The sequence below is a fragment of the Cheilinus undulatus genome, linkage group 23 (genome assembly GCF_018320785.1).
Source record: "Cheilinus undulatus linkage group 23, ASM1832078v1, whole genome shotgun sequence".
In the NCBI taxonomy this organism is placed as follows: Eukaryota; Metazoa; Chordata; class Actinopteri; order Labriformes; family Labridae; genus Cheilinus; species Cheilinus undulatus.
The window spans coordinates 8,468,806-8,612,984 of NC_054887.1; the positions used below are offsets into that span (position 1 = coordinate 8,468,806).

General features: G+C 39.5%; 5 protein-coding genes across 11 annotated transcripts; 4 read left to right on the top strand and 1 right to left on the bottom strand.

The window, feature by feature from the left end:
- The first annotated feature begins 2,216 nt into the window (after positions 1-2,216).
- Positions 2,217-19,525, top strand: LOC121505774 (alpha-2,8-sialyltransferase 8E-like). Its single transcript, XM_041781327.1, has 8 exons — positions 2,217-2,305; positions 2,415-2,519; positions 13,488-13,565; positions 13,782-13,856; positions 14,043-14,184; positions 16,377-16,489; positions 16,583-16,675; positions 19,063-19,525. The coding sequence occupies exons 1-8, from the start codon at positions 2,217-2,219 to the stop codon at positions 19,523-19,525; spliced, it is 1,158 nt and encodes a 385-aa protein (XP_041637261.1).
- A 7,024-nt stretch (positions 19,526-26,549) lies between these two features.
- fbxo18 (F-box DNA helicase 1) lies at positions 26,550-54,284 on the top strand. Its single transcript, XM_041781187.1, has 21 exons — positions 26,550-26,965; positions 29,062-29,229; positions 31,103-31,689; positions 31,830-31,966; positions 32,577-32,724; positions 32,824-33,005; positions 33,093-33,167; positions 33,281-33,372; positions 34,921-35,089; positions 38,379-38,598; positions 39,957-40,044; positions 40,138-40,233; positions 40,335-40,471; positions 43,564-43,660; positions 43,753-43,919; positions 45,582-45,678; positions 45,761-45,955; positions 46,036-46,161; positions 46,582-46,688; positions 49,029-49,163; positions 53,779-54,284. The coding sequence occupies exons 1-21, from the start codon at positions 26,947-26,949 to the stop codon at positions 53,941-53,943; spliced, it is 3,207 nt and encodes a 1,068-aa protein (XP_041637121.1). The 5' UTR covers positions 26,550-26,946; the 3' UTR covers positions 53,944-54,284.
- Positions 54,285-56,931: 2,647 nt separating this feature from the next.
- On the bottom strand, positions 56,932-85,858 carry il15ra (interleukin 15 receptor subunit alpha). Of its 5 annotated transcripts, none has more exons than XM_041780609.1 (8): positions 85,678-85,858; positions 79,140-79,346; positions 70,355-70,408; positions 70,115-70,156; positions 67,931-68,038; positions 64,592-64,684; positions 61,318-61,408; positions 56,932-61,189 (listed from the first exon to the last, which is right to left on the bottom strand). In XM_041780609.1, the coding sequence occupies exons 1-8, from the start codon at positions 85,757-85,759 to the stop codon at positions 61,108-61,110; spliced, it is 759 nt and encodes a 252-aa protein (XP_041636543.1). In that variant the 5' UTR covers positions 85,760-85,858; the 3' UTR covers positions 56,932-61,107. The 5 variants fall into 5 exon arrangements, with proteins under 5 accessions (XP_041636543.1, XP_041636541.1, XP_041636544.1 ...); XM_041780607.1 differs by having other exon boundaries at positions 67,931-68,041; XM_041780610.1 differs by lacking the exon at positions 70,115-70,156 and having other exon boundaries at positions 67,931-68,041.
- Positions 85,859-88,268: 2,410 nt separating this feature from the next.
- rbm17 (RNA binding motif protein 17) lies at positions 88,269-104,696 on the top strand. 2 transcript variants are annotated; one of them, XM_041781388.1, is made up of 13 exons: positions 88,269-88,394; positions 88,984-89,132; positions 89,230-89,346; positions 89,496-89,662; positions 91,581-91,693; positions 92,138-92,188; positions 92,613-92,751; positions 95,764-95,915; positions 96,237-96,287; positions 99,419-99,495; positions 99,626-99,724; positions 99,813-99,885; positions 104,411-104,696. In XM_041781388.1, exons 2-13 carry the CDS (start codon positions 89,010-89,012, stop codon positions 104,512-104,514), a joined length of 1,266 nt encoding a protein of 421 aa, XP_041637322.1. In that variant the 5' UTR covers positions 88,269-88,394; positions 88,984-89,009; the 3' UTR covers positions 104,515-104,696. The 2 variants fall into 2 exon arrangements, with proteins under 2 accessions (XP_041637322.1, XP_041637323.1); XM_041781389.1 differs by lacking the exon at positions 96,237-96,287.
- Positions 104,697-116,151: 11,455 nt separating this feature from the next.
- Positions 116,152-128,020, top strand: pfkfb3 (6-phosphofructo-2-kinase/fructose-2,6-biphosphatase 3). Of its 2 annotated transcripts, XM_041780769.1 has the most exons (16): positions 116,152-116,435; positions 118,844-118,972; positions 119,100-119,196; positions 119,281-119,347; positions 119,427-119,501; positions 119,591-119,647; positions 119,773-119,897; positions 121,232-121,439; positions 121,525-121,671; positions 121,758-121,862; positions 121,959-122,088; positions 122,200-122,327; positions 122,457-122,645; positions 124,422-124,444; positions 124,844-124,894; positions 126,418-128,020. In XM_041780769.1, exons 1-16 carry the CDS (start codon positions 116,357-116,359, stop codon positions 126,422-126,424), a joined length of 1,617 nt encoding a protein of 538 aa, XP_041636703.1. In that variant the 5' UTR covers positions 116,152-116,356; the 3' UTR covers positions 126,425-128,020. The 2 variants fall into 2 exon arrangements, with proteins under 2 accessions (XP_041636703.1, XP_041636704.1); XM_041780770.1 differs by lacking the exons at positions 124,422-124,444; positions 124,844-124,894.
- The last annotated feature ends 16,159 nt before the right edge of the window (positions 128,021-144,179 follow it).

A 144,179-nucleotide genomic window follows, 5' to 3' on the forward strand; every position in this document is an offset into this window, starting at 1 on the left:
CTAGACTTTCACTAACATGTATATTGAGTATAATAATGTTTTGAACTGAACATTAAATTTAGGCCGGACCAGCTGCTCCTTATACTGGTCAAGGGGATTTCTGGCATGTTTGATATTTTGGTTGTACGAATGCACTCTCTTCCAAAGTGAGTGAAGCCACGAGTAGAGTCCTCAACTTTCATTTTTCATTCACCATGAATGTCACAGATAGAACGTCCATCCAATCACCTTCTAAAAATTCTCTGAAAAGTCCTTCCCAAATGTTCCTATGGGAGCTTTAGGGATAGTTGATCTGGCGTGTCAGGTTAGCTGTTTCCTGCCAACAGGGCTTTATTTATTTTTTCTAATTTTAAGGTCCTTCAACTCTCAACCCACAGACATGAGGGACAGCCCAATTGCACAACCCAAAAACTAATCACTACGCCAGAACACACAATTCAGTCAGGCATTTCAACAGGCATCCCAGTTGCGGTCAACCGTGTAACCTTAACACTGTAAGGTAATGTCAGGTCACTTCAAGTGTTTTATCAGCAGGCAGTTATCGGGTCTGAAATTAGATAACAGATGTAGTATTCTAGACTCTTGGTATATTTCCTGGAAGTGGAGCCTTGGTTTAAAGTTCACAGTTGCAGCCTTAGTTATGAAAGATGCACCTTTGTGGATTACACTTTAGATAACAAAATTAAGTCTGTTTGTGCAAGAGTGAATTATTCTAGGTATTTTGGCTAATTGTTGGTGGAGAATTCCAACAGCACAATTTCTATTTTAATTTCTATTTTTTGAAAACGCACATAGAGGTAAGAAGAAACATATGGGGCAACAGCGCTTGAAGTCACTTTGTTCGCTGATGATCTGTCTGCTGTGTTTGGGAGGCCTTCTGATCACTGTGGTCTTGTACATATCCAACAAGAAGTAGATGTTTTTCTACCTTTCCTTTTGGTACTTTTTAATGCTTGTAGAGTGTACATCAAAATAAGGCAACAGGCTGTCTGGGCTCTAAAACGACAGAGATAAAAGCAGAAAAAAGCACCAGGCCGGTGCAAGAGTTGCCGTGTACTGAGGCAAGAGGCTCTCAAGAATTGACGTTTTTATCTTGTTTCTAAGTTGCATTTGAATGGTTCTTTTTAACCTGCATGTTGTTGAATGTGGGCTTCTGTAGGCAAAAGGACCTTTAATTATTCATTAATCAGTAATAAATCCATTCCCTCCTAATCAATCATTCACCTTTGTCCTTTCTGCGTGTTGGTTAATCTGGAAGAAGAGTCTGGAGCAGGATCAGGTCTAAGTTGATGAAAATTTATTACAAGAGTCAAGAAGGTGCAGTACAGAGTCTCTGGGTTCAATTACGTGTCCCTCACAAGCAAACAGATGCTGGGTCAGTTCACGAAGTCTGAACCCTGTCTACCTTTCCCTGAACCCTTTTATCTGCTAACATTGGTTCTCTAAGTATGAAAAATGTGCATCTTCGGGTGTTGTCTGCTCTTGTTGGTTGTTCACTTCCTTGTACGTCAACATTCTTTTGTCTCTGGGCAAATCAGTCACTCCGTCCTGAGTGACTTCACCATCTGTAAGACACAGAACATCCTGCCCCTACATATTTCAACATGCTATCTGACTCCATCGAAACTTCTTCTCCTGTTTCACAAACTTCTTACGGTTAGCACTATCTCTACCCTGTCTTCCTGTTTCACAAACATCATTATGTATTAAAAAAGCTTATGTGTGCTGCAAAGCATAAACCTTCATGTGTGAGTCATTTTTATTCCTTTGTACTGAGTGATCTAGCGCCTCTCAGGAGTTTTAAACCTTCACAATGTGCTCAACACAACATAACCTGCAAAATAAGCGCATTAGTATAAAATCTTATCAAGACACTTTGTGTTAGCTTAAGTTATAGTTATACACAAATTTAACACGAAGGTCAATTGGCCTGAGAAACGCCGTCCGGCATCTGGCAGCTGTCTCTACAACACTGCTTTTACGGTTTAATCCTAATCGCTTGGTGTTTTTAATCGCTTGGTGTGTTTTTTATGGACTTTACACCTCAGTAAGGACTTTTAATTTACTTTTGCCATTTCCATGGGCTACTAAAAGACCAGGACATATTTATTTTTGCAAGCCTACTTTCTGGGGCAAAGTGGCAAAGAATTCATCTGAGTGTGTGTCCTGTGCTCTTAACATCTCAAAGCTGAAGAAGAGCATTGAGAACCGAGGTTATGGAAAAAAACAACCTTATCGTGGAATTTTCCACTGTGGCCACGACTCAGGCTAAGCACCTAGCAGTTCTGAGTGCCTCCAGTCACGGGTACTGTAACACAGCCTGCCTCTCTCGCTGCTCCGCTCCAGTAGCTCCAGAAGTGGTTGGCGACTTCACTGTTCCGTAGTTCGGTTCCACTATTGCTGGTGTTCCGGAGGCTGGGGCTGCCTCAGCCCTGCCAGAGGATCCATGGCTTCACCTGGGAGCAAAGCCCAAATCCTCAGTGCAACCGAGCCGCTATCACGTACCTGCGGATGCACAGGTGTGCAGCAGCGGAGCTATAGTGGAGGCTCCAGTGAGCTCCACTCCACGACAGCCGGAGCTGTGGTCCGTAGCGTGCAGGGAAAAGCACAGAGCTAAGCCTCCTTCGCCCCTACCTACACACCCTGGACCTAGTTATATCTAAAGGTCGTACTATTTCCAAACCCTGTGTTAGAGATGTTGCCTTTTCTGATCATTGTTGTATTTTCTTTGATGTAAAATAATCAAAAAATGGTTTATTGATGACAACACAATTGTAAAATTTGAGAAAATTGTAAATGAGTCACCTGTGTTCCTGGTATCATCATCTGATGATCCTGTGATGGATTTTAACTACAATTTACAAAACATTATTGACAGCATTGCACCTTTTAAAACCAAAATCCTTCAAAACCAAAAAAACGCTTGGAGGAATACAGTAGTTGTTAGACAGCTTAAGAGACAGTGTCGGCAAGCACAACGTAAGTGGAGAAAAACCAAACTTCAGATTCACTACAACATTTACAGGGATACACTTTATACATACAACAAAGAAATCAAATTAGCTAGACAGTCTTATTTCTCTAAAATCATTAATGAAAACATCAACAATAATAAAGTACTCTTTTCCACTGTTGACAGACTTATCAACTCACACAGCCAAATCCCAGCACAGATGATTTCCACTGACACCTATGAACAGTTTGCTCCTTTCTTTAACAATAAAATCATCACCATTAGAAAAAATATCAGTACCTCAATGACTTTAAATACACTTGGACCCCAGTTACCCCGAAACATCATTAATGCCACCATGTCCCACTTTGATCCACTGAATCTCCAAATGTTAGAAAATATTGTTCAGCAGCTCAGACCCTCCACCTGCTGCTTAGATCCCATCCCTACCAAACTTTTAAAAAATGTTTTTAGCTTTTCAGCCCCACAGGTGTTAGAAATTATCAACTGCTCTCTTCAGTCTGGCATTTCCCCCTCATCTTTAAAAACAGCTGTATTTAAACCACTTCTAAAGAAAAGTAATCTTCTAAATGTCTATGACTCAAGTAAACGCAAAGGCAAAAGTCCATAATCCACCAGTCTCCTCAGAAAAAACCCCACAATAAATCCACACAGCAAAACCCCCCAAAAACAAAAAATATGCGATCAACCGCTAATTACTGGTATACCAGGTTAAAAATACAAAAACAAGACGATCTCACCCAAATTCAGGAAGCATAATCCAACAGGGAAATTTTTTTTTTCTCCCCAACTCCCCGAGGGCTTCTTTGCTGTAGCTCATGTGAGTGTGTATTGGCTTCATCCATCAACTCCTCTAATTCTGTAAGGTCAAATTTCATTTTGTGCGTTCGGCTCTCATGCTGCAAACCATGAAACATGCAAAACCCTCATTTAAATGGACGTGTCTCCAACACGTTTGCACCACTTATCATTTGCGCATTCACTCTTAGTAAATCACCCGCAAACCGCAGTCCAACCCCAAACGCAAAATTCTAGATTGCACACACAAATCAATACATGCAAATTAGGATCTTAGTAGATCTGGCCCTATGGGTAGACAGAGCAGCATGGCGAGTTAGCGGCGAGTTAGCAGCGTTCAGAGACGGACAATGAGAAACAGCGCTGGATCAGTCATCCAACAGTCGTTCAGCTTTTAAAAGGAAGAGGTCGAACTCATGCGGTAATTGTTAAAATATGCCGTAAGATGATGCCGAGATAACGGCGGCAGTAACACAACCCGTTACTAAAGACATGAGCCCAGTGTTGTTGAAAAGCCAGGATTTAAAAATCTCGTAAAGACACTCCACCCAGAATCTGGGATTTACCTGGGTGCAAACATTTTGCTGAAAACTCCCTGCCAGAGTCGTACATGTCAGAGAGAAGACGGCCCAACAGCGGAAAAATGTGATCCACTTCTCAACTACGGAAAATGATCTCATCCTAAAAGTTCAAAACACCAACAATGCGGAGTTTAATTGTTCCTCATGTTAAATGATCTCCCATGATCACACAGGAGAGCTTCTTGAATAAGCTCTAAAGACGCTCTCATTTTATGAACTTGTCAGAAACGGGTCCAGCGTTCATCAGCACAGGTAACAGGACCAAGGCCACCCGCGCTGTGCCTAGGCCCACCTTGTCCTTCTGTGCTGGGGCTGTGAAGCATGCCGCTCTGAAGTACGGAACGATTGCACTCACACAGGCCAACCGTACCAGACTTTAGGCTGAAACGGGCCCAGGCACAGTACAGATGGCCTAGTGTGAGTGCGCCCTAACGTAATCACAGCTGTGAGCCTGAATGGTGGACTAGACTGCAGGGTTTTGGCCATCGGCTGCATGCAGGATTGGTGAGTTTTGTGAATGCTTGCTTCACCCTCAATGAGGAAAATAATTATTTCATAATCAGCAATAGTAAACATAACACAGAAAAAATTTCAGGACTCTCCATACACTGTAAAAGAAAGTATTTCATGATTTAAGTATTTTAGAGTTATTAGTAGAGGTTTGAATGAAGTTCTTCTCAAAATAAAACAGTGTGCTTAATTTGACTTAATATTGATTTTTACCCTTTCTGCATACAATTTGATTAAAAATCCAAAAGAACAGTCTATTTTAATCACCAAACTAGGGTCATTTGGTGCTGAATTAAACATTATACAGCTCCTTAGAGGACATTTCAAAGTACTGCAATATATAATGGTGTATTGGGATAAAGCAAAAATGTGTCGGGATATATATTTTAGGCCATATCTCCCAGCCCTACCCCTGATCTAGACAGTCCGTATGTTTCCTGTTGTTAGTCATGTTTGTTCTGTTTTTCAGTCCATCCCATAGCCTTTCATTGTCCATAGAGCTGGAGCTCTGCTCAGTTGAAGCTATATGCTTCTCGCTTGCCCTCCTCAGGACACAGTTGTTATCTGTGGCTTGTTATTTGGAAAGTGGGTGATATGTTTTTTTTGGGACAATAAGGTCTACACAAAAGTTTATATAGTCTGAAATTGTCTCAGTAGCATCATCAAGCTCAAGACCAGCGATTACATTTGGACAAGGGCCAGCTTTTTCCTTACAGGCACTTTAGGGGCAATCTCTTAAAAAATGGAAGAATTTTCAAAAACTGTCTCTTTAACATATTTTTGTTTAAATATTTTAATTTTCTTAAATATACAGTACTGTGCAGAAGTTTTGGGCATGTAGAGTGCTAACGGTTCCTCACAGGTCCTGATGTTCCACAACCCTGGGCTGAAGAGAGGAGGGAGGGCGGCCAGAATAAGTGTCGACACATTTGACGTGTACATGTGTCGCTCAGCAGCAAAGGCCAAGCTTAACAGCATTTCTTTTGTGCGGGCCTTTGCACCCCTGGTAATACAACCAGCAACCACCAACAGTTTTCAGGTGCTTAGAACATACACACGACAACCAGGGGCAAACTAACAGTATAATAGGTTAAAGCGCCACATCTACCCATAACTCCACCCTAGAGCTGTGGTTTATGTTTTGTTTTCATCAGATTATTTTCTCATGCCCTTGGTAATGTACAAAGACATCCAGAGCATGACCTGGGTTGTGTCAGTCCTCCTTCTCGCCCAATGGGGTGGGCGTTCTCACCATTACACACCTTATTTTTGGCTCAAATTTTGGCCAAATAATGCCTAAAACCTCTGCACAGTACTGTATAATATATGTAATTTTTAGGCTCTGACAGATTGGTACTATTTATCACAACCAGCCACAAGGGGGCGATTGAGATATTTTACCTTAATATTCCTGAAGCCAAAAGTTAACATAGTAACGGCTGGAAAATGGATGAAACATAAAGTCATCTTGATGAAACTGTTTCAATCTTAATTGTTTTTGGAGTTGTTTTAATAGCTGTTGGGAGCTTGCTGATGATCACTGCTCTCGACTGCGGAAGATGCTCCAATCAGTGGTGGGAAAACAGCTCCACCGTGTCTTCAGACCACTGCGGCACTGTTTTATGCTGGGGCTTGCTTGCCTTCAGCACTGTTATATATATATATGTGGCCTGAGAGAAGGCTGCCAATAAGGGGGGATGAGGGGGAGAAATAAAGGGGCCCAACCAAACTGGGGGCCTATGGAGGTCAGCAAAATCATGGTCTACTGTAAAGTAATGCTGTGATAACTATATACAGTGCTTAAAAAATTAATTAGACAACCTGTCATAAAAATGAGAAAACATCAATATTTTAGAAATCTTTCAAAAACTTGTTTAAAACTAAAAATGTTATTATTTATTTGGCAAATAACAAACTGAAACAACTAAATAATCCTTTTTCACACATAATAACCAAAAAACTTCATATTTTGTATGGCCTCATTTGGCCTTGATAACAGCTTGCATTCTCACTGGCATTGTTTTTATGTACTTTTCTACAGTCTCTTTTGTTATTCAGTTCCAAATAGTTTCTAGCTGTTCCCACAGACTTGCTTTAGATGAAACTTTTGTGCGATCAATCTTTGAATCTACTGAATCCCAAATTTGCTCAATAGGATTCAAATCCGAACTTTGACTTGGCCGGTCCATCAGCTCCAGTACTCCAGATTCCTTTTTCTTGGTCAAATAGTCTCTGCACAGCTTTGAAGTATGCTTGGGGTCATTGTCTTGTTGGTATATGAACCCACAACCAATCAGATTCAGTCCAGAAGGGATTCCATGATGCACTAAGATGTTGTGGTAGACGTTCTTGTTCATGATACCGTCCATTTTCACTAGTTTGCCCACGCCATATCCACAAATGGAACCCCATACCATAATGGAATCTCCACTGTTTAACTGTGGGTGCAGTGCATCTGGCATCAAAATGTTCTCCAGCTTTTCTGCGGACATAAACATGACCATGCTGACTGAAGAGTTCAAACTTGGACTTGTACGTCAGCATGAGAGTACACTGAAAAAAAATGTTTTGTTGATCCTACTTAATTTTATTAAGTTTAGCAGTCGCACACAATATGTTTATTCAGATCTAGATATAATTTTTTTGTTGACTGAACTTAATGTTTTTAAGTAATCTCAGATGAATAATGCAGGTAAGTTTAACTTAATAATTTTGTGTAGCAGGTGCTAAAATTTTTTAAGTAAAGTCAACTAAACTTGGATTAAACAGACTTGAATGAATGGAGTTGAATTAACTCAATTTTATTAATTTTAGCAGTTGCACAAAATAAATTTGCCCAGATTCCACGTTTTTAATTTGACTCAACTTATTTTTTAAGTAATTACAAATTAGAGGTATATTTGCTCAAATTAAGTACACTGTAAAACAAGATGAGCAATTGTAGGTAGCTGTTTACCTTCAAACATCAAATAGTACTCACTGATAAGTTTTTTCATCGTTTCACCTAAGGTGGACTAACTTGTGCCATCAATTGCAGCAATGACTGTTAGTAATCCACTGAACCAGAAGGTGAAGTTTCACCAATGTTAATGTACCATCCTTCATCCATTAACATTGGCCTCTATAAGCGGAACCTCTTTACGTGAGACACCAACTTGACTCATGGTGCTCTTTGTTTAATTATTTTATTTAACCTTTATTTAACCAGGAGAAAACCTCATCGAGATTAAAAATCTCTTTTTCAAGGGTGTCCTGGCCAAGACAACAGCAGCAAACTGAGTGCATAAACATTTAGTGCCCAAAGGCATTCTGGGAAAACTGCAGATTCTCATACACATGCTCAGACAGGGCAGTATGTTGTCCTCATTTGAACACAGTTTTTTTAATGTTCCTTGTTCACAATTAAAATCAACTAGCCTGAACCCATTTTTAAAATTAAAATCACTTTAGTTTAACACAATTTTTTAATGTTATTTTAACACATTTTAAACCAACTTATTTGAACACAGTTTTATTATGTTACTTTTGCACAATTAAAATCAAGTCATTTGAAATGGAGAATGCACATTTCGAAATTAGTCCGAAAATATAAGAAGGATTGAATTACACATTTAAATCAGTGAAACAAACTTAATAATTATATGTACGTAACAAATACTAAGGGTCAAAATCTGTTCAGAGTACCTTCTTCCAGTCAACAACAGTCCAGTGTTTGTGCTCCCTGGCAAATCTGAGGCGTTTCTGGATGTTTGCAGGCCTCAATAATGGCTTCTTAGCAGCTGTTCTTCCCTTTAAGCCTTGTTTCGTCAGTCGTCTTCTTATGGTCATTCTGGAAACTTTCTCAGACTCTGATCTAGAAGCATTCATCTCTGCCTGAAGATCAGCAGTGGTCTTCCTTCTGTCCCTAGTACTTAAAATCTTGAGCTGTCTGACATCTGCTTCAGTTAACTTTCGTTTCCTGCCTCTGTCTTGGCGCATTTTCTAAGTACCAGTCTCGGCAGTTGACTCCAAAGCACACTCGACCACACTGTGAGAACACTTTACGTCTTACCCTGTTTGTCCCATCCCATCCAGCATCATGAAGTGCTTTAATGCTGACTCTTTCATTTTCAGTGAGCTCTCCACGTTTTACCATTTTGAACAGGAATGAGGGATTTCAAACTGAATTCACCTTTTTATACCCAAATTTGAGCCGGCTCACTGGGCTTCTCTGAGAAGTCAGAAATTAATCAAGCATAACATTCAACCACTAAAACTAATTCTATAATCTGTTCAGGAATGCAAGTAAATAACTATAATTTGACACATTAATCAAGTGATAATAATGTGCTTTACTATTTTTTCAGTTTTTTTTCCCTAAATCAGTACATTTGGAAGTTCATGGATAACAATAATAATTATATTTTAGCATTAAAAATATCATTTGGGTTAACGAGCTTCTACATATTGGTGTATTAACCATTGCAGAAACACAAAAAAATGATTGTGGTAATTACCAATGCTGTTAATTTAGGGCAGCTGTGGCATAAACCTTACATTGGGTGGTGGTCTAATACATTTGTTAAGCACTGTATATGAAGCCTAGCATCTTGGCACTACCTGCACATTGTGATGTAAAGCATTGTCAGGCCACTTAAAGTGTTTTATCCACAGTCAGTTATCTGGCCTCTTAAAATCAGAAATAGAGGAAGCCAGCAATCTTCATTTGTTTTATTAATCCCAACAGACCAGTGGTTAACGGAGCTGCTATTCTAGACTCATAGTATAATACCTGGAAGTGAAGCCTCAGTTTACAGTTCACAGTTACGCCTGGCATCCTTATTTACTGAAGAGTTACATAAAAAAGCCACACCTTTATGGATGTCACCTGAAATAAGAAGGAGTTTTAGAGCTGTGATTATCTTGTTTGAGGGACAATCAAGTCTTTTTGTACCAGAGTTTATTCTTCTGGGTATTTTGGCTAGCAGGCAGTGAAGAAATTTAACAGCACTATTTCTATTTTAATGTTGTTTTTATTATCATAGAGGAGAAAGAGAGATATGGGGCGACGGTGCTTGAAGTCACTTTTTCCACTGATGATCTGTCTCTTGTGTTTGGGAGGCCTTCTGATCACTGTGGTCTGGTACATATCTGACAAAAAGTAGTGTTTTCACTTTCCTTTTTCTACCTTTGTATGCTTGTACACCAAATAAGGCAGCGGGTGTGTTTGGGCTTTAAAACAATCAAAAAATGCACAGGTAATACATAAGAAATGAGTAACCTCCTATGAGTTAACCTTCATAAAAATGTCAAAGTTACTTGGTAACAAATTTCAAAATTTTCCTCCTATTTTTATGCAAAAAATGATGTTGATTGGGTCCTGTATGAACAGTTATGTTCTCTATTTTTTGCTCTCATGCTTGGATGATCTTATTTGAATTAGTGGCAACGATTGTTGCTGGTGGGCACATACCTTATCTCTAGGTATTAAAGGATACTCTCAACCAATGATACTATTCAAATCCAGCTTTATTTATTTATTTATTTATTTTTATTTTACCTCTGAGCCTTCTGCAGTTTTCTTAACCATTTTGTCTTGCCAGGACTTTCTGTCTTAAAAACTTGTAAAACATTAACCCTGGTTTTAACGATATGTGTGGTGCAGTAATGACACTTATATTAAAAAATGTAATGTGACCATAAGGAAAAAATAAAAATAAAATAAATCTAACTGAAATTGAAATTTTTAATATTTTCTTGTATTGCACAGTGAAAAAAAAAAATTAAAAAAAATTCTGTGACAAAAATTCTTCAAAATATTCACATTTAGCAACAACAACAAAAAAGTTCTTTGGCTTTTTGGAATTTGCTTCTTTGGACAGTGACACAGAGGGCCACGTCACAGCCTCTCTGTGTCTATTTCTCACCATTCTGAGCCACTCAGGCTCTCTCCTACAGCTTACACCTGTGCTAGGGCTGGGCGATTATAGCAAAAATCAAAATCAAGATTAATTGACCTTTTTCCCTCAATTGTGATTAATGAATGATTAATCTACCCCCGACTCAGTTTATGCTGTAAATATTTGTCTAACTTAAAAAAAAAATAACTGAAGTTTTGTATATTTTAAGGTTTAATGCATCAACCTCGTCTACTTCCACAAAAAAAAATTGTGGCTTAATCTATAAAACGTTGTTTTCCCTTTAAACAGTTTTGTGCCCTTGTAATAATCAAACCAGAGGGCTACTGACTGCAGTTTCACTGGCCAGTTTCAAATGAATTTTCCTGGTCTGTCCAGATTTAGTGAATTTTCTTCAACAGTACCTTTCTCTTTGTCACTCTCTTGGTGGTCTCTCTCACTTTTCTCTTTGCACAGTCATCTTTAAACATGCCATATTCCTTCCATGTCTTGATGATGGATTGAACTGAAATCCAGGGGATGTTCAGTGCCTTTGAAATGTTTTTGTATCCATCCCCTGACTTATACTTTTCAATAACCTTTTCTGTGAGTTGCTTGGAGTGTTCTTTTGTCTTTATGGTGTAATGATAGCCAGGAATACTGATTAACCAGTCACTGGACCTTCCAGACACAGGTGTCTTTAAACTACAATCACCTGAGTTACATTCACTCAGGTAATCCTCATATCACTCATTGTGAGTCTATTAACACAAAAAAGACCTGTGCTGAATTAGGTCAGTAACTTTAAAGGGGTGAATATTTATGCAGTAGCTTATTTTCCATTTCATATTTTTGTTCAACTGGCACTACTTTGTTAAAAGCTGTTTTCACTTTGACTTTGCAGAGGGATCATGTGTGAGCAGGATGTTTCACATAAATGCCAGGAAACACCTGAGCAAACATTTGTTAACATGCAGGATGATAAAAAATGGAGGCATTCGTAATAACAGGTTGTTAGTGATTATCATATGATATGTTAACTCACAACTGTCTAGGTTTTAGTGTTTTAAATCTAAGATTCAATGTATAAAGTTCTAAGAATTAGCCAATTTTTTCTTTTTTCTTTGTTTTTTTTATTATTTTAACCCTTTAACTCCAGAGCCTCTGGACATGTTCTTATTTTAACTATAAATGGCACAGAAGATGTCTTTTTAATTTGACTCAACTTATTTTTTAAGTAATTACAAATTAGAGGTATATTTGCTCAAATTAAGTACACTGTAAAACAAGATGAGCAATTGTAGGTAGCTGTTTACCTTCAAACATCAAATAGTACTCACTGATAAGTTTTTTCATCGTTTCACCTAAGGTGGACTAACTTGTGCCATCAATTGCAGCAATGACTGTTAGTAATCCACTGAACCAGAAGGTGAAGTTTCACCAATGTTAATGTACCATCCTTCATCCATTAACATTGGCCTCTATAGGCGGAACCTCTTTACGTGAGACACCAACTTGACTCATGGTGCTCTTTGTTTAATTATTTTATTTAACCTTTATTTAACCAGGAGAAAACCTCATTGAGATTAAAAATCTCTTTTTCAAGGGTGTCCTGGCCAAGACAACAGCAGCAAACTGAGTGCATAAACGTTTATCACCTAAAGGCATTCTGGGAAAACTGCAGATTTGTCATGCACATGCTCAGACAGGGCAGTATGTGGTCCTCATTTGAACACAGTTTTTTTTAATTATTTTAACCCTTCAACTCCAGAGCCTCTGGACATGTTCTTATTTTAACTATAAATGGCACAGAAGATGTCTTGTAAGTGCTTTTGCCCATTATTCTAGAGTACTTAAATATCTGGAAGTTGTGTACAATGTACTGCATGTTTAAAATTGAAAACTTAGTTTCTAGGCTCTTTTCTTATTTTAATCATAAAATCAGGAAAATGTCCTGTGAGTACGTGCTTTTGCCCATTTTTTCCACAGTACTTTGAACTTTTAATGTATGGCAGTTATTTACAGATTACTGCATGTTAAGCTTTTTAACAGTTTAAAATGAAGAAACACAAAAAACGGGGGAACTTTATGCTAGAATCTTAGTGGGAAAAGGGGAAATTACAGAAATAACTGCATGCTGACTGTAAAGCACAGTTTCTTAGCTTTCAGAAACTGTTTGAATTTTTCTGACAGCACAAACGGTCATGAAATTATGGTTATGTAAAGTGTGCTTCAACAGCGCGTCGTCGACGATACGCTAGGATGTTAACAGGATGTTACCAGAGCTGAGAACTAACCACCTGGGAACAGGTGCACTCTGCTTTCTCATCCTAATGCAGCCCAGCCCTGTCCATATTTCTTACCAGTTTATTGTCTGTTTGCTTAGCTCTGAGGCATGCAGGACACGGTAGTCATACGCCCAGCTGTGATCAGTTGATGGCCATCTGTTCCTAATAATCACATCACAGCTCCCACAGCCAATCACAGCTCTTTTTCTAATTTTATTGTATCCAGTTTGCATTGACATAATTGTTTGTAACCATATGGGGGATTCTAGCCATGCATTCCTCTGAAAGTCAAAACATCCTGCTTGACTAACACAGGAAGCATCTTTTGAGCAGAGCCTTGTCCGCCAAGTAAAACTGTATATCTATTTTGCAGTGCAATGGTTAAATGTATGACAAAAATGTTCCTGTTTCTACTCACTGACCTCTTCATTCATACATCTGTCCTGTTTCTCTTGTTCAGCTACTATGTGAGTCATCCCTTACCAACCACTCAGAAGAAAAGAGCCCCTAAGACCTTTAACCTCTGCGATGACTGCAAGTGAGTAAAACACCACCGCTGCTTCTCCTGAAGTGACCCTAATGTTGATAACTCCATCAGGCTTCAGTGAATTCCTAATTAATTCCACATCTAACCGCAGGCCAAGTAGAGCCTCAGGCCATCGTGGAACTTTTTGTTGCTCCCAATGTACAGTTCAAGCCTGTTACTTACCTGGTTGCCTATTTGTTTCTGTTTGTGTGTATTCTTTTGTCACAGAAAAGACGTTGAAAAGATAATGTCAAATTACTCCCAAAACTGGCACAAGCAGGAAGATAATTACCAAAAATTCAGGTAAAAACAGATATCTGGAACTTTGCAAAACAAGAAGAAAATCACACATAATCATCAGTAAATGTACTGAGATGCTTTCCAACATGGTTGGAACTCTTTCTTTCTTAGATTCTCTTAAAACTAAACTGAAGAAAGATTGAGTGACTTTCTTGTGCCTGCTTTAACAACGTTCTTGTGGTTTCCCAGATCTCAGCTGAAGAGCAAGTGTAATGGTTTTAACAAAGCCATCTTGAGCCAGACAAATACTCCAGTGGGATTCAAGATTGTTTATGACTGGGAAAAGGCGACCCTCAAGGTGGATCGAAAGCTTTTTAACACCTTTATAAAGGTATTTTTGATTGCTTGTATGAGTATTCATGCACTATGGGGACAGTAAACATGCTGTTTAAGGTTTTCAGTAGTTTTAACTGATCCAGCATTACATGTCTCACTGCAATTTCCATTTTTCTCCAACCAACCAATTAACCAACCTTCCCATCAACCAAACAAATGAACCTACCCACCTACAACTAACCAAAAAAACTGACAAACCAACCAACCAACCAACCAACCAACCATCCTTCCTACCTACCTACACAATCTTGCCACAAGTATTCGCTCATCTGCCTTGACTCGCATATGAATTTAAACGACATCCCATTCTTAATCCAATCCAATAATCGGTCCACCCTTTGCAACTATAACAGCTTCAGCTCTTCTGGGAAGCTTTCCACAAGGTTTAGGAGTGTGTTTATGGGAATTTTTGACCATTCTTCCAGAAGCGCATTTGTGAGGTCACACACTGATGTTGAACGAAATGGCCTGGCTCTCAGCCTCAGTTGAGGTCAGGACTCTGTGCAGGCCAGTCAAGTTAATCCACACCAAACTCTCTCATCCATGTCTTTATGGACCTTGCTTTGTGCACTGGCGCACAGTCATGTTAGAACAGGAAGGGGCCATCCCCAAACAGTTCCCACAAAGTTGGGAGCATGGAATTGTCCAAAGTTTCTTGGTATGCTGAAGCATTCAGAGTTCTGTTCACTAGAAGTAAGGGGCCAAGCCCAGTTCCTGAAAACAACCCCACACCATAAAATCCCCTCCACCAAATTTTACACTAAACACAATGCAGTCATACAAGTACTGTTCTACTGGTAACCACCAAACCCAGACTCGTCCATCAGATTGCCAGATGGAGAAGTGCGATTCGTCACTCCAGAGAACACGTCTCCACTGCTCTAGAGTCCAGTGGCGGCGTGCTTTACACCACTGCATCCAACGCTTTGCATTGCACTTGGTGATGTATGGCTTGGATGCAGCTGCTCGGCCATGGAAACCCATTCCATGAAGCTCTCTACGCACTGTTCTTGAGCTAATCTGAAGGCCACATGAAGTTTGGAGGTCTGTAGCAATTGACTCTGCAGAAAGTTGGCGACCTCTGCGCACTATGTGCCTCAGCATCCACTGATCCCGCTCCATCATTTTATGTGGCCTACCACTTCATGGCTGAGTTGCTGTCATTCCCAATCTCTTCCACTCTTTTATAATGCCACTGACAGTTGACTGTGGAATAATAAGGAGCAAGAAAATTTCATGACAGGACTTGTTGCACAGGTGGCATCCTATCACAGTACCATGCTGGAATTCTCTGAGCTCCTGAGAGCGACCCATTCTTTCACAAATGTGTTTAGAAACAGTCTGCATGCCTAGGTGCTTGATTTTATACACCTGTGGCCATGGAAATGATTGGAACACCTGATTTCAATTATTTGGATGGGTGAGTGAATACTTTTGGCAATATAGTGTACCTACCTACCTACCTACCTACCAAGTCCCATCCCTACGCCAAACCCTGGTTCATTTTGATGGTCACTTTTAATATTAACAGAGCAGCTGCTGATGGTTTTGCAGGCAGTCTCTGCTTAATTTTCCAGCCTTTCTTGCCTTTACAGTTGCTCCACATGACACTACTCAACCAATGAAATTCAGACAAGGCATTGTGAAGAAGAAGTGTGATAAGTACAGGGCTCTGTGTCTGAAAATTGAGGCCAATTTGGAAGTGTAAAAACAACAAAACTGAATTTCGTTAAGTTATCACTTGAGGCTTCCGCAAAGTCAAAAAACACACCTCATGTTAAAATGTAATTATCTAACAGCAGAAATAATTACACTATTCACATATTTATTAAAAACCTTCACTTTGGTTTTAAGAAAGATATGACTTGTGCATTGTTAGGGTTATGGCTGAAATGACTGCAAGCCAGCATCAAACGAGCCGCTCCAACTCTTTGTCTGTCTCTTACCTGACCAAAACTGATTGAGACAGCATTTTCAGTGTGGCAGCCAACATGGATTGGGTCCAATTGACCGCATCAGTTGCCGGGTGTCAGTCAGACTTCGTCTAATACTTTCTGCAGTCTATAGCAGAGGTCAAAGAGGGAACCATGATTAGAAAACATATGACACAGTGAATAGCATCATCTGTATAAATGTGATTTTTTTTTTTTTTTTTGGTGAGGCATTTTCCTTTGGTTGTTATTCCAGGAGCATCCTTTCTCAAACAGAACATGGGACACTTGTGCTGTTGTTGGGAATGGAGGCATCCTGGCCGACAGCGGCTGTGGACGGATGATTGATTCAGCTCAGTTTGTATTCAGGTGAGACAGGGGTCCATGGTTGAGGACTTAAAGAATAATGACAAAGTTAACCAACAGAGCCAAAGCCAAAAGCTTCTTTCTTTGTTTTTTCAGGTGCAACCTTGCTCCTTTGGAAAATGGTTATGAGAAACATCTGGGCACTAAGACTGACCTTGTGACGGCAAACCCAAGCATCCTTAAACAGAGGTGAGCAAATTAATGAATTGTGCGTTACTATAAAAGTCAGTGGGAGAGAAATACACAAGTTTATAAGTAGGTTAGAGTCGCACTGAGAGGCTGCTAGTGAATTTGAGATACAGGATTTAAACCTGTTTTTTTTCCCCACAGGAAATAGTGTGCACTAACTTGAGGCCTAACCTAGCTACCTTCCAACCTACCTTCCCAATCAAAAAAGATATTTTGCACTCAAGGTTCCCAAGAGCACAGTGGCATTCATAATTCTTAAATGTAGGAAGTCCGGCACAACCAGGACTCTTCCAAGAGCTGGACGCCCAGCCAAACTGAGCAATCACTTGAGGGAAGAGGGCCTTAATGAGAGAGCTGATGAAGAACCTGATGGTCACTTATAATCAGGGCTGAAAGTATTGGCACCCCTGGAATTTTTCCAGAAAATACACCATGTCTCACAGAAATTGTAGCACTTACAAATGGTTTATATACACGTTTATTTCCATCATGTGCATTGGAACTACACAAAAAACAGAGGAAAGAGGCCAAAATTGACATAATTTTACACAAAACAAAAAAATGGACTGAACATAATTATTGGCACCCTTTTAAAACTGTGGGTGAATCATTTTATTTCCAGCATGTGATGCTCATTTAAGCTCACCTGTGGCAGTAACAGATGCTGGCAATCTAGAAATCACACCTGAAGCCAGTTAGAATGTCTAAAAGTTGACTCAACCTTTGTGTTGTGTGCCTGTGTGTGTCACACCAAGCAAGGAGAAGAGAAAGAGGAGCCAAGAACTGTCTGAGGACTTGAGAAGCAAAATTGTGGAAAAATATGAACAATCTCAAGGTTAAAGACCATCTCCAGAGATCTAGAAATTCCTTTGTCCACTGTGCGTAATATAATCAAGAAGTTTATAACCCATGGCACTGTGGCTAATCTCCCTGGACGTGGAGGAAAGAGAAAAATTGACAAAAGAATGCAACACAGGATAGTTAGAATGGTGGATAAACATCCTCAGTCAACTTCCACACAAATTCAGGTTGTCCTGCAGACTCAGGGTGCAAAAGTGTCAGCTCGGACCAACGTCGTAATCTGAATGAGATGAAGCACTATGGCGGGAGACCGAGGAGAACCCCACTGCTGACAAAGAGACATAAAAAGCCAGACTGGAGTTTGCAAAAATGTACCTGAGTAAGCCTCAGTCCTTCTGGGAGAACATTTTGTAGACAGATGAGACTAAGGTAGAGCTTTTTGGAAAAGCACGTCATTCCACTGTTTACAGAAAACAGAATGAGGCCTACAAAGAAAAGAACACAGTACCTACAGTCAAACATGGTGGAGGTTCAAGGATGTTTTGGGGTTGTTTTGCTGCCTGTGGCACTGGGTGCCTTTACTGTCTGCAAAGAATCATGAAATCTGAAGACTATCAAAAAATTTTGGGCCACAATGCAGGACCTAGTGTCAGAAAGCTAGGTCTGTGTCAGAGGTCATGGGTGTTCCAGCAGGACAATGACCCCAAACATACCTCAAAAAGCACTAAGAAATGGTTGGAGACAAAGCTGGAGAGTTCTGAAGTGGCCAACAATGAGTCCAGATCTAAATCCCATTGAACACCTATGGAGAGATCTAAAAACTGCTGTTGCAAGAAGGAACCCTTCAAATCTGAGACACCTGGAGCAGTTTGCAAAAGAAGAGTGGTCCAGAATTCCAGTTGAGAGGTGTAAGAAGCTTGTTGATGGTTATAGGAAGTGATTGGTTTCAGTTATTATTTCCCAAGGGTGTGCAACCAAATATTAAGTTGAGGGTGCCAACAATTTTGTCTGGCCCATTCTTGAGTTTTGTGTAAAATTAAGTCAATTTTGTCTTTTTCCTTCTGACTTTTTGTGTTGTTCCAATGCGCATAAAGGCAATAAACACATGTATACCAAAACATTTGTTGATTGCAACAATTTCTGGGAGAAATTATATATTTTCTGGAAAAATTCCAGGGGTGCCAACATTTTCATCCATGAATGTGTGTCAAGATGATACCAATGTGAAATGACTGAACTGTTTATATCTAATTTTATATATATTGTCTCCCTTTCCAGAGAAACTCTGATTACAGTGTTCTCTCTCACTTTAGAGGCTGATCATGAGTTAGGCATCATACGTGTCGATCTGTACTCTGGTGATTCAAATAAAACTATTTTGCATACAAGCCAGTTTTGTCTCAACTGTTAATGTCTCAAAGATGATTAACATTCCTATGTTTTAGTTAAAAAGGCCAAATAATTGGGCATTATTGGGTTTAGGGATTTCTCCCCTCAGCAATTATCCCGTCATTGTTTAAAAAGTTTCTTGTGTTTATTTCAGAAAAGAATTGTTCTTTGATATTTGCTGTCTTTTTTTTTTTAAGGTATGCATCTCTGATGGATCATCGTCATCCATTTGTGGAGAGTCTGCGTATTTATGGCAACTCCTTGCTCCTCCTTCCTGCTTTCTCCTTTTTAGGCAGCACTCCTATATGTATGCGGGCCATTTACGCTGTTGAGGACCATGGAAGCCCCATGAGACCTGTCTATCTTAATCCTGAGTACTTCATCAGTGTGAAATCTTTCTGGCGCACACAGGGCCTAAAGTCATATCGGCCGAGCTCGGGTATGGTGATGGTCAGCCTGGCATTTGAAGTCTGTGAAAATGTTCATGTTTATGGGTTCTGGCCCTTCAGTAATCACCCCTATGGACTCTATGACTTGAAACACCACTACTATGATGACAGGAAACCTGACCAGGGAATACACGCCATGCCGGCTGAGTTTGGACTCTTGATGAAGCTGCACAATCAAGGTGTTCTGAAACTTCACCTGGGAGACTGCTGATCCTGAAAAAAGTAAAGTGCTGACTGCTGACAGAACAGAAGCAAAGTTTCCTCTTTGCACCATCAGTCTGTTGCCTTCTCAACATAATGTTCCATAGACTTTTATTTTGAAGAGACTTGTTTCTAAGCTTGTTGGCCATGCTTAGAGATATCTTTTATTTCCTGTTAGCCATTTTTGAGGAAGCCACCTAAACGTGACCACATGCTCTAGACATCACAGCAGCCGTGTTGTGAGTAAATATATCTAAATATTTAATTTTCTGCTCATAAGTAAGAGCAGAGAGACAAAAGAGACAAAAGTTGAACTTTTTGGAAGGTGTGCGGCCCGTTACATCTGGAGTAAAAATAATACAGCATTTGATAAAAAGAACATCATGCAAACAGTCCAACATGGTGGTGGCAGTGTGATGGTCTGAGGCTGCTTAGCTGCTTCAGGACCTGGACCACTTGCTGTGATTGATGGAACAATGAATTCTGCGGTCTACCAGAAGGCCAATGCCCGGTCATCAGTTTGTGCCCTCAAGCTCAAGCACTCTTGGGTTATGCAGCAGGACAATGACCCCAAATATACCAGCAAGTCCACCTCTGAATGGCTCAAGAAAGACAAAATTAAGGTTTCAGAGTGGCCAAGTCAAAGTCCGGACTTAAATCCAACTGAGACGCTGTGGTGTGACCTTAAACGGGCAGTTCATGCTGGAAAACCCTCCAATATGGCTGAGTGAAAACAACTCTGTGAAGAAGAGTGGGCCAAAATTCCTCCACAGCAATGTAAAAGACTCATCACCAGTTATCACAAACGCTTGATTTCAGTTATTGCTGCCAAGGGTGGAACAACCAGTTATTAGGTTCAGGGGGCGATTACTTTTTCACATAGGTCCAAATAGGTTTGGATTTATTTCCCCTCTTAAAAATTAAATAATCATTCAAACACTGCGTTTTCTATTGAATTTGTTTGTCTTTGTGAAATATAAAACTGGTTTGATGATCTGAAACATTTAAGTGTGATAAATATGCAAAAAACTCAGGAATCAGAAAAGGAGCAAATACTTTTTTATGGCAATGTATAAATAATCCCTCCTAGTTCTTCGTCTGGTCTCAGGGAGGTGTTCAGGAGGCATGTTCCTCAAAGTAAAATTCTGAAGACTTTGAATATCCCACCATCTACAGTACATAATGTCAAAAGGTTCAGAGAATTGAGAGAAATCTTGGTTTGCAAAGGACAAGTCTGAAGGTCAATATTGAACGATTGTATCATTAGGGCTCTTGGGTGGCACTGCATTAAAAACAGGCATGATTCTGTACTGGAAATCACTGTACTTCCCCCTGACTGTGCCTTGAAATCCTGTCAATGAAAATCACAAGCTGGATCTCCGACCTCCAATAGACACTGGGCTGGGTTTGCAGCTGAGTGTGAAGCAGCTGGTATGGGAATAGGCATCTCCAAGTCTGAGGCCATGGTTCTCTGCTGGGTAATGATGGATTGCTCCTTCCAAGTGGGAAGTGATTTTTTTCAAGTAAAGGACTTGGGGTATCTTGGGGTCTTGTTCATGAGTGAGGGTAAAATGGGCCGTGCATAGCAAATTCAGGTCACTCGAATAAACTCTGTGTGAGTTAAAATCAACTTTATCTGAGGGTACATGTGAAACCATTGAATAAACTCTAGAGCCCAGTTAAAGTAACTCTTTTCTGGGAGTTGATTATTAACTCTTATCAGGAGTTAAAATACTACTCTCACTAGGAGTAAAATTAACTCTTTGAGTTACATGAACTCTTTCTCTGTATTTGTAGTTAACACTTCACTGTGTTATATATTTTCATGCACAGAGATTATATAACAGACCACTTTAAACACCACCACATGAAGCTCTACCATGCCACTCAAACCTAAACCTCCCAATTCACATTGGCCATTGTGGTTGAGCTGGTGCACTCCAGTCAGGATAGGGCAAAGAGGTAGAGAGCTTCTCTTCCTCTATCTTAAACCACTCTCTTCCACGTGTGGGAAGTGTATAACTCAATGGACAGTGTCACTCATGGTGCAGATGTGTCTAACATCAAATCAACAATAATCCACCAGAAACATGAGCAAGAGAATTCCAGCAGTGATAACTGTACAACAGGCAACATCTAAACACATCTAAACACATATAAATACATCTAAAATACATCTAAATGCACAATGCATGAAGGGAAAACTCCACTCCCCAGATCTGAAGTGGCAGTGGAGGCGTGGCAACAAAGCTGTTAGGAATGAACTCAGGAACAGTGCTGATTCACTGCTATCAACACTGTGTGAATGAACTACTTTTTTTTCAGCATCACTGAACACTCGCTGGAGTTTAAGTGCATGAATGAACTCTGAAAATCTAACTCTTTCACTCTTTTTTGTTTAACTCCCAGTTTTTTCACTCTGGGAATTTGCTGCATGAGATTGACAGACAGATTGGGGCTGATCCGGAAGCTTTTGGTTTACAGATTGATTTTCGTTCCAACACCATTCGTCATTAACTCTGTGTGATGACAGGAAGAATGAGATCATGAATACAAGAGGTCAAAATGAGAATCCCAAAGGGGGTGTCTGGGCTCAGCCTTAGCAATAGGATGAGGAGCTTGGACATTCAGAGGGATCTCGAAGTAGAGCTGCTGCTCCTTCCCATTCAAAGGAGCCAGTTGAGGTGGTTCAAGCATCTGATCAGGATGATTATACACTATGTTGCCAAAAGTATTCGTTCACCTGCCTTGACTCACGTATGAACTTTAGTGACATCCCATTCTTATTCCATAGGGTTTAATATGACATCGGTCCACCCTTTGCAGCTATAAAAGCTTCAACTCTTCTGGGAAGGCTTTCCACAAGGTTTAGGAGTGTGTTTATGGGAATTTTTGACCATTCTTCCAGAAGCACATTTGCGAGGTCATACACTGATGTTGGATAAGAAGGCCTGGCTCTCAGTCTCCGCTCTAATTCATCTCAAAGGTGTTCTATCAGGTTGAGGTCAGGACTCTGTGCAGGCCAGTCAAGTTCATCCACACCAAACTCTCTCATCCATGTCTTTATGGACCTTGCTTTGTGCACTGGTGCACAGTCATGTTGGAACAGGAAGGGGCCATCCCCAAACTGTCCCCACAAAGTTGGGAGCATGGAATTGTCCAAAGTTTCTTGGTATTCTGAAGCATTCAGAGTTCCTTTCACTAGAAGTAAGGGGCCAAGCCCAGCTCCTGAAAACAACCCCACACCATAATCCCCCCTCCACCAAACTTTACACTTAGCACAATGGAGTCAGACAAGTACTGTTCTCCTGGCAACTGCCAAACCCAGACTCGTCCATCAGGTTGCCAGATGGAGAAGTGCGATTCATCACTCTGGAGAACGCGTCTCCACTGCTCTAGAGTCCAGTGGCGGCGTGCTTTACACCACTGCATCCGATGCTTTGCATTGCACTTGGTGATGTATGGCTTGGATACAGCTGCTCGGCCATGGAAACCCATTCCATGAATCTCTCTACGCACTGTTCTTGAGCTAATCAGTCTGCACGCCTAGGTGCTTGATTTTACAGTCGCTAGAAAAAGTATGCGAATCCTTTGAGATTTCTTGGATTTCTGCATAAATTGGTCATCAAATGTGTCCCGATATTCATCTAAGTCACAACAATAGACAAACACAGTCTGCTTAAACTAATGCCGCGCAAAAAATGATATGTTTTCATGTTTTTATTGAACAAACCATGTAAACACTCACAATGCAGGGTGGAAAAAATATATGAACCCCTAGGCTAATGACTTCTCCAAGAGCTAATTGGAGCCAGGAGTCAGCCAACCTGGAGTCCAATCAATGTGATGAGATTGGATGTGTTGGTTAAAGCTGCCCTGCCCTATAAAAAACACACACCAGTGTTGAATTTGCTGTTCTCAAGAAGCATTGCCTGATGTTAACCATGCCTGGCACAAAAGAGCTCTCAGAAGACCTACGATCAAGAATTGTTGACTTGCATGAAGCTGGAAAGGGTTACAAAAGTAAGTCTCTAAAAGTCTTGATGTTCATGTGTCCACGGTAAGACAGACTGTCTACAAATGGAGAAGGTTCAGCACTGTTGCTACTTTCCCTAGGCGTGGTTCAGATGACTGCAAGAGCACAGCACGGAATGCTCAATGAGGTGAAGAATACTCCTAGAGTGTCAGCTGAAGACTTACAGAAATCTCTGGCACATGCCAACATTTGTGTCGACAAATCTACAATAAGTAAAACATTAAACAAGAATGGAGTTCATGGGAGGACACCACGGAGGAAGCCACTGCTGTCCAAAAAACACATTTCTGCACGTTTGAAGTTTACAAAAGAGCATCTGGATGTTCCACAGCACTACTGGCAAAATATTCTGTCCATAGATGAAACCAAAATTGAGTTGTTTGGAAGGAACACACAACGCTATGTGTGGAGATGAAAAGGCACAGCACACCAACATCAAAACCTCATCCTAACTGTGAAATGTGGTGGAGGGGCCATCATGGCTTGGGGCTGCTTTGCTGCCTCAGGGCCTGGACAGATTGCTGTCATTGATGGAAAAATGAATTCCCAAGTTTACCAAGACATTTTGCAGGAAAACTTAAGACCATCTGTCCAACAACTGAAGCTCAACAGAGGAAGGGTGATGCAACAGGACAACGACCCAAAGCATAGAAGTAAATCAACAACAGAATGGCTTGAACAGAAGAAAATATGCCTTCTGGAGTGGCCCAGTCAGAGTCCTGACCTCAACTCGATTGAGATGCTGTGGCATGACCTCAAGAGAGCGATGCACACCAGACAACCCAAGAATATTGCTGAACTGAAACAGTTTTGTAAAGAGTAATGGTCCAAAATTCCTCCTGACCATTGTGCAGGTCTGATCTGCAACTACAGGAAACGTTTGGTTGAGGTTATTGCTGCCAAAGGAGGGTCAACCAGTTATTAGCCTAGGGGTTCACATACTTTTTCCACCCTGCACTGTGAATGTTTACATGTTTTGTTCAATAAAAACATAAAAACATATCATTTTTTGTGCAGTATTAGTTTAAGCAGACTGTGTTTGTCTATTGTTTTGAATTAGATGATGATCGGAACACATTTGATGACCAGTTTATGTAGAAATCCAAGAAATCACAAAGGGTTTACACACTTTTTTAGCGACTGTATACACCTGTGGCCATGGAAATGATTGGAACACCTGATTTCAATTATTTGGATGGGTGAGTGAATACTTTTGGCAATATAGTGTATATCCCACCTGGCCTGGGAGGACCTTGGAATCCCTCAGAAGGAAGTGGAAAACATTGCTGAGGAGAGGGATGTCTGGGTTGAAAAGATATTCCAACCATATGGATAACAATATCAGGAGTACCTACCATCCTAGTAGTCATAGAGACAGATTAACATGTATGGCTCAGCTAGCTTAAATAATAGGGCACAACTTCTCTCACCCTATGATGGGAGCTTGTGGCTAAAAGCTGTGTGGCAGGTGATGGGGCAAAATCATCTCCAAGGCATCCACTGTATGACCATTAAGTCCTTTGAACATAACTCTGAGCACCTTGTCCCACTGAAGTGAGTACCAGTCACTGTTTGTTAACATTACTGATAAATCAAATTCTTTGAGGTTTCCAGTCCTGATGACCACCAGTGTGCCGGGAGCCCCATTCAACAGATGATTCATTGCCCTGAGGATGCTCTGAAGCAGTCTGATATAGAGCTGCATTGGGAAAATGCTTAAGTGGGACCAAATGCCAGTGACGACAAATGTGCTTCAACCACCAAGCCCATCAAGCTCACTGGCTATGAAATGGACAGCGGGACCATTGCTGTTGTACCTCACCAAAATGTTTTTCATGTTGTTCCACATCACGAAAGGTCCTGTTTGCCTCTGACCATTCGGATTTACTCCCTGCATCTGAAGGTATGAGAAAAGTGACAGATTAAACCTGTGATGTGAAAAAAAAACAATACTGCTGCCTGATGGAGGAGTCTCCATACAGATGGACTTCCTTGCCTCTCAGACAATGATCGATGCCAAAGGAGTTGCTGTATTTAAAGATTTTGGTGCCGCTTTGTGATCGCCACACACTGTAGTAATACCCAAAGAGTCCAGACTACCCACTGCCTTTAAGGGCCCTGGGTTGTCCTAAGAAGAATCAATGGAGAGGGATAGTGAGGACAAACATCTCTATAAATTAGATGCAGAAACATATACATTTTTAGCTTCAACTCTTCTCTTAGTGCAGGTAGTGGACCATTTACAGCACCAGATTAATTCTCATTTAGAACTAAAATATTTGGCAGTTGTGTTCCAGTTAGCACTAACCTTGATTTCAACATTGTTGTTTGGGGGAAAAATATTTAAACATTTAATTTCAATGAAAAACTATCAATATAGGCTGTACAATGCTACCAAAATATTTTTGTATGGGAACTATACAAAATAGAAAAAAAGGAGAAGAAATGATGACTACTGCCTAAGAGGCTCTGTATATACTGAGTTTTAATATTATATCATAGAAATTCTATACACATTTACATACATTTATATCTCAGGTTGAGAGTGAACCATACATTTAAATCAAGTTAATGTGACTATTTGTGCTTTTTATTCAGAGAATGAACATATTTCTCATCTACTTGGATTGCCTTACAGAAAAAGGCCTGCCCCTGGCAATATGGCGGCAATGTTGACGTACCCAGTCGATGAGGCGTCTATTATGTTTATACGTTGTACTGGCAAATTGAGGCACCTCTTTTCTGAGCTGTATGGTGTCTCAGATGAATGGTCTGCAGCCAGACCCCTCTTAGTATAAAACAGACAAGCACATCCTTCATGTTTCAGTGTGAACCATATTTCATTTAGAAGTCGTCGTAACGGGCCAATCAAAAATGGACAGGGTGTAATTATGCATTTCGTACCTGCAGTCCACTTGGTGGCGCTGATGCGCTTTTCAGCTGCTTTGCCGACTGCTAATGAAATTCACAAAGAAGAAGCGCTGACCAATAGCCTGCCCCTTCCCTCCCCAACACAAACTTCTGGACCTTTATTTGAACAATTAGTTTCTTGTCAATAACATTGCATGTTTTACACTAAAGAGCACACAAATAGTAATTAAGTGATGTTGACACGGAGCGGAGTGGTATATTGGCGTTATTGTAAAGACGGTTAGCGACAAATACGAGAGAAATAGTGCTACTTCGGCCTAAAAGCTAAACTAACGTTAGCAACAGCAGTTGTTTACAATTTTTGTAGCCCTTTCTCTGACCGTTCGTTGTCGTATTTTTATTTTAGCAAATAATACAAAAGGACCTCTGTTTGATGTAAGCCTTTTTTTAAATAGTTACAGTTTTAGCATTTTTAACGCAAGTTTCGTACCTTTTAGTAAAACACGGATGCGCTGGATACAAACATGGAAGTGGCAACCAAAGGTGAGTTCAGTTCTGTTTCTCTTTCAGTAAAACGTCGTTTGTGTCATTGCTGTAAAAATATATCAAACTAACTTCTATCTATACATAATGTAGTTGGAAAGCTAAGTACTACATTTTAACTTCGGTATGACAAACGTTAAAATCAAACGCTGCATTCATACCAGTGTGGCTACCACAACAACAATGGACGTCCTAAGCACCTACTAATGGGTTATTTCTACTTCTTAAATTTCCCCAAACTACAGGCGAAATCCAGCATACTGAGTGCAAGAGTTTGTTCGCAGTTTTCGTTGGCTTTATATTCTCTATGCACCTTTCTTCTGATATAAATGACTTTAAATGTGCTGCTGTTTTTATTAAAATAAAGATTATTCTGCTTTTAAGAATGTGGTATTGAAACAGAATCAACGAACCAAACATTACGGCAACCTTTGTTTAGGTGACCATTAAAGTTCACCAGAAAAATGATAAAATGCATTCATCCTTAAAGACCACAAGATAAAAAAAGAACATTTCAAAGCTTTCCTAACGTTTTTAGTCAACTGTTTGTAGAAGTCAACCTTTTTCTGACAACATTTGGACCATTAATCCATGACCATTGTAGTATTAACTCAACCCTCAGATGTAAATAAAGGTATCACAAAAAGTGGTAGAATATTTCCTTGTTGTAACAATCTTATACCGTTGGAAAGCCTGTTTATTTCCCCTTCAAATGGTGCCATATTTATAAGGAACATGCATGAATCCAGCTTGGATATATTAGCCATTTCCCAAAATATTGACTTTGATGCATTTTTAGTTTTTGTGTAGCATCCGATTTAAGATTTACTGCCCTTTCCAGTCATTAAGGACAAAAACGTCCACTTCCAAAAATGGCAATAAAAAAGTATACATTGATATTTTTTCTGCCTTTTTTGGTCAAATCTTTTGATAAACTTTTGTTCTAATTAAAACAATTGATTATTTAATAATTTTCAGGATTTCAACGCTTTAAATTGCCAGTTTGATTACAGGATCGGATTACATTTTTCTAAAAAACACACAAAACAGTAATTATTTTCCAGAAAACTAATGTTGAGGGGTGTTTTTTTTTTTAAATCAGTCCTCGGTATGTCAAACAATAGCCAAAATATTGACTTTGATGCATTATTAGTTTTTGTGTAGCATCCAACTTAAAATGTAGTGTCCTTTCGAGTCACTTGTGGACAAAAACATCCCATTGACTCCCATTCAAGCCACATTTTTTGATCTTTCATAATCAAACTGGCATTGAAAGGGTTAAAATCTTCAAAATGATTGAATGTTTGGTAGTTTTGAGCACAGCTGAAGTTGTTTAAGAGATTTATGCGACAAAAAGGCAGGAAAAAAATATGAATCTGTTAAGTTTTTATAGCAGATTTTTGGAAGTGGACATTTTTGTCCTTGATGGCTTTAAAAGGTAGTAAATTAAAGTGATGCCTGAGGATTAAGTAAAGGTACTGTACTATATAGCTACTCCAGTAAAATTAAAAAATAGATCATTCAAAGTTTACTCAAAGTACTGAGTAGCTACTTTTAATATCCAAAGGGATTGTGCTGTGAAATATATTCTTTCCTTAATGTGAAATAACAACAAAAGAATAAGAATCTCTGACCATGTTGGTTATTGTAAGGTGTAGCTGAACCTAAAGTAAAATGTAAAAGCTGTTTTGGAGTGAAATGTGGAATCATTCTCCTGTCATGAGCTTCTGGTTGCCATGTGTGGTCAAAACCAAACAACAGGACTGTTTGATTTTGGCAGAAAACTTGGACCTCCTCGTCTTGGCTTTTAGTGCTTAATTTGTTACTCAATATGTGATGCTTTTAAAATTTAGTAAAATCCAGTACTTACCCCAAAATATGCGCAAGTAAAAGTAAAATCACTGATTTAAAAGGTACTCAAAATGTACAGGTACATAAAAAAAGCTAGTCTATGAAAGTAATTTAAGTAAATGCAATTAGTTACTTTCCACCTCTAGACAAAAGACTCAATGTTGGATAATATCGCACAAGCAGAATGTTAGTACTGCAGGTTTTGTGGAATTGCTGACATGTATAAATGTCTTTTCATATCCAAGGAAAGGCCAAACGCAGGCACCTGAATGTGGCGGAGTGTAATGAACTTGGGAGAAGTGCAGAGGGAACTGGTGCCCTCACCCGGCCCAACACAGTTAACCAGACCCAGGGAAACTGCAACCCCAATCGAGGACTTTACCCCAGGACGCCCACCAAGCGATGGAAGTGTGGTAATCTGGAGTTATCCTTCTCTTGCATACATTATACAGATCTAAATCCAGGTGTACACCGTGTGAAAAAAATGGCAATAAAAATGTTTTTGCCTTCTCTCTCTCACAAACACAATCAAAGCATCATGCATGGTTCATGCATTGAAAGTTTATATACGGGTTTTGCAATATATCTTTGGGGGCTTTTACTTCTGGAGACAGAGTTGTCAAGTGTCTGTCAAGTGGAAGGTCTCTGTTGAGCTTTATTCTGAGGTGTATTCAACATCAATGAACAGAATGATAGAGATAGGTAGAGGGATCCTTAATTAACCCAGGGGGAAATTCAAGAACAGGGAATAAAAGGAAAAATTCCATCAATCATGTTAAAAGAGCAGACTCTTAGAGCGACATTTCTTTTCTGTCAGCTGGAAGTCTGCAGGCAGGCCCTTTTCCCTGCTTCATTATTTCTGTAGTTGGGTCAGGCACATCAAACATGCATTTCTGCTGTTTTTATGATTTAAGATACTGTCTGACAGCTTTCAAAGGAAAAATGGCACAAAGTTTGGGATTCTGTTCATAGTTCTGCTCATTTTTTTATTTCAAAGAGATGAGAGATGGAGAGATTTATGTATTTTGTTTTATTGTATTTCAACAAGTTACAAAGATTTTATCAGAGCTGAAGAATTTAACTTCGCACAGCTCCGCTACGACCTCGTTCCAATGGATCCCACTCCAGTCCACATTTCTGACCAGTTTCTTGCAAAGTCAGGTTTAAACGACTGTGAGAGGTCCTTCTCACAGGATAACAAACACCTTTCATCCTCTGTGCGTAAAGGAGAGTCTGCCAAATACGCGGAGAAGTGTGTGCCAGGGTTCATCTCACCGCTGATTTAACCTCTCTCATTGTGAAATTGTAATGCCATACTATCGTGCACTGATTTGATTTACCTTTAGTTCTATTTAATGTTATGAAGAAGTGAAATTGTGACCTTGAACGCTGACGTTTGAACAGAACATCATTTATTAATCCTGTGTCGTTTTTACTTCCAGCTCTTGTCAGACGGTTAAGATTGCTCTCGTCATGGTTAAAAAACTTTTAACTCATCATTGAATCCTGCTCTGGACACAGACTGTCCTATGACATGAGAGCTTGTTTGGTGCACCACTGAAAGGCATCCTAAATTATGCAGGGAGATGGCACAGTTCATGGCGCATAAAGGAGTGCCAGAGGGATTCAGATAGTATAAGGACACGCTGAAGAATGACTGTAGGGGCTCATACGAGTTAAAAAGTCCGGGTTTCATTCAGCAGAAGTGCTTGGAACTCTGATCAGGCTCCAGTTTATATGCTGTGAGCGATAACTGTCCGCTATGAACCTCTCTCTCCCTCTCTCTCTCCTCACTGGGCTCTGTATAGTTAATGTAGCTACTGATCCCAGGTCAGGTGAAATAACTCCGGTGTCAGATCAGGTATCGTATAAATCTCTTGTTATTTTACAGCCAAAAAAATAACACTTATGTAAACTGAGTCATCAACACGTATAAGTTCATCAATGGTGGAGGCTTTGTGTGATGGCGTTGGTGCGTGATGTATCCGTGCCTAGGCCTGGATGCATTGAGCAGTGTGAGTGCAGGCCAAAGGGGGGATGGGGGGGTCAAATGGGCTTCAGCACGGTTGGAATAAGGCATGACACGGATGGCCTAGTGTGAGTATGCCCTTATTATGAGTAAGAAAAATGTATACTAGTCAGGAGCAACCAGGTGAATCATGTGATCCAAAATTTGTGTCTGAATTGCCAGAAATTGCACAGTGTAAACCTAGTTTAAGCATATTTTTCCTAAGTTATTTTTGCTGAGTTTAACTACAATGAGTGTTTTCTTTCTCATCTCCTCAGCGTCTAACTCAGGAAGTCCATCTGGTCAACAGAAAAGCATCAACAGCTTCTTCTCTGTGACAGGAGTCATAAGTTCGAGCCCGCACAAATCCCCTCAGCCCTGCTCATCCACATGCACAAATGGAGTCAATGCAGAACTCTTTCCCAAAATAGAGGACGATGATGATGATGATGAGGATGAAGATGTTAGCCTTTTAGCTGCTCCTATGGCAGCAGAACCTGAATTAGAGGAGTTCGAGGTGGACGATGAAAGCCTGTTAGCTGCAGACATGGGGCTGCAGCCTGACACAAGGCAGAATGTGACTGTGGATTATTTGGAGGGAATGACAGCAGAGATGTTTGGGGATGATGAGGATTTTGATGCTAACATTCACTTTAATGAGGATGAGGAGGAGGTGGAGGCCCTCCCTGACAAACACTTTGGACTTCTGGGAAACAACAAAGTCCTGCAGGAACCCCAGGGCTGCATGGAAGACCTACCAGAGGAGGTGCTGAGGCAGGTACTGAGTCTTGTCTCTGCACAGGACCTGTACCGCAATGCCATCCATGTCTGCCATCGCTGGAAGAACATTATTGAAGATTCCAAGGTTAAACAGGATTTTACTTACTTTTATATCAGAGTTTAGGGATGACTGTTGTTTGTCTGCCTACATTCAATTGGTCTGTGATTTAGAATAAGATAAGGCTTAACAAATTCACGCAGTCCTCAACTTGGATTTCTCTGCAGTTTGTCCCCTTCAAGAAGCAATACTTCCGCTACATGATGATGGAAAAAGAGACTGTGATGGAGATTGTGTCTGTCCTGAAGAAAAGCAACATAACAAAACCAGCACCACCAGAACACAGTATACGAAACCTTGTTGTGTAAGTCTTCTTTCTGAAACAATACTGGTATGAAGTGCTGACATTTTTCCAAGTTTATGAAAATAAAAATCTGACGTATCCGATTGACACAAGTATTCAGACACTGCAAAAAAAACACTCTAAATTTAGCTCACGTTCCTCCCTTTTCTCTGGATTGTTTCTGAAATGTTTCTAAACCTTGATTGGATTAATTGTGATAAATTAAGTTGGTTGGACATAATTTGAAAGGACTCACCTCTCTATAGAAGGCCTCAGAGCTGACAGCTTTAGCTGGAATCAGCTTGATAGAGCTATACAAGAGTCCACTAGGTGGCGGTATGCCCCAATTCAGGTGTAGCTGGTTGATCTCATTCCTCAGCATTCATCTGTTGTTGTGAATGCTTAATGAATCTCAGAACAGATATGAATACGTCATTTAATTACTAAGAGAAAAAAAGAATTTAAACAACTGTAGCATCAGGCTGCAGCATGCTTATACTACTTATTACTCTAAAAAAAATGAAACAAAAGTCCTGTAAATAAAACGTTATATTTAATTGCAGTTGAACTTGATTCCCCCCTTGTTTCTTAGACTGTGCTTATGATGTCTTTTTTTGTGTTTTTTGATCAGTTTAATGGCCCAACACAAGGTTGGAGAGCGGGTCAGGCCGGAGGATGTTCTGGAGTATGTGAAGAAACATCGTCTTTTTCCTCAGGCTGAGGCCTCCATCAGACTACACATTCCTGATATCAAGAAGAGCTTTAACCTTGGCATTGAGGTATGAGTCACATCTAAAAACCCCCTAGTCATAGTATGGAGAAAAATGTAAAATTGAAGTTAAAGTGTGATCCTGAAATCATTTATGTTTGATCTCCAGGGTCCCAATCCGTACGCAGCAATGGCCATCATTCTGCTCCTGAGTGAGAGCGTTGGTGACGTGCAGACCTTGGTGTCTCTTCTCACCGGCTGCATGACATACACCGCCATCACGGAGTACCTCAACCACATGGCCACGATGTTGCTGGCTTTGAGAAGAAGTGGTATCCAGGTTAGTAACAGGTAAGAGCTTTAAGTGACAACACCTTTATTTCCTACAGTAAATTCTTGCCATCCTTCAAACAAGACTTGTATTTCCTGTCCCTCCAGGCTACATTATAACATCTACTACGTACTTCATCTGATGGAGAATGGCCCCTTTTCTGTCAGTTCTGGTCAGAGCGGGTGAGGACTAAAAAGCCAGTTTTCATTAACGATACATCAGAAGAAGAACCAATGACAGAATACACGAGGAGGAAAATCTCTTTAACAGTCATTATTTTATGTTTGGATTCCAGACGGCCTCAGATGCAGCTCACAGGTGAACAGCAGCACATCCTCAGCCACAACATCCAGGCGGATCATGTGGTCAAGATTGTTGCTTTTGCTGGTAAAGTGGCAGCTTTTAATTTATAAAAGAAAGAGTTAGTTGTTTAGGACTGAAAAGTGCCATGATATTTCTTTTAGAAATCTTAATTCGTCCCCAGGGGACAATTAGAAGGTGCATACAGGAGACAGGAAGGCTAGGTTTCCACCAGATGGTCCAGTTTGAATGAGTACGGTAAACCCCAAAATATTTTGTTCCTATGGACACCTGTACCCTCACTTGGTGGATGGACTGTAGAGGGCATCATGTCTCTGCTGTTCCAACCGCTGAGTGGCAGAAATCAGTAAGGAGTAAGCAGTAAACAGGTTTATTTCAGCCGAAATGTGCTGTCATTTTAATAACTAATGTTCACTGTGGTCAGTAAGGATACTCAGCTGATGGAATATGTTTATAGAAATGCTTGGAGCCTTAACAGCACTTTAATAAAGCCACAAGATATTTCTGGGCTACTACAGTAGCTACAAAAACAGTGATGAATCTTATCTAAACCACTACATTCTCTTTCCTCTTACCTTAAAGGAAAATTAAGACCTTAAATTTCAGCAAATCAATGATAGGGTAAAATAATATCTAAGGTGATAGATGTCACAAATTCAATATGTGGCCACATATCAATGTCAACAGTCCAGGAAACAGTGTGGATCTCTGTCAAGTCCAAATATCTCTACTTGAACTGGATATTAGTCTGTTTTTCTCCTGTTTTCATTCACTACTCAGAGCAGACAGCAGTGCCTAACTTTGTTACTTAGCCTGGCTGAGCAGTTCTGTCACACTGAAAGTGATGTCAGTGCTAACTCTTTATTGTGTGTGTAGCTCCACCCTCTTGAGACTTACAGGTAAGATTGGCAGCCCAGTGGAAAGCTGCTGAAAAAGTAGGATGGTACGGGTAAGTTATGTGGGACCCTTTCCAACTTTTGATAATGGAATGCAAATGCCATACCAAACTGAACTGAACCACCTGGTGGACTCAACCTATTTGTTTTATTTTCTAATTCCGCAAATTTGTTTTGTTTTGTTTCATCGATACAAAATTCTGTTACAGGTGTAATGTTTTAAAGATTCATAAAATGCAATTTCATAAGAAGTTTAAGTGTATAAAACATTTGTGTCGTGAGCAGTTTTCAAACTGATGTCTGAAAGTTGAAAACGGTGATAATTTTCTACAGTCTCTTTGTGAGGTGTGGCAGATGGCCTTGTGGTGAAGGTGCACCTCATGAACAATTGCTGCCTGCGTTTGAGTCCAGCCTGTGGCTTTCTTTTTTTTGTAGTTTTTGAGATTTTTTCCTTTATTAGGAGAAGACAGCCAAAGAGAAACAGGAGATATGGGGAGAAAGAGTGTCGGGGAAGACATGCACCAAACAGCGCTGAGATGAGGGACTGATCCCATGACCAGTGCATTGAGGACTCTACCTAGTCAGCTAAACTGGCCCTTGGTCCCCATTCCCCACTCCCTCATCTCTTTTACTGGCTCTATCCACCATCCTATCTGCTTAATAAAGGCAAAAAGACCCAAAATAAATGTTTAAAAAAGATCTTTGCTCTCTGCCACAGGTACAGGAAAGACAACCACGCTGGTAAAGTATGCCGAGCAGCGGCCACACCTCCGCTTCCTGTATGTGGCATTCAACAAATCAGTGGCCACTGAGGCACAGCGGCGCTTTCCACGGAACGTGGACTGCAAGACCGTCCACTCACTCGCCTTCAAAGATGTCGGGAGGATGTGAGTAGGGAGTTAAATCTAAAGCTACTGTGCATTTCCTGTTTTTGCAATAGGGACAGTACTAGTCATTAACTGTTTTTCCCTGTATCTTTATCGTTGTGACAACTCATAACATCCGGTTGTTTGATTCCTGCTCATCACTGATTCATGTCAATTTCACTGCACATATAAACACAAAAACGCTTTGCTTATGTCTTGTTTTAACAAAGGTATCCACTGAGAATTATCAATTTTACACACAGATTTAACTTCTACAGTCTTGAATTTCTCATGGATTGTATCATAGAGGGCCATGTGCAGCTGATATAAACAAAACTTTTTCAAACCATACTTCTGTTTCCCTTTTTCACATTAATCTGTCACTTGGAAATGATTACATCAGTCTTTTTTTAAGTTTTCACACTGAAACTTCATTCCATTAACGCCCCTGTCTCCTTCATCAGCTGTGCATTTAAGCCTGATGTGCAGCCGATCTATCTTAAAAAAGGTAGCTGCAATAATTTGTGAAATTCAATTGCTGTCTGCAATTTGACAAGCTGAATTGCAGGCGACTGCATCAGCAAGCTTGAATCAGTGATGCTCCAGAACTGTTGCATCACATCCAATTTTTTGGGTTCAAAATGTGGGGTTTTTCCATTTCAAATGTCTAAACTAATTTAAAGAAAGACCAGATCTTTGTCCTTGACTCCTTTTAGTAGAGTACACACAGTACTTCAACCATTCCTAACAGTTGTCAATTGCCCAATTTATATAGTTGTAACAGGATGTGTGTTGTTTTGGCTCTTGCCATGACAAGAAAGCTCGTCTAATGTGAGGTTTACGATGTCTGAACTTATCTGAACCCTATAAAGTGATGACATGTAGATTGAATGTCTACAAACTGTTGCCACAGCTTTCTTGAGATAACACAGCTGCCTCTGTTCTTCTTCCAAGCTGTGTTTAGTAAGTCCCTCAGACTGTGTGTTTGTTCAGTACTGTGTAATACAAACATTTGATTAGATGAATGATACTTGATTGGATCTGAAGGAAGTTTAAGTTGCAGCTGTTCCATTACACATACAGCTTAGCAGTTAGGAAAGTTCATAAGGTAAGGAGAGAATTTAGATCAAAAAGTACAGAAAGTATGAACTATCAACGATATATAAAAGTATATAGATATGTACATACACTCACTGGCCACTTTATCAGGTGCACCTTGCTAGTACGGGGTCGGACCCCCTTTAGCCTTCAGGACTGCCTCAGTTCTTCGTGGCATAGTTTCAACAATGTGTTGGAAACATTCCTCAGAGATTTTAGTTCACATTGACATGATAGCATCACACAGTCGCTGCAGATTTGTCGTCTCCCGTTCCAACACATCCTAAAGGTGCTCTATTGGATTGAGATCTAATGACTGTGGAGGCCAGTGAACTTATTGGGATCTTCAACAAACCAGTTTGAGATGATTTGAGCTTTGTGACATGGTGCATTATTCTGCTGGAAGTAGCCATCAGAAGATGATACTCTGTGGTCATAAAGGGATGGACATGGTCTGCGGCAATACTCAGATAGGCTGTTGCGTTTAAACAATGCTCATTTGGTACTAAGGGGCCCAAAGTGTGCCAAGAAAATATCCCCCACACCATTACACCACCACCAGCCTGAACCGCTGATACATGGCTGAATGTTACAGCTGAAATCGAGACTCATCAGACCAGTAAATGTTTGTCTAATCTTCTCTTGTCCATCTTTGGTGAGTTAGTGTGAATTATAGTCTCAGTTTTCTGTTCTAAGCTGACAGGAGTAGCACTCAGTGTGATCTTATGCTACTGCAGCCCATCTGCTTCAAAGTTCAGAGATGGTATTCTGCATACCTTGGTTGTAACAAGTTGTTATTTGAGTTACTGTTGCCTTTCTATCATCTTGAACTAGTCTGCACATTCTCCTCTGACATCAACAAGGCATTTTCATTCACACTGCTGCCACTCACTGGATATTTTCCCTATTTTGGACCATTCTCTGTAAACCCAAGGGATGGTTTTTGTGAAAATCCTAGTGGATCAGCAGTTCCTGAAATTCCCAGACTCTGGCACCAACAACCATGCCACGTTCAAAGTCACTTAAATCCCCCTTCTTCCTCGTTCTGTTGCTCAGTTTGAACTTCAGGAAGTTGTTTTGACCACGTCTACACGCCTAAATGCATCGAGTTGCTGCCATGTGATTCGCTGATAGCCATTTGTGTTAGCAATTGAACAGGTGTACCTAATTAAGTGGCCGATGAGTGTATGAAAGCAATGTGTAACTAATGAAGGACATATGAAAATCAACAGAAAAGACAAGGCAACATGGTGAAAAAGTCAAACAGTTTGTTATGGCAGCAACTACCTTAAATAAATACAGTCATATAAATAATCACAGTGGAGCAAAAAAAGGATATATAATACCACACTGAGGGAATTATCACTACTGAGAACAACAGAGACTAATCTAAATAAATACAGAGGATATTACTGAGGCACAGTGGGAAAATGTGGTAATAAATAGTGGGGATGAAAGAGATGCGTGTGCAGAACTGTTTCAAATTCATCAGATTCACTAACAAGGTTGAAAAGGTTAGCCTTGACAAAGACCTGTTTGGTCAAAACATGTTGGCTTTTTAATGATTTGGCCATTACAATAAAGGATTTTTAGTATTTCCTTACTCATTTGTACTTTTTGTGTGTGGAGTGCCTGGTTTTCTCTTTTTTTTTTTGGACAGTTTTCCCCCTGTTTACCACCAATTTACCAATTTTGGTTTATTATTGAAGCACCTACGTCACACTGGTCAGTCAGCCAACTGCCCCTCTTGTTGTTTACAAATTGGGAAATATACTTGGGTGGATGTAAACAAACACAGATAGCCCACCCAAATCGTCAGTGTGGGAAACACTGAGCTGAATGAAAAGAGGGTCAGTTTTCTATTGAGTCTCTACAGAGCTGGACTGGCTGCTACAGGTCTGCTTGTAGCTCTCAAAAAGGAACATAAGGCTTACTTTGACTCTTCCTGTTAAAAACATTTAACATGTGGTGTACATGTAATCCTGTTTATTAGTTTTTTATTACTTATGATAGAATCAAACAATGTTAAATATTATATGTCTGTTTCTAAAACAAACAGACTATCATGATAATATTCAATATCATGCATCCTCAGTGGTGTTGAAATATATGGATGCGTTGGCTGAGCCATTTAAACTCCAAAATTCTGCTGAGAAATAGGTTTTAAACACTAGATTTAACTAATTGCGTTTCTGTGATCTTGTTTTTACAGCTACCACTCTTGTCAGAAGCTGACCTTTAACCTGAAGCCCTTCGCTCTTAACTCTGCTCTACCTGAAGGCCGCGGTGGCTACAAAAAAGCCAAAGTGGTGGCACTGACTCTCAACGCCTTTATGGCTTCAGCCGACGAGACAATAGATTCCAGTCATGTTCCCCACACTTTCGTGAGCAGGAAGGGCTCCACCAATGAAATAAACCCTTTGGAGATACCGGTGTGTAAATACAACGGGAAGACAATGGTTGTGAACCCTTTGACATGATCTAGTTTTCTGGTCATCGAAGGTGATCTGATCTGCATCTAAGTCATAAGTACAGACAAACACAATGTGCTCTGTGAAGTCTACAGATTTCCTCCTATTGTATCATATTTGATACACAGTTTTGTGAGACCCCTGTCCAATCAACATGATCAGTTATTTCCTTTATTGTGTGTTATGTTATTAAAACCTTTTGTTTACAACCTGATAAACTCACTAAACCACCCCTTACACTCATCCTACCCCTCACATAGTTTGTCCATGTCTATGTGTTCCTGTAAAGCGTCCTTGGGTTTCTTGAAAGGCGCTATATAAATTCAAGATATTATTATTATTATTATTATTATTATTATTATTATTATTATTAAATGATGAAAATGCCCTTTAGTAGATTTTCAATTGCCAGAAATGCCTGATGCATTAAATGTGAAACGAAAAGTATTTATGTGAAATTTTATGGCAATATTTCTTTTTGAGGGATTTTAGTAGAAGGTTTCATAAACACCCCAGTTCCAAAAATAAGAATTATCTGGCTGTGATTTCAGGTTTCAAGCTTTAAAGGGTTAAAATATCCTTTTTGAGAAATTTGTGTTTTCATTTTATACTTTCAATTTTGCTTCTCAAACTATAAATTTTGACTTTTTAATACATACTTTGACCTTAAAAATTCACATTTTAAAAACCTTAAGTCATATTTTATCAATTTGAACTCCCGTCTTTGGCTTTTTAACCCCAAATTTTAACCTTTTTGACCCACAATTTAAAGTTTTATCTCATCCTTTGACCATTTTAAACTCAGAATTTTGACTTTTTTTCTCATATTTGGCTTTTAAAAACATTTTTCAGTTTTAATTTTGTATTTTGACCTTTTGAATTAAGAAATTTTTGATTGCAGGTCTTCTGAGATTTCTTGTTTTTTTTTTTTGAGGCATAGAGGAGCTTGTTGTGGAAACAAACTCAACAAGTTTGAGTGTTTTTATAAGCCGCTGTACCTCTACACCTGGCTCATATCTCACGTAATTGATTGGACTTCAGGTGTGCTAACTCCTGACTCCAATGTGCTCTTTTTAGAGTCCCTGGCCTCAGGGTTCACTTACTATTCCAGCAACACTGTGAGTGTTCAACGGTTGTTTTCAATAAAGACATGAAATGTTGTTATCGTTTGTGTGGTATCTGGTTAAGCACATTGTGTTTGTCTTAACTTGTGACTTTGATGCAGATCAGATCAAATTAGTGTCTTTACTGAAAAGAAACCTGGAGCATGAGCATCATCAAATCATACTTTATTTTTCTGTTCTTTATTGTGAAAATAGTGTTTTGTGGAAGATGCGAAGATGATCTGGAACAAAATGAAGGATCAGAAGGAAAAAAGAAATGAGGCCTTCTACATGACCCATGATGGTATGGCAGCTGTTAATGAGTTACATTTATTTGTGTAAGAGATATGAATATTCAAAGTAATCCTTCACATTTTATATTGGATCTTTTTCTCAGGTTACCTGAAGTTATGGCAGCTCAAAAACCCAAAGCCACGGCTGTCTGACCAATACGACGTCATCTTCATCGATGAGGCCCAGGATTGCACTCCTGGTAAAAATGGCTATAATAACTGTAACACAGTCCTGCTGGATTTTAACAGGAAAATGTATCATTCCTGACATCGTGATGGTGATGTCTTCTGTCTTCTCCAGCCATCATGGACGTGCTTTTGTCTCAGCGCTGTGGGAAAATCCTGGTTGGAGATCCTCATCAGCAGATCTACACCTTTAAAGGAGCCGTCAATGCCCTGCAAATCATTGAGCATACACACATCTACTACCTGACACAGGTAACAGGGGTTAACAGTCTGTATGTTTACACGCACAAGAATGGTCTCACTCTACATGGTGTTAAGCTAGATTCTAGGCTAGATTTGCACCTCTGATGGGCCTGTCCCAAGTCAAGGTTGGTTGCAAGTGATTATTAGTCCAGATAATCCTCTGGTGGGATGTCCAAATGATTATTCTACCTCTCCCTACAGCATCAGTGCTTCACCAGCTTCATAATTTTATAGCTCACAAACACAACTGTACCTTCATGTCAGCTGGCCTAGAGAGATGGGGCTAGGGTCTGGTGCAGGCTTGGAGAACAGCCATCAGGAGGCCAGAGCAGAACCAAGGTTGATGCCAAAAACCAAACCGATCTGTGCTTATGGCAGAGTGGCTAGAGAGAAGCCTTTCCGTAGTGCAAAACACAAGAAAGCCCTTGAAGACTCTCAGACTGAGAAACAAGATTCTCTTGTCTCATTAAACCAAGATTGAACCTTATGGCCTCAATGCTAAAAATGAAGGAAACCAGGCACCGCTCATCACCTGCCCAGTACCATCCCAACAGTGAAGCATGGTGGCGGCAGCATCATGCTGTGGCATTGTTTTTCAGCAGCAGGGACTGGGACACTGGTCAGTAGTGGCTTAGAGACAGCTCTGTGAATGTTCTGGAGTGGCCCAGCTAGAGCCCTGATATAGACTCAATTGAACATCTCTGGAGTGATCTGAAAGTGGCTGTTATGCGAGACAGTCGGACAACCTATTTCACTTAAGCCTGGTTTTCACCTCTGAATGGAATCTACGCTGTAGCCTATGTAGTAGGTTCCCATAGCCCTGAGCTTACACAGAAGCACATAGCCTGGCAGACGCCACCTCAGTGATTTAACTACACTGAAGGACAAGGACCACAAGCCCTGTGACTGGTATGCAGGGTACCACTGGGCAACTGTTAGTCTCTGTGTAACGCCCCAATCATGCACTTACAGTAAGGTAAATGGCTGCCGTCTGCAACCCAGTTTGTCAAACCTACTTAATGACATCTAAAAATATTTTAAGTGTGTTTTTTCATCCGTGTCTCAAAAGATTTTCCCATCCTCTGCCTCAGTTTCTCTGCCGACTTAGCAGCTTTTTTTCTTTGCAGTAGTTGCAGTGTAAACAACAGCTGCTCATTTTTTATCGAAGCCATCTCTTAGTACATTCAGTTCCAGTTGTCGTGGTTTCCTGTTAACAAATAAGCAGAGAATGCGGCAGGACTGGAACAGAAATTGCATTGTCACTAGATGAGTACTGGGAAGCTCAGTGAAACTGTCTCAGGAGAGGAGGAGGACCTGGGTGCAGCTCAAATTTGTTAGTCACTGGGCTACTTTTCCTCTTTCTGACAGGGAGTTTTCAGCAAAAAATTTGCCCCCAGGCTAATCCTACTTTGAGTTGCGTGTCTTGTGGGATTTTTTTTTTTTTAAATCGTAGCTTTTCAACAACACCTTCTGGAGCCATGTCTGGCGATTTTTTTTTGTGTATGGCTTGCATAATCTTTGTGTAACTTTGCATCATATTTTACTGATTACTGCATTTTGTTCTTCCTTTGCAAAGCCAAACCCCTGCCAGATTAGAGACCCAGTACTGTTTTTTTACGGATTCATATTTTCTGTCTCCATTTCAACCTTCCGTTTCTTAATACCACCCACTTGCCTTGGCTGGGTTTTTCGTTTTTTCCGTTCCTTCCTTCCCACTCTTTCTGATACAAAAAAGGAGAAGAGTTTTCTGAATGGGCGGGGGTGTGCTCTGTGCTGCCAGAGAGGCATTTAGGAGACTTTGGGAGAAATGAAAACCTAAGTGAGAACTGTTGAAAGCCGACAAAAGTTGCAATATATTCAGTGTACTCCATGTCAGTGTATCTATGGATAAGGCCCAGTGTTAGTTCATGTAGGATATGGCAGTCATACACCAAGTCATGATTAGCTGATGGCCAGCTGATTTCCCAGCTTCTCCACCCCAGCCTCCTCTTTTGTAGCATAAAGCTTGTTGCACCCTCATATCCAGATTGATGCTACTATGAATTAATTGCTTTTTAACAAATTTGATTGTATTCAGTATGCATTTTCAAAAATGTAGTTATCCATATTGGGGTTTCTAGCCATGCGCTCCCTGGAAAGTAAAAGCATGATGCTTATCTAATCCAGGGAGCATTTTTGGAGCGGAGCCATCCCCGCCAAGTGAAACTGTATATCCACAAAATGATGGCGAGTTCCATTGGGCTGAAGAGGAAAGGACTGTACAGTGTCATCCACTGAAGTTGAAAAGCCTGTTCTGTGATGTGTGGGCTGTAATAGTGCTCATAGCATGGGTAACTTGCACAGCTGTAAAGGCACCATTGACACTGAGTGCTACATACAGGGTTTGGAGCAACATTTTTTCATCCAGACGATGTCTTTTTTAAGACGATGCCAAGCCACATTCTACAGAAGTTACAACAGCATGGCTTCACAGTGAAAGAGTGAGGGTACTATATTGGCCTGCCTGCAGTCCTGACCTCTCTCCCATTGAAGATATGTGGCACATTGTAAAGCACAAAATACAGCAACTAGAACTCCTCACTGTTAAGCGCCTTGAGAGCTACATGAAGCAATTATGGGAACAAATTTTACTTCCCATCCTCCAACATTTCAGTCCCCACAGGGTTGTTTCTGGCAAACATGCTGCTGTCCCAAGTTTGTTGAAGCATATTGCAGGTATCAAATACAGAATGGGTGCACATTTCTAAAAACAGTATTCTATAAGTTTGAACATTAAATATTGTGTCTTTATGTTGTGTTCAGCTAAATGTAGGTTAAAAATGACTTGCAAATCATTGTATTCTTATACATTTACAGAACATCCCAGCTTTTTTGGAATTGGGGTTTGAAGTTTCAGTGTGGACTTTACACCCCAGCTTAATCTAGAGCTTATACATAACTGCTGCATTAGGCCATAGCTGAGCATTGCTGTCTTCATGCTGTGATTCTCAGCTAGACGTTGAAGTTATGCTATTTTTGTTCTTACAGCTGTCATTAATCAGGTTCTACTGGTAAACAATGTGTGATTAAATCTCTCCTTATGTGATTAAATCTCTCCTTAGAGCTTTCGGTTTGGTGCTGAGATTGCCTACGTGGGTGCCACCATCCTCAAAGTTTGCAAATCTGTGCACAAGATTCTAGTGGGAGGAAAGCAAAAAGGTAAAATTAGCAATCCATTTACTTGCACGTGATTTTTTGGTTTTATATTTTTGAAGTTCTCAGTACTGTGGAAACATTTCTGTGAATTGCAGGTGGTGTGTGTGATGAGACTGCTGAAAAAGCTGCAGCAGCTGTAAGACAAGGCATCAGTCATTGTCCAGGGCAGACGGCCATCTTGTCAAGATGCAACCTCACCGTGTTCAACGAAGCCGTCCGACTCACAGACGCAAACTCTCAATGCAGGCTTCACTTCGTAGGAGTGAGTGTGTTTTTGTACCTCAAACAAACAGTCCCGAAGATCTAGCTATTTTAGAAATGAGGAACAGTCTAATGTTTTGAGCTTATATTTTACATTTGCCTTGGTGATTTTTTATAAAACGTTAGGTCAAAGTTATGAGAAGATAAGTCATAATTATGAGATAAATAGTTACAATTTAAGTAGTTATTATGGGATAAAAAATCAAAATAATGAAAAGTAACAATGAGATACATCAAAATCATGACCTATCACATTATTTACTTATCTCATAGTTTCTGTTTTGCATTATTTGAATAACTGTATTGTAAATGTGACTTTTTATCTCATATTTGTGACTTTTAATCTCTAAAATAGGACTTTTTTATTCCCTAATTTCAATTCAAATTGAAATTTCTACTTTTTATTTCATGACTGCAACTATTTAATTACTATTTTTTACTTTTTAACTCAAAACTTTGACTTTTTAATCTCATAACTATGACTTTATCTAATAATATAGGGGGGTTTAATCTATAATTAAGACTTTTCATATAGTAGTTTTGATTTTTATCTCATAATTATGACTTAAAATGTAATTTCAACTTTTTAACTCATAATTTTGACTTTTTATGTAACAACTTTGACTTTCACCCTCTTAATTCTAAGTGAATATTGAATTATTTAGATTTTCATCTTTTTAAATATGACTTAATGTCTTAGAATTTTGACTTTTTATCTTAGAATTTTGAGTGTTTGTCTCATAATTATGAAATATCTCATAATTTATCTTTTTTTTCTCATAATTTTGCCTTTTTTCTAGAAATTTGGACTTTTCTCATAATTTTGACTTTTGTTGCATAGTTTTTACTTTTGGTCTCAGAATTACAAATCAGTCGCTCAGTATTTTGAGTTTTTTTTTCTTAATTTTTACTTTTTGTCTAAGAATTTGGATTTTTTTTGGTCTCAGAATAATTAATTATTCGCTAATTATTTGGACTTTTTACCTCCAAATTTGGATATATCTCATGATTTTGACTTTTAATCTCTTAATCATGACTAAATATCTCATAATTCTGACTTTTTATCTTGTACCTATTATGTTTTATCAAATATTTTTTACTTTTTTTCTCTGACCCATGACTTTGTCATTAGTTTCACTTTTTATCTTGTAATTATGACTACCTTTCTCCCAAATTTGACTTTTAACTCATATATTTGATTTTTTTCAACTTTCTATCTTATAATTTGGACTTTTCAATTCATAATCTTTGTTTTTGATTTCATATTAATGAATTACTTTCTTATAATTTTAACTTTTAATTTCTGTATTATGACTTTATATCACAGTTTTGACTTAAGATTTGTATTTATTTTTTAATGAAATTATCCAACTTATTTATTTGTCTGTGGTGGTAATGGGCTTAAGTAGGAAACGGCTACTCTGACTAACAAAATATAACTGAGTTGGGTCAGCAGATTTGTTACTGTTGGACAGAGCCAGACACACTTTACCCTCCATTTCCAGTCTTTCTACTTAGCAGAATTTACAGTTAGAAATGAACATCAAGAGAAAATGACGGCATTAACAGAGTGTTCTCTGTTAGATGTTGTCAGACTGTCGCATGAAAGCGTCCCAAACCCCTTAAATCTTCATGCTCTTAGAAATCTACCCCTCTCTTTCAGGGAATCCAAAGTATCGGCCTGAGCAGGATCCTGGACATCTGGCACCTGAGTGAAGGAGCCAGAGATGACAGCCAGAGGCCGGGACAACAACCAAAATGTAAGATTCAAACAAATACACCAAGATGTTAGTGTTATATTTATATTTTTGTTTTAAGAGGCTAAAAGTTCTGTGTCCTCAGTCATCAGAGACCCTCTCATTCGTGCCTTTGCTAAGAAAAATAAAAACGGCTTCTTGGCCCTGAAGTGGTACGCCATGCAGACAGAAGACAAGGAGCTGGATGCCAAACTCTCTATTGTAGAAAGACATAGAAACCGTATCCCTGAGCTGGTGAAGCGGCTAGAAGAGTGCCATGAAGATGATTTTAACATTGCAGGTAGGAATAATGTGACTACCTCAAAAATAACACTTCTTATCTGCTTAAACTGCAGTCTAATGTTTATTTATGTGTCCCAGACTTCATACTGGGAACGGTCCACAAGGCTAAAGGTCTGGAGTTTGACACTGTGATGATCACTGACGACTTCACCAAGGTTCCCTCTTCAAGACACAACCTTCACCACTACAACAACTTCTCATTTGGTGCGTTTCTTTTTTGAAGGAACCAGAGCTAAATTCCAAGTGTGGTTGCAAAGTGTCTCGATAATTATGTCTATGTGATATTTCAGAATACTCTCTGAATGCACTTTAGGTTACTGATCTCATTGACTGCAATTAATCTGTATCTGCAGGGAAAAACCCAGTCAACCCTTACTCTCCTGGTAGACTCTTTTCCGTGCTATACGGAACAAACTCAATGTGTTTCCTTCCCTTATCGTAGTTACTCCTCTACACAATGATGGAAAGTTAAATCTCAAAGGATGAGTGGAGGAAAAGACCTTCTTTGTTTCAGATTTCTTGAAACAGCTCTTAGTCAAACAGAAAAAGCTTAAGGGGACTGTTTTGATTGTATGATCAGTAACTAACAATACAAAGTAAAATGTTTAAATATTTCCTGTTCAGATGATGTTGAGAATGATGAGTGGAACCTGCTGTATGTTGCGGTGACTCGAGCCAGAACCTCACTGATCATCACGAAGAACATCCGCCGCATTCTCACACTGGCAGGGGTAAGGCATAATCTCCCAGACTGCATTGCTCTTTATCTCTAAAGAATGCAGTTGAACCTTTTTAGAACATCACGGATTGTTGGTGTTAAAAATGTTGTCTCCCAACTACAAGTAGCCTCGCCCACAGAATTGTCTGGGCCCCTGACAAACCCAGAGAGAGGGCCCTCCCCAGTTGTGATTTATTGTTGATAACAGTGCATGTGTGCTGCATCAGTAGCATTGGTGCTCGCATCCTGGCTAACAGTTATACTTCATATTTGAGCTGAAAAGTGTGACAAGTTGTTATTGGCTCTGATGTTGAAATGACTTATTCGTGCTACTCTTCAACCCCTTTATTAACACTTTTCACCAAGTTTCCACCTATTTTTCCCCCTTTTTGTCCTATTTGACAAAAAATTTCTGCCCCTTTGAAGCAGTTTCTTAGTTTTAATCACTTTACATAATTTTGCCCCTTTTGCCTTCTTTGACCATTTTTTTCCTCTTTCATCCAATTTTAGCAACTTTGTACCCACTTCTCCCCATTTTCCTACTCATTTTTTTTCCCTGTTTGACCAATTTTTTTCACCTTTAAACAATTTATGCCAATTCTAATCACTTTCCGCCATTTCTAACTAATTTTTACCCTGTTCTTTTTCTGCCTTTTTTTAAAACCCTTTTTGCCACTTTTCACCACTTTCCCGCCAATTTTGCGCCCCCTTTTGCCTTTCTTGACTATTTTTTCCACTTTTCAACAGCTTTCCACCATTTTCCTACCCATTTTTGTCACTTTTTTTGACGCATTTGTGCATCTTTGAACCCATCTGTGCCACTTTTCGCCATTTTCAATCCATTTTTACTTTCCTTATCCTTGGTGCTTCTTTAAACCCATTTAAGCCACTTTTTAAGCACTTTTTTTTACCATTTCCCCACTTAATTTTCCCCTTTTTGCCTTTCTTGACCATTTTTTAATCACTTTTATCCAATTTTAACTATTTTTTAAATCTTTTCCTACTCATATTTGGTCATTTTTTTCCTTTTTTGACTCTTTTTGATTTTACATTCAGTTTATACCTTTACTGACCCTCGTTGACTCTTTTATTTCATTTAGGCCCTTTCTTTTTAACCAATTTTTTGCCACACTTTAATGCTTATTACCATTTTCCCTCCCTTTTTGCCCCTTTTTGTCTTTCTTGGCCCATTTTTGTGTCTTTTAACACATTTTAGCCATTTTTCACCATTTTTTTAATATCTTTCTTGACCCATTTTTGCCCCCCCTCCCAACTATTTCAGTATTTTTTCCCTCAAAGTTATTTGATTCCCTGGCATCCTGACGTGCACACCATGGCTCGGATATGAAGTCTGATATTACTTTGCAAATATTTTGGTCAGTTTGCCCATGGACATAGTAATTAGGCTATAATGTTTTACAGCAGCAATAAACTTTGATAACAGTGGTTATCATTCAGGTTAGAAAGAAAATATGGTTATCACAGCTTTACTTAACAATGGACCATGATTTTCCTGACTCCCTTCCTTCCCAGAAACTTATCCCCTTTATCCCCTGCTATAGATAATGGTCAACATATGAGTAGTAATATGATGAAAGGATGGAGTGAAAGCAATTCTAACCTTCAGGGTGAGATAATGCCAATCTTAAACCTTATACCTAGCACCTAGAAGGTGTAAAATACAGCTGTCATGGTGAATATCCTTATCTGACTTCTTTTACAGTTTCTAAACTTTCATAGCCATGCAGCTTCATTCAGCCTGGTTGAGACAAAGTGCATTAAAATACCATTGACCTGGTTGCCAACAAGTTCCATATGTCGTCCTCTCATCTCAAAGCCTCAGTGGTCTCTAAAGTTAATCAGACAAAGCTGGAGTCGTGAAAAGAAGAAGCAGATGTGTTGAATTTTGGAACCACAAGAAAGGCAGCAGCTAGGAGGCAGCAACAACTGCACTGAAACTGAATTTGTGTACACTTCTCAGTTTCCTGTTCTCTTTTTTTGTCTTTTGGGTGGTACAAGTCATAAAAAAGTTGCTTTGTGAAGGAAAAAAACACAGTGCTTCTATAAATGCATTTAAGTGGGACTTAAGTGATAAACTAATATCCTTTTCATGCACAATTAGAATAACAAACTCCTCTCTTTGCCCACATCATTACCCTACTGAACAGAAGCATTGCTGGGTGTGTTGTGACTTAATTATTTAAGGGCGTCTTTAGCATTCAGAAACTCAACTTTGAAGCTGAGTGCTTTTCTTGATAAAACATTTATAAGGCCACATTCTGCTTCTGTTTTTCTCACATCAGAGTTCATCTTTTACTTTATCACCTAATTATTAACTCCTTGTCTCCTCCAGGAATACTTCCTGAAGTCGGACATGCCAGATTCACTGATAAAGGAAGGCCAGGCTCTCCCATGCTGTGTCCAGAACTGTCCCAACTGCACCACACCCGGTGCAGCATTCATCATGAGCAAACAAGAGATGAAATGTGTAAGAAATTGTCACACAAAGCAGTGTCACACCTACAAAACAGTAATGTTTCAAATGTCTGTGGTCCAGCAGAGTACTAACCTTATTTCTAAAGCACCTTTAGGAACAAGAGTCTAATATGTGGTTTAAAAATAAGCAATTCTTCATTAAACAAAAAAATGAACTGAAACTTCACAGTCAGCCACAACAAGACAAGAAGGAGACAGACAGTCAATGAGGGAAAACCCAGAAGTCAAAAATTTAATGACTAATAATGGTGACAGTTCCTGTCTAAAACCACTCGATAACCTCATGAAATTCTTAGTAAGTGAATATACTTAAAAAACACTTTTACAGCTTTACAGCTTTACACTAATAGCCTCCACACAAAATGGCCCTGTCTACCACTGGTTCAGCTCTTTGTCAGAATGAGAATGAAACTGCATGCAGTAGATGATGGCTCATCTCTGCGCAGTCAAAAAAAGATGTACCGGAAAAAAGCTGTCAAACTTTATATATATATATATATATATATGATATTTTACTCTGATTTTTCTCTGATATTCTTAACTAGTCGATGCAAATGACAGTGAGTATAGTTTTTAATTCATCAACTGTTGGAGCATAATTCAAATTTTACTGAACTAACCTCCCAATGAATACCATTTTTTTTCTTTCAAAAATAAAAAACTGAAAATGCACAGTTCCAAATTATTATGCACAACAGAGTTTCAAAACATTTTATAGGTTGTAAAGAACTGTTAAATTTGTAGCATTATGAGGTCATATTTACTGAAATCAAAGCTATTTCAATCATAAACATCTTAACAGGCAAACTTACATGTTAACAGAGGACCCCTTCTTTATTATCACCCTAACAATTCTTGCATCCATTGAACTTGTGAGTTTTTGGAGAATTTCTGCTTGAATGTCTTTGCAAGATGCCAGAATATTCTCCCAGAGCTGCTGTTTTGATGTGAACTGCGTCCCACCCTCATAGATCTTTAGCTTGAGGATGCTCCAAAGGTTCTCAACAGGGTTGAGGTCAGGGGATGATTGGGGCCACACCATGAGTTTCTCTCCTTTTATACCCATAGCAGCCAATGACACAGATTCTTTGCATGTATTTAGATAACAGCTACATCCCAAAATGCTTAAAACTACACTGCGTGCACAATTATTAGGCAAGTGAGTATTTTGATATTATCTTCATTTTTATGCACATTTTCCAACTCAAAGCTCTATAAACTGGAATGCTTATTGGAATGAAGCATTATCAGGTGGTGTTTATCTGTCTAATGAGGGAGGGAGTGGCCTAAAGTGTTCACCACCCTATATCGCGGTGTGCAGAATTATTAGGCAGCCTCTCAACCTCAGACAAAATGGGCCAAAAAAGAGATTTAACAGACACTGAAACATCAAAAATTGTAAAATCCCTTTCAGAGGGATGCAGCACACTTGAAATAGCAAAGCTATTGAAACGTGATCACCGAACAATCAGAAGTTTTGTTGGAAATATCCATCAAGGTCGCAAGAAACGTGTGGAGAATAAAAGATGGAAATTAACTGCTAAAGACCTAAGAAGAATTAAATGTGAGGTTATCAGAAACCCTTTATCATCCAGCGCTGCCATATTCCAGAACTGCAGCCTGCCTAGAGTGTCCAGAAGTACGAGGTGTTCAGTGCTCAGAGATGTGGCCAAGGTAAGGAAACCTGAAATTAGACCACCACTGAACAATACCCACAAGTTGGGCCAAGACTGGGCCAAGAAATACTTGAAGACAGATTTTTCAAAGGTTTTGTGGACAGATGAAATGAGAGTGAGTCTTGATGGACCAGATGGATGGGCCCATGGCTGGATCACTAATGGGCACAGAGCTCCACTTCGAGTCAGACGACAGCAAGGTGGAGGTGGGGTACTGGTGTGGGCAGCTGTTATCAAAGATGAATTAGTTGGACCTTTTCATGTTGAGGATGGACTTAAAATCAACTCTCAAAACTACTGCCAGTTCTTGGAAGATAGTTTCTTCAAGCAGTGGTACAAGAAAAAGTCTGCATCATTCAAGAAGGCCATGATTTTTATGCAGGACAATGCTCCATCACATGCATCAAAGTACTCCACCGCATGGCTGGCCAGCAAAGGCCTTAAAGGTGGCATATTAATGACATGGCCCCCTTCCTCGCCTGACTTAAACCCAATTGAGAACTTGTGGGCCATCTTGAAACGTGAAATGTACAGTGGAGGAAGACAATAAAGCACGTTGAACAGCATTTGGGAGGCTGTGGTTGCTGCTGCACATAAAGTTGATTGTCAGCAGATCAAAAAACTAACAGATTCCATGGATGGAAGGCTCATGAAGGTTATTGAAAAGAAGTGTGGCTATACTGATTACTGAATATTTGTTTTTAAAGTCTAAAGTGTTTATATGTTAATTTTCAGATGTTTTTCTGTTATTCTTGCTATAATAAATGAAAATTAACAAGTGAGATGGGGAAATTATTATTTTTTTATTTAATTGCCTATATATGCCTAATAATTCTGCACACCGCGATATAGGGTGGTGATCACTTTAGGCCACTCCCTCCCTCTTTAGACAGATAAACATCACCTGATAATGCTTCATTCCAATAAGAATTCCAGTTTATAGAGCTTTGAGTTGGAAAATGTGCATAAAAATGAAGATAGTGACAAAATACTCATTTGCCTAATAATTCTGCACGCGGTGTAGGTCAAAGAAATTACAGTATAAATAAGGATATGTGTGTCTAAGGATACAAGGATGTGTGAATTGTTGGCAGTATGAAATATTCACATCAAGTATCATTACAGAAAATAATGCCTTAAAAATAGCAATACTTCCCTTCCTACACTATCTTACTTGCTTATTTTTCCCCCCCATTGTTTGCTTTCATATCGACGCTTTTCACTACTGTCTAGTGATGATGACCACTTAACATGGTGAGGTTTAATTAAAAATAAACAAGAAGGTAGCCTTAAAGGCACAACATTCATAATAAACCTGTTATCTAAATTTATTTGTCCTCTAACAATAGGTTTACAGTTCATGCAATATGGTGCTGCATTGTTCAGCTCTATACTGTCACAACTTCTACTCTCTCCCCAGCACTAGCAAGATCAATCAAGAGAAATTTATTTTTTTATTTTTATTTTTTTTTAAATAAATAAGCCTTTAATTAAAGGATAGTGCCAGCTGAACGCTCTGTCATTACACTGACTATTTGCTGTGACGGGCCATGCGTGAAAAACTAGTGAAGCAGAGATGAATGAAACAGGCCTTGATAAAAACACTCAGGGTTTGTTTGAGGCAGCACGCCTCTTAAACACTGTAAACCTTTGCCCCGTTTTTCCTCTACAGTAGGTCACATCCCCGTCATCCTGTCAGAAATTCTGCTCACGCTCCTCACATAGAGGGTTATTCATGATGTAAGGGAATGACTTTCAGCTCCAATTTATACTGTGCCACAAATAAGAAGAGTGGCCACAAGTCTCAAATCTCCAAGTCCATGTGGAGTCTGAAGCCTGAGAGGCGAGTTAAAGTTCAGTTTAAAGTTGCATATTCATGCCTGGCACATGCTCTTGCACACGCATACCTCTCCCTCTCCCAGTCTCTCATCACACCAATGTAAGGACATGAAAAAACTGTGTAGCACAGACCTATCCTTGTAGCATGTGGGACACTGTACAGCCCTGCCTTTGAAATAGTTTATCCAAAACGTTTCACATTTCATCCAGACTTGCTGATCTGACTGCCACACAGAGAAGTGTGATTTGTCACTCCACAGAACACATTTCCACTGCTCCAGAGTCCAGTATCAGTGTTGGATCACAAATGTTTGAAAATGAAGGCTGCATGGCTTGGTGCTTGATTTTACACACATGCGGAAACCTCACCGACAGAGAGCTGCATTGTATGCATACTTTTCATACATGTGCAAAGCAGCTGAAGCCGTACACTCCATTGCTGTCTGTGATTTGAAATCCATTTGCTGTTGTGTGATGTGGATCCTGCACCTCTAATAGCTCCAAGTATCTGCAGTGAAGAAGCTCTTAGCTTTTATGTCCATTAACTCTGATGATTAAAGTTGTTGTTCTTGTAGAGACGAGGAAGAGCACCTTAAGAAATTATTAACAAGGTTGCATGCCGGTATGTTGTTCAAAATGTTTTGTTGCTTCCAATCCATCACTTGTAACGCTCCCACATCTTTTGCAGTGCAGCTAACAAAACTTAGTTTGGTTTCATTTACCTTCTCTGTGAACATGAGCTTTGCAGATATTGCTTGTAATTGTAGTAGATGTTGCAGCAGCATGTCTGAATTACATCAGCTTTTGTGGTTAGTTTTCTTTATTAGCTCTGCCAAGAAAAATGCACAGGCCTACAGGAAAACTGTTTTAGTACACGCACATGCTTGCCATTGACAAAAAGTGGCATAGAAGTGAACTGTACACCTCAAGCTGTGATGAATCAGATCGAATGTTGGGACAGTTGTACCAAAAATAAAATCATGCATGTTTTGAGTTTTCATGAGTTTTTGTCTGCACACATTATAAAAGCAGATGTCATACCCAAAGACATGCTCTTACAGTGTTTAATATTCCCGTTTCTTCATTTTCCAGACCGACGGTGTGTCTGCAGGTGGCCCGTTGTGCGAGAGGTGCGTGTGGACCCGCATTGGACCCATCGCCTACCTCATGACAGACGACGTGCACTCGATGGCTGAAATCCCCCAAATGTTTGTGCGTCCACGGGACCACTTACTGATGCTCCTGGCACTTTTCTAATATTTGTCTTTGCGGCCCTAAAAAGACCCCACTTGTCTTTCAGTGAAGGACAAGGACCTTGACCCCTCATCTGAAAGGGCTAAGCAGGACATGAAAAGTCAGAAGTAATAATAGATGTTCAGTCATCTTTAGACAATGAGAAAAGATGTTGGTAGTTTTATAATCCTGTATATATTTTTAATTATTTTTTCCTTTTGACATTGAAGGCATTTAATCCTGCATTACCCACTTGGGGCTCTTAAAATAGGACAGTTGTCTGCTCTGTGACTGTGAGTCGAGGGTTGAGGTTTGTGAGTGTAACTGTGTGATGCTTCTTTGTATTAAAAAAAAGAGTACTAATTCCAGACATTTTAATTTTACTGAATAACACTTTTGTATTCTCCTTTCACACAGATCTCATCTTGTAGCAGTAAAGGTTGTGACCTTTTTGGGGTCAACTGTTTAAAAGTAGTGTATAATCTTTCTAAAGTGCTGCTAATAGCAGAAAATAACTTTATTTTCCCAGCATTTACAAAACTGACAGCACTGAGACTAACTGAGTTCCAAGCAGCTGCTACCAATCAACAGTAGCTTCCTTGGAACGTTGTTGAACAGTGTTTATAATCACAGCATTAAAATACCAAGGCTTTTCAGTTCAATGACAAAAGAAATAATTATCAAATGGATTCTGACAACCTTTAGGCTGCAGAACAGTCTCAGGGGAATGAAACTGAAGTTGTTGCTTGGCTGGAAAAGTGTCTTCACTATCAGGTTTACTGTTGGAGAAAGGCAAGTCAAACAAAAGAATTGATGGTTCAGGGTTAGTCAAATGCAGCTGAAACTCTCAAGATATTTAAAATAAAGCATTCAGTGAAGAAACCTCAAAACACCATTCGTACTTCAGTGTTTCAGAAAGCTGAGTTAAATTTCACTAGCCATACCCAAGCCTGAGTAATGCCAGACCTGTTGAATCCAGAAATCCCTTTAGAACCGGTCTGACAAATGTTCAGAATTAAAGCCAAACAGTTCAATCTTGGTTTCATCAGACCAGAGAATCTTGTTTCTCACAGTTTGAGAGTTCTTCGGGGGCTTTTGTTGCAAACTCCAAGTAGGCTTTCATGTGTTATACATTGAGGAGAGGCTTCTGCCGAGACACTCTGCCATAAAGCCCACAACAGTGGAGGGCTGCATTGATGGTTGTCCATCTTTAACTTTTTCCCACCACCACACAGGATCTCTAGAACTCAGTCAGAGTGACCATCAGGTTCTTGGTCAGGCCCTTTTCCCCCTGATCCCTCAGTTGGGTGGCTGGGTGACCGGCTCTTGGAAGAGTCCAAGTTGTGCCAAACTTCTTCCATTTGAGAATTATGGAGGCCACTGTGCCCTTGGTAACCTCTGGTGCGGTAGAAATGTTTCTGTTGCTTTCCCCAGATCTGTGCCTTGCAATAATGCTGTCTCTGAGCTCTGCAGGCAGTTCCTTTGAGCATGTGGCGTGATATTTGCTGTGATATGCAATGAAAGCTGTGAGGCCTTGTAGGAACCTAAACTTTAATTCAAGCGTTGCTGCAAATGGTCTGAATACCTATGCATTCACTGTATGTTGTGGGTTTTTTGGGGGTTTTCAGACTGAGGGCATCATTTGGTAATCTAAAACACATTTGTCTTGAATGGCTGTTTACATTATAGCAGATATCACGGAGTCAAACAGCAGTTATAATACCAGAGATGCCTTTTGTGTTACAGGAGAGGAAGCTAGCTCAGCTGTTTGGACTGACCACTGGATTAGTGTGGGTGGTTTGATATTTCCAGCTGCAAATTCTCTAATGATTCCCAAAAGTTGGAGCCTTTTTTAATTGACATAGTGGAAGTGAAATGTAGGTGGAAAGACCTTAGAACAAGGCTTGAACACACATGGGTGACGAGATGGCACATAAATTAGCCAGTGCTAGCAGGGTGAACAAATGTTTGCTGTGGCCTCAGCAAACATTTCTCAAGATACAGATGCTTAACAAAAACAGCTGGACAGAGTCTGGTCCAGACATGTTAACAATGTAATGGCTTTCACCAAGGGATTTATTCATAGTTTCCTGCTACTTTAACAATAAATTCTGTACTGTTCAAATGCAAAGGGTGACGAAACACAACACTCTATATTACTTAAGTTGCCAACAAAGATTAAAAGCTAGCCAACGGTGTAGCTGGTCTGATTATTTCCCAGTTTGCCCTGTCTGCTTGCAAAACTAGCTTAAAAAGCTAGGTTGCTAAATAGCCTAGCTAAGCACAGCAGGTCAGTGGCACCATTTTGCATCCAAGCTAAATAGCTAATCCTTAGCCCTTGGTACTTTTGATGGAAACTTTATTAGCTAGCATGATAACCTATGAATACATTTATTCAATTGGGAATGTAAAGGGTAACAATATATGTTTTGAATCGTTTTTCTTAAGCTAGTTATGGAGCTAGTCTTCTAGCAAAATACACTTTTAAACCACAGTTAGTCATTTACAAATATAAAATTTAAATAACGGCTATAACTTAGGCCTTTATTCATAGTTCTCTGCTACTTTAACAACTAGAAAAGCACTCAGAGAGCACAGACCTCCACCATTAGCCCTATCTCCCAATGGTAAAGAATCCTTTAAAAAAATTCCTGGATCCAGACGGTGATCAGGATCACTCCCAAAATCTAATCAGTTCTTCCTTATGCCATTTGTGACATTTCCTGAAAATGTCATCAAAATCCGTCCATAAGTTTTAGAGTTATGTTGCTAATAAAACTAATCACAAACCCTGCTGGTCACATAACCTCCTTGGCAGAGGTAATTGATTCTGTACTGTTCAAAAGAAGGGGCGACAAATGCTACACTCTCAAGAGACACCTTCCAAGTGTCTATTTTTGCCTTTTTTTTTTCTTTTTATTAATTTATTTTGGCTGTGCTAATGCTAACAACATAGATTTTGGAGGGCAAGTTGTTTTAAAAATCCACCAAGAAGACAAAGATGACACCCACTCAGGTTAACATTTGTTTATGCTCTGTGTGGACAGGATTTAGGATTCACTTTACAGCTTTACTCGCAGACAAATTTCCGGTTGCATTCACATCTCCCACATGCTGTGCTTGAGACCAGGAGTCATGCCAAAGCACAGTACACTTGGGTTCACACTGACCAGATGGAGCCAGACTTTGGGGTACTCTGATCTGGGCATGGATCCCTGATGTGAAAGCTGCCATAGAAACACTCTTAAGAACAGAATTAAGAAATAATCATCCACATCACAGCTCATTATTGTTTTTAATGGACTGAGACACAACGAATAAACATGCATGCAGTTCATGCTATGCAGAAGATGCCTGTTGGAATGATATATTCATGGTTGTGGTGTTTCATGTGTCTGACATTTAAAATGTAAGAATTATAACACAAAACATACTTGAAGAGGTACAATTAAACATATTTATAGTGTCAAGTAACCTGCTGTACCAGATGAAAACACATAAAAAGTGTTGTTAATGCTCACATTTAATAATACATTAATGAAAATTGGTATTTCAAAGGTTTTAAAATGGTCCACACACTGTCAACTTTTAAAAATCAGTCTTAAAGATTGTTCATAATAGAGTGCTGCAGTAAAGTCATAAAACTCACAAGTTAGCATTGGCTCCATCTTCTCAAAGCCTTTAGATTTCTGAATGAGCTTTTGGTTAGATGCTTACACACAAGGTCAAAGTATTTTAGAGTCTTCTATAGCAGTGGTTCTCAAATGGTTGGGCAGTAGGACCCACCACCATTTCTTTATGAGAAATCACGACCCAAATTTAAAAAGATGTTCAACCACTCAAATTTATGCAATGCAGTGTTGAAGATGGGACCCTAAATGGAACAAAACATGACTGAACAAAGAGCACGTCATTACTCAAGGACATTCATGCATGCATTTAAATTTAATCCATTCTCCCGATATAGCATTGAAATTTGGTAATTTTTCAAGGAATTTCCTTGTTATCTTAAGAAAACTAGCTTTGTTCCCCAAGTAAAAGAGCATAAATAAGCCAAAACCTTGAGAAAAAGACTAAAATTTACTCATCACGGGAAAAAATAAAAAATACATGGGTGTACTGTCTGCCCACTTAGGGGTTTGTATAGTACAGACTTGGTGGGTAATTGCTTTCACAGGTCAACATTTGCAACCCACCAGTTGAGAATCACTCTTCTATAACAGAACATTATCATCATGATAAAAACACATAAAAGTTACAAACTAAATCTTTCACAGAAGAGCTCATTTTGCATCTATAACCCATTGAAAAAACTTAGAGGCTTCGGGATGATGGAACCTGCCAATGCTAACATCTGGGTTGGCCTACAGTATAGTGGTTTGCAACCTTCTGTTTGCCCAAGGCATGCATAAAATCAAGCCAAACTCTTAGGCACACCATATTTATATCCATGCAAAATACCCTCTTAAATAAGTGTGGCAGTATCTTTAGTTCAGTCAGGACCACTTTGTCAACAAACAGCGGTTATAAATTTGCACTCAATGCTGTTGTTTATAATTGGCGGTGTGGCTGTTTTGGGATTCCATGAGCCTACATGAAAAGTATTAAGCAGAAACATTCCTGTCATGTCCTCTGCCTCCTAGTGCTGTGTGTGTTTCTGCTTGATTGCAGGAGTGGGCTCTGGTGTGCAGGAGTTTGGCTGCAGCTTCTATCCATCTCCATCATCTCCTCTACAAACCCTGGGCTTCAATTCCGCTACTCTGCCAGATCTTAGACTCTGTTTACACAGACTTGTTCCAGCTATCTATGAATTTGCTACCTGTTTTTGGCAGAATTTCTTACACTTGTTTTCTTCTTTTCCCACAGCATTCCTGGCTCAACTCCTGCCTTTGCTCCCACCCCTGCCTCAGACCTTGTCCACACAGAGACGAAAACCACATATTTCCGTTTTGTTTTGAAAACGTTTTCTGTAAATACAAGGACATTTCAGGAAATGTCCATGTAAGCACAGAACCACTGAAAACGACTGAAAATGCTGTAATATCTATGCGAAGCCTGTAAGTGGTACTGAAACACTGCCACAGAAATGCACCAAAGAGAGAAGATCACAGAAAACTGCCACAAACGTTCTCCTAGTTGCCCTTCTGGTTGTTCTCCGCATTGGATTTAAGAACATATGGTGTATGTTGTTCACCATGGTGTTAAAGGAGCATCAGATTTTGCTGTAAGAGCCATAATGGGCACAGTAGCGTCTACAGCACAAACACAACCCTGTAATCCACCATTTTTGTTTCGGTTCGACATGCACATGTGGCCTAAGTGTGCTACGCTATGTGTGACTTAATTGTTTCAAGAAAGATGTGGTTGGCTGTCCACACAGATGAAACAGTAAGCTATTACAGATTTGTTAACTCTGAGACTTGGTTTCCAAAAGTAGCATTTACGGCCTCTCAAAGCGCAGTTTCCGTGTGGACGACAAAAAACTTTTGCATATACTCCTGAATTCATCTCCGTGTGGATGGGGCCTCAGTCTGTGTCTAGCATTTGGGTTCAGCATCAGTCCTGAATAAAGCCTGATTTATGCTTTTGTGACCGTCGACGCAACGCCGTCGTTGACCATTCGAAGTTCTGCTTCGAGGGAACGCATCGCTCTGCAATTCACCGCCATGCCACTAGGGGGGTGTGGCTGTGTGTGTGTGTGGTTTCAGAGGTGTCACATCCGAATGCTTGTTTATCTTCCGGTCATGGCGACCGAGGTGGAGCAGGTGTGTTTGGAGTATTGATATTGATGAACAAATTCTTTTGTTTCAAACGTTGAAGTGCCGGCGACAGGGAAGAGGTGGTAAATACGACCACTAAACAAGTCGAGGCTGAAAACGGGTGAATTTACCACACTGGTTCGCCCACTGAGGGACCTGGATGGAGAAATGACATTTTGAACAGACCAATCACTGCCCTTGTGGTCCACGTCGCCACGACACTTAGTTAGGATGTTTTGGAGGTGCGTGTCAGGCTACGATGTAGGGGTCGGTGTCGACGCAGAGGGCTATGCGTAGCTACGCTGACGACGCGACACAGAAGCATAAATCAGGCTTAACAGAAAGACTGAGGCAGGGAGAGAAGCCCCCCCCCCCCATCAGTGACAACAGAATGACACTGATTAAGTCAGAAGCAGAATAAAGGAGGAGCTGGGGTGGAGGAGGGTTGTAAAGGTTGTCTTGCAAAGGGAGCAGGAAAGCAGAGCAAGGCTCAGTGGCCTGCCTTAACTAATGCTATATGCTAGATTTTTTGGTATAGTTGTAGTTATTAGTGTATGGTTGTACAAATTCTTACTGCACACCTCGACTTGCCTCAAGGCACACCATTTGGGAACCACTGGCCTTGAATGACACACCATCCCTGCAGCACTATATTACTAAAATACTGATGACTTTCTGTAATCTATTTGTCACATTATCATAACCTGCTTGGCAAACCTGGGTTTTTTGTTTTCACCCCAGCAAGACTGGACAGAGGCACAGTCACTGGATGCTTCTGTAAATCAAAAATACTTTTTAATTTTAAGTAAATCAGCATTTTTGTGGATGCACCAAGCAAGTCCTTATGAAATCACTCGGTCCAGAAGATGTAAAGTTCACTAATAGAAAATGACAATGGATTTCTCACTGCATCAGAAACAGGATTGAAAGTGTGTGTGTTCTGTTGGTAAAGTTATCCAGAAGATTTTGGTCAAGGTGTTGCATCCTGCACCTAATGAGAGACAGTTTATCTTTTAATGCAACCATGCCTACACCACATGTCCACTTTTTTGGCATCTTTCCTAAATATGCAATAATTGGACTTTGGCTATGTCCAGCTGAAGCACCAGATCATCATTATAGCTTGTTATATGCAGTGCTAAAGTCTGTGTACCATTAAGTCCAAAGTCTTGATTCCAACACCCGTCCACTGCTGGATGTTTTTCCTTTATATCGCTCAGGTTTTCCTCTCTGATAAAGCCACAATGCCTAAAAAAGTCAAGGGTCTTGACAACTATGTCACAACAAGCCAGTTCACAGGATACCTAATGGGTCTTCAGCCAGGGTCAATCACTCTCTCAGCAGTCCTGTCATGAAATCGTCCATTCTTCATGGCATAGAGATTAAGGCAACAGCATTATGGTGCTCTGTTGCACACAGAGACCAAACGCTACATCTCCGGCTCGGCAGGAACGTGATTCATGGGCATCCCCTCCTCTGATGCATTTGGTGGGATATTGTTTTTAGACCTCCTAAATAGCAAGGCAAAGACAAAATAGTCATGACTTCTACTGCTATTACTTTCTCTTAGAAAATGTTGAAAAAAGAATAAGAGCTGAAGAGGATATAAGTGAATGAGGCCCTTTGTTTTCTTGCTCACCTCTTGTAGCACCAGAAGCTGATTCCAATCAAAGCACAGCCAATCGCCAGCAAAGCAGAGGTGAGGCCAGCTGTAGTCCCACTGCTCAGTTCTGTCAGCAAGGGAGAAATATTTCATGTTTATGTTCCCAAAGACTCTCCTGAAAACTTCGTTTGGTTTAAGGGGTTGACTATTTGACTTCATCAGCATCCTAAACCCTCAAACTTAAACCAGATGGTCCAGACAGATCTTCTTTTTAAAGCTTGCTTCAGATTTTATGGCTGCGCCACTAGGTTTTATTTTTAATCTAAAATCAACGAGGACTGGAAATCTGCCTTTGTCATTTCCCTGTTTAAGAGAGGAGATCAAAATGTCCTAAACAGTGCTTAAACCTTGATCATTGATCAAGTAAAAGAACACAGTGCCTGGTACTTAGTAGATAAACCTTTTGCTTTAATCACAGCACTGAGTCTGTGTAGATAGGTCTTAATCAGGCTAGCACATCTGGACTCTGCAATTTAACTCCGTTCCTCTGTGGAAAATTGCTCAATCTCTGTTAGATCAGGTGTGAATGGCTCTTTTCAAGTCCAGCCACAAATTCTCCATTGGATTGAGGGCTGGGCTTTGACTCAGCCTCTCCAGAACATTCACCTTGTTGTCTTTAAACCATTTCTGTGTAGCTTCCTCTGTATGCTTTGGGTCAGTGTCTCAATGGAAAATAAATCTTCTCCCAAGATGTAGCTTTCTTGCTGACTGAAAAAGATTGCCCTCAAGGATTTTTCTCTATTTTGCTGCATTCATGTTACCCTCTACCTTTACAAGCCTTCCAGGGCCGGCTGCTGAAAAGCATCCCCACATCATGATGCTGCCAACACTTTGTTTCACAGTCCCAGTAAGTATTTTTTAATTAGGCTCTCAAATGCAGGACTTTTGCAAGGAAAACAGCTTCTTCTAGCAGGATGTTCTTCAATTCATTCAACTATTTTTGACTTTCTCATCTACAAATTCAGATTTCTTCGTTGCTAGATTTTTCAATATCTCCAATTTTGATGCTCATTTATGCCACTTGTAACCCCTTTTCACCACTTTTTCTGTTTTTTTTTTTATTGTTGCCTCTGTTGATGCTGTTTTTGCCTCTATTAACCCCTTTTCCCCACTTTTGATGTCCAATCTTGCAAAAAAAACATCAATTTTCACCACCTTTTCTGCCTATTTTGCCACTTTAAATCAATTAGTGCCATATTTTGCCACTGTTAACCAGTTTTTGACACCTTTTTACCCTATCATACCACCTTTTCTGCCAATTTCTGCCAATGTCTTACCACTTTAAACTCATTTAGGCAGTTTCAGCCCATTTTTGCCTCTTTTAACCCATTTCTGCCACTTGAAACCAATTTTTGCCACTCTGAACACATCTGAACCCCTCTTACATCCCAATTCACCAACTTTCTGCACATTTTTGCCGCTTTCAATCCTTATTTTCACCTGTAACGCCTTTTCACCCACTTTCAACCCACTTTTGTCAAATTTTGATTATATTTCACCACCTTTTCCACCAACTGTTAACCCGTTTATGCCACTATTAAACAATTTTTCTGCCCAGTTCTTCCACTTGTAACCAATTTGTGCCACTCTCTGCCCATTTTTTCCTCTTTAGACCCATTTCTGCCAATTTTTAATACATTTTCACCACCCTTTCTCCTTAGTTTTGCCACTTTTAACCAATTTTTTCACTTTTTGCATCCTATTTCACCACGTTTTTCACCTATTGTTGCCTCTGTTAACCCCTTTTTGGCACAACTAACCCCTTTTCACCACTTTTTCTGTCTTTCTTGCCATTTTCAACCAATTTGTGCCACCTCCTGCCTATTTTTTCCTCTTTTGACCCATTTCTGCAACTTTTCAAGACTATTACACCACATTTTCCACCTATTGTTGCCTCTGTTCACTTTTTGCCACTAACCCCTTTCAGCACTTTTTATGTATCATTTTGCCACTATTAACCCCTTTTCACCACTTCTTTTGCCTGTTTTGCCACTTGTGCCATCTCCTGCCTAATTTTTTCCTCTTTGACCCATTTTTGCTACTTTTTAAATACTATTTCCCCACCCTTTCTGTCCAATTTTGCCATTTTAAACCTATTTTGGCAGTTTTAGCCAATTTCTCACCTCTGTTAACCCATTTCTGCCACTTTCAACCTCCTTTGCCACGTTAAACATATTTTGTTACTTTCAGCCCCATTTTGACACTTTTAACCCATTTGATTATGTTTTAAAAGGGGTTTTCATTTTGAAGGTGGCTATATACTATGGTACAAACAAATAAAAGATGATTTGTTGCTCTGATAAGAGCGGTAATTATTCAGGTAAAAAAAATAAACATGGTTATCACAACTTAACTTTACAACAGACCATAATTTTGCTGACCTCCATGGGCCCAGAAAACTCTCTCCTTTGTCCTCCCTTATTGGCGGCCTTGCAAGGAGCAGCCAAGACACTGCACTGCATCTTTCTAAGGGTTTTTTATTTGATGAAATTTTGTCTTTTAAGGAACACATTCACTATGTTGTTAAAAAGTTATAGGTTTTCCTGTCCCAGTTTCCCCTTAATGGTAAAAAAGAAGCTAGTTGAGTCCACTTTTTTTTTTTACTTGTTCTCGACTAAGGGGATAGTGATCCGCCTCTGCTCAGAGTCTACGTATGTTGGACTGTGTATCGCGGTACACTGAGATTTAACAAAACTGTGGATCTCTTACTCATCATTGTTTACATTCTAAAGTCAGCTGAGCTGCTTTAAGGACACAAATAACAAACTCATCTTGAAGGATAGATTGCATTACTTGAGTTCATTTGACTTCCTACAATTTGCTGTTCCCAAAGCCTGAACTGAGTTGAGAAAGGAGGCTTATAGTTTTTCTGCATCTTAATGTTTTAAATCTCTAGTGAAAACTCTTAACAGCAGACTTTCTATATGCCACTGTTTTAGCTGATGTTTCATTATTACTGTAATTATTGTTTATTCCGAACTGTTCAAGTTTGAGTGTGAAGGATTTTTGCTGCTGCCATTCTTGGGCAGGTTTCTCTTGGAAAAAAGATCTCTGATCTCAATCAGACTAACCTGGTTAAATAAAGGTTAAATAAATAAATACATGAAAACAAAACTGCCAGATACATTTCATGGTGTGGGAAATGGACATAAAAAGCCTAGTGTAGCTTCCATTATTGACCCAATTACAACCCCTGATGGTGTTTTTGTTGGACATGCAGCAAAACGGATTAAAAATGGACAAAACTTACCTGACAACACAAAAGGAACGGCTGTGTTGTTCAGAGGCTTAGTGGTAGTTGGGGTTGGTTGTATCCTGTCCTTTGCCGTGGTTCCATGAAAATCTAATATCCAAATGGAGAAAAAGATGAGGACTTTATAATAATCTGAATTCCAGCCAGGTTTCTGGTGAGCTGGCCACTAAGCCCACCTGAGGGCACCACTGGAGGATTGACACAACCCACATCATGCTCTGGATGTCTTTGGATATAACCAGGGGCATGGGAAAGTAACCTGTTAAAAACATAACAAAGTCCACACATTTGGAGAGAAGTAAGGAGCCAGTCTAGGGTACTGACTGAGAGGGTAGTAGAGTTGCCCCGTGCCCCTGGCTGTACTGTTGATCTCCCAAGGGCCCTGAACATCTGACTAGCAAAGTAGAAGGATTTACTGAAGTTCTTGGAGTCATTTCCGCTCTCTCTGACCAAGATATTGACCAAAGAGTGTTCACAAACTTAGAGCAGTGGTAGTCAACCTTATTCTACCAAAGAGCCACATTGTCTAGAAAAAATTTTAGCGAGAGCCACAATCCAAACCCGAAATGTAAGGTTGATAATATATCAGTTAATCTGTAGTTGAAATGAAATAAAACTGGATTTGTGGATAATTATAAGGTTAAATGGGATGCATATGTCTGTGTCGAGTCAGAAAAACCAATATGTCACTGATAATGAGCATATAATTGTTTTATATATCACTGACAACAGGCTAAAACCTTGTTTCTCAATTTTTCATGATTTTAATTTGTTTTTAGAAATTATATTTATATCATTTAATAAATTAGAAACTTTTCATTCCCTGAAAAGTGGTCATTTTGGAGATAACAGTCTTTGGCCCAACACCAGCCTTATGAAAGTTCCACCTGATCTAAAGATTTTTGAATACATTGGAATGTGCTGAGTTTGAGCTCTGAGATGCTTTTCAAAGAAAATGATGAATGATGGTTGGCTTTTTGGGTATTTATATCTCACACTGGGGCATTTACTGGAGTTCTGTGGCTTTATTAACATGACTGAGATCCTTTCTAATTTTTGTCTGCTCATTATTAATTCTTTTGCTAAAGCGGGAGGGGCCTCATTTTGGTCTTTGCCCTGGGCCTCCAAATGACTAAAACCAGCCCTGCCTCACACCTGCAGCTCTCCAGACACATTGTTTCACCCTGCTTTATTTTGGAGCTTTGGTTTTATATTTCTGCTCTTTTGACAATATTTATGATCATTAGTGCATTAAAGATCAAATAAAACACCCACGTTTGGACAAATTTCCCTAGATATTAGATTTGACATTATCTCCACGTGTGGTCCGTGTGTGTTATGCTCATTGACGCACATCGGCGTAATTGTCATAAGATCTGGATGTCAGAGAGCATCTGCAGGATATGGCTGTAGAAAAAGTTAAAATGAGGAAATGGGAAGCTTCAATTTGAACATAAGACAGCAGACCTCAATGCAGAGGTTGCGCTGGACTTTTTTGTTGTCCGTCACTCCTTTAAAATCCTGCTGGATCCATCCTGACACAGAGCTTCATACATACCGAGGAGCTTACATTAATCTATGATGTTGAGGTCAGTGAGAGAGCCCACTGGCTACAGGATTTTTAATAGATTAAAAAAACTCCTTGATAGTCCATGTGTGCAAAATGGAAAACGTGCATCTGTCTGAGTGTGTGCGCTCTTCTCTTACACACACTCCTCCGTGGAGTGCATCCAAGAGCAATGATATATGGATTTAAAATAATAATCATTTAAATTTGGAAGTTAAAGCCTGTCTTCTTCATGCGGGAAGCAGATTTATTGATGTGACTTAACATGAATCTTTATTGATGAAAGTGTTTACCTTCATAAATATTTTTAGTTAAAGGGTTTTTTTTCAAGTAAGCCTTAAACGAGCCGTAACTGGTCACTAAAGAGCCACATGCGGCTCGCGAGCCGCAAGTTGAGTATCACTGATCTAGAGCATCATCATGCCAATAAGATTGTCCTCTTCAAAACTCCAAACCTCTCAGCAATTTCACTTGCTGCTAGCCCAAACTGGACATGATGCTCTAGAATGGCAGTGGGTATGTCAAAAGCCAGCCGCCCTGGTCCGTGTGTGTGTTGCGGCCCGGTACGGGAGAAACGCTGAAGAACTTCTTCTAAGTTTGGAATTGGTTCCCGTTTTGCGGCTTTAACAGCCTCCACTCTTCTTGGAAGGCTTCCCACAAGATTTTGGAGTGTTCTTGTGGAGATTTGTGCCCATTCAATCTTTGGAGCCTGTTGATGGTGGACGAGAAGGCTTGGCTCGCGATCTCCGTTCCTGTTCATCCCAAAGGTGCTTGATGGGGTTGAGGTCAGGGCTCTGGGGGCCAGTCTCACACTGAACTCATCAAATCATGTCTTTATAGTCCTTGCTTTGTGCACTGGGGCACAGTCATGTTAGAATAGAATGGGGTGTTCCCCAAACTACTACCACAAAGATGGGAGCATAGCATTAGTATGCTGAAGCATTAAGACTGGCCTTCACTGGGTATAAGAGGCCAAACCTTAAAAGAAGAAGCTATGGAATCAGCAGAGTTGGCGACTTTCATATGCCAAGCTTGTTCGTAATTTTTGACTCCTCTTTGGGATTCCACATGGTCTTTCGCCAGTGGCTGCGCTGCTGTTGTTCCTGAACACTTCCACTTTCTAATAATATCGCTCACAGTTGACAGTGGAATATCCGACAAGGATGAAACTTCATTGGTGGCATCCACTACAGTACCACACTTGTGGGGCTTTTCCATTACATGGTGCAGCTCGGCTTGACTCGGCACGGCAGCCCGGCGCAGCAGGGGATTTGCTTTCCCACCACAACCGAGCTACCCGTTTGAGGGCACGTCTAGAGCTGATGATGCAGCGTTTTGAGCCCTCCTCGATCTCTCTACACTGTCTGGTCTGAATGACTTAACATCGTTTTAGAGCAAAAATCAAACTGTAGACTGACAGCGCTGCAAGCTGCTCTCTCTCTCCCTGAACCACTGAAAATGCATTTAATCGCTTAATTTTGTTACTGTAAACTTTACACTGAACTGTAGCTGCACTCTCTAATTTTCTTTGATCTTGTAGTCTTCTGCTTTAAGTACCTGATTTTGTGTTTTGTGCACTTTGAATAGCCTCCATGATGCTTCCTGTGAGTTTGCCTTTGACTTCTTTAATACTGACCAAATGTGTCTGACTCTCAAAACCATCATTAGAAGTTTCAAAAAAACAGATCTAGATTGTTTGATGTTAAGTTGCCAAAAAATGATCTGCTGTTAACAAGCAAGCACAGCATGTGTGGCTGTTCAGTATTTACCCTGTGATTGATCTGACACATGTGAGGTTGGCTCTGTGCTGCTTGTTTCTGCAGTCAGTGAAGCTGAGGGGCTTAAACTCTGAGTCGTCTGCGGGCTCGTGGAGGGGGCTGCTGATAAGAAGAGACATATAAACTTCTACTTATAAAGCTGAAGGCATGACTGTATCTAATACTGGTGGAAATATTAATCTGTTTGAAAATTACTGCTGCAAGCAATTTTTGTCATGTGTGCTAAATGAGTAGGTTAGCATGCTGTTCTTCAGATTTCAACAGACCGAAAGAGACATGCAAGGGTCGGTCTTGTCATGTTAGTTGGTTAATATTATTACTACGATTAGATCTGCTTCTAACTATAACAGTAATGATGCAACTCCTACAACCCCAAAACCAATTTGCTCCAAAGAACGGAAGGAGATGCTACTTAATGGATAACCGTTTCGATATAGGGCCTAAAAAGAGTTGTATCCCCTTTGATGTTTTACCCTTTTACTGATTTTATAAATCTGATTTTATAATCAATCGTGGTCGATATGATTTCACTAACAAGTCAGTATTTAGTGGATGCACCTTTGGCTGCAGTCACAGCATTGAGTCCGTGTGGATATGTCTCAATCAGACTTGAACATCTGGACACTGCTATTACTCCCTTCTTCTTCCCTAAACAGCTCAAGCTGATAGGGAGTGAACAGCCCACAAAGTCTCTGTTGGATTAAGGTCTGGGCTTTGACTGAAAAAATGTTCTACAAAGCCGTAGTTCTCTTGCAAAATGAAAAAAATAGTCCCCCAGGATTTCCTATCATTTTGCACAATCATTTTACCCTCGACCTTTACAAGCCTTCAAGGGATGACAGCCAAGAAGTGGTGGCATGATGCTGCCATATTCTTTTCTTTATGATGGATTTAACTGAGCTCTGGGGAATGTTCAGTGCCTTGGAATATTATTTTTGCATCCATAACCTGACTTTTTTTGGTAACCTTTTCTCAGAGTTGTCTGGAGTGTTCTTTTGTCTTCATGGTGCAGGAATACTGATTCACCAGTTACTGGGCCTTCCAGACACAGGTGTCTTTACACTACAATCAGTTGAGACACATTCACTGCACTCAGGTGATCCCCGTTTCACTAATCGTGAGACTGCTAGCACCAATTAGCTGGACTTCTGTTGAATTGGGTCTGTCACTTTAATTCATGTGTTCATATTCATGCAGTCATTTATTTTACTTTACATATTTTTGTTAAATTGACCTTATCTTTTAGATTTATTTTTGTATTTTTTTGGTAAAAAAAAGTCACATTTTATTGACCATGAATGATTTATAAAAATCAATAAAAGGGTAAATCACTCAAAGGGGTTCATACTTTTTATAGGCCCTGTATCTCATTTACTCATCTTTGCACCCCAAACTGGACTAGTTTAATGGTTGGCATCCTGACCTTTGACATAAAGATGAAAAATGTTAAAACTTGAATAAACTTACCAAAACTAGTTGAAATAATCATGGGGTTCTTTGCAAATTCAATACGAAAATCCATCATTACTGACCTGGCAAGGCACACACACCACAGAAACACCAATAGACAGCCCTACATTCTATGCTTTCAGAAAATTTCAGTGCTTAATTATCATCTTGATTTCTTATTAATTGCTTGCATTATTCCCCTTTTGAATTGTCCGTGCATTGTCCAACCACCTAAAAATCAAACATTGCAATTGATACGTATTTCATTTGAATAACTTATCTGAGGTTCATCCATTCATCTTCTACATTGCATATCCCAGGCAGGGTCAGAGAATTTATGAAGCTAATCCCAGCTCTCATTAAGCAAGCGGTGGGGTTCACCTTGGACTGCTCCCCAGTCAGTTACAGAGCTGACATGTAGAGACAAACATTCAAGCTTACACTCACAACGATGGGCAATTTAGAGATGCTAATTAGCCTAAAGAGAATGTGATTTTGGACTGCAAGTGGAAGCCGCATACCTGGAAAGAACCCATGCTACATGCGGAGAAGATGCAGATGCCATATTGTTTGGCAGGGATACAAACCAAGAACCTGATTTCATGCAGTGAATATAATCCTCCAAAAATGAGAACAAGCGTGGTTCAGTTTCATCATTAGTATCTATGAATTGATAGTTCATTACTATTTTTCTGTCTTCAATATTCATGCAAACACAGAACTCACTGACTGTAGTGGTGGATTCATCTGGAATATCAGTATGACCGCCTGAAACACCAGACATCATCAATCATAAATATGACAGAAAGGTTTTCTTCCAGCTCAAGGAGAGCACAGTTTCTTCATTCTCTATGTCTGTAGCTGTAGACTGAACATTTATAATAGGTCTTAAAACTCCATGTTCATGCTACTTTGGGATGGAAAGCCTTGACTCACATGGCCTTAATATGGCCTAAAAACACTTACATGTTTCTGTGATGTTTACCGCTGGTGGTGGTGTTGTCGTTTGTCTTGGGACAACTGAAACACAACAACAAAAAAACAGATGAGCAGCTTTGTCATCAACTGAATTTTGACAATATGACTACGATACACTGTAAGGACAATGTTATGCCTCTAACTTTGTGGAAACAGATTGAGAAAGGCCCCGTTCTATTCCAACATGACTGTGTCCCAATGCACCAAGCAAGGGCTATGAAGACGGGGTTTGATGAGTTTAGTGGGAAAGAGCCTGACCAGCTAGCACAGAGCCCTGGCCTCAACGCCATCAAGCACCTTTGGGATGAACTGGAATGGAGACTGCAAGACCAGGCCTTCTTGGCTGACCTCATAAATGCTCTACAGGATAAATGAGCACAAATTCCCATAGAAACACGCCAACATTTGTGGAAAGTCTTCCAAGAAGAGTCGAGGCTGATGAGGCTGCAAAGGGGGCCAACTCCATATTAAAAAGCATGTATTTGAATACAACGTCATTACAATCCCTGCTGGTGGCCAAATACTTTTATCCTTTCCTTGTGAATGCAATATCTCATGATTTTCTTAAACGCAATTTCCACTTTGACTGAGGGACATACCAAATATATTTTGGAAATGAAACGTCTTCACACTCAGCTCTGTCCTATAACATTTCTATGAGTAACACTACCACAGGAAAAAACAGCCTTTCTTCTTGACTGTTCTTTGGGTGAATCCCATTTCTCCCCATTAGCCCTTATCTTAGCTCTACCCATTGGTTTTGCGTGTTCATATCAGGTGAAGGGGTGTCCCAGTTCTATTTTAAATCAAGGACCAGGGCTACATATCCCTTGAAACAAAGATTTTCCAGGACCACACTTGAAACCAAGGGGTATGATGACTTTCCCTCCATGCACTGGGCTTCCTTGCGAAATGGCACAACGGACTACGAAGGAAGTGCATAAATGTAAAATATTTTGGCATAATGATTAAAGAAACACAACAGTTGTGTTTTCAATCTTTAGCCACTGGGGATTGGATTTTATTGTATTTTCGGTATGTACATGTGTAAACCAGAGCTATTAACAGTATAAATAAATAGAGAAGAACAAAAGGGAGATCCATAGCATGAATGAGATGGTCAAAGCTTTATTGTCCCCTCCAATGACGCAGCTGTTTATGTGTGATGATAACAGCATTCAAGTGGTGTCTCGCTTCCTACGGGAAGGTTTTCGCCTCGACCCCTTACCACTCTGTTTCAAGGGGCAAGGGGAAGGTTAAAGGTTGAAATGGGATTGGCCCTTTCTCTGTTCAGGATACTTTGTGGAGGCATTAAACTACCAGGCAGTAGTTCTAGTTTCACTCTATGCTGATGACATACTGCTGTCTGTCACCAATATCTCTGTTTCCCATCACTCTCCCCAGACCTAGTTCCAATTCCTTTTTTTTTTCTATCTGCTTTTGAATTAAACTTTTACTTTCAAAATATATCTAGTGAGGTTTCAACTTATTTGCAGGTTGTGAGGCAAAAAATCTCATATATAACTGTTTAAATTTAAAAAAAAATCGTGATGATGAAGAAGATATACATTTGATTTGCTCACTATCGCTCAGATTTGAAAGGTTTTGTTTTTTTATAGTGTTTCTAATGAACCTGAATTGGTTAAAAATAAAGAAATACATGGACACTGCATCAAAACTTATTCTGTATTTGCACAGGATTGGTATTGCTGGGGAACCTCTGTTAACTTGTAATAATACCACAGGAAGTCTGTGATTTTAATCCTGTGTGAACTGACCATGTCTGTAATTTGCTTTGTTAAAAAACATCAGTATATTACTGACAATATTTGAGCACACAAGGAGGTCCAGAGGTAATACTAACCCTGTGCGAATAGGAATCTCTTTAATTCAAGGCGGTAATATCGATTCTTTTACAGTTCATATGGCTTATCTGATTAAAAAAGTAATTGAGGCAAAATAATTTCAGCTTATGTTAATAAATAACATCATTTTACTGTAATTATTTATTCATTTAAACTCCACTGTCCAAATGTATGTGCATGTTGCTGCCTCACTAATACCCAAAGTGCTTCTGCTGTTCCTACAGCTTCTCTTTACCTTTGCCTGATCTTATTCCAGTATTATTTAGTTAAACACTTCATGCAAAATTTAATACAGTTTAAGTTTTAGAGTGCTTCTTGTTGACTTATTTTTGCTAAGATGAATGAATGACTTATTTCAAACCAAAATTTAAAATAACATAAGCTTATGAAAGTTGACCTCTGCTTTCCCCAGTAGTATCTGTTACAGAGCTTTGGTCTTCATACTTCTTTTCTTAAGTAAATATCACCAACAAAACATAAAAACAATCTAAAAGAATCCTGCTCATACATGGGCAGCAGGTACACACCTGAAATAGTCCCCAAAAGACAAGTTAGATCGATTTCTCTTATGCCATTATCAGAAGTCCCGCCCCTTCTTGGTTTTAACTGTCCAGTGAGGGAGAAGTGACACTGATGAGTGTGGCGCTGTTCCTAAAGTTAAACTCTTTGAGAAGGACGACAAAAACAGCTCACACTGAAAGTGTTGAGTGCTGAAAATATATCGACTCTATAGTGAAAATGAGTGCTAAAAGCACCAGATGTGGACACAGGCTCTGAATTAGAGCATTTCTAAAAAAATACAAATATGATCCAATTTAATTTCCACAGAATAAATCCTCTAATCCTCAATGAACTGCTCCAGAGAGCAGAGTTAGGTGATTTTTTGGAATACAAACGCCTACCACATGTGGGTGGCTGTGCATTTTTCAACTTTCCAAGGGCCGAAGGTCATTTGTGAGTGTATGAAAACATGTTTGTGTTTAAGGATCTGGTTCACCATTCTCACGCTTTCCTGGGTACAGCTGTAGCCTGTTGTACAAGCTTGCACACTTAGCCCAAAAAGTGAGGAAATTTGTGTTTGGTAGATTATTTCATTCTTGTAAAAATGCTCCTTGGCAATAAATCTTATACTGTTGGAAAGCCTGTTTATTTCCCTTTTAAATGGTGCTACATTGGTAAGGAACATGCATTTGTGGGATGAGCAGCAGAGCTGAGTATGTGGGTTGCACCCATGAAAAATTTGCCAAATCTTCTATGCCAATGCCAAAAAGCTTATTCTCTCATTGACTCTTGTTTGGTGTTGTTTGGTGGATTAGATGTTTAAAGTCTGGAAAAACAGACATATTGGCAAATTAAGAATTCATTCATGAAAGAACAGGAACTCATCAGCATGTGAAAGAACCATACACAGCCACATCAGCCTGGCACCGCCACTGCATGCTGGTCCCACACTGCTGTGGGATGGCATCCCATTCTTCAACCAGCATTTGTCACAAGTCAGCCATTGTGGTTGTGTTGGTCACTCTGGCATGGAAAGCTGAGAACTGTGGGCATGCGCACATATATGGTTCATTACAGTACACGCAACCATAAGACGTGGGCATTCATGGCAAAACACCAGAATATTGCGAGACCACTACACGGATTCTCAAAACTGGAACTCCTTGAAAGCTTGCTCAATCTAAAAAATTCCAACGCTGACAGAGAGCTGAGAATCTGTGCTTTTTGGCAATATATGATGTGTGGTATATATATATTACGGTAATGTCGGACAGCACCGCGAAAACGGCAGTGTAGTAGCAAGTTTAAGCTTCCTTTGTCTGAACACCGTCCACCACTCTTTCTCTGATGCATATCCTCTCACAGACACGATAGCTGTCAACCTTACTGCATATGTACAGAGAGAACAACAAAGGCTGGCTGGGCCAGGTTTCCTGTGTAGGTGTGAAACCCTCTTCCAGGTGTGAACCAAAAGGTCCCTTTGTGTCCAGATGAGGCCCAGTCCTGGTGGGGGTCTCAGCAGACAGAGGGGGCAGGAAGAATGTTTTAGGGGTGTCAAACATCTTGGGTAGGGACATTGCTCTTGGATAAAGATGCTCATCTCCCAGTGCTCTGGGCTCATTCTCTCTCGACGGTCTACTACCATAGCTCTCTGTCCCTCTCACCAGCAGCTTTGGCAGACGAGTGAGAAAAGGAGAGTGAAGGAATAGAGTAAAAGGAGAGCAAGAGTGGTGTTTTGTTTTCAAAAAATAGTGTTAGATAGTGGCATTTTTGCGTGTCTGTCATGTGCAATAACAATATGTTACTTGAGAATGTTGAGAATGCATTTTTCCACCTTTATTTGCACTAGCCTAATTGTCGCCTATGTATATAGTTATCTTTGGCACTGTGTTTTGCACACCCAAAGTCCTCAAAAAATGACTGGTGATTGTTCTAAACATGTATAGGTTCACATTTCAAATATCAAATCAAAACCTCATGAGCAATAACAAAATTTCTTCTCATAAAAGCCATGAAAAACAAATCTGTTTTTGTGTTTTTCTTGTTTTAAACTGCTGACAATTCCATTTAATGTGCAATAATCATTAACCAGATGTTGAAAAGTCAAGTTCAAGTACTCCTAGGAAAAGGGACCAAAGCTCTCAGACTTAGGGCATTTCCTGACTATTTTACAGCCATAACAAAATATGTCCAAACCACCATTTTTAGACTCAGTAGGTAAAGGGTTAAAAGAGAAATAGAAAGGCTTTCCAACAGTAGAAGAATTATTGCCAAGAAGCACTGATACAACGGAAGACAAACTTCCTTACTTTTTCTGTTAAAGTTTACTTGACAAGCTGCCTCCAGTACTAATTAGATATTGTTTGGGCCAGGAGCTCATTCAGAGCTCTAAAATATAATCATTACAATTGAAATGTTGGGCAAAAAAACTATTCAGATTAGAAATAAAAATTATGACAAACACTTCATTTACTTTGCAGGCTACCGGACATTTCAGACTTAGTCATATCTCTTTTTAGTGTTATAAAAAGAAAGAAGAGATCTGCGCTGTAAACTGGCCGTCACCGTCTGCCCTCTGGCACTTATAATTACCCTCTATTTATCATAATATCTGAGGTATCGCAGCCACTCTCCTCTCAGTCTGGAGCAGTTTCCAGATGGCCTCCTTCTGTTTGCATGCTGCCTCTTTAATAGCTACAAAAACCTTTTATGTCCCAACTCTAAGAGCTGACCACCCTTTAGAAAACTCACACATAAAGACTATTGATTATACTGTAAACTGAACATAAAGAATAATGATAGTATCGTATACAAGTCATATATCATGGATATATAAATTAAATATTCTAATATCAGCTGAAGTTTGGTTGACTGCAACATCATCGCTGTTAACCACGGCACATGTGGTGTTTCTAATTCACTTCAAAGACACTTTTAAGGCTGAAAAAACAACAAATAATTAATTTTCCTTTACTTCTCTGACCTGGAGACTGAAACCATAATAAAGGGATCAGGTATTTTGCCGTATTACGTAGCTCCATTTTGTAAACTCTTGTGGTGATGCCGGCCGAACAGTGAATTTATGGGGGTGTGTAATTTATATGATGGTTGTTTTCAGCTTCCATATTTATCAACATCAGCTCAGTCGTGCGCTGTGATTGGCCAGATACTCAGGTTTCATGAATCACATGTGGACCTTACCGTAAAATGATTTGTACACCCAAATCTGCGCTGGTTTCTACGCAAATTGATAAATGATGTGTCCATCTTGTTCTGTGTTTAGTCTTGTGGACTGTCCTGAAATTATACATCTGTTTTTATTTTTTATTTTTTTGTAATAACTTGCCCAAGGACAATTGATGAAATGTAGCTTTTGTGCTAATTCTGGCATATTTACATTGACATGCATGGGGATATGTTGTGTGCTGTCCTTATTCAATAAACTTAAATGACTAAATGCAGTGTTTGCTAAAGTTGTCCCTAAGGCTGGGGAATATATTGAGCAGTTAAGAGAGACTGATATAAGAGCTGCATTATTATTTACAAATCAAAGTCCTAGACTTCCACAACACTTCCATCCTCTTGTCCAAACATGCATGTTAGAGCTGGATATTCTATCCTCTTGAAAAATGTTATTTAATAGTACAGGAAGTGCCAAAGTTTTTGCACAATTGCAAATGTGACTTCAACCTACTGATACTGCCAAGAGTACATCTGATCCAGCTTTCTAAATTCATTGACATTTTGTAGCCTGAGGGCTCGACACGGCTGCTTTCACACTGGATTCCATTCAAGCTCCAGATTAAATAAAAAGATACTGAACCTGAAACTTCTTTGGCACTGGACTGTGAAAGCTACACCGCAGACTTTAGTCCCACTTGTAACTGGCCTCTCATTTATCTGCAAGTACTGACAAGCCCTGGGTTAAACGCTGCTGCCCTGTCAATTACTGCAGCTTTGAGTTCAGAAGGCTTTAATGTGTACCTGCTACGATTTGTAAACGTTTGCTACATCTGCTGCAGCCCTACAGGTATGCACTTGTGTTTTTCTCTTGAGTTCACACCAGTTCCACAAGTTTGAGCAGAAAATCCATCACAAGTGTCCCTGTTCTCACCTTACACCACGCTGCAAAGTGCAGACACACTGCAATGTCTCTTCAAGTGTCTTTCAGGGCGCCCCCTTACATGCAGAATCTTTTTCTTGGCTAAAAAGCTCTTGGCCATGCCAGAAAGTAAGGGAAAGGCATCCCAAAAAATATCTAAATGCCTGTACCGTTAGCCTAATAGCATAACTACCCAAGTCATTTTTGGGCCAAATTTTGATAACTGCGTAACTCTACTCTCCTAACGCTGCTGATTCATTGTGCCTTATTGCCTTCATCCTCGGCCAATCAGAATGCTTGTTACAGTCCATAATCCCTATATGCCTAAATCATCTATTAATTATTATCTATTGAGTTGTTTTTATTTGTTCTCTCTTGTTAACACTGTTCTCACATCTGGTGGTACTTACTGTTACAGTGTAAGTTAAAAATCCTTTAAAAATATGTATTCTTTCTGAAAACCTTAAAATATGACTTAGACAGTTATGCTATGAGGTGATAACATAGTGGAAAATATCCAGCCAAGTGTCAGCAAACAAGCCTGTAGGGCAGTGGTGGCAAACTTATTATTCATTATTACAATTAGTGAAACGGGGATCACCTGAGTGTCCCAAGTGATTGTAGTTTAAAGACACCTGTGTCTGGAAGGTCTAGTCACTGGTTAATCAGCATTCCTGGCTACCATTACACCATGAATACAAAATAACACTCCAAGAAACTCAGAGAAAAGGTTATTGAAAAGTATAAGTCAGGGGCGGATATTAAAAAAAATTCCAAGGCACTGTACATCCTCCAGAGTTCAGTTAAATCCATCATGAAGACATGGAAGGAATATGGCACATGGGTAAATCTGCCTAGATCAGATTAATGGAATCGAGATGGGCTCCATGGTCAAGTGGGAGAACGTTCTTTGATCTGATGAGACTGAAATGGTGCTTTCTGGCCATCAGACAAGACACCAAAAAACTGCACATCACCACAAACACACCATCCCCACTGTGAAGCGCAGTGGTGGCAGCATCATGCTGTGGGGATGCTTCTCAGCAGCCAGCCCTGGAAGGCTTGTGAAGGTAGAGAATAAAACTGATTTGGAAATAAATGAAAATTCTGGAGGAGAATCTTATGCAGTCTACAAGAGAACTATGGCTTTATTTTTCTGGAAGACAATGAGCCTAAGGATACAGGGAAAGCTACACAGAAATAGTTTAAAGACAACAAGGCGAATGTTCTAGAATGGCCGAGTCAAAGCCAAAACCTCAATCCAATAGAGAATTAGTGGCGTGACTCGAAAAGGGCTGTTCACGCCTGATCCCTCCTCTTGCAGTCTGCAAGAGAACTACAGCTTGGGAGATGTTCTGGAGAAAGTGACTGTGCCAACACTTTTTGTGACTTTGTGACTTGAGGCCTCCCTCCTTAATTGATAGATGGAAAAAACAATGAATAAAAACAATAAATATGAGCTACAGTTTTCACCAAATCAATCTCAAATTAATCAAGTAAATTCATAATTTATCACCTCATTTTTTAATTTCCATGAGTTATTATTTATCACCTCCACTTTTATCAATTTCCATATGCACACATATGTTACACATAACTTATAATGAATGGGTGAGAAAGTGTATTGGACATTTTAAAATCAATAAACATTGCAAATTAATATTTTTCAAAAACGTCTCACAGGCCTGATAAAACCTAAAGGCAGGCCAGATGTGGCCTGTGGGTTGTCAGTTTGACCCTCTATGTAGAGTTTTGAATTTTTGATATGGTGGTGGAAAAATAAAAATCTATCAATATCTGTTTTGGAAATAGATTCAATTATTTCTGTACTTACTGGTCTAAACACGCAGGTAAATTCTTTTTGTGCAAAGTTTTGTGCAATTTGGAGCACCTGGCAATTTTTGATGGATTCATCCTCTCGTACACCTATCTTTCAAAACAGATGCATTGTTTTTAAGTTTTCTGTGCTACTGACCATTACAAAAACCTGAAATGTTATTGATTTGAACAAAAAAATATGAGGGAAAGTATCGAAGATTTTGACCAGTTTAATTTGTTATACAAGTATAAATACTAATAAGCAATTAAAGCCTGAGTAAGTACAACTTCTTTCTGCTTTTTCTTACACAAGAAAATGTTGAGACATTTTTCGCACAAGGCCGGGCATGTTGGCCCATCCCAGATTATTTCTTTCCTTTTCTTAAGGTCTTTGTCTCTGCTATTTCATAAAACAGGCACTCAGATAGGTCCATTCTCCGCTAACTAATCCTTACACGTGGTGAATCAGAGATAAAAAGAAACTTACGTTTACACACGAGGGTGGGCGTTGTCCAGCTGCCCTGTGAAGCTCCTTCGACCTCCTTGCATCTGATGAGATTTGAAGTTCCTGCTTTCCTGACGTAACCCTCTACGCACGCGTAGCGAAACGTGCTGCCTTTTTGATAGCAGGTGCCAGGCGGAGTTTTAGTCAGGGGTTGCGGAGGAATTGGTGGGCATGGACAATCAGCTGGAGCTGAAAATAAAAGATGGTTGAGATGGTGACAACAGAAATTTAATGGTTTATTTCTGTGATTATGTGTTAGTTTCATATGATAGTGCTGTAAACAGACCTTCAGTACAAACATTTTTCACAGGTAAAAGTGCATTTGTAACTTTGAGAAAAGCAATTCTACACATTTAAAAAAGTATTTTTGATCGGTTTTAATTCCATCGATGAAAAATATGACCAAATAAATTTGTTCACTACCCTTTTTACATGTGGAAGATGAGACAAAGACTAGTGAAAAATAGATCTTTCATCATAAAAATGTGAATAAAAGATAGTTTAGTTTTTGCCAAGGCGACTAATTGAGAGTAAAATATCAGCGATAGACAGTCAGATTTTCAAAATCCCAGATTTTTCTTCACTAACATAAACACAAGCAGAGACAGGATGAAAGAGCAGAAGGAGTGAATGTGTATTTTGTGTGCGTTCCTGTGTGAAGCAGAGAGAACACGAAATGTTCAGCTGGTTGAATTTGTAAATCCTCTGTGTATGCTGGGAGTACTTAAATCAGATTAATCCATAATATGGTAGCTTTATTTATATGTGCCACATTTTAACCCCTTTTCATAACTGTTTCCACCTGTTTTGCCTTATTTGTTTCTACATTAGATGCAATTTGCCACTTTAAGCCATTTTATTGCCACCTTAAACCCATTTATGTCCCTTTTTAAAGGCTTTTCACCATTTTTCTGCCCAGTTGTGCCGCCTTAGGACAAATTTTGCCACTGTAAACTTTTTTTTTGCCACTTTTAACCACATTTTGCTACTTTGAACCCAGTTCGCTACCTGTCAGCCATTTTTCACCATTTTTACTGGCCATGTGTGCCACTCTTAGCCAGTTTTTACCACTGTTTAACCAGTTTTTACCATTTTTGCTGCCCTTTTTGCCACTTCTTTCCTTTATTAACCCCTAATTGCTGCTTTATTATTTTTCTACCCATCAAACCTATTTCTGCCACTAACCACTTCTCATAGAATACCTATTTCCATCAATTCTTGCAAATTCAGCTACTGTTACTTCTTTTTGCCACTTTTTTTTTACTGATTACTGATTACTTTTTGAAAAGGAAACAACTCACTGCTGTTCTTTGTTCTTCTTTTAATGAAGAAATGTCAAGTTCTGATAAAACTGGCGCTTTAGCAGCATCCACGCTAATCTCTTCCACCAAAGTTGCACCAGTTTCAAACCGATTTCATTCAAGCATAATTGCACCAGTCTCTTGTTGCTGCTTACGTCACGACTCTGCCGCGCCTGAAAGTACTGGCCCTCAACGCTGATTGGTCCTGTCACTTTCTAACCGGGCCCACAGGGTACAGATGGGAGCTTTGCAAGATGGATTCACCAGTGAGAAACAAGGAAACGGGCGTATCCATCTGCGTTGCAAGGTAACGGCTTTTCATCATTTTCACCAACCACTTTTTTCTTTCTGAACCCATATTTTCTGCTTCATCCCTTTTCTAGCTGTTTTAACCAGTTTTTGTTATTTTTAACCAGTTTTTGCCACTCATTAACTTCTTTCAAAACCTTTTTTCTGCCACTCTTTGCCACTTTTATCCCATTTTTTCTCATTTGCAGTCTGTTTTGGCCACTTTTTAACTGATTTCTTCCATTCTTACTGCCTTTCTTGCCAATAGCAGCCATTTCTTGTCACTTGAAGACAAATTTTGCAACTTTCAATCAATTTTTGCCTCTCTTTAACCACTTTTTAAAACCACTTTTCAATACTTCAAGTTTTGCTACTTGTTTTACATTTTTGCTACTTTTAAACTGATTTTTTTTTACAATACTGCACATTTTTTGCTACTGTATGCCAAATGTTGCCACTTTAAGCCAAATTCTGCCATTTTAAACTGCTTTTCATCCTTTTTAGCACCCATATTCATTATCTCCCTTCTTTCTTAAGCTAAATTTGCTCCTTTATTCCTTTTATACCTCCTTTAACCATTTTTGCCACTTATAGCCAATTTTTGCCACTTTTCAACACTTTATTTCTGCAAATCTTTGCCACTTTAATCCAATTTTTCTTCTTTACACCTTATTTTGGCCCTCCTGATTTCCACCATTCTTAATGCCCATTGTGCCATTTAAAGCCAATTTTTTGTTACTTTTAACCCTTTATACGACTTCAGCTGATTTTTTTAGTCATTTTAAACTAATTTTTACCACTTTTTAACCACTTTTCAAGATTTTACTGTGCATTTCTGTCACTTTCTTTCTTTCTTAACAAGAATTGGCTGCTTTATCCCTTTTCTAACCTACTGTTGCCACTTTGGACCAATTTTGCCAATATTTTACCACTTTTCAACACTTCTCTCTGCCAACTTTGCAATTTTTAAACCCATTTTTCACCATTTTAAATGCCCATTTGACCACTATCAGTGAATTTTTTTGCCACTTTATTCCAAATTTTGCCACTATTAACCCATTTTTGCCACTCTTCCCCACTTTTCACCACTAATTTCTGCCCAATTTTCTAACTTTGAACCCAATTTTGCCAATTTTCACCTTTAATTTCCGAGTATTTAATATTTTTCCACTCAAATGTAATTATTTTTCTTCTTTATTCTCTTGTGTTCTAACATTACTTTCCAAGCAGTGTAGTTCAGTGTTAATATAACCAATAAAAAGATCATTTTGATTCAAAAATAAATAGGTCATGTTTTGAAAAGGTTATCTTGTACTACAGCTCTCCTACTACAGCTTATCTTTCCTTCCTGACCACATGGCCATCGCTTCCCACACAGCAATGCCATTTTTAACAGACCCAGGCTCCGTCCATGCAAGCTCAAGATAGTGACAAGTGATACAACCTACTGCAGCATGACTTACTATTACAACTACAACAAAACAACTACTTCTAGCACAAACATTACACATGAAACTGCAAAAAGCACACAGGAGAAAATAAGGAGTCAGAGGAGTTTTCCTTGACCATTATTCTTCCCCCAGTGAGCATTATTCCTCTTTACCAAATCCACCGTCTGGCCTGTTGCTTCATGGGACATCTCCTTAACTGTCTTTTGCAAATTCTGTCCCTGCACTCCCAGATCTCTCAGTAATGAAAGAGCTGATTAAACTTTTAGAGGCTAAAATGACTAACATGGGACTAGAGCATTTTAATCTAAAGACTAAGACAAAAACTGAAATAGCTACCAAAATTAACACTGTTATGATATCATGTGTCTTAAAATGATACTATTTGCATTATTTTAATGCCTGACGGAATAGGAAAGAACCAGAAGTTTAAAAATATACTCCTAGTTCACAGCACAGCTGTGAAAGAGAGGAATGAAATCATCTGAAAATTTCTGGCAAACCCCTAAACACTTCCCACACTGTGCAAAACTTTTGTCAAAGTTCCAGTATTTAAATGTTGATAGTGTTTTCAGACAATATGCAGGAGTTTACAGAAGCTATTTTTGGTTTCTGAAAACAAGAAATGACATAATGTTGGGTGACTAGAACTCCCTTTTCCATGATATCAGTAGTGACTGATTTTTTAATTAGTATCATACAGTCACCTTTCTTCTCCATTCTGCCAAACACGTTGGACTTCAGCAGACCATGTCTACCTGTCTAAATGGTTGCTGCCACGTAAACACCAGTGATGTATTTGTGTTCATGATTAGATGAAAAACAGGTATACCTAATAAAGTGATCAGTGAGTGTGTAACATTATCTTATCCCAGGTGGGATCGCTAGGAGGCTGGGGCCAATCCCAGCTGTCACTGAGCAAGAAGCGGGTACACTGTGAATCGGCCCCCATCAGATACAGGACTGATATTTAGAAAAAGTTGATGCTTGGGGGGGGATTTTGTGCGACTGTTGATGGACATCCATTTTCAGGTCTCTCCACAGATGTTTGACAGGCCTAAAGTCAGGGCTCTGGCTTGGCCACTCTAGGACACTGAAAACTGTCGCTAAGCCACTCCTGCAGTGCCTTGGCTGTGTGCTGAGGGTCGTTGTCATGCTGGAAGTTGAACCTTCGGCCCACTCTGAGATCCTGATAAACAGGTTTTTACTGAGGAGATCTCTGTACTTTGCTCCATTCAACTTTCTCTCAACCCTGAGCAGTCTCCCAGTCCTTACTGCTGAAAAAGCACCCCCATAGCATGATGCTGCCACCACCATGCTTCACTGTTGGGGTGGAACTTTGCAGGTGATGAGCGGTGCCTGGTTTCCTCTGGACATAATGTTTAGAAATGAGGCCAGACAGTTCATTCTTCATTTCATCAGACCAAAGAATCTTGTTTCTGAGAGTCCTTTAGGTGCTTTCTTGGCAAACTCAACGCGGACTTTTATGTGTTTTACACTAAGGAGACGCATTTGCGATGGACCCTCTAGACTAGGGCCTATCTCCACACAGGATCTCTGGAGCTCAGGCAGAGCGACCGCTGGGTTCTTGGCCACCTCTTTTACTAAGACCCTCTCCCCTGATTGCTCAGTTTGGCCGGGCAAACAGTTCTTGGACGAGTCCTGGTTGCAGCAAACGTCCTCTATCTGTGAATTATGGAGGTCTCTGTGCTCTTGGGAACCTTCAGTGCAGCAGAAGATTTTCGTAACCTTCCTCAGATCTGTGCCTTGCAACGACCCGGTCTCTGAGCTCTGATGCAGCTCCTCTGACCTCATAAATTGGTTTTTGCTTTGATATGCATCAGATGTGAGGTCCTCTATAGCAGTGGCTCTCAACCTTGGGGTCACAAGACACTTAAAGGGGGTCACCAGATGCCTTAAAAAAACTAAGAATATTTTTTAAATTACACCGTTGCCACTTCATGCCAATTTGATCAAATGTGAATCCTTTTTTTTTTAACCATTTTCTAACCCAATTCGGCCCCTTTTAGAACATTTTTGCCAATTTAAACCCATTTTTGTCCATTTTAAACCCTTTCCATCACTTTTTTCTGCCTGTTTTTGCCACTTCTGTACCAATTCTTGCCACTTTCTGCCTATTGCTGCCTATATCAACAACTTTTTACATTCTTTTTTGCCCATTTTAACCAGTTAACCCATTTCAGTTTGATATAAATTTTCTATTCCATTCCACCAAATTTCCACCATTTTTTTTGCATTTTAAAGACATTTCAGCCACTTTTTTTCAGCCACATAATTTTTGTGCCCATTTTTTGCCACTTTTATCTAATTTCTGCCACTTTCAACACATTTATGTTCTTAAAAAAATCGAAATTCACCACCTTTTCCCGCCATTTTTGCCATTATTAACCAATTTTAGCGATTTTTAACCCATTTTAATTATATTTTTAATATAAATTATTTTTATTTAAAGAAGGCTATTTACTACACAAATGAATAAACACAAATATTTGTTTCTTTGATAGGAGTGGTTATAATCCAGGTCAAAAATTAAATATTAATAAAATAAAATGTTTTCACGGCTTAACTTCACAATAGACCATGATTTTGCTGACCTCCATGGTCCCCCAGTTTGGGGGTCGTGAGCCGAAAAGGTTGAGAACCTCTGCTCTGTGGGTGTGTGCCTTTCCAAATCATATCCATTCAGTTCAATTTACCACAGGTGGACTCCAATCCAGGTGTAGAAAATTCTCAGCAAAGATCAGGAGAAATTGGGGCAACCTGAGCTACAATTCTAATGTTTTTGCAAAGGGTCAGAAAACTTACCTTAATGGGATATCTCAGTTTTCTATTTTTTCACACATTTGCATAAATTTCTAAAATTGTGCTTTCACTTTCCCATAATGGGGTACTGAGTGAAGATTAATAGAAAAAACAAAGATTTTTGTCCTTTCTTTTTCTTTCTTTGTACATAAGTAATGCAAAATTCTGCTCATGATCAAATGTTCCGTTTTGTTTTTCTTTTAAAATTATCAAGTAAGACATATTCTTAATAACCGATACATAACATTTTTTCTATGTCTATTTTATGGACTTTGATTGATATCTTATATACTTTACTGAGCTTTACTTTTATGTTTCATGATTAATCAGTAACACATTAATACAAGGCGTTGACTTCTTGACCTCTGTTCAAACGGATATTTATCTATATAAGTAAAAGAGAAATAAACGGTCACATGACTCAGCAGTGTGTTACTTTGTATAGTTGTGTGCTTTAAATCATAAACAAATTTAAATGTTATAAATACTCAAAACGTAGACATAGGCTGTTAAATTCTGATATAAAAAGACATAGAGAATATGTCGCACTCTGTCGCTTTTACTCCGGTGTCCTGATAATGGACCAATAAGCTCAACATCACATTAAATAGTCTGTAACTGAGGATTTTTTTTTATTTTGTGGTATTTATTTACACTTACCGCCGTTGGAGCCGCGCGCAGCCTCGAGCGCGAACATCAACACAACCCAAACGGAGAATGACAGAGGAGAAACCAGATCCATCTGGCAGCTCTGCTGAGATCTAAAACATGTTTGACAGATTCCCGAAGACCCGTGAAGACCATCCTCAATCCTTCCTGCGCAGTGTTCAGCTGCCGAAAGGAGATCTACTTTCACTTTCTCTTGTTCTTCTGTCCCAGTGGTCGACGGTCGACGGGGGTTTGTGTGGTGCACGCCGCCATCTAGTGGACGACTGTGGTACGACGATTTGATGCAGTCAGCACAGTCTAGTCAGGCAGGTAACATTAGACTGCACTGACGGCTAGGTGCTTGAATTTTATACACCTGTGGCAATGGGTCTGATTGAAACTTCTGAATTCAATAACTAACAGGTGTAGCTAAATACTTTTTTCCATACAGTCCGGAAAGACCATGTGTCCTTCAAACTTCATGTTTACCTGGGAAAACATAAGGAAGCCCTTAAGGATCTATCCATGCATTTTATTTTGGAATAAGATTTGCCAGGTATGTTTTCAGATACGAGGGATTTGACTTGCTGTTTGGGACTGAAATGCAGGCCTGCCTAGGAACTGGCTGAGCCCCTGAAAGGGCCCTCCCCATAATTGATTTATTGATGATATCAATCTATGTATGTTGGTTCAGTAGCATTGGCAATAGCATCCTGGTTAACAGTTCCCTCATTAGAATTATTTATTTGTGGTACTTTAACCACTTCACAACCTATTTTCTATCCAATATTGCCAATATTTTTCATATATATATATATATATATATATACATATATATATATGTATATATATATATATATATATTACCATTTTTAACCCATTTTTGCCCTTTTTGGTAAATTTTTGTTTGAACTTGCACAGTTTGCCTTTTTTGTCCCCTTTTGCCAATTTCTGCAAGATCTTTTTGTAACTTGTTGCCATTTTTTTCTACTTTTTGCTGCTTTCCCCCCATTTCTGCCACTTTATTTAACATTTCTGCCATGTCTATCCTGTTTTTGCCCTCTCTTTCTGTCAGTTATTCCTGATTCAGTGGGAACCAGAAATAACTTTGAAGACTGATCCCATGCCTTTGATGACGGGAGGCCCTGAGAAAAGATGGGAGATCTTGATAAATTTAATCAGCTGACATTTAAAACTTTGATATGACACCGTTAGGCATTTCAAACTGAAAAAAACATTCATTTCAGGTCCATAGTCAGTTTAAAAAAAAAGCAAAAACGTACTTCAACGTCAGAAATGATGTCCATAGCATTTAGTGTTCTATTTGTTGCAAAAATTTGCAGCATGTGTTAATATGTAGCCTGTGCATCAAGGCACATTAAAGTACTAAAAAGATCATTGGAAAGATGGGCGTGTTTTTTCAGTTCAGTCTTGTTTTATGTGATTGAGAGTGCAATTTCAATCTCCATGTTTAGAACCCACAGGATAGACACACGGCTGAACTGAAGAATAAAATATTAATGTAAAATATTTTCTATAGCTACCATTTGAAAAGTGCATTTGTTGCGCTGAACAGTCTAAGTGTGACTAATATTAAAACAATCCCTAAGGGTTAAACCTCAAAAGCTTTAAATCTTTCTAAATAAATGAAAATAAAGTCCTGATGCTATGAGGCTCTAGTGAGTCGTCACAAGACAATGGGGTAAATTTCAATTCAAAGAATTCAAACAGACAGGTCAAGGATACCAAAGCTCTGAAGCCTACTCTGGCTGCAGCCGTTGCCTCACAAATATCAATGTAACAAAAACTAGAATCAATCAAGCAGCACCTCCATAACAACACACCAGCTGGGAAATAAGCTGTTACCTGCAGGGCAGTGCGATCCAGACTTACTGAGCAGGCTGCAGTATCCCTCCTTTATACCCTGTTGCTCCTCCCACTGGAAGTTTTCAATCATATTTTTTTTTGTCAAAAACAGATTTTCTCATCATTTAAAGACAGTTTAGACTTTAAACCCCCCAACACTTTCTCACACTTTTTGTCCATCATTCAACATCAACAACAAAGTTATACTTGTGGAGAAAACGCACGAAACAAACAAATTAGATGGTTTTTTTAAAACCAGGAAGCCATCATTTCGCATCTTCCTGCCCATTAAAATTGCGGAAACGCCTTACATCTTGGCAAAAAAAGGCAGAAAGTGGCAAAAATGGGTGGGAAGTGACCAAAAAATGAATTGATGGGGGCAAAAAATGATCCGAAAGTGACAAAAACATGAGTGAAAAGTGACTTAAAATGGCAAAAAGCATCAAAGAGTGGCAAAATGGGAAATAAGTGGCATTTAACTGCATGCGGCAGCTTAAATGGGCATTTAGGATCCCGCTTTTACACACTTTTGATTTAATAATGTCACTAATTACTGAGAAAAAAAAATCAAAATACACTTTTCATTGCCTCCCTACTGTGGGCCCGGGTAATCACTACCCTTTCCCCCCCTTTGCTACACCCATGTGTCGTACTGGGGCCTGTTAGAATGGCTCCCATCCGCTAGGTGGCGCAAGAAAGAAAACTGTCTTTGGTTCTGTCGGTCTCTTTTTGTTGCTGTGTTGTTCACTTCCGCCTGCTCGTACGGCTAAGGCTATCCAACATTGTGCAAATGTGCAGCTGAGGCTTCTATCTGTTAATTTTTACATCTAAAATTGGTCAATGTCTGGGTATTTCTGACTCTGGTAGGTTGAAAACTAACAGAATAATAAGCATGTTTACCAAATCACAGATTGTGTAGAAGTAATGACAGAGCAGCTTTGTTAGCGTTAGTCTTGGTTAGCAAATGTGTTAATTTAGGCATTTTACCAGGATTTTGTTTGCTTTCTTAATTCACTTTTAATTTGAAGGCATTTCGACACATTGTTGATAAATGTATAACCCCTGAGTTTCGTATTTCGGAGTTATTCGCGGCTCTGAGCCGGTGTTTGGGTTTAACGGGTGACCATGTTAATTGGTGATTTTGATCTGAATGCGTCTGTGGTTGTCGTAGTTACAAGTTCTGGTGAATCTGGTCCAATAAATGATTCTCTATTCAGATTTCATCAATGAATGTTTTTGAATTAAAGTTAATAAATATCACAACACAGATATTGCAAAGACAAATTTGTGAATACACTACATCTTCAACTTTTTTGTTTTTAACTTGGCTGAAAGTCGCCAGATAACTCGGTCACTCTTTAAACCGAAACACCTTACACAATATTCTAATCTACTCGTGGTAGACTTATAAGCTTAGAGGAAATTATAAGAGGTTTGCATTTATGTATGCAGGGAAATATAAGCTCTGACCTGCAGCCATGTCGCTGTATGATGACCTCGGTGTGGGTGCCAGTGACACCAAGACTGAAGGCTGGTCCAAGAACTTCAAGCTCCTGCAGTCCCAGCTGAAGGTGAAGAAGGCAGCTCTGACCCAGGCCAAGGTAAGTAACATGCAGCACAAGCGTAGAGCTCAGATCAAGTACAAACATAGCTGTTACTGTTGACGTGAGAGGGTTATTTTTGTGTTCTTGTGTGTAGACCCAGCGGATGAAACAGACCACTGTCTTGGCCCCAGTCATTGATCTGAAACGTGGAGGCTCCAGTGATGATAGACAGATCTCAGATACTCCTCCACATGCTGCAGCTGGACTGAAGGTCTGTCGATGATGATCAGTGCATGATGGCCGAAAATATTTTGAATGATTTAGTCTGCTTGTATGTTTTCCTTTACTTAATGAAATTCCATGTTGATGCATAGTTTGGTGAGGCAACCTTCATCTCACTTATGTTTGTGTGTGCTTTAGGACACTGTGCCTAGTGGTTTTTCATCTGGGGATGTGCTGATCCCATTGGCAGACGAGTACGATCCTATGTTTCCTAATGACTACGAAAAGGTTGTGAAACGACACAGAGAAGAACGGCAGCGGCAGAGGGAGCAGGAGCGACAGAAGGAGATCGAGGAGAGAGAAAAGTATGTTGATTCTTGCTCGATTTTATCACTACAGGGGCACTGGTGCTAGGGCCAGTTTCCCCATACTGTACCATGCTGGACAGAACATCCTCCCAAGAGCTTACAATGCTTCAAGCCCATCCAGGCATGGATATCTTAATCTCTAATATCATAATATTAGATTGAATTGAAAAACACATGGATAACATGACTGCATCTCAACTTGTTTTGGTCAGCTAACACCATCATTGTTTAAATGATTGCCAAGAGGAACATCTGTATCAATTATGCATTGCATCCACGCTGGGTACCCATATACGAGCAACCATACTGTGCTAAAGCACAACTCTCATATCCATGCCAGGATTGGTCAGTATTCATTTTTTAAGATATCATTAAACCTTCCAAGTGTACAGCATTACCCCCAGGTGTTTAAAAACCATGTTATACAGGTCAAACAAGCATGTGTATGCACAGCGATCAGAGCGTGTGCCTCTTCTCACGCTTCATGAACTCCTATTAGAAGTGCTTACAACAAAAATAAAAAAGTAAAAAGTTGAAGATGAAATAAGATAATAGTTTATTGATCCCCAGAAGGGAAATTCTGGCATTATAGCACCACAACAATAGAGAAAAATGGTAAAATACAATAACATTTGAATAAAAATTAGGAACATGAATAAAGTAAGATAGAAATTAAAAGGACAAAAAGTATACGATAAACATTCTGTGAAATCTATAGCACAGCACTCACAGTAAACTTGGTAGCAGCAAATTGTATACACAGCAGTGGCTCACGTTTCCCCTGTCATTAAGAGGTAATATGAGGAATAATTACCCAAATGATTAACAGACTGAATCCAGGATTGTTAAAAAATATTTCCCAAGCTTTTAAATGGACAAAAAAGGCTGTAAATAGTATTTTTTAGGAATGAATGATATTATTGCCATGATATCAGCATCGGCAGAGATGAACATTTTTGCTGATACTTTGGCTATAAAAATCTGCCTGTGTCAGCTGGAAATATTGGCCAAACAGGCAAAAAAGTTAGTGGAGTTTAAGGCTGGACCAACAGATCTACTTCAGCTGAAGTCTTTCTCTTCATTCATTATCATTCCTTGTCCTTTTGATTGTGTCTTTTAAGGACGAAAGTTTTCAATCTGAACTACATTTAAATGTATATATTATACATTATACAATATATCAATTTTCAGTTTGTGCATCAGTAACAAGCTCAGTTCAGCCACAAGTTCACTGTGGCCTACAGGAAGCTTATCAAAAGGTACTAGATTACTTTAGCGTCCCAGAATAACCAACTTGTTCATTTTAACTTCATCTACGTATCCCGTATAAAGAGTTAAAATGTTTAAATGTTTATAAAAATGTTCAATGGTTTGACTGTATCTGATGTTGTTGCTTCTGAGATGTACGTAGAGTTGTTAATGGCTAAATTTCAGATCATTCCCCGCCACTGTATTACCCCCCAAAAATGAACAGGTTTTTGAACTTGTCACATTTGACTGTAAGGGCCACACAAGTGTTCAATGCTTGAGCGCAGTACAGAACACTCACATTGGTCCAACAAACTGGACTTTAGGGCTCAGGCATGCTTGAGGATGATACAGGTTGCGTAGTGGGAGGGCCCCCTGAGAGATAAAAACAACAACAAGGTTAAACATCAGAGAATATTGATCATTTAGGAGGCAGAATCTGTGGATTAAAGATGGGAAGCTATTCACTTTTTCAATCAATTTATACACAATCAGTATTTTATGTCTGTAATGGTTTGCTGGTAACCATATTAAACTCAGGAAGTGATTTGTGATCAGCTGTTTGCCGTCAGGTTCTAATGATCATGATTAGTAGCAAGAGAGAGCTCTGTACTAAATATTTAGAGACACATACCCCATTTAAAATCAAAACCTTTCTGTGTTGCAGGAAGAGGAAAGACAGGCACGAAGGTGGAGCTCCGAGTGGTTTCTCTCGTTTCCCTGCAGCAGAGGGCGACTCAGATGAAGATGAAGAATACGAGAAAGAGCGAAGGAAAAGAAGTGAGTATTAAACCCCAGAATCTACATACAAATGTACAATCTGCACACAGTGGTCATGATTTTTAGCACGTTAAATCTTCTGATTTCCTTCTGTAGTCTCAGCTGTATTAACCAGCCACACATCAGTAGGTTTTGGTTATTGTTCAGGTGCCATTCCTCCATCCCTTCTTCGTGTGAAAACATTTTAAAATTTCAAAATAAACTCTTAAGGCTCAGTTAATCTACATGACATGTTTGACATGCATTCCTGCCAATTCTGAAAAGGTTTTATAAGAAAATAATCATACTAACAAGTAGAAAATTACCTTTTTATGATACACCTTAATGTCACAGAGTAACAATAAATTGGAGGAAGAAAAACACATGAAATATTTAAAAATCACTTGATGCATAAAGGAAACAAGAAATAAGACCTCTACCCTAATTTGTTCGTTTCTCTCATAGGTATGGGTGGAGCAGCCATTGCTCCTCCTTCTTCTCTTGTCGACAGAGATGGTAAGTCTTATAATTCACCAAACTGTGTTAACTCGTAGAAATAGAATACATAAATAGATACAGATTAATAACTGCAAAGAAGAACTGGGATCTTCCTTTGCTTAGAATCTGACAACAATTTTAGGACAAACAGAGGAGAAACCAGTCAATGACGCGGTATTCCTGTAGATAACAAAATAATATGAATTCTTGAGGTTTTTGGGATAAAATAAAGGGATTTAATTGGACTTAAATTTAGTGACAATCACAGAAAAACTACCAGGCTTAAATAAAAATCTTCATGACATTTTTAAAGTGATGAATTAGCAGCAGTCAGTCTACAGCAGAGGGCAGCACAGACCGTCATCAGATTTTTTGGGCGTCTTTTTGTTTTACATCGTTTAACACTTAATTAAATTAATTTCAATGTTTTATGCGCTTTCAGGCTCCGCTTCCTTCTCATATGAGGATGAAGGCCGCCCTCCCAGAGGTGCAAAGGCTGCCATCCCTCCACCTATGTACGAGGACTCAGACCGGCCGCGCTCTCCACCTGGACCAACCAGCTCCTTCCTGGCTAACATGGGGTGAGTTCAGAGGACAGCAGCATACAATCTATGTTTTTGTATTCTAGCTGTCATATTTCTCCAAATAGATAAAGTAGTACCTGAACTTTTTCTATTTCTACAAACTCCTAGAACGCTCTGTAAACATTGGGACGTTGTGTAAAATGTGAATAAAATCAAACAGTGATTTATAAATCCTTTTCAACCGATATTCAATGGAATATAACACAGAGACAAGATATTAGAGGTTCAAACTGATCAACTTCAATGGGCTTTTTGGAAATAAGGACATTTTCTGAGTTTTATGTATGGGAAAAATTCCCAAAAAGTTGGAGCAGGAGCATGTTTACCCCTGTATTACGCCATGGTTTCTTCTAACAACACTCACCCAGGGACTAGAGCTCAGACCCAGAGAAGTTGGTGGCCCTTCTGGATGTTGTTGATAAGTGGCTTTTGCTTTGCATGGAAGAGTCTTTACTTAGATTTGTAGACGTGCTGACACACTGTGTTACCTGACGATGTTTTTCCAAAGTGTTCCCTTGCTGGCATTTTAACATCCATCACAGAATGATGCTGGTTTTTAATGTAGGTCACAGGTATTTAATGTTGGTTTGCTGCTTTACCGCTTACATGCAGAGATTTCTCCATATGCTCTAAATCTTTTGACGATAATAGGGACCACAGATGGTGAACTCTCTTTACAGTCGCATGCAGAGGAATGTGGAGTACCTCACGGTTGTTGATTGTGAGTGACTGAGCCTTTCAGGAGTGCTCCTTTGACAACCAATCATAGTACTATCACCTGCTACCAATTAGCCTACTTACCTGTGGATTGTTCTAGGTGTTTTCTTGATTTCTGCTGAACTTGCCTAGTCTTTTCTTGCCTCATCCCAACTTTTTTGGAATGTATCAGAATGTCAGTTTGAACATTAAATGTCTTGTCTTTTAGCTGTACTCAGTTATATGTTGAAAAGGATTTGCAAATCACTGTATTCTGTTTTTATTCACATTTATTAGCTTGTGAAAGACTAAAGTCTTAAAACTGTAAAGAGTAAATTACTCGTTTTTCATTAAAATGAGATGAACGCTAGGAAACTTCACTGCTTCTAACAGCTTTGAGAGTAGCAACAAAAGCTGCAAGACTAGTTAAAATTACTCATCAGTCATTTTTTTTCTAACATCACTGAGGATGAGTTGGTACCCTGCAGGACAGTTAACCTTTTTAAAACCTTTTATAACCAGCAGAGGGCGCTATCTGCATTTGGGTTCTCTTGTTGGAGGTCAGTAGCAAAAGCAGAGGCATTTAGGTGTAAATTTTTACATGAAAACATGTAATTTATTCATACCCATACAATCTCAAACTTTAAAACGAAAGTATAATTCATACTTTTTCTCAAATATTTGAGAACTTGAGATATTTTTTATTTTTATCATCAGAGATTTGAAATAAAATGTTGATTTATTCATAAATGATGTCAGTCTCATGTTTCTGACAGACTGGAAAACCACAGAAAATCATACTGTGAGTTGAGAGTATTGCCACATCTATAACATTAATGCCCTATAGTACTGGTACCCAACCTGGGTTCGGGGCACTCCTGGGGGGCTGCCAAAGATGTCACAGGGGCGCAGGACCCTGTCTGCTCTGATGTTGTCATAATTAGATGCACAAACATATATATTTTAAAAACCATGATTAGAGACATTATGTATTAGGGCCAACAACAATTTTTGTGAAAAATTAAAATTTTTTTAGGAAATAAAGTCAAATTTTTTGAGATCATAAAGTCATATTTTACAGAAATCAAACTTTAGGATTTCAGAGTTGTTTCCTCTATTTGACATTTCAAAGCAAAAAACCAGCAAAAGTTAATTATTTCTGACTATGTAAATGCTTGTAATCTGCCTCTGGATGAGTGTCGGGTGTAAATGTGTTGCTCAAGACCAAAAGTGCCTTAAATAACAATTTCAAGAGACAGAATTCAAAATGAGTCAAATGATTGATTATTAAAAGTCATCACCATGTTTAGGATTAGATCACTACTCAATCTCAAACAGTGAGTTAATACAGGACAAGATGCATCATTTTGTTTACAGGAGTCACAAAAACAAAATAAAAGTTTCTGATGGTAATTTTTAACTTTTGTATCAGTCAATTTGACCTCCAACCCCTTTTTCTCAAGCCTCATAGATGAGACTATAAAAGTTATGTCTGATCAGCCTAATATAGTCTTTTTACTTCTTAGTTTGGGAACAGTCATCTCGTAGGTTGTTTCGCAGTCCAGTCCAGTTCAGTTCGGTATGGCACAGCATGCATTTTTTTGTGTTCAAAAGTTGGAAAGGGTCCCAAAAAGGTGAAGCTACACACACAACAACAGGTGTTTGCACTCATGTCACTTTGAGCACACGACACATCTGCTCAGCCAGACTGCAAAACATAACAAGAAAGTCTGCTGTGTGAGGATCGGGTGAAAGCAGGAGAAAAACAGACTAGTAGCTGCTTAAATTCAGAATATTTGGACTTGACAGATTCTGTTTCCAAGTCTGTGGGTATTTATGGCCATAAATCTAGTTTCCTGATGTTAATCTGGACCTGATTTTGAGTACATAAAGCAGAGCCTGAAGGCCCCTCATCAGCCTGGTTAATCTTTGATGGAGGTGAAACTGAATTAATGCTGACATTTTGTGAATATGAAGCTTTAGATCAGCTGATTCTCTGCATTGTAGCTAGATATTCAGCTACTTCTTACTTTAGGTAACCTGTTCAAACATCGCTCTATGGTTGTTGAACATGTGAAACTTCAGGCTGTATCTTATTTTAAATCTAAATCAGGAGGCTAAGTCTTTGCTAGCGGCTGATGGGTCCTAAATTTGCTGCAGGTGTGGCACATAAAGGTGTTTCCTTCTACATTCCATGCTGCATTTTTGCCACCACTCCAGCACACTGGAGTTAACGTACTATTACAGTGCCATGTGACTGCCATGTAGGCTTTATACTTACGTACACTCTCTGTCTTCCTATCTACCCCACAGAGGTACGGTGGCCCATAAGATCATGCAGAAATATGGTTTCAAAGAAGGCCAAGGTCTGGGGAAACACGAGCAAGGCCTCAGCACGGCGTTGTCAGTGGAGAAGACCAGCAAGAGAGGTGGAAAGATCATCATAGGAGACGCTGCAGAAAAACGTAAGTACTGTGCTGTGTAGCTGTTCATGATTCTGTGGCTTTATCCTCTCATGATCAGCATTTGTCCTCGTCCACTTTTATTTTGTCTCTCTACTGTGCTTTCTTTTTGAGCTGCATGTTTCCTCTATGCCTGTGCCTCCTCCTCCTTATATGTGTGTTGTTTTGTCTCTGTTTGTGTTGTCTCGCAGGACTGGTTGCTGTCGCTTTTCCTTTTCCGTGTCTGTTTTTTTTTGCTCTTTCAGTGACAGTTAAATTGTGACTTTTTTGTGCACACATTTGTATTTTTACATTTTGCTGGTGTGTTTGTGTGTGACTGAGCAGCAGGGTCCAGCCAGTCAGGTGCAGCCGAGGCTTCAGGCGGAGGCTCTGCAGGTTGGCCTCCATCTCATTTTTCTCTTCCATTTGTAGAGTTTACCATCCTCTTTTTCTTTCAGTGGAAAAGAGCGTGTGCATTTTGCATGTTTGTATGCAAAGAGTTTTATGTTAAGATGTGACAAGGCAATGCTTGTATTAAATTTGCATGGTTTCATGCTTGATGTCTGCTAGTAATGAATGCTAACGCTTTTGTAGTGTTTTCTTTTGTATTTTTTGTTTCAGTTTGGTTTTTATTGAATGTCCATCTCTTAAAGCTCTGCTTATTCTTTGGACTTACCTTCACTTTCCTTATGTCTAGATTCTTTTAACATTCACTACTAACATTTAGACAGTATAGAAAAAGGCTTTATATAATTCAATTTATTAAGAAAAATAATATTCCTTACACTTTTCCTATATTTGACTGTTAAACAAATAGGTAGCACATATTAGGCTGTGCGTCCTTAGCCGGCCTCTTTTGCACTGGCAGTGCTCTGGACCTCAGTTCTATAGAACTTCTCTTCAGCCCTTATTGTTCCTACAAATGAATCCTGCTTCCTTCAATAGAATCTGTAACATTTTGAAATAGCTCTTTATGCTTTATATTTCTGTATTTCAAGGAAATATCACATAGAAAACATACATTGTGAAGGAATCCTGCTGCAGCTGCTGACCTGAAAACTACCCTCGAAAAAGACGGAAGAAAGACGAGCAACATAGATTTCTCTTCCGCTATAGTCAGAAGTCCCGCCCCTGCTTGATTCTGATCGCGCAAGAGATGGAGAAGTGACATTGACCAGCACAGCACTGCCCCAATACATTAGTTTTGAATCAAAAATAAGCACTGCCAGCAAAATAAGCCAGCTATAGACACAGGCCCTTAAAGGGATAGTTCTGTGTTTCTAAAGTTTGGTTGTATGAGGTGCTTGGTGACGATAGTGCCATAGAGATTTCAGTATGTTTCCCCTTTAATGAGAAATTGCAGTGAGAAGCTAGGCTATAAAGCGCCGTACATGGGTATTATTTCATAATTTAGCGAGTTTAAATTAAAAGTAAAAAATGGGTCAAAAGAAACAATGCTGGCTCAGCTGTATGTTCTCTCAGCAGCAGACAAATAAGTCTCTTCTGTGCTTCCTTGCTTTAGTCAGGACTCTGCAGCAGAAGTTTAATGTTCACAAGTTTATACATTTTGGCCTCCAATGTTGTATATTTTGTCTCTGTGTGGCATCACAGTTGCTGATTTGCATGCAACTCTAAGCAAAAATTGTAATGAGGTGAGAATAACTCACTCCTTATCAATCTCTGCACTGGAAATCCTGTAATGTATCCATTCAGCACGAAGTAGTTCCTAATGGGGCACAGATGGACTAGCGGTTTGAGATGCGCCCTTGACATGGGTAGCCCAGGTTCAAGTCCAGCCTGTGGCTCCTTTCCCGCATGTCTCTCCCCAACTCTCTCATCCCTGTTTCCAACTCTACCTGCTGTCCTCTTCTCAAAATAAAAGCATAAGAAGCCCAAAAATTTGAATCATCAACAGTTAGATCCATCAGGAACAAATGGTGCCACTGAATTTGTCGACAAAGCAGACTAGTCCCTAGTGCCCACAGCTCTCTGCAATACTTTACCAAAATGCCACTGGGTAGTGCAGTTTTTGTGCCAGTTCCTGGTCCTGCCAGCACATTTCCTGCTTGCATGTGTACATAAACCGTTGGGTTTATTATTTTGGAGTTAGAACTTAAAAATATAGAGTTGATTCACCTCCAGTTATCACAAAGAAGAAAAGAGAGGAGAGGTGATAAAAAGGACAGGAATGTTTTTGCACTTGTTTTGCAAGAGAAAGAGAAGTGAATTATGCACGCCTGGTACTTTCGCATATTTAGATTGTATCATAGTCTGCAGGCAGTTTTCTCACTCTAGAGCAGGGCTTCCCAAACTTTTCAGCTGTAACCCCCAAAATAACAGAGACTGGGGACCCCCACCAGCCCTGAAGGTGGTTAAAGTGTACGATGCTGCACAAAGCATCACGTAAAAATGTACATTTTTAGGCGTTTCACACACTATACCTACATTTAGGCACAATCTCACTTATTAGCCATGGTTTTATTTTGAACTGAACTCATTTTAAGGATATATCCATTAATGGATAAAAAATATACTTTTTTTTTTTTCCCCCGACCCCCGTGGTTGTCCTGACCCCCACTTTGGGAACCACGTTCTAGTTATTACATAAGTACTTTGAAGATCTCATGAAGGAGCTCTGGGTAATCACTTATGTAAAAACCAAATGCAATGCACTCAGACCTGCTGTCATCTTGCAGATGTTTCCTGTGGTTTACCGCTTATCAGCCAGTTCTGCAGGAAATCACAAGAAATGATGACATAACCGAGTTATTAGTTGTTCCTAAACTGTATAAATACAAAGAAAACATCAACACACAGAGCTCTGTTGTATGAACAAGACATTTTAAACTATATTCTGTTGTTGCCTTCAAGTCCTCCTCAGACTAACCACGCAACTGAGACAAAACACCTAACGGTGACACAAGTCCATGGAGAGATCAGTCCACAAGTCTGTTATAGTTGTAGCTGAGTAAATCAGCCGGTATCGCTCATCTCTATTAGCCACAACAAGAGATTATATGAGAATACAGACACTCTTAGACATGCTCTTCAAGTTCTCTACACATCCTGGAAACCAGGCACATTTCTTTGAAACATTTTGTGGCCTCTGATTCAAGGACTACAGGTTTATCTCTGATACTTTAAGAGTACTCAGAAAAGATAAGATTTGACGCGAAGGTTGTACGTGCTTCAGTCTTCCTTTTTATAAGAAATGTATCTCTCGTTGCCCCTCTAATTTCCTCTTATACTGACAATGCCGTTGCACTGGAGTGACCCATTTTGGATGCTTATCAGTCAGCTGGTAACACAAAAAGAAGTGCGAAAGGGTACATAAAAAGCCCAGTGGCTGGAAGTGTTAATATCAGTAAATACAGATCCAAATTTTTTAGACTGAGTCACTCTCAACATGATATGATAAAAAGCCTTGTAACTCACCTTTTGTTGCTTCATCCAACTCAACAGCAGCCTGTAAATTTTCTTTTAGGAAGGACATGACCTGACCTATTTCTCTATTTTTGTCCAAGCAGCAGACTCTTCTAAGAAGTCAGAGGCCAACCCGCTCACAGAAATCCTCAAAAACCCAACTAAAGTGGTCTTACTGAGGGTATGTCGACATGTTTATGTTCTGAAAGGCTGTTCTGCAGACTGGATAAGTAAAAAATATAACATTCCTTTTTAATAATACTTCAAGTAAATTATATTTTTGTCAATGCTTTTGTGTGCCTGTCTTTCAGAACATGGTGGGCCGAGGAGAGGTGGACGAAGACTTGGAGGGAGAGACAAAAGAAGAGTGCGAGAAGTACGGCAAAGTGGTTAAATGTGTCATTTTTGAGGTGAGACTCCAAGTAAAGCCGGGATGTATTAAACTGGTGAAGTCTGTGGTGATTTTTGTGACCATTAAAGAGCGCTTTTTCTCCGCAGATTGCAGAAGTGCCAGATGACGAAGCTGTTCGGATATTTCTGGAGTTCGAGAGGGTGGAGTCTGCCATCAAAGGTTAGTGTTGTCTTGAGGCAAAAACCTAAGTGAAGCCTTTGCTCATTTTGTAAAAATATTTTTTTAATATCTTAAGTACTGATCCTTCTGACTGGGCTGCAAGTGGAGAACAGAATTCAGTCTTTTTGGTTGTAGTTTGGACCTTTGGCACCTAGAAGGCTGAAAATCACAGAACATTTCTTATTGGCTCTAGATTATGTGTGAGAATTATTTCAGACCCTCACTCCAACCCCCAGAGTTTACACGAGTCAGTCCCCAGATTCCACTTGATCATTGGGCACAGCCTTTTTTCTTTTGCATCTACCAGGCTATTAGATCTGAATGCAACTGCTCCCAGATATGGGACAGAGCGTAGTCTCAGCTTTATGGCGATAGAAGCTAAACCTCTATCCACGACACAACAGTTTGTTCACATTTTTCCGCAATAAAAGGCAGATATCATTAGACTCCAGTCCATTAACGGTCTGTTATGACTCACCTTACAGATGAACACAAGATGGAGTCAGTGAGATGAGATGCAAAGGCAATAAAAGTCTCCTGTCACTTCAAAAACCGCTGTACCTGGCGGTGGGAGCCCATTTAATCCTCTGAGCTGCACGCACATGTGACGTTTCTGGCATCTTATTAAGTGATTTTAAATCATCCATGCCTGCAGGATGTACTTTTTTGTGGGGTTAAAACAAAAACAATCTTCGCTCAGGTCATGGCCCGAGTGGTTGCCATTGTAGCTTTTTCTTCTTTCTCCTCGTTGGCAGGTTTGTAAACCATCTACATGCATATTGCCACCTGCTGTTTCAGACTGAATACATATACTAGTACAAGTGGGCCCGGGCACAGATCAGTGTTGCTAGCGTGAAAGCAAGCCAGCAGGGGAAAGGGAGAGGGGGAGGAATAGCACTGCGTTGCAGTTTGAAACAGCTGGGCCTAATGTGAAAGCATCATAAATGATAAATGACGATGGCGATACATTGCTTTATCAGTTTTAGGTCTCACTTCTAACTGCTTGGACAGAACTGCTAGCTGAAGGACATCAAAAATCTGCATTAAAAGAGGTCGATTGTCACTTAAACCTTTATCTTAACATAGTCATGGTTTTCTATGCATTCTAAAAATGGCCTAAATAGAGGAAATAGGAAAAAGATCTTGACCCCTTGTTGATGCTCCAAACTTCAGCCGGCTGTTGTTGTCACTGACAACTCACACATGGCAGACCATCATCTTCCAGTTTTCCAGTCCCATTAAAAACCAGATCAGCCTTTCTGCTCATAATAAAGCAGTTTTATCAGTGGATGATCATCTTTGTATAACAGTACCACTTTCATTGTATAACTGCTCTAATAATATGGGTGAATATGGGTTCGTTTCTAATTGGGTTGGCCCAGATCAGAAACAAGGTGAGACTGGGCTCCCTGCGGTGTTACATCATAGCGGCCCAGGAACCCATACGTCTCCCTGCGGCACCCACAGCACCCTGCTGACATCACAGCTCTGAGAAAACGGGACAGACACTCGAAGAATAAAACAGAGGGATGCAGTGAATAAGTGTTTCACTGAGTGGTCTGTCTCTGCTGCTGATGATAAGGAAACCTTTTATTGCTCTGTAAAAGGGGAAAGTGTCTCGCTGCTTTGCTGGCTTCCTCAGAGGTCAGGGCTCACACAGTTACCAATATAGATGGCCTTTATGGTCTGGGTCTTGGTCAAGGATGAGCAGCTGCAAACACATGAGAGTAAACCCAGTTTTACCTGATTTTCTTTTGTAAGGGCACTGACAGTCGATTGGATTCCTCCCTCCTGGCTGAAGCTTCATTTTAGACTCGGATGTTAGTCATTTCATCTTACTATTTGACAGGAAGTGACTAAGTCTTCATATCAAAAGCTATTTTTGGATTAGGATACATTATCCTCTCTTTATCTCACCCTCTGCTTGTGATTCAGAGTGTGATTAGATATTTCACTCTTTGTATACATGCAGTGTCAGTACACTGAAGTTTTTGTGCCTCAGCATGAATGGAAAGTGCTGCAAAACACAAACAAAAGGCAAGAAAACATCCCAACACAAGAGATGGACTCATACAAGTTCTATGAGATTGTCATGTCATTGATAATGTTAAAGCCAGACAAGACAGATTTAACGCTGTGTTGTGCTTTTGTAAAGCAGTTTGATTTTGTCAACTGTAAGGCCGGCCACACACTACAGGATTTTAAGCCTGATTTGGCAAAATTTGCCTCCCCCTAGGATTGTGGGGGCACCTGCCACAAACGATTATTTGTCTAAATAATGTGTGTGGTGTCAACACGATTATTTTACACCTCCAAATCGCATTGTATCCTCCCAGACCCAGGTCGTAGTGCCTTTCACGGAGTACCCACAACAACCAATGAGAGCGAGCAGACAGGGGCAGCGTCACCAGCCGGATCATATGTAATTTCACCGCTCACAACCATAAACACAACTGTAGCTTCGTTCCAGCCAGGATTTCATCCGCAGTCTTTCCCTTGTTTTATGATTTTTGCTGCACCTGTAACGCACAGCCTCTTGTGGAGGGACAGCAGTAGGATATATCGACCGACAAATGTGTTTTGTTTTTTTTGTTTTTTTCTGAAGTCACATGATCATGCGAGGTTGCTTGCAGGTCGACAGGTGTGTGGTCTCCAGTGATCTGACAGTTTGGCTGACTTTTCTCATGTGTGCATTCAGAGGATTAGAGATGAAAAATCATTTAAAATTGTCCTTATGTCTGTGGTCTCCCATGTTTTTAAAATCGTTTCAGATTTAAAAAATGTCTGGTGTGTGACCGGCCTGAGACAGTCTGTGAATCTGTAGGCACACAGAGGATGACAGTCCTGGGAAATTACTTTGACGTCAGATTTTTCCCTTTTTCTTGGAAAGAACGAGCCAAAACAGGGTTGTTTTTCTTTTGGGGCTTTTTATCGCTGACACATGGAGCAGAGGGTTAGCGTCACTCAGCTGCTTGTCACAACAGTTTGCTTTACAAATATAAAGCTTTCTTTTTAGGACAAGATCCATGGCAATGGTGCTAAAGGTTAAGAGTAAAATCCTGACATGAAACTATCAAACCCTTAACAACAAATCTAAGATGGATAGTTTTAATGCACTTCCTTTCTTTGAATATTTTTATTTTGTGTGTTGGGTTTTTGTGCTGCCTGTGGTTGCCTCACTCTGAAAGTGGGCATCTAATCTTTTAAAAACAACAACAGTTCTCAGTTTTAACAATTGATATGCCCTCTTGTACTATTGTTGATTAAATATGTGGTTTCAGTGTTTTGCATATCATATTTTGTTTTCATTCAAATTTTACACGGCATCAAAAGTTGTTTGGAAACAAGGATTTCCAGACACTAATTTTCTATGGGATTGAGGTGTGGGCTTTGACTCGACCACTCCAGAATATTCACCTTGAATGGTTTATCTTTAAACCATTTTTGTGTCGTTTCACTGTACACTTCAGGTCATTGTCTTGCTGGAAAATAAATAATTTCTAAAGCCATAGTTCTCTAGCAGACTATATAAGATTATCCTCCAGGATTTTCCTTTATTTTGCCACATTTATTTTACCCTATGCATTTACCAGCCTTCTAAGGCTAGCTGCTTAGAAGCATCCCCACAGCATCATGCTGTTTCCCAGTGGTGATAGCGTGTTTGTGGTGATGTGCAGTGTTTGGTGTACACCAAACATAGCGTCTTGTCTGATGGCCAAAAAGCACCCTTTTAGTCTCATCAGACCAAAAAACTTTCTCCCACTTCCTTTTTTGTTGAACTCTAGTCCAGATTTAATCTGAGTTTTCTTCAACAATGGCTTTCTCTTTGCCACTCTGCAAAGAGTATGCAGAGTCTCTCCCGTCTCAGCTGCTGAAGCTTGTAACTCCTTCAGAGTAGTCATAGGTGTCTTGGTGGCCTCTCTCACTAGTCTCTTTCTTGCACGGTCACTCAGTTTGAGGACGGCCTGATCTAGGCAGATTTTTATGTGCCATATTCCTTCCATTTCTTGATGATGGATTTAACTTAAATCCGGGGAATGTTCAGTGTCTTGTAAATATTTTTGTCTCCATCCCCTGATTTGTACGTATCAATCAATTTTCTCTGAGTTGCTTGGAGTGATCTTTTGTCCACATGATGTAATGGTAGTAAAGAATACTGATTAACCAGCGACTGGATCTCCCAGACACAGGTGTCTATATTTGTGCAGTCACTTCATCATTTATCATCACATTACATATTTTTATCTAATAACATTACTTTGTAAAAAAAATGTTTTCACTTAGACATTAAAAAGGTTTTTTGTTAATTTTTTTTGTCTAAAAAGCCAAATTATATTGACCATGATTGATCAATAACAGGGTAAAACATCTGAGGTGGTGGATACTTTTGATAGGTGCTGTTTAACTGTATTAAAAGGTCTGTTTGCGCATTCACTGGTTGTCTTTAAAACGACAGCTGATATTGTGTTGTTCAGAGTTTGATCTGTACTTGGACGCAGTCTGACCCTCACTCTCTCCTCTGCAGCTGTGGTGGATCTGAATGGGCGATATTTCGGCGGGCGAGTCGTCAAGGCCTGCTTCTACAACCTGGACAAGTTTCGTGTTTTGGACCTCGGCGAGCAGGTGTGATGTCAGACCCTCTGAACACGCATCATCACCCCCTTATTTGTACATATGACACCTTTTGATTTTATATTTTCTCTACAGCATTGAAGTGTATGTAGTCATGAACCATTATGTAGATTATTGGTGGATGTTTTTCCTGTGATGCCTTTATGTGAAGCCAAAATAAAGGTGAAAAGCTACCACAACTTTACTGACTTCTTTATTTTACTTTCATTGTAACATGCAAGAGCTTCTAAATCTTGTACATTTAAAACAATGGTATCTGGGTTAGTATAGGTGTTTATTCTCTGTTCAAATTCAGCCTAGTCATGCTGACTGGAGAACACTTGTTTTCCAGTGTCAGAGTGTGAAATATTACATCCTCATTTAAACGCTCCCCAGCAGAATCATAAATTGAGCTCCAAATTTGCACACTTCCTTTCATAGAGTGCCTCCTGATATCCAAGAAGCCTAGATTCCTGCTCTGAATCTTTTCCTGACATAACGTCGGCTCCACAGTAGTGTTAACATATCCCAAAGGCTCCATAGTCTTAACTTAGCCCTGATGGATTACGGGTAGGGGACTGGGACAGTCAACACAGCTCCCAGCCTCATTCAGAACTTATGTAAGTGCACCAGGAGGGCCCTCGAGGCTCCATTAAAAAAAGAGGAAGGATCCTGCCGGAGCAGGTTTAATTCAGATCAGAGAAACAGGCTTCACTGGGAAGAGAAACAAAACTGAACTGTGGTAAAAATCCTTCTTCCATCAACTGGAAGAAAAGGTGATGTAACTGGTGCACATGCCCCTTTTTGGAAGTTGTTCCAGGCACCAAAGTCAGAATTTTTAAATTATTCACATCCAAAAATACAACAAAGTTGATGAGTGCTGCCTTGAAATGTCTCAATTTCAACATCTGATATTTTGGTTATATTCTATTGTGAATAAAATATGGGTTTATGAGTTTTGCAGATCAGTCCATTCTGTTATTTGAAATTTTTCACAGTGTCCCAACTTTTTTGGAATTTGGGCTGTAGATTGGACGCAGTGTTTCTAGTCAGTGATCACCTGTGGTTAATGCTCTGGAGTCTGTTTGAGAGCACCACTGTGTGTGCCGTGTAGTGTGATTATATGGGCTAATTGAATTTCCAGCCAGTAAGTACGAGGCACATGAGTAAAGTGACTGAAGTGAAACTGAAATGCAGCACCTTTGACTGTTAGCTTGGAAAGAAACCCAACAATTCACCATAGGCGATGTGCATGAGGAGGCTCAGTCATGATGATGCATATTGCCATGCTTATCCTAATCTAAGAGAGCATGCTAACATCAGCTGGATGCAGCTGCATAAATACTGCATGTTTAAAATAAAGGCATAATGGTTTTAACGTGATGTCACTCTTTACTTGATGCATGTACTACGCATATGCGATCTTTGTGTGGGAAACTACAGATATTTGGAGGTGAAATTTGTTTTCTTGCTAATATAAAAATTACATTGGATGGTAATGCAGCTGAGTTAGCTATCCAAACCTACCTGGTCCCACGTGAAAAAGTAATTGCCCATTCTTGTTAAATCATGAATCAATTGTGGTTAACCACACGTTTTGGAAAGCTTAGTTCAGTTCCACTAGCCACACCCAGGCCTGATCACTGCCAGACATGTTGAATCAGGACATCCCTTAAATAAAACCTGTCTGAAAAAGTGAAGCAGCCTGAAAGATCTCAGAAAACAACACATCATGGTGCCATCTTTAGAAATTCAAGAACACATTAGAAACAGAGTCACTGACATCTGTCAGTCTGGAAAAGGATACAAAGCCATCTCAAAGGCTTTGGGACAACAGAGAACCACAGTGAGAGCCATTATCCACAAATGGAGAAAACTTGGTGGCCCTTCCCATGATTCCCAGTGTGAGATGAGCTTTTCTTTTTGATAAGCAGTGGTTTTGGCCATGGAACTCTCCCATGGATGCCATTTTGCCCAGTGTCTGTCTTAAACACTGACCTTAACTGAGTCAAGTGAGGCCTGCAGGTCTTTAGATGTTGTTCTGGGTTCTTTTATGACCTCCTGGTGAGTTGTTTGTGCACCCTTGGAGTGTTTATTTATTTATTCATTTAATCTTTAGATAACAAGATAAAGTCCCATTGAGATCGAGATCTCTTTCATAAGGGTGACCTGGCCAAGAGGTCAGCTGCACATGTCATGATAAATAATACATATTAAGAGACAGATAAAAACGCATTCAGAATTCCCATAGACTTTCAGACGAGGGAACCGGAAGTGCTAAAATGCTAACTCACTTCCGTGCTTTAGGACTCATTCCTGCACCACTCTATTATCCTACTCCTTGACCTTGCATTGACCTTATGAACAGAGTGCAGCTGCCTGGCTCACTGCCAGAGCAGAGACAAAGTCTGTTTTCTGGCTCAAATATCTGTTATGATACTTTAAATCAGGGGTGTCAAACTCAGTTATAGCAGGGGCCGGATTCTGGATTCAGGTCTAACCTGAGGGCCTAACAGGGTCAAGATTTAATCATAACTGTCAACCTCATATTCACCAGTGATAAAACATGAAAACAAAACAGCACTGATGATGAATCATTTAGAAATTCAAAAAATTAAAAATGATAAGTTTAAAGGCTCAAACCTGAGATAAAAATTCCAACTTATTAGTACAAAAGATCAGAACACAAAATTGAAATTAGGAAAATAATGTTTTTAAAAGACCAAATATATGAGGAGAAAGTTGAAATCATAAGTTTGAAAGGCCAAAATATGAGATCAAATTTGAAATCATGAGTTTAAAAGTTAAAATATGACTTAAAATTTTTAGTTGTCAGTCTGATAGGTCAAAATATGGGATTAAAACGCCAAAATAAGGAGTTGAAATTGTCCAAATATGAGCAAGAATTGAAAATGATCACTCAAAAAGATAAAAATCTGACATAAATTTAAGATTGGGAGTTTAAAAGTAAAAATTATTAATTTAAAATGTCAGCATATGAGAAAAAATGAAATTGTGTTTAAAAGTCAAAAAAAGGGAATAAAAAGCTAAAGTAAGGAGTTGAAAAGGTCAAAATATGACTTGAAATTTAAAATTGGGAATCTAAAAAATAAAAATGTGACAAATTAAATGCAAAATTGAAAATTTAAAAACAAATTAATTTCTTTCCCCACATTCTTGACTTTTTATGAAATCTTTCTTACTCTTTACTTTTTCAGATTTTTATGGCTTAACAAAGATGTCTAAAATCATCAAGTTGAAGTTCACATTATTATTCTGGAGGGACTCTGCAGACCTCATACTGATGGGCCAGTTAGAATACAAATATGATTTGATCTTGCGGGCTGGATATAATCGTTCCATGGGTCAGATTTGGCCCCTGGGCCTTAAGTTTGACACCCCTTTAAATGATCCATAAATGGCTGTGGCTGATAGATTTGGCAAAAACAGCATTCAAAAGACTGTTAACCTTCAATAAAGAGAGTGACATCTGCTAACAACAGACTCTAACAACAGCTCTTATAATAATAAAAAGGTAAAAGATATTGAATTAAATGCAACATTCAGGCCACAGGACTCAAAACCCTACGTTATTGAACACGCAATAAGGAGTTGACAGAGAGGGCAGATCAGATTGATGAAGAGGACTGCACAGAAGTTCAGGGGCCCTTGGGTTTGTGATCAGCACCGCCAGGAGGCTGAGATCGAATGGGGCTGGAGGTTTAAGAGCTTACGCAAGAAGGGACCATTTATGGTTTTAAAAACAATGCAACCTTAAAATCAACCTTGCAGCTTATTTGATGCTCTTAGAAAGACTTAAACAGGTCTGATGGATCCCTTAGTCAGATTTGGAATAAAAGAGTTTACAGAAAAGAAAATGCCTGAATGTGATTTTAAATTGAAGCGTTGTCACAGATGAGCGTTCACCAGTCCATGCTAGGGGTCCAGGTCAGCAGCACGTTTGTTATGACTCCCCTCAGGCCTGCACTGCCAAGTGTGTGTATATATCATATAGCCGTGTGTAGGACTGATGGTCTGAGCGTGTCTTGAACGTGCACAGCAAAGTGGAGTGTTGTGATTGGCCAACAGTGACCTATTAAACCCTGACCTACATACCAGAGGGTGTGACCTGAGACGGGGTTGAGGGGTCTTGATGTGTGTGGCTGAGAGAGGTCAGGGGTCACTGTGTAAATGGAAAGTAAGCAGGTTGACCTGATTGTGTACATTTTTTCCAGTATGTAGCTCATGCACCATGACTGAATGCAAAGAATAATGTTTTTCAAGGCAGTGATGGCAATCAATATTCTAAAGCACCATTATGCATTTATAATGAAATAGTTAGACATTAGCAAAGAGAAGCTGGAAATGTATTCTGTTTCTACTGAGTAGGAGTATCTGTGCAAGAATAATCCAGAAAGAGTACATCTATTCTGGAACACTTCAGAAAACTATTGTCAGTTAACTTGTACACTATATGGACAAAAGTATTTGGCCGCCTGCAGCTATAACAGCCTCCACTCTTCTTGGAAAGCTTTCCATAAGATTTTGGAGAATTTCTGTGGGAATTTGTGCCCGTTAATTCTGTAGAGCATTTATGAGGTCAGTAATTATGTTGGACAAGAAGGTCTGGCTCACAATTTCCGTTCCAGTTCATCCCAAAGGTGCTTGATGGGGCTGAAGTCAGGGCTCTGTGCGGGCCAGTCAAGTTCTTCCACACCAAACTCGCCAAACCATGTCTTTATAGTTTTTGTGCGCTGGGACACAGTCATGCTGGAATAGAAAAGGGCCTTCCCCACATGGTTGCAAACAAAGCTGGGAGCATAGTATTGTGCAAAATTTCTTGGTATGCTGAAGCATTAAAATTGCCCTTCACAGGAGATAAGGGGCCTAGCCTAAACCCTGAAAAAACAGCCCCATACCATTATCCATTCTCCACCAAACTTCACAGTTGGCACAAGCAGTGAGGCAGGTAACATTCTCCTGGTATCTGCCAAAACCCAGACTTTCCCATCTGACTTCCAGGCAGAAAAGTATGATTTATCAACCCACAGAGCACATTTCCACTGCTCCACATTCCATTGTTGGTGTGCTTTACAACACTCCATCTGACACTTGGCATTGGATTTGGTGATATGAGCTTTGCATGCAGCTGCTTGGACATGGAAACCCATGAAGCTCCCACCGCACAGCTTTTGTGCTTACATTAGTGGAAGTTCAGAGCTCTTCAGTTGTGGAATCAGCAGGGCGTTGGTGACCTTTACGCACCATGTGTCTTAGCAGTCATTGACATGGTCTTCCTCTTCGTAGCTGAGTTGCTGTTGCTCCTAAACGCTTCCAATTTATAATCTCTTACAGCTGACTGGAATATCCAGCAGGGATGAAATTTATCAAACCGTCTCATTGCAAAGGTGGCATCCATCATAGCACTGGGCTTGAAGTCACTGAGCTCTTCAGGACGACCAATTTTGTGTCACAAATGTGACTGCGTGGCTAGATGCTTGATCTTATAGCAACAGGTCTCTGCCATGCAAAGCAAAAGCCATGTATGAACAACATCCAACAGCACCATCAACTTCTCTGGCGCAGAAAAGTGTCCTGTGGTCTGATGAGTCCGCATTTTGAAATTTTTTGGAAATAATGACCACTAAGTTGTCTGAGCTTAAGTGGAAAAGGACCGTCCAGATTGCTATCAATGCAGAGGTCAGAAGCCAGCATCTGTGATGGTGTGTGGGTGCATTAGTGCTTACAGCACCTGCACATCTATGAGGACACCATCAATATTATGAGCTACATACAGGATCTGGAGCAACATATGCTTCTATCAAGACTTTTCGGGGACATCCCTGCTTTTTTAACACGAGAATGACACGTCACATTCTGCACAACAGCATGGCTTTGCGGTAAAAGAGTGCAAGAACAGACCAGTCCAGATCTACCTCCCATTGAACATGTATGGTGCAACTTTAGATGAACATCAAGCAAGAGTAGGAAATATTTTCACTTTCAATACTGAAACAATTAGTGACTTCAGCCTCCAGACCTTTACAGGCTGTTTTTATTTGCATCATACACAGCGTCCCAACATTTTTGGTATTATGTTTATAAATGCTAAATTAGCAACTATGTTTGCAGTTAGATGACAGTCAGGAAACTTTGTATTACAGTCTACAGGCTTAACTAAGTGTTGTCCTCAGAAATATGATCTTAATTATGGTACATTCAACAAGGTCTATTTGTACTACCAGCTATTTTTAGGGAAAGCTGTCCAAGATGGACAAGCAGTTTATCCTCCTGAGACAAAATACAACTGAAATCCCTGTCAAACCCTCTGTAATTGCATAAACATAAAAATGAAGGCAATCAGAAAGCTGATGGTCACAGGGGTGTTGAACTAAAGGGCCGAGGGCCAAATCCGGCAGTTATACCCGGCCCGCAAGATCGTATCATAATTTTATTATAACTGGTCCACCAGAACGACGTCTGCAGATTTCCTCCAGTGTATACAGTTGCTAGAAAAAGTATGTGAACCCTTTGAGATTTCTTGGATTTCTGCATAAATTGGTCATCAAATGTGTTCTGATCTTCATCTAATTCACAACAATAGACAAACACAGTCTGCTTAAACTAATACTGTTTTCATTTCATATCTTCAATTTTACGTCTCACTACGTCTAACTTCTTAAACTTATGATTTTGACTTTTATCTCACATTTTGACCTTGCCAACTCCTTTCTTTGGCTTGTTGTCTCATATTCTGACCTTTAAGATTCACAATTTTAAATTTTAACTCCTATTTTGACCTATAAAACTCATGATTTTGACTTTTATCTCATATTTAGACCTTCTAGATTCACAATCCTTTTAATATTATCTCATAAATTGATCTTTTAGACTCACAATTTAAAATTCAAACTCATATTTTGACATTTAAAACTCATGAGTTGACCTTATCTCTCTTTTTTTTTTTAACATTTTAAACTCATTATTTTGAACAATACCTCATATTTGGACCTTGTCAACTCCTTACTTTGACTTTTAATCTCAAATTTATCCTTTAAAACTCATTTAACTAATATATTTCCCTTTAAAAACATTGTTTTGACTTTTAATTTTGTGTTTTGACCTTTTGAACTAATAAGTTTGACTTTTTAGCTCATATTTTGACATTCTAAACTTTTCTTTTTGACCTTTTTTTTTTTAAATCTCAAGATCATTTATCATCAGTTGTCAGGTTGTTTTTTTCCATAATGCATTACTGATGAAAATGAGGTTGGCAATTTATGGTTAAATGTTGATCCTGTTAGTCTCTCAGGTTAGACCTGATTTTTGAATCTGGCCCCTGCTGTGATTGAGTTTCACACCCCTGGTCTAACAGTTAGGTCATGACTCTTTTACTGATGCTGTAGTCCTCTAAGTAGTCCACACGTTTCATCCCGGTCTGTATAAACTTTATCTTTCCTGCTCTCTTTCTTTCTATGTTTAGAGCATTTCGCTATCAGCAGAGACCAGATTGTAGTTTCACAACCACATTGTCTCCAACCAAACACTCACAGTTCAGACCGTGACACAGGTCAGTGAGAAAGATCCTGACCTGGCCTTGAACGAGTTTCCCTAGACTCAGCCTGTGTTAGCGAAGACTCCAGTGTGTGCATGAGCGTGCACATAAATACCACTATAACGCTGCTGCCTTCTTTTCCCACAGCTGCCCTTTGTCTGTGTGGTTAACAGGAAAACTGTTCATCCGTTTTATTTATAACCCAAATTTAAACAAAACGGAAATACGTCACATTGCCCTGAAGAATAGTGTTTTTTCAAAGGTTGGAGAGAGTTGAGTGGAATTTCAAAGCACAAGTCCAAACTGAGGCAATGCAGGAATTTCAGCACGCTGTAAAAAAATAGCAGAGCTAGATTTTTTAAAGACATACTTCCCTGTTTTTCCATGTACTGTAAGTACAACTGTAAAAACAAATAATAGAAAAGAACACAACTATTTTTTCTGAAGACATTTAAGTATATGGCACAATGGGTTCATGGGCAGGTCAGCAGATTTTTTAAAATTTTTAAGTTATTTACAAAATGACTGTTAATAAATCTATCACCTTATTAAAATTTGAAGCAAATCAGATGTTTCGTATCAGAATTGGGCAAATTTCCTGTGAAACTGGCAAGATATCAAAATGCTCACCATTGGAAGTAAGCTGTCCTAATGAGGCTATTCTATCAAAATCTGAGCTTGAATGGTTCATCTCAGTAATAATTTAAAGAAATGGCCTTATTATGTCACTTCCTGTTGCTAGTAGGGGACGTCACAGTAAAATAATAGTAAGTTAACCTTTGAATGTGTAGAGGTGGAGCCGATCAAACGTGACATTTGAAGCAAATCATTTCTTTGATATGAGAGTTATGCCAACTTCCTGTGAAATTGGCCGGATATGGAAATGCTCGCCATTGCCAGGGAGGTGTCATTTATTAGGACATGTTAGGGTTTTGACAGTTACTGAGGACTTCTGTTGAAAAATCTGAGCTTGATAGGTTCAACGCAGTAAGAGGAATAAACAAATGACCCACTTCATGTCACTTCCTGTTGGCAGGAGAGGGCACTATGATGAGATATTTGCATGTCGGGCTTGTTCAGTGTGATACCCGTCTTGCCAGAAACTGTAGAGAATGATGTACGCAAAAGTTCCAACAGGTTAAGGTCATCTGCCACCATCAAAAACACCTTATTTTGAAATCGAGATGAGGCCGGGTGACTTCCTGTTGGGATTTGGGTATGGGTTCAAAAGGCTTTTTTGTAGGTTTGTTGATGATCCATGAGCACACCTAAAATCTTAAACCTAGACTGAATGGTGTGTGGGGGCTGAATGTTTAAATTTGTTTTTGAGGAAAAAAAAGTAAAATCAGAGAAGGTAATGTTCGATTCGCAGCAGGGGGCGCTGTTACAAAATGATAATATTGATGCATCAATGTACTCATGATCAATATGTTTTCATCCCTGTGAAGTTTGGTGATGATTGACATAAGCACTATAGAGTTACATAGAATCAAAATAGTTGGCACGCCTACAAAATGTTGAAAAAAGGTTTTCCAACGTTTGGCCCTGATTACAGCCCCGCCCTATGGTGAAAATGTATAGTTTGCACAACTTAAGATGTCCATCTTGTCTAGAATAAGCAAAAGAAATTTGAAGACAATTTTATGAAATCCATAGGTGGAGATCCTTCAGATGTGACATCAGTGATACTGCCCAAAATGCAGCCAAAGCCTACAAAACATAGCTAACAGTTGGTGGTTTATTGGGACTAAGCCTCGATTTTTAAAATACTGCGTGATAAAGTTCTGCTGTAGCATTTGCCTTGAACATTCAGTGCAGCACGTGAATAAAACCATGGCTGATTAAAGTGGAATTTTTGATGAGTGTGGACAATCACTCAGTCTTTGTTTGCACTCATGCCCACTATGAGTCAATGGGAGAACCCAGTGTGAGAAGACTGAGTGAGGAGATGTGAGACGGCATGTTCCCTCTTAGGCTTAATCTCAGACCAAACAAAGAAAAGCAAATGCAGATGCAGGGAGAACGTGCTTTTTGTGTTGGTACAGGTAGAACAGATTTAACTTCATTCCAACAACCACATGAGGAGAGTACTATATGCAAGCTTGAGTGCAGAAAAATATCTAATACAATATTATAATGTGGTGGGATGATACTTGAGTCCATTCTTATTTGTAAATCTTTGTAAAACCATAGTTCTCTTGCAGACTTAATAAAAATGTCCTCCATGGTTTTCCTATATTTGCCGCATTCATTTTACCCTCTACCTTTACAAGCCTTCCAGGGCAAGCTGCCGAGAAGCATCCCCACAGCATGATGCTGCCACCACCACACTTCACATAGGGGATGATGTGTTTTGTGGTGATGTGCTGTGTTTTGTGTCCAGCAGACATAGCATCACTTGACCACGGAGTTTCCCACATGCCTTTTGGTGAACTCTAGTCCAGATTTAGTCTGAGTTTTCCCAACTGTGGCTTTCTTTTTGCCACACTCCCATAAAGCTTTGACTGCTGAGGAACCTGGGCAACAGATGTTGTATGCAGAGTCTGTTGTTGTTCTAGTGCATGTTGTCATCCGTGTGCTGCAAAACTAATTACCTTGTTGTGGTACATCAAACATAATCTGAACCTGCATGTTATTCTGGGAGTGTAGCTGAGTGTACCTAATATATCGGCCTACATCTTAATTTGATTATGAGTTCATTTGAATTACATGAGACATACACAAACAGTACTAGGTCTAATTCCTACGGGCTATACCTGTTTACTTATAGTAGTCCCATTTTAGTACATTAAAGTTTACTATCTGCACTTATAACTGGTCTTCTGCACTACTTATTGTAGAGAAACTTACATATAAAGTAGATTTATTGTTGTATTTTAACACATTTTGCTCTAACATTTTGTCTGTTGGCTCATACGCTTCAGTGCTTTAGCTTACTAACATTTAGTATGATTCTGATAATAGGGTGGCTTAGTGTAGGGATGCATGGATACATCAGTTTAACATTGGTACCTGCCAGTATTTACCCTGCTGACAAACATAATGCCAATTCATAACATCGTTCATAATGTTGTTATAAGGCATTTAACAAAAACACAGCTCCCAACTGTACTTTAAGATTTATTAAATTGCAGATACTTTGATATGCATTTAACTAAATTAGTAAAGCAGCTTATTTAACCTCCTGAAACCCAAGCTTTTGTTGGAATATTTCATTTTTCCAACTTAGTTTGGATAAGTGGATCCTGATAAGTTAAAAAGAAGTAGTTTTCACCAAAAAATCGTGTCTGCAAATGAGGACAGTAGGCTCATCTAATTGTACAATACAGATAAAAGTTAATTTCCTTACTTGTAGGAAGTAATGTTGACAAAGAATATGTTTTAAAAGGCTCCCTAGAATTTTAAAGACATTGTCAAAAATTTGAAAGCCTTTAAAAAAACGTCTAAATTTCCTCAAATACAGACATTTAAGAGAGACTTTTTGAAAAGCCTTAATATTCTAATAAAATCTTGTCAGAAATTCCCTTAAACTTCCTGAGAATTTTCAAGCAAATCTTCACAAAAAATTCTAATCCAATTCCCCTTAACAACATTATATTAGAAAAATTATTGAAAATTTTCAAACTTATAGCATATTCCCCCAAACATCCGATAAATACCTCAATATATTTGATCAAATTCCCAAATATTAACAAAAAAATCCTCAGAGTAAACAGTCCAAAATATACAAACATTTTCATGAAAATTCCTGAAAGTTTCAAAGTAAATTTCCCCAACATTCCAAGAAAATGACTTAAACTTCTGTTGAATTCCTGACAATACCCTCAAAATTCAAATAGAAAAATGTGTTAATATGTTGTAGGTCAGCAAATTTTTTGTGAAATGCACGTGCAGGGAGTTAGGACTGAATGTCTTCGTTTTTTTAAACATTATTAACTAGATATCTTTGCAGAACTCAGGCAAAACCTCCTGTCCTGGTATAAACTTCACCACCGAGTGGCGCTGCGGCTCCCTTTGTCCGCGCTTGCGCGTGCATCTGTGTAAGCGCGTGAGTGTGTGTCGTCATCGCAGTCACGTTGCTTCCCGGCCGAGCGGAGGTTAAATAGCGGATATGTGCCGCAGACCGGCAGATTAGCCCGGCTCAGAGTGTTCTGCAGACATTTTAGTGACCAGCCCGCTTCATTCAGCTTTAAGGGTCGACGGTTTTGCTCTTACAACCCGGCGGTACTTCACAAGTCTCTTCTGCTCACGAGGACTTCAGCGGCTCGGTTACCGTTTACTGTGCGGCTCTTCAGTTTCCAAGGAATGCCAAGGGAGCTGACCCAGAACAGGATCCAAAAGATCTGGATTCCCACCAAGGATGACAAGCCGTCGCCACGACGAGGTAAAACCCTGTTAAATGTTTGATATTCTCAAAGTTTTCTGGTTTTCATTTACAAAAATGAGTCTGCTGCGGTCTGTTTCTTCAAATAGCCTCACCTCAGCCACCTTTATATTTTATTTTAGTAACCTGCTCAGTTTTTTCCTTAAGGCTGTGGCGGTGGAATCTACATTTAAAGCCTGTAACAGGACAGTGCTGAATATATTCTTGCAATATAACCTTTAAAATACCAGATTGCGGAAGTAATAGTCATTTTAAATCGACATTTCATTCTTCCTCTGAGAACCTATCACAGCTATAGTTTATGACAGTAAGCGATATTATTGCGAATTTCCGCTGTGACGTGCTGAATTTTCCATACATTTCCCTTTCACTTGTCTTTTGACTCATCCTTCAATCGATTGGGGTCTTCATCAGCACGCGCGGCACGTCACAGCTCGTAGTTGTGGTCGCCATGGATACAGATTGCCCCGCAAACAGCGTTTGATGCTGTGGAAGTCTTCTAATAGGTCGGAGACACGCGCGTGTGCATGGGGCGAGCTGTCTCCTCCTGGCTTTACAAGAAAATGTAGAGAAAAAAGACAATTATAGGGAGTTTTTGCTTTATGTAAAATAAATTGTTACACTCAGGATCTAAGTGGCAAAAATGGCAGCATAGATAGGTCACAATGAAGATACTTTGCATAAATATTATTTTATTATGCATTAATTTTTAATTCAAGATCAGACCTGGTCATATATCATCATTATTATTAGATATCAATTAATTTTAGGGAAATGAATCATTTAAATACTTGTTTGACTGCAAAAAACTGTGATTTTTGAAATGTCAAAAACATAGTAAATGAAATATTTTTATAGACTACATGGAAATTGGATTTCCATTTGATTTGCATTTTTTTAAAATCAAGATCAGACGTGATCATTAATATCAAACAATGATGGCTTTCTTTTTTCTTTTGGAATCTAGCTCTTAAATGCCAGTTTAAGAGCAGGACACAAAGAGTTAAATATTTACTACATACAAATTTGATTTCCTTGAATGTGATCATCACATCCTTGAATATGTTAATAATGAGCAACAACTTTGTTTTTAATGCATAATTAATTGTTAGTTTTAAGATATTAATAAATTGTTTTAGTAGTCTCTCTATGAAAAAATGATGATATACAGATGATATTAAAATTACAAAATTCTATTGAAAATGAAAACAAATAGCCTCAAAAATTTATATTGTTAGCTCTAACTCAGCCGAAATAATCAGAGGAAGAAATAGAGAATGACCAAAAAAGCTGCAAAATAGCCTATAGAACCTCTGTGGTAAAGCAATTGATAACCACTTTGCTATCACTGAGTCAATTCTGCCTTTGTTTTTGTTTGGCAAAGCTGTGGCTAGAATTTGAATATGCAAATTTAAACAAAACAAATAAAAAACGCGCTTCTCAAAGCTTCATCCCTGTTTTAAATGTCTCATTAAAATAGAGCTGCTGCAAACCTTGATTCATATTGGCCACTCAGTCCTCCGCTGTAGCTCATTGATTATTGAAAAGGATATTGTGGCTTATTGATCCATGGGGAGAAAATAGCATTTCCCATATAGAATGCATGTTTTTTCTTTGCATGAGCCTAGGACGTGACCTAGAAATAAAAAATGTATCAAACTTCTTTTCAAAATAGACAGAATCTTAAAAAATGTTAAGCAGCGATCAGAAGAAATGATCTTTATTGGGTTGCATGGCAATAGAAGAGAGAAAGAGGTTGACAAGGAAGATTTTTGGGTTTAAATAATGCAACTTTGTGATATAAAAAGATAAGGACAGGGCATCAGGTGTAAAAGACACTGTGTGGAAGTGCAGCTAAAAATTGCATCTGCAAGTGAAGGAGGCCAATGAAAACTGTTGTATATGGTAGCTCCACCCTTGAATGCTGAAACATTGCATTAAAGTCATACCTGCATTGCTAAAAGGATAATATGTTCAATTATTTTTCACATTTTTAGTGACCCACAGAAATGAGGACAACCGGCAGCAGCGTGCAATATGACTTAAAATCTGCTGTTGCCTTAGGGGCGGGGTTACAGTATAGTTGGTCAAGCGAGATCATCCCACCCTGGCTCGGGTGAGCTGGTTCAAAGCGTGCAGAAGTGGGTCAATGTGCAGTGAGGTGGAAATTATGGTCAGGCAGCAGCAGACGGCCACGTGCATGCTGGGAGTGTGTTGGCATGAAGAGAAATAGAGATTATATCTGCAGAGGTTGCTTTAATGAGTACATTTAGGGAGGATGCAGCTCTTGATTATTATTTTTGTCAGACTGCTGACTCTTAGGTTACGGATTCTGTCTGTGTTGCAGATTCCTAAACACTCTCGACTTGTTCTAATGACATACAAACCTCTCTCATCCCTTTCTGCAGCGGCATGCGCTCCCCACTTCGCCAACCCCCCCACTGTCATCGTGATGGTGGGTCTCCCGGCTCGTGGCAAGACCTACATGTCAAAGAAACTAACACGCTACCTCAACTGGATCGGCATGCCTACCAAAGGTACACAATGACACTTTTAAACATCTAGCACATTCAGTAGCTTATCAGGGTGGCATTAAAACAACATGAACTCATGTTTTCTCCGTTGGGAGTATGTTTTAATACATGTTGCTTCTTTCCTTTGTAGTCTTCAATGTTGGAGAGTACCGCAGGGAGGCAGTCAAAAACTACAGCTCCTATGATTTCTTCAAGCCTGATAATGAATGTGCCGTGAAAATCAGGCAGTAAGTTTAACACAAATATAGATAGTTGGAATATTCTGCTGCAAAAAGATAAAAGTAAACACCTAAACTGTCTTTGTTCTGTAGGCAGTGTGCCTTAGCCGCTTTGAGGGATGTCAAGTCCTATTTGAAGGACGAGGGAGGCCAAGTTGCGGTAAGTTTCCCTACATGCATCACTTTATATCTTCCTCATGACGTGGAAACTTTTTGTCTAATAAAACTGCTTCTTTTAGGTCTTCGATGCCACTAACACGACAAGAGAGCGGCGAGACATGATCCTCAAGTTTGGCAGTGAGAATGGCTTCAAGGTCAGTGTTTCTATTTCAGCTTGAACAGTGAAAATGTGACGTCAATGTGAGCACAGCACATTTTAATCCTTTTCTTTCTCTGTGCACAGATCTTCTTCATTGAATCTGTGTGCGACGATCCCAGCGTCATTGCATCAAACATCATGGTGAGTCTCAAACATGACTTCATATGTTTTTACCTGCGCTATGTCAAACAACATTTACCGTTTCTAACGTTTCTCTGGAATCAGGCGTGTTGTTTGCCGTCTGACATTTTTAATTCACTCCACAGGAAGTGAAGGTGTCTTGTCCTGACTACCGGGACTGCAACAAGACTGAAGCCATGTTGGATTTTCAGAGGAGGATTGAATGCTACAAAGCCAGCTACCAGCCTCTGGACCCTGATCAGTACGACAGGTATTCATCTTTTTCTTTCAGCAGTTTTAAATCAAACTCCTGTATCTAAAATACAAGATACAGAACTATAATGCATTGTGCATATAACGTTCAGTATGAACACATACATGATAGAGGAAAATGCAGTATGTTACACACAATAAGGCTAGTACAATACCATAAAGTACAACACATTGCATTACAATACAGCATGATATGATATGATGCAATACATCAAAATACAACACAGCGTTGTATGACACAATGCACCACATTACTGTATTAAATAGTATAATGTAGTATAATAAGTTGCAGTACAATCATCTTTATCGTCTTCAGCCTTTAATTAAACCTTAAAATCATAAAGGTTTCCATCATTTGCAATGATGATCAGTTACAAAAACATACAGTTACAACAATTTAAAAAAAATCATCATGACATCATACAAAAAAGCGCGACAAACTGCACCACATCATATTAAAATATGATATGACATGATACCATATGAGAAATAATATGAAATGATACAAAAAGGTACAACAGGACACACCAGGATACACCATGCAAGGCCTCGCCATGCAAAATAAATAACATGAAACTTTAAAAAAAAAAGCATGATTCAATTTAATAGGATATTACATGAGTGAATACGCCATGCCCAGGCTACTTCATGCAACGCCACTTCATGTAAAACAATGTCACGCCACATCATACAACACAACACCGTGCAATAGTTCAGTGCAAAACAAAATAGCATGATACATACAAAAGAAGTGATCTGATACATTAGAATATGACATGATGGCAAACGCCACGTGCAGGCCAAGTCCTGCAATGCCACGCATGACCACACAAGGCCACACCATTCCACGCCATGCCATTCCATGCAGCAGTATATTTCAAATCAAAATAACATGATATGTATAAGAAAAAGCATGATTTGATGTAGTAGTATATGACATGATTGCATATGCTTTGCGCAGGCCACTTCGTGCAATGCAACAACACGCTACACCACACTAAACAAATAAAACCTAGCATATATTGAAATATGGAAGACATAATGCCAGAAAAGAAACAGCTCGATATGATCTGAATATGCAATGCCTGCGTCGCCACTTCTTGCCATCCCATGCCTCACTTTAATGAACTACTCCTTGATTTATTGCAGTGCTATATTACATGATACCCTTTAAAAATACGATAAGATTCTTTAGCGTTCCATTGTTCCTTGGCATAATTTATGTTGGACTTAATTAATGCTTACATTATGCTGCCTCCAGAGCAGCAAAAATTCATAAAAACTAAATAAAGGTTGAACATCCATCAAGCTTTCTTTATATTCGTCCTCCAGGGACCTCTCCTTCATCAAGGTGATAGACGTGGGCCGGCGTTTCCTCGTCAACCGCATCCAGGATCACATCCAGAGTAAGATCGTCTACTACCTGATGAACATCCACGTCCAGCCCAGAACCATCTACCTGTGCCGGCACGGCGAGAGCACCGACAACCTGGAGGGGCGGCTGGGTGGTGATGCAGGACTCTCTCAGAGGGGCAGACAGGTATATATCAGAAAAAGCATTCAAGCATTACAAACATGATGATGGATAACCTTTGGTGTTAAATGCTGTTCCATTCTTGCTTTAGTTTTCAGCTGCTCTGGCTCGGTTTGTGGAGGAGCAGCAGCTGAAAGACCTTAAAGTCTGGACCAGCCAGCTGTGTCGCAGCATCCAGACTGCAGAGCACCTGGGAGTCCCATATGAACAATGGAAAGCTCTCAATGAGATAGATGCTGTGAGTACCACTCTTAAAAGCTCTGTTCACATCTCATTACACATTCATATGAACTGTTACAAAACTAAAATATCATCCTTTTTTAGGGAGTGTGTGAAGAGATGACGTACGATGAGGTGAAGGAGAAATTCCCTGAGGAGTTTGCTTTGAGGGATGAAGATAAATTCTACTATCGCTACCCAGCAGGAGAGGTAAGCACAGTCCATGTCCACTGCAGACTTCACAATAAAAGTCTTAAAAAGTACGAATTAAAGTGATTGTAAACAAATCCATTGTCTTGATTGCAGTCCTACCAGGACCTGGTCCAGCGGGTGGAGCCGGTCATCATGGACCTCGAGAGGCAGGAGAACGTCCTGGTTATCTGCCATCAGGCAGTCATGCGCTGCCTGCTGGCCTACTTTCTAGACAAGAGTGCAGGTAAGTTACTCTAACTCCCATAATCCCCCGTTTAACTGACATAAGTTCATCTAAATATGAGTTGGGGCAAAATCTGCTGCAGCTGTTTCATGTTTTTATGTTTTTTTCCAGATGAGATGCCATACCTGAAGTGTCCCCTTCACACAGTGCTTAAGCTCACCCCAGTCGCCTATGGGTGCAAAGTGGAGTCAATCTCTTTGAATGTGGAGGCGGTGAACACCCACAGAGACAGACCAGAGGTAAAGTGTGATAAACTGATAGCTATGACATTACTGCTCATCTGTGGTTAACAACTAATGAAAACAGGATACAATTTAGGCTCTATTTCTGAGTCTAACTGATTGAACTTTTTTTTTTTTACTGTGCAGGAGGTGAAGAGAGGTCCCGGCATCTTGATTAGGAGGAACAGTGTGACCCCTCTGACCAGCCCCGAGTCAAACATCAAGAAACCTCGTATCGATGACCTTGATGAGGCACCCATCCAGGATCTGCCACCATCTGTTGCCTCACTGGCGCTCTGCAGCCCCTCACATCTCCCTCTCTCCCTGGCCGGACAGGTTGGTTTCTCTCAAACTTTGATATGTTTAGAATTAACAAGTTAACAGGATTCTTGAGGTTAAATGAAACCTTTGTCAAGCCCTTCCCTTACTTACTGTTAGCGGGTTAGACAAAATCTGTTGTCATGAGGGCAGTCCCCTTTTAGAACAATTGGAAATACCCTGAAATGTGGCAATCTTGATCTTGTTATTTTGATGAACTTGGCTGGAGTGAAAGAACAAAGACAAAGGACAGCAGGAGGTACAAGAATAACCTTAAAAATCAACAAACTTGTTAAAACCGTTTAAAATATTACTGATGTTTGATGCTATTGATGTTTGCTAACATCAGCTTTCCTCCAGTAGAACATCAACACACTGATGTTTTGTTCTGAGATAAATGAAATTTTATAAATTAAAATCTGCCTAAGTAGACCAACTTTAACATGAAGTTATTGTGCTAGCAAAATAATACCTGTAAACTTGCTATGAAGGAACACTGAGGATACTTTACCCTTAGAGGTCCAAATGTTTTTTTTTTTTTTGACGTGTTGTTGATTCTTTTTTTCTTTTGACAATATGAACCACTAAGGCGTTGTTTACCATGCTCATGTTTGGCATCATTTTTTCAGCACAACCTCAGTGTTATGAGATTAGAATTAATTTTAAAATTGAGCTTCCTGTATTAGATATAGGACACACCCCAAAAACTGATGTTTAAAAATTGTATTCAAAACAATATATATCAAAATATGATGAAGTTGTCATTTCAAGAGTTCAGAATTTAGAAAATGTTGAAAATAAACATAAAAGCAGTAAAATTACATATATCAAACTAATAAAAGGGTTCAATTACATGGACTGCATTTTCACAGAATTAATTTCTTAGCCTATAATAAATAAAATGAGTTTTTCCCCTTTAAAAATAACTTAAAATGCAGAAGTTCTGAAAAGAATACTAGTGCCAGTCCTGTGCAGTATGGCCCACTGTCCCCTATGTGTAAAATTGATTTCTGTATCAAATTAAAGTGATTATATTTCCTGCTCTAAACAGCCTGTTGACATCAAACAAAAACTGAAAGAGAGCTTAAAAACCACACTTTTCACATGAAGTGATTGCAATGCAAAATGTGGCTTTGTTTGCATGCTTTCAAGGGTTTTCCCTTTACTTCAAAAACTGGCATTGCTAGCTCTGCTAACTTTAGCCACATTCTGTTAAGCATCTTTGCATCATTATAGTGTGAAGATGGTTTACTGTTGCAATGTGAAATTGGTTTATGGATTATATTCAGTAGACATAAGACTAAACAGAATCACATTTACATGGATGGGAAATGATTAGCGTAGACAAATACTTAAATTTAGTGTTTTTGCGATTGTTGAAGGCTTGAATTACCAGTGTGTTTGACCACAAAGTCAAATCTAAAGGTATTTTCCGTCATAAATCTTCTGTTTAGGATTAGAAAAATTCAAGATCATTATGTGCATGTTATAAGACGCTCTTTTAGACACCCCAAACACACTTTAGCCATGCTGATATGACAGAATTAAAGTTAAATGTTTGAAAAGCTTGGCCTTGGTGGAAGAGGAGGCTCTGTGATCGGTGCATCAGTGTCCAATCAGAGAGAATATAAAGGTTCAACATAGTAAGAAACAAGAGGCTGGTATAAAAAAGATGAAGGCATGTCTTTCATCTGGTTCCTTTCTGATTTTCTGTGTATACGCTGCATGTATGTTTGCTCACTTGTTTCCCATCCTCTCTTCCTCTTCTGCCTTCCTCTTCTCTGCATCTCACAGCATTGGCTGGGCAAAGTTTGCCTGTAAGTATCTGCTCACTACTCTCTCTTTGCCTGTCTCACTCTGTTTATCTCATTCATTTCCTTCATTATTTTTGTTTACATCGTGTTCTTTTCCCATACTGCCACACAGCTTTAGCTACTGTTATTGTATCACGTGTCCATTACTGACATTTTGTACCAGGACATTCCCAGCACAACCTTTTAAACTGTAAAAGTGTGAGAGTATGGGAAAAGAAAAAGCACCTTTTTTTCTCTGTGATCATAGGGAACTCACGTCCTGGTTTACATTCCTATAATACCTCCCTGCTGCCGTCATCGCTGTTGTCGTCACCATAATCTGCTTGTTGTATTACATGCTGACTGTTTTGTTTTTGTCTCTGTGCTTGCTTTATTTTTGGCCCTTCCTTTTCCCGTGTTAAGACGAACCAGCCTCCAATATCTGAAAGTGGTTTCTCTCTTAGTCTTTCAAAGGTAAACACACTTTAGAGGCTTTGCAGTTGCTTTGTAGTTCTGCCTGCAGCCACATCTGAAAGCACAATGGATAAAAACCATTTTAACAGGCTAATCCAGATTACCGTTTCATAATTAACTCATTAGAATTATCCCCTTCTTTTCAAATGGGTTTTTAAAGAGCTAACTACAGCACTAACTTACTGGTTAGCACAAATGTATCTGCACTGATGTCATGCATTTATGCTACTCAGTGTGCAAGAATTAAACAAGAACACTCAAAATTAGTGGGATTTTATGCTTCAAATGACAAAATTAACTCTAAAACTCTAATAATGAACACTTACATGAATATTTTCCTCTCAAAAACAGGCATGAATCTTATTTTCATAGAGAGAAAATTGACATATCTTGAAACCTGTATCTTGATAGCCAGTCAGCAGCCTCCTTTAGCAGACATGTGCCATGTGCTTAATGTAGCTACACCTAGATGTGCTTGTTTTGTGCTAATTAGATGCATCACTGTTCAAACAGTGCAGCAATAATGAAACCCAAATTGAAGTTATTTTTTCTGTTTATTTTTGGAGCTTTATGCTAGAGTTAAACTTGAAAAATGTTGTCTTTTTTATGAACAAGTCTTGCTTTTAAAGTCCTTTCCTCATTTTGATGATGTTTAGGGCTAGTCTTACAGTCATGTGCATGAGCTTTAGGCATGCAGGGCAGTAAGTTCTTACCCCCGAGGCCAATGTGCCACGAACCGGGGCTGGAGAAAGGGAGGAGGGTGGCCAGAGTCAAGCTCGTCAGATGTAAACACATAAATATTGCTTGCCAGCCAAGGTCAAGCTCGACGGCCTCTCTTTTATCTTACTTTGCTCTAGAGGTGTGGACTTTATTTTTTCAATGGGTTATTTACAAATATCCAGAGTGTGACTGGGGTTGTGTCAATCCTCTTTCCTCCCTGATCATGCCAAATCTTTGCCTCAGTTTTTGGCCCAAGCATGCCTTAAACTTATGCACAGTGCTCTATATCCTCATATTCTTGAATTCAGTGGGCCACTTTGATGAGAAAGACATCTTCAACCAGAGGTAGATGTCTGTCATTGACATTCCCACAAATGCACTTAAACACATTGTAAACTTCATTAACTATATCCGGCACGTCTACGCTGGCTTCGACGCCACAGCGTGGATAACGCCGCAGGGTGTTTGAAGATCTTGTCAGCTCCATTCATAATCACCATAGGATTACCTCGGCACAGCCTCACACCCACTCATTCAGCACACAGAAAACCTGTTCACAGACTCATGAACTTGTTGCTAGATTTCACGCCCTCTAAAAATGAGCGTCTGAGAAAAGACAGCTGACAAAACTTGTGGTTTACGCCGCATGAGCAACATAAAGCCAGAGGATATTTCTACAAGAGTGTTTGTGTTGATGTTGAACTCTTGGCCCCTAAATGTATTGTGTTGCAAAGTTAGGAGATTAAGCAATCAAGGAGAATCAAAGTCTTACATAACTGGTGTTTTTTTTTTCTCATGTGCAGAACTTGAGGAGAAACTCATCTCGTCATGACATCCTGCAGCCCTGCCAGTAAACTTGTTTGTCAACTTGTCAGGAGAATGAAGGATTTAAGAAAGCGGATCTCAAACAGATTCACTGAAGATGACAACTGAAGGATAAACATTTTGTCAACAAAGGACAACTTTCTATACCTTTAATGTTCAAAAAAAGGACTACGGTTATTGAAAGTCCTGTCATTTCAAAGAAAGACTCTTAAGTTCTCCCTTTTATTACTACTGTCAAACACTGTTTTTCACTTTGAGACAATTTAATCTGTCTTTTTTGGAAAGCCATGTTTTAAATTTGCTCTGACGGAAAGAAGAAAAACTGTGACTCATTCCTGTTGGATTTCACACCTCAGATGGCTCTCTGAGAAACTGGTTTGATCTGTTCAAAGGAAAACAAAATGCCAACTTTCTTAGGTTACACTCAGTACGTTTACAAGCAGGTGGAAAATGTCGAATTATGGTGTCAGTACAACTGAAACTGGGCTTTAACGATGCATGAAAACATGTAAATTGGGCTCTACAGTCTGCACAAAGCTTCCACTCAAACTCCAACATAAATGCAAATATGGACATCCCCTTCGATAAATCAAATCTCTTGTACATTTATACCAAAACAAGGACCATATTCCAGTTAAACTGCCTAATGGAGGCAGACTTGACTTTACTGTGCATGTAAACGTACTGAGCCCCTGATAATTTGAAAAGCCATCCAGTTTCATTGAAATCTTTGGGCACTTCCTTGGAAGCACTGGCATTTTTAATGTATTTCTTTTGCAAATGATGTTCAAAATAAGAGGGTCATGATTGATTTCACTCCTTTGTATGCTAACTTGCCACAGATTATGTTATTTTTTGCACAGTTGGGATAATTTTTTAAAACTTTTTTGTTTTTTTGTGTCACTTTGTATTTTTTTATGTCACGGTAACGGAGATTTATGCCGTAGAGTGCCTGTAGTGCTTGTTTCGCAAGCCTAATGCTGCTTCTCTTTGCTCTGTCTCTGGGACTAATTGCCTGAGAAGAGGCATCACATTTCACCATTCTCATATTTAACTTTTACTGTTTTAACATCTGATTTGTTTCATTTCAACAGTACTTTCTGATCAATACCTGAACTTAAATTTAAATGTTTTATTTTCCTTTTTGCTGTCAATGTCAGAAACGCACAAACGTAAGCACCTATATTTTTGTTAAAACAACGCGTGCTGATAATAATATCTTTGTAAATGTTAGCGTACATACCGTATAACTGGAAATGGATGGAGGATGGTGTCAAACTCTTTGTGAGTCTTTGAATGGTGTTGTGTGTTTTTGTACTTCTGTGTTGGACTGAATGTGGGACACGTTTTGTTGAGAAAGATGCTACTGCTTACCTCTCTCAGTAAAACCTTTGTTAACATGTTTGCTTGATATACTTGAACATTTTTTTAAAAACGGTTTTATTATATTCTTTATTTATTTGTATTTAGTTTTGGATGACTGCGTGGAGCGAAGGTACCTTGTCTTATTGTGAGGAGAGTACAGTATGTTGAACAGTTGATTTGCAATCTGCTGGACCAATAAATGAACTGAGAAATCTACAGTTCCTGTTGATTGTCTTTATTGACACATACTCTTATCTACCCTTTTTGTTTCCTTTTATGGAGCTAATCTGCTGTGTAAATAGTGTGTCTTGGCACTCCTTTCTTTACAACCTTTCATGGAAAGCATGAGTCACACGCTGTGAGTTGCATGCTGCTTATCAGGCTGATCATGACTGGGTGCATTCAGGAAGTTAAAGGGAAATTGCATCAGAGAGGATAAATAAAGAAAGCTATCTCTCCAGTAACACTAAGCTCTAAATGATGGTGCTCTTATCAGACCAAGCTGGGGGTATAGACAATTCAGTTGAATACATCACAAGGACAAGATATTTAATGATCAAACAAGTTGACTTCTTTTTACATGAACACATTTTGAATTTGATACCTGCAAGATGCTCCAAAAAAGTTGGGACAGAAGCATGCTTACCTTTGTGTAAGATCCTTGTCATTGGAATTCTTTTCCTTTGTTACTTGATGAACATCTCAAGTTGCTCAGCAGTGCAGAGATTCTGTTGTCTAACTTTGCACTTCACAATGCACCATGCATTTTCAATGGGAGGCAGGTCTAGACTGCATGCAAGCCAGTCTAGTACCCACCATCTTTTACTGTGAAGCCATGCAATTCATGCAGAATGTGGCTTGGCATGTCTTGCTAAAATAAGCAGGGACATCCCTGAAAAAGATGTTTGGATGAAAGCATATACTTGTACTCCTCCAGAACCTGTACAGTCACCTTGCAAACCAAATGGATTGCCTAGATTCCATGTCTGTCATCAGGCAAAGTTCCAATCTGAAACGATTGTGCCAGGTCTGAAATGGACCTGACCAATCAGCATGATTGAAGGAGAATGAGGCAGTAGCAAGGGCTGGGTATAGTAGTACTGGATGCCATTAGCAATGGCTGCTGCTAGTGTAGCAATTAGCTCAGATGTAACTATAGAACAGCAACAGTTTTATCAGAACTAAACCATATTTATTTATTTCATTCAGGAACACTCTTGTCACAAAATTTAACCACTTTATTGCAAAATGGATTTACAGGTTTAATTGGCAGAGAAGGCTCTGTTCAAAAGGTGCTCTGTGGGTTAGTCAAGCAGCATGCTTTGAATTTCCAGGGAGTGCATGGCTAGAAACCCCCAAATGGATGATACAATTATGACAATGCGTATCAAATACAATAAAATTAGTTCAAAGGCAATTAATCCAAAGTAGAATGAATCTGAATATGAGGGTGCAGCAAGCTTTATGACATGAAAGAAGGGGCTGGGGTGGAGGAAGTTAAGCTTTGGCAGCAGAACTGTGCATGCCTCCTACCTCATTTTGTCTTGTCAGTCTGACTGGCCAGTAATGAATGTGACAAACATTAAGTTTGTCCAAGTTTATCTTAGATTTTTTTCGAAAAGTCCTACCCTTCACAAACACTTTTTTATGGGAGCTTTCCCATGAATGAGAAACCTATCCATGCAATCAACATGAAATAATCTGACGTCAGATCACCTGTGCATACCTCTCATATTAATGGCACCTTCACAGATGTGCAAGTTACCCATGCCATGGGCACTAATACACCCCCACACCATCAGTTTCCAGGTGTTTTTTGAGCATTCAACAACTTTCCCTGTCTTTTCTTGCCCTGTCCCAAATTTTTTGGAACACTTGCAGGCAAAAACCTCAGAAAACAATAAAGACGATTGATTTGGATTTAAAAAAAATCTTGTCTTTGTGCAGTATTCAATTAAAAACTGGCAGAAAACGGATTGTAAAATCACAACAGTGTCCCACAAAAGTTGGGACACAGTGTAATATGTGAATAAAAACAGAATCAGTGTTCGCTGTCTGAAGTGGGGTTTAGGCCCTAATTAAGATGTTTACCAAAAGTTTGGTGAGCATGTGACGGTGCGTATGCTGCCATCCTTCAGTCAAAACACTGAGGGGAAAAAGCTAATAAATTTGACAATTGAAGATTCATGTCTGCACGGACCAGGCATATCCTCTCCTCCTCTTTCACTCTGACACACTCATCTATTCACGGTCTGCCTCTGGCAGAAGAACGCAGTATTTCCCCCAGTCTGAATCATGTGCAGACTAAGTGTCTTGGCTCAGCATGGCCATCCTGTCGGCTTTCTGGTTATGTGACTGCAGTCAGCTTCACCACTCACTGCCAGCTCACTCATACGCTCACATGCGGGGAGACACGCAGACAAACTTGTGTATGTGACTCCCAACAGGTTTACCTTTTCCTCAGCTGTCATGAGGTCACTGCTCTCTAAAACCTACTTTGCACTTCAGCTTTGCATGTTATTTTCATGCATGTTCAACCAATCTTCTCATGCAATTTTGATTATGCAGAATATTTCCCTCACATTATATAACATATATATTTGATTCTCTCCTGTTTCCTCCTGAGATAAAACTGACTGAAAAGTCAGAGGAATTTTTAAAAATTCAATTATTTGTGCTTCAGCTGTCTATCTATGTGTTGTGCCAAGGCTTTCTGTGTTTTTCACTGGTATTTGTGGTTTTACTGGTAATCTCTGTGGGAGAGAGGAGATGCAGAGTCAGACATGCAAATAGTACCTGGGCTTGGTGTTACTGGCAGAGCTAAGCCAGCAGCTCCACAAATAGCAGCCTAATGCTGCACTGACGAAGGACTGTGTGTTTTCCCACTCCTTCAGGCTGAAGGTAAACAAAGTTTGGCATGAAAAGCTGGTTAGATTATATTTTCCTTAACTTTGTCCACAAACTGATTCACCCGCCCAATGTGACCATGGCCCGTCTTACGCTATAGCTTTGTCTCTCCTTAAACATGACTCAGCAGGTCGTCCTTGGCTGCCTGCTTAGCTCCTCTGATAAGCTGGTCATGTGTCCCTGTCCCATTTGAGCTCAGAGTAATCTTGGCAGGTTTGCAGCCCTATGCTCATTCATGTACACCCAAACACAAACTCTCTGAACCCAGAGACAATTACAGCGACCACCTGTGAGGTGTACAATTCCAAGAATAGGGAAGTACAGTGGTGGGTCAGAAAGAGGCACTGGGTGTTTTTGGGGGTAGTATGATTGGTTCAAGTATTGCTTTTTTCATGGTGTAAGTAAGTGCATGTTTTTCAAAAATAAATATTGGATTACAGTGCTGGTGACAGTGTATTGACCCCCTTGGATGTTTTACCCTAAAGTCACAAAAAACCTCTTTAATGTCAAAGGCTTGCAACTCTGGATTTGTTGCAATTTTCCTCAGTTCTTCTTTGCAAAACTACTTGTCCTCCAGGATTTTCCTATATTTTGCAGCATTTGTTTTACCCTCTATCCTTCCAGCATTGGCTGCTGAGAAGCATTCCCACAGCACGATGCTGCTACCTGTGTGTTTTATAGTTGGGATGGTGTGTTTGAGGTGATGTATTGTTTGGTGTTCGCCAACATAGCATCTTGTCTGAAGGCCAAAAAGTAACAAAGTAGCAGTCTCCCACATGCCTTTTGGTGAAATGTAGTCAAGATTTAATATGATTTTTCTTCAACAGTGCCTTTCTCTTTGCCACTCTCCGAACAGGTAAAGCTTAAATTTAAAATAGGCCTAGTGTGCTGGCTTAAATGGATCACAGTTAAAATTGCTAGGTTGTCGACTATAGTGGAGCTAGGTTAGAGAAATACAGTGCTTCTCTAATCACATACTTCTTTTAGTATACTGTATTGCTGTACACTTAAATGTAGTACAGACCACTTAATCTCAGTAGGTTAGTATTGTCCCAAAAGGCACACTGCCATTTTACACAGACAGAAACTTATGATGGCTAAACTGCCTCTTTTTTCTCCCTCCACTTATTTTCAAAAAGAAGAATTTGACAGCTATTTTCAGTCATTGTTTAATAATCTATCGTGTTTTACATTAGCATTATTCACTTCAATAAAACAAGCATATTTAGCCTTAAATGCCCTTTTCTTTATTGTACTGTGGTGCTGTTGCTAGTAACAAGATAGCTAGCGGATGCTAATGTTTGTTTGCATGCTAGCTTGAAAACTTTTGAACATCTGGTACCTCACCAATATTGCATTCATTAAGGTCATGAAGTGTTCATAGTTACACACTCAATTTTTTTGATGTTTTGGATGCACCAGTAGTACACTACACTTCTCATTTTGAATATACTTTGCGCACTTACTAAGAGTATTTAGTATTTAGTAAAGAAGTATGCCATTTGGGACAGTTTTTTTTAGCTATTGTGGCTAACACTGACAGTTGACATAGTTAGCTTAAGGTGTTGGATACACATTTATGAAGCAACCCAGGAGAAATAAAAAATAGAAATAGCTGACTTTAAATTAGGGATGAATAGCCTGGTTAAAATGTTGATCTCACAGTGTTTTGGAACAGCTGAAATAGGTAGCTAAACTACATGATGTAGCCATCTTAAAGTCTAGCTTGTTGAAGAACAGTTCAAATAGGTAGTTTAAAAAGTAAAACATTAGCTTAAAAGTACTGGAAAATTTAAAGTAGAATCTAACAGTTAAAATTTCACGTATTACAATGCATTATAATGCGTTAAAAATCCTAACAGTTACACTACAGTAGAAGAAACATACTGATAAAGCAAGCTTAGAGCAGTAACAAAGCTAGCTCAAAGTGATGGATGGTTAAATATGCTACCAAAAAAAAGCAAACAGCTGAAAACTTGGCTTACAGTAATGGTTAAAACATTTGATAGCCTAATTGTTGAACTGTTTTAAAAAAGCTGAAATTGAGGCGCGTAGATGGTAGGTGGTTTTAAGGTGTGCCCCATGTGTTTTAAATTTTTTAAATTAGCCATCTAAAGGTCAAAGTAAGTGCCATAGCTAGCTTAAAACTAATGGATAGATAGCTGAAATTGCTGACTAAGAGCTGAAATAGCTAGCTTAGAGTAGGCCCTAATAGATACACGTTTTATACATTTCAGAAATGTAATTTAAAGGTTCAAATAGCTTTAAAGAGTAATGATAGCTAGCTTAAAGAAATTTATAAATTGATGAAATACGAACTTAAAGTAACTTGCAGTTGCACTAGATAGATAGATAGATAGATAGATAGATAGATAGATTGATTGATTTAACGAGGTAGCTGTAGACCATAAACAGCTAAAATTAGCCAGCTAAAGGTCAAAGTAAGTGCATAGCTAGCTTAGAATAATGGATAGCAGAAATAGCCAGCTTAGAGTAGTTGTACATGTTTTAGAAGTTTCCAAAATGTATAATGGTTCAAATAGCTAGCTTAAAAGAATTAAATAGCTGACTTAAAGTAATGGATACATGTTTAAAACAACTATGTGTCCACTGTGTTTTAGCTAGCCTTTATCAGGAGAAGCTTATTTGCAAAGAGTAGGCTAATCTTCAGCTTTATTTACCTTGCGATATCAATTTTTTAATTTTCAAAAAACAATGCAAGAAACATAATGGAAAATTCCAGCCTACTTGGGTTTATCTGACTTGGTCATGTGGGTAAATATGACCACAAACGTGAGGGAGTTTGGCTCTTCTGACCTATATAGATACCATTGTACCTGCATTGCGTCACTGTGGGTAAATAGGCTACACGTTTATTTCTTTATGACCGTTGGACAATCCTAAGAAGTTGCCTGTTTCCTTGTTGAGACACAGAAATGTCACATGGACCAGTAAAGTTTGTAGGTGGAAGTTTACTACTGGTAGGCTGTTTGAAAAACCAGCTTTAAGATGCTGACCTCGCCTATAGGTTTCTGATTCAAGCTGGTTCAAACAACTGGAAGATCTTTACAGCATTTATGTAATCTGATTTATTCTGCACAGGCTGTGATAGCTGGAGGATAGTTGTTTTACGGCAAACTCAAAAGCCTCCGACCCCGCTTTCTGGATATACAATCCCTGGACTGTGAACATCTATTATGTCTATGAATATCAGGCAGTGTGTTACCACAAATAGACCTGGCCTACGTAAGCGCTCAAGTTGACTTTGCATTCCTGTGAAGAATGTTTTACCTCCATTATGAGTGCAGCAGAGTGAAAACTCATCCCTCTGTCTTTGTGCAGAGGCCATTGATGGGGAGATTTTGGACTGAATGGAGAGGATAAGTCATTCAGCAGGCCTTGAATGGAGAGGAGCAGATTAAATAGACCATGTGTTATCCCTGATTACACTGGCACTGAAATGAAAGCCCTTTTACGTGAAGCTCTGCACAGCTCCATGGTTGTTCAGAAAATTGTCTCATCCATTAGTCATGCTAATGGCTTGTCCTGTCTCACATTGCACTTGTCAGACCGTATCTTCTTCTCTTGTGCTTTGATGATATTTATATAATACTACAAAATTACAGTCAAGCACATTGGTGTGCATGAAAGAAAGAAAGCAGAACTGTTTTAGGACCATCGACTCAATCTGTGAGAAATACAGCATTATGATGGGTGGCAAACATGTCCTTGAAAAGAATCATCTGGGTTCTTGAAAGGCCCATTAAATGGTCCCCTCCCCAGATGTGATTTACTGGTATCAGCATGTGTGTTGCAGTGGCACTGATGCTAGTATCTGATGCTAATATAAATCAAACACGGTCAATATAATTTGGCTTTTTTGACAAAGAAAATTACAAAGAATCTCTTAAATGTCAAAGTGAAAACAGATTTCTAAAAAATAGAAAATATGTAATGTAAAATAAGTGGCTGCATAAATATTCACCCCCTTCTGGTCAGTATTTAGTAGATGCACCTTTGGCTGCAATCACAGCACTGAGTCTATGTGGATCTCACATCTAGACTGCAATTTTTCTCCATTCTTCCATGCAAAAATGCTCAAGTTCTGCCAAGTTGCACGGAGATCTGGTGTGAACAGCCCTTTTCAAGTCCAGCCACAAATCCTCTCATGGATTGAGGTCTGGGCTTTGACTCGACCACCCCAGAACATTCACCTTGTTGTCTTTAAACCACTTCTGTGTAGATTTGGCTGCATGCTTCGGGTCATTGTCTTGCTGTAAAATTAATCTTCTCCCAAGCCACAGTTCTCTTGCAGACTGAATAAAATTTTCCCTCGGGACTTTCCTATATGTTGCCGCATTCATTATACCCTCTACCTTTTCAAGCCTTCCAGGGTTGGCTGCTAAGAAGCATCCCCATTGCATGATGCTGCCACCACAAAAATGGGGTATTTGTGGTGATATGGTGTTTGGTTTTCGCCAAACATAGCATCATGTCTGATGGCCAAAAAGCCCCATTTCGGTCTCATCAGACCAGAGAACTTTCTTCCACTTGACTATTGAGTCTCCCACATGCTTTCTGGTGAACTCTAGTCGAGATTTAGTTGAAGTTTTCTTCAACAGTGGATTTCTCTTTGCCACTCTCCCATAAAGCTTTGACTGTTAAAGAACCCAGGCAACAGTTGCTGTATGCAGAGTCTCTCATCTCAGCTGCTGGAGCTTATAACTCCTTCAGAGTAGTCATAGGTGTCTTGGTGGCCTCTCTCACTGCTCATGTCACTCAGCCCGCCTGATCTAGGCAGATTTACATATCTGCCATATTCCTTTCATTCCCTGATGATGGAATAACTTGGGGATGCTCAGTGCCTTGGAAGTTTTTGTTGTCATGTTGTAATGGTAGCCATGAATACTGATTAACCAGTTACTGGAGGTGTCTTTATTCTACAATCACTTGAGGCACATTCATTGCACTCAGGTGATCCCCATTTTACTAATTGTTAGATTATGAGTACTTTAAATGGGATGAATATTTATGCAGTCACTTATTTTACATCTCATATTTTTATTGAATTAAATGACTTTGCAGAAATCTGTTTTTTTCTCTGACATTGGAGAGATTTTGTTGATACATTTTTTTGTCAAGAAAAGCCAAATTATATTGACTATGTTTATTCATAAAATATATTAAAAGGGTTAAACATCCAAGGAGTCTAATACAGTTTACTGGCACTCTTTTAATCCTTCAGGCTTCCTTCAGTGATTTGGTGAGGTGTTTTGGCTAGTTTATCAGTCCTTGCCAGTAGAGCGAGAATGTTTGTGTGAATGAGCTCTCTGTGCTCTGCAGTGTGAAGTACTGGAGTGGTTGTTAGACTAGAAAAGTGCCATGTAAGGACAGTCTCTTCACCAGGAAACACTGACACCTCTGTTTCCTCTGTACACCATTACATTTAGAGGATAATGCCTGATATGGGCTGAGCAGTTAGATATATTATTAACACAGTTGTAAAGGGAACCAATGGGCTCTTTACACCTTATTTCTAGGGGCACTACTTTAGGTATGAGTAAAGTAGGAGTTACTAGACAGTGATTTCGAGGAAGTAGGAAAAATATATTTCTCCCAGTGGCCAACCACAATGGTTAACCACCAACAACAGTTGGTTTGAAAGGAGTTCAACCTCAGTTTAGCAAACATCCATGATTTTTTTAAAATCAGCCATTCAACTAAATTATATTCTGAGCCATAAGTTGTATTTTGCTAAATGTCCTAGTGGAGTTTTGTTACATGTGATATTGCTTCATTGCTTTACCCACTGCAAAGACTCATAATGAGTGGCTTAAAAATCAGCAATACATACATTATATTGACAAAAGTATTTAGCCACCTGAGCATAACACTAACAGGGACTGTGATGACATTGTTTTCAAAAACATGTACCTTAATATGGAGTTGGCCCCCCTTTTGCAGCTATAACAGCCTCCACTCTTCTTGAAAGGCTTTCCACAAGATTTTGGAGTGTTTCTGTGGGAATTTGTGCCCATTCATTGTGTAGAGTATTTATGAGGTCAAGCACTGATGTTGGATAAGAAGACCTGGCTCGCAATCTCCGTTCCAGTTCTGGTGCCATAAAGTTGGAAGCATAGCATTGTCCAAAATGTCTTTGTATGCTGAAGCATTAAGACTGGCCTTCACTGGAGTTAAGAGGCCTAACCCAAACCCTGAAAAACAGCCCCATGCTATTATCCCTCCTCCGTTAAACTTCACAGTTGACACAGCGTATTCAGGGAGGTAACGTCGTGTTCTGACATGTCTACAGTCGCCATGGTTCGCGTTACTCCTCGGTAGCTGCGCACGCGCACCTCGGTCACGGCTACATCACGTGTTTTGTTGCTCTGATTGGCCTGTAAAGATGTGACAGACAGAACATTCATCCAATCACACTCCGAGTTTTTTTCAAAGGCTCTGCCCTTTCCCAAACGCTCAGTACTGAAGGTTTTCCAGATGGATGTGTGAAACAATCCATCTGGTGTGTCAGGTCAGAGTTTGTGTGGATGTTTGGGTTGTGCTAGCCGGTCGTTTACTCGCGGAAGCAGCCTTCTCCATTGCCGTTTTCTTTCCATCCTACCCACCATAGTCAGGTGTAAACAGAGCAGGGGGGGTGGGCGCACTACGTAGCACCTGACGTCACATCTGTTCGGCCCAAGTTCTTTACAGATAAATGACTCAACAGGCTTATACAAGCAAACAAGAAAGAAATAAGGAGCCTCGTTCTTCACATTGGGATAAAGTGTGCACCAATATATACTCAAAAATGGGAAGTGTGAAAGCAGAAAAGTTACATATAGCCCCTTTAATGGAGTGCAGACACTACCATTTTTATTCATTGGCTGCAGGTTTGAGCTCTAGCCTAATGCATGCGTGTCTACTCCTTTATTTTCTCCCCACATTTCCCAATTCTCTCTCTTCATCTATCCTGTCAAAAAAGGGAAAAAATATTCAAAACAAAACAAACAAAAATCCCCATTCTCCTTTGGGCCTAATACATGAATATGGACTGTGTCTCAGTCTAAATCTCCAAAGAAAAAGAGAGGCAGTTACCACCTGGCACTCCTGATGTTATTAGACAACAGGAGCTTACTCCTTCTTATATCAGTGTCCCAACTCCTCCTAATTCCTTGCCAAGTTAATGGGTTAGAGATTGCAGACTAATAGGATCGTCCCAGGCTGCAGACATGTCAACATGAGAAGACAGAAGAGGTGAGACAGGAGACAAAGACAGGGCAAATAAAATAAAAAATAATAAAATAAATAAATAAAATAAAAAAGAAAGATGTAACAGAGATGATAGCAGAAAAATGAGGATGTGAGAGCAGAGGGTAGAAGGAGGGAGGATAAAAGAAGGAGAGAGAAGGTGAGAAAAGTCACGTCCACCTAAATAAGTTCCTCCTTCTCTCTCCTCTTACTTTTTACCCTCTGCATGAAAAATGGAGAGAGTGATGTGAGGAGGCTCACGTAGTCTCTGCAAGACTGGTTTAAAAAAAAGCTAGGCGGAGTAATACCAATGCTGAGGAGGCAACTTAGGGCAGCAGCGGGGATGAAGTTATTAAAAGCACATGTTGCATCTGTTTCCCCCTTTATTATGTCATGAGAGTTTGAACCCAAACATGAGCAGTAATATCGCAGAAATGACTCACAGGTATAAATGAAATTAATTAATTTCAAACTTTTTTTTGGGGTGGAATCAATTGTGCAATCATGAAGAAATGAAAGACTTGTCACAACTTTATGTAATTTCCTTCCTCTTCTTCTTGGTATTGCATGCACCAAGATTTCAAGTTAGTCTGAATCATTGTCAATGATTCCATTACATCTGTTGCACTTCTTTTTTTTTACTTTTTAGTAATTTAAGATTTTCACCAGATGAAAAGTGTCCTCTGCTGGGGTCAAGACATGATTTTTACTCAGAGAAATGCTACCAAAAAGACCATGTTTTGAGCTGTTTATAACTATCCAGAGCGTTCAAAGTGGGAAAATAAAAATATTATTGCTTCTCAAGCTACTTTTATGCCTCAAAAAGTACTAAAATAATAAAAAACTCCCAGAGAAAAGCAGTAGACAGGAACTTAAAAAGCAGTTTGGCTTTTAAATGTCAATTAAAAAAAAAAACTAAACAAAACAAGGTATGGAGGAAAGCAAACTGGCACTCAAACTGGAGCTAGCTGCAGTGGCTCACATTAAAGGCTCGTTTGGGAACGGCACATCTGTACTCAGTTGCTCACCCCACAAGATTTATTCGGTTGATTTCACCGTTTCATTTGAAAGCATGTTTTTTTTATGCTAAAGGGCCTCAGATATAACTCTGCAAAGCAGCTGGATTCGCCTGTTTCCCTGTTTCTCACTGGCAAATCCATCTTGCGAAGCTCCCATCTGAACAGTTTTGGCCCGGTTAGAAAGTGGCAGGACCAATCAGCGTCGATGGGCAGTACTTTCAAGGCAATTATGGCGTAGGACTGGCGTGGATGCTGCCAAAACGTAAGTTTTATCAGAACTTGAAGACATTTCTTCTTTAAAAAAAGAGCAAAGAACAGCTTTGAGGTGCACCCCGGCAGGGGCTACGATGTTGCTCTGATTGGCTCGTAATGATGTGACACACAGAATGTTCATCCAGTCAACCTCAGAGGCTCTGCCCTTTCCCAAACGCTGTCTATGGGAGGTTTTTCAGATGGATGAGTGAAACAAATCCACTTGGCGTGTCAGGTTAGCTCAGATAGCCTCTTAGCTCAGTACAAGACTCCTCAAGACTCTTATCTCCCTTCATCTAGATCAGGGGTTCCCAAACTTTTCAGCCTGGGACCCCCAACATAACGGTGACAAAGACCCCCACTGTGCCAAAGATTAAATGTGGCAAAGTTGAAGACAGCCATGCACAATCAAGAATCATCATGTGCTTTGATTTCAGCACAAATCTCAACAAATGATCATGTTTTTATTTTTAACTGAACCAATTTTGTGCATACAGAAATGCACAAAATATACAATTCAAAACAATTTAAGAATACTCTCTTCTGGAAGGTATCTTGCGACCCCTACTCAGTGCCTTGCAGCCCCCCACTTTGGGAACCACTGATCTAGATGACCCTTGACGCCAGAGGGTATGCAGGACTGAATGAATTTTGATATTGGTCATCTCCATGCCAGGTAATGTTTAAATGGTGATAAGGACAATCACTTTTTTGTAAACCTCCTCTTTTTGTGCTGTTTTCAATTAACGTTAAAAGAATGTGCAAATCCCTGTTTTCTGTGTTTTTGTATTTACTCTGTCTCAACGTTTTTGGAAATAGGTTTTGCATGTAGAATGCATCTACAATGACAGGATGAGTTACAGCTATAGTGGTTCAAATCTACTCATGGGTTCCCAGAAAGATCCTGCTGCTGATGTATAGCTTTCTCTGACGGTGCTGAACTTGTTACCCAACAATGGGATTCTTTCTGCCCCGGGGAATGTTTGGACAGTTAAAAATACAATCTGTGATTCAACATTTCAACCATAAGCAAATATTTAAGCTCTGATCATAATGCCCAGCCTAGACCTCTTCTATAACACACCTTGCACAACTGGATTTAATAATTACATGAATGTGTTGAAAATTACATAAAGAGGCATTCTGGGAATACCACTTGCCCAATAAGGATCATTGGATGGTCTAGACTGTGAGTCATGGCATGTAGACTAAATGTGGGCACTGATTTGTGTTTGCACAGGACTGTCTGTGTGCTCAGTGAGAGGAAAAACATTGGAATGAGCTGAATTTGTCTCTGACGGCCTAGACGGACATTTCTTCAGAGCACCAGGAGTTCATTGAATCGAAGTGGCCTCAAGCTATTGTCTTTATATCTGTGTGTATGCTTGTGTGCTGAATTCCAGTAGCAGAGTGCACAAGAAGGCCAAGTCCAGGGAATACATGACATGCTGGTTCAACACTGAGGATAGGGAGAACATTTGCTATACCATAACACTTATAATTACATCCACTTATACAATATTATCTTTTTTATACCAGTTGTATTGAATAAGGCAGCAGAGTTAGGATGAGTGGAGCCAGTATCATATACCATTGACTAATCAGTAGTCATACTTGGTATACTTGTCCATAAAACATAAATGCTTTATGGATGCATTAGTAATACATTTGTACCCCTACACCTATTGGACTGAACACCTTTACTAAGTACAGGACTCATCTTTTGTCCAAAAACCAACCCTGATCCCAATCCAAACCACTGGGATTTAAGGAATAACCCCAACCATTTAGGATTTAGCGCGTAGCCAAACCATTTGGATTTAATGCCTGTTCCCTACCTTTTTAATTTATTGCATTGTCTAACCATTCAGATTCAATGCCTAACCCTAACCATTTGAATTTTGGTATAGGCCAAACCATCTGGATTTAATGCTTAACCCTAGCCTTGGGGACTTAGTGCATAGCAGTGCTAATTTTGACAGCTATCTTTAATTTTAGTCTCAGTCTTAGTCTTTGAAAAAAAACCTTTTAAGTTATAGTTTTCACATCTTTTGATAGTTTTAGTCTAGTTTTAGTGTATAAAAAGTCCTTTCATTTAGTCCTAACTTTGAGTCCAAGCATTTATCCTTTGTCTAAATCTGGTACTCAGTCAAATATATCGTATTTTGACAGATTTGCCCACAGTGGAAAATTATTATGGATTTTGACTGTCAGATGAAAACTAAATTATATTTCAGTCCAGTTTGGGGATCTCGATGAAAACTAAAACTAGTCTCAGGACGTTCTTTTTTTATCAGAGATCTGCTTTGGCTAATCTTAGTCTAGTATTTCTTAGTGAAGAAAGGCTATCAATTAACATTTTACTCATAGTTTAAGTTGAAGAAATTAACACTGGTGCATAGCCCAGCCAATCAGATTTAATGCCTGTTCCTCACAGTGGATTAAATGCCTAACCCTCACCACTGGGATTTAATTGCCTTACTATAGCCATTGGGATTTAATGTTCAGACTAAACACTAGGATTTATGCTTAATTTAGTGCTTATTTGGTGATACTGACTTGATGTCTTGTGAAATACAATAATCCTGATGTTCTTTTCTCTTTTTTGTTTTGTATGTAGTTTAATGGTGACTTCACATAGTTATATAATCCCACCGTTTTTTCATGAACAGCAGTGGCTAACCCAAACAGAACAGAACATTTTTAGAACAGACATTAGCTCACTGTCTCCAGGAGGTTTAATTTAAGCTTTTATTAAAATGACACCTCATAATCCCAGCCAAACTTACACAATGATGTTGGATGTTTACGTTTTGACATTTCATGTCACAGGAGCTGCCAAACCTTTCCTCTAACCCGGACTATAAATACGGATGAGGGTGAAGAGCACTCTGAGGTTTTCAGAGTTCGGCAGTTAGCTGCCTTATGTCACAGGTTCAAAGCATCCTTGGAGCCAAATGTGCCACCCGGTCGGCGCCAACTTGTTCTGTGTACCAACAAATGTTGGTTGTTTACTCTTCAGTCTTTTAGTTGATGATCTTATGCAACTGTTTAGAGTTGGCAGTTCAAACTGTGATTGTCTTAGTTGGTCATTTGATTTTGACATTGCTGGTAAGGGCATTTTACACAGTATGGTGTAACAGCTAAAAAAGCATCCCTACGGTGCTTGTTCTCTTAATGTTGCATTCTGTTAACAAGTAAACACATATCATTACATATAAAGCGAGTGAAATTAGGTAGGCCTACTATGACTTAATGACTCTAAATTTAGATTTGTAATACTAGACTTGTTCATTCTGCTCCAGATATTTTCATTAACACTTCAAATGATTTTCAGCTGTGAAAAAGTATTGTCTACTCTTCCTGATTTCCTATTATCTTTTATATTTTTGTCACACTCAAATGTTTCAGATCATTAAACAAATTTTAATATTAGACAAAGATAACCTGAATAAATGAAAAATGCAGTTTTTAAATGGTGGTTTCATTTATTAAGGGAGAAAACCACCCAAACCTACCTGGCCCTATGTCAGGGGTGTCCAAATTTTTTCCACAGAGGGCCACACACAGAAATATAAGAGGATGTTGGGGCCACTTTGATATCCACGAGGTGAGGTATATGAAAGTTCGTAAACCCAAGATAATGTAGGTTAAGATACGCTTAGTGATTGAGTATTCCTAAATGGCTAGTTCATTCAGGAGGCAGCAAAAACCCAGAGCGGAGCAGGCATCAGTGACAACAGAATGATGTTGATCAAGTCAGAAGCAGAATCAAGGAGGAGCTGGGGTGGAGGAAGGTTTCAAGAGCAGCTTGCAGAGAGGGCAGCAGAGCTTGGCCAGGCAAGAACAGTTTAGATAAGGCAGCATGACAACGGTTAACCAAAAGTGGACTTAGAGCAAATCAGCTGGCCGTCAGCTAATGAAGGCAGTGCTAGACTATGTGGCCTGCCTGAACTAATGCAATATGCTTGATTTAATGGCTTACAAGCCAAATAGATAATCATTTCCAGGTTTTTGGGGAGGCCAATCAGTTTTCAGGGGGCCCCATTTTGACCTAACTACCATTGGCTTCGCTCCTGAAGTATTAATGCTAGTGCTAGTTGCTGTCATAACCCATCAGGGACTTAGAAAATAAGATATTGTTATTTCGGTTGCCAGTATGTTTACCATGTAGAGTGTTGCCTTAATTACACATCAGTAAATTCTTGTCAAGATGTTTGTTTAAAGGATTAGCATGGTAGCCCCACCTTGAGCTGAAACAGATTAAAAGTCTTAAAGTACAATACAGTCAAGCACAAGCTTCATGTTCAAATGTGGGCCATATTTCATTTAATTTCTAGAATTTGCTGCTGGCCACTCAAAATCAGATCAAAGGTTGCATTTGGCCCCTTTTGGGCCATAGTTTGGACACCCCTGCCCCATGTGAACGGCAATTGCCCCCTAAACCTGATGACTTGTTGTGACAACCTTGGCAGCAATAACATTAAGCATTCGCAACAACTGGCAACAAGCCTTTCACATCACTGTGGAGGAATTTTGGCCCACTCTTCTTTGCAAAATAGTTTTAAATCAGCCACACCGAAGGGTCTAAAAAAGCAACACATCATGTTCTGGTCTAAATAGATTGAAGAACAGATTCAAAACAAAGTCATTGTGATCTACCAGTTTTGAAAATGTTGTAGAGCCATTTCCAAGGGTTTAGTACAACAGAGAACCACGGTGAGAGCCATTATCCACAAATGGAGAAAACTTAGAACAGTGGTAAGCCTACCAAAATCACTCCAAGAGTGCATCGACGACTTATCCAGGCGGTCACAAAAGAACCCATCTAAAGACCCGCAGGCCTCACTTGACTCAGTTAAGGTCAGTGTTCATGATTCAACAAGAAGAGAAAGAGACTGGGCAAAAATGGCATCCATGTGAGAGTTCCAAGGCCAAAACCGCTGCTG

Excerpts from the sequence above, each read along its gene's own strand:
- rbm17 (XM_041781388.1), top strand. The coding sequence starts at position 89,010 with ATGTCGCTGTATGATGACCTCGGTGTGGGTGCCAGTGACACCAAGACT. Across the intron at positions 89,133-89,229 it reads CAGCTCTGACCCAGGCCAAG|ACCCAGCGGATGAAACAGAC; the intron begins GTAAGTAACATG and ends TCTTGTGTGTAG. Across the intron at positions 99,886-104,410 it reads GGTGGAGTCTGCCATCAAAG|CTGTGGTGGATCTGAATGGG; the intron begins GTTAGTGTTGTC and ends TCTCCTCTGCAG.
- pfkfb3 (XM_041780769.1), top strand. The coding sequence starts at position 116,357 with ATGCCAAGGGAGCTGACCCAGAACAGGATCCAAAAGATCTGGATTCCC. Across the intron at positions 121,863-121,958 it reads ATCGCTACCCAGCAGGAGAG|TCCTACCAGGACCTGGTCCA; the intron begins GTAAGCACAGTC and ends TCTTGATTGCAG. Across the intron at positions 124,445-124,843 it reads TGGCTGGGCAAAGTTTGCCT|ACGAACCAGCCTCCAATATC; the intron begins GTAAGTATCTGC and ends TCCCGTGTTAAG.
- LOC121505774 (XM_041781327.1), top strand. The coding sequence starts at position 2,217 with ATGGAAAAAAACAACCTTATCGTGGAATTTTCCACTGTGGCCACGACT. Across the intron at positions 13,857-14,042 it reads GATAATTACCAAAAATTCAG|ATCTCAGCTGAAGAGCAAGT; the intron begins GTAAAAACAGAT and ends GTGGTTTCCCAG. Across the intron at positions 14,185-16,376 it reads TTTTTAACACCTTTATAAAG|GAGCATCCTTTCTCAAACAG; the intron begins GTATTTTTGATT and ends TTGTTATTCCAG.
- il15ra (XM_041780607.1), bottom strand. The coding sequence starts at position 85,759 with ATGGATCTGGTTTCTCCTCTGTCATTCTCCGTTTGGGTTGTGTTGATG. Across the intron at positions 79,347-85,677 it reads TGCGCGCGGCTCCAACGGCG|CTCCAGCTGATTGTCCATGC; the intron begins GTAAGTGTAAAT and ends TTTTATTTTCAG. Across the intron at positions 64,685-67,930 it reads TGTGTCAGATCAATCACAGG|ATTTTCATGGAACCACGGCA; the intron begins GTAAATACTGAA and ends TTTGGATATTAG.
- fbxo18 (XM_041781187.1), top strand. Across the intron at positions 33,168-33,280 it reads GTCAGTTCTGGTCAGAGCGG|ACGGCCTCAGATGCAGCTCA; the intron begins GTGAGGACTAAA and ends TTTGGATTCCAG. Across the intron at positions 33,373-34,920 it reads CAAGATTGTTGCTTTTGCTG|GTACAGGAAAGACAACCACG; the intron begins GTAAAGTGGCAG and ends TCTCTGCCACAG.